Below are 117537 nucleotides of genomic sequence, written 5' to 3'. Positions count from 1 at the left end.
AAAGTTGGGTAAGTGCCATATACAATGAGTTCTGGCCTCAAGAAACTTGGGATCCTCCTTAGCCAGGGATCGTGTCACACCTCAGATTATTGACATTTCCAGGTAGAAACTGCCAGTCATAACATTTTAGGCCGCCTTCCCTCACTTCAAACCACTTTGAAATAGCTGCTTTTGGTTTTCTGCCTCACTAGGATTACTGATTTTTTTAAAGTCCTTGTACTGGCAACAGATTTAAAGAAAAGTCTATAAACAAATGCACATCTTAACTTCATCCCCTTAATATTACTAATGTCAAAGAGGAGGCCTAAATTAGGGAAGAGCTCAGACTTCAGGCTGTAGCCCCTGTAAGACTAATCGGTTCATAGGCTGTAAAGCTAGAAGGAAGGGCTTTAGAGTTCATCTCATTTTACAGATGAGGAAGCTTGAGGCCCAGACAGGGAAGGTAACTTGCCCTTGGTCACACAGGTGCTAAATGCCAGAGCTGAGACTTGACCCCAGGCTCTTGGGGACCCTCTCTGTAGAAATGTGCAGGAAATCCGAGGGTTGTGTTCTTCAAACAGTTTCTCTTCATGAGAAGCTTTCACATGAATCCCTCCCCATTGGCGAGGGACTAAGAGCAAAAAATACTGAAGAAAGCAAAACAGTGCCATCTGATCAGACGTGAGGTTGTAGCCTATAGGCTCATAGACTCAATGTGTGCAACAAAATATAAGTGAGGCCAAATAGACTTAGCCGAAACAACTAAGGCCCTTTAGGAACGATTTACCTTGAGTCCTAGCCAGAGCTGCTTTGAAAAAATGGAGAGGTTGAGGATACGCGTTTTCACAGGCCCTCCACCTGCTTGACTAGACCAGCTTAGCCCCAAATAGCATGAACACCACCCAAGAAGCACCTTCTGGGCCTGGTGCTGTGTGCTGAAGATAAAGGAAAGGTAGGGAAACACATTCCTATCAGTGCAACCTCCTGCATGCAGCCCTGGAGCTGCTCTTTGGGTAAATGGGAGCTGGGTCCTTCTCAGCTACCTGCTACTTGTGCTCTCTAGCCACTCCACCACATGTAAACTGGAAGCCTTCTGAGTCTTCCCTCCCTTTTGCCTTCCTCGCATCAGCTCTCACTACTCCCTGCCTCTGCATCATCATCTCATCAATTGCCCCTTATTTCTGAAATCTCTTTCACTTTGCTCTCTTCCTCAAAAGGTCTCTTTCGGCTCTGATGTTGCCCTGAAGGCCTCCCTCTCTAAACCATCACTTCCATGCAGATGACTCCCCAGTCTGTATTTCCAGGCCTGACCACTCTTCCAAGTTCTGACAACGTAAAAGATACTCCCACCTCTGTGTCCCAGCAGCACCAAGTCCCAAACTGAATTGATTGGCTTTCCCCCCCAAAACCTGCTCTTCCTCTTGACTTCATTTTGCTAGTGGCATCACCTGTGTTTGAACCCTCAGTGTTCTCTTCAAGTCTTCCAAGGAAGGTAGGCTGGTAGAAGGAATTCACTGAGGATCAGGAAATGAGCTGACCCAACCAGGCTTTGAAGTATGTAAGGGGCAAGTGCCTAAACCTCTTTGGGATTCAATTCCTCAGCTTTTGGCTCCTGAAGCAAGTTGAAAATCCTTTGCCTGGCCTCTCTCCCATCTCCACATCATGCTCCCAGATCCATAGATAAATTTCAGGGGTCTGAGAACTTGGAAATAAAAAGTTACATCTTTATTTTTACCAACGTCTAACCGAAATTGATTTAAACGTGTGATTCAGAGAAGGGTTCTGTAAACGTCACCTTAGCCTGGTCATTTCTATGCTGTTTCCCCCATTGGAATGTAAGGGCAAAGACTGGTTTTTTTGGTTTGTTTTTAGAGGCTTTTTTTTTTTTAACTTCCTCTGTCTTCTCAACACTTAGCACAGTGCCTGGGACATAGTGAGTGCCTACTAAATGCTTGTTGATTGACTGCCATGAGAGAGAGTGATGTGAAATAAGTCTGGAGAGGCAGACCATGAAAGGCTTTAAATGACAGAGGAGTTATATTTAGGAAGCCACCAAATTTTCTTGAGCTGGGTCTGTGATTTAAGGCTATCTGTTTGACAGCTTTGTGAGGAATGGATTACAGAGATAAGAGGCAGGAGATGGGGAAATCATTAGGAGGTTGAGCAAAAGAACAAAGGTGGCATTCATTTGAGTAGAAAGAAAGAAGATAAAAAATGTGGAGGTACAAGAAGTGTGAAGGTAAGACTTGGTAACTGATTGTTGACAAGTCCTAGGAATTCTAATCTCTTGTATATGCTCCCCTCTCTCCTCTGATACTGCCTGTCACCCTGGACTACTGCAGTAGCTGCTTGGGGGAGGGGGGTGGCTTTTCCTGTTTCAAGTGTCTCCATCTTCCACTCAGCTGGCAAAGTGTTCTTCTTCTCTTTGACTCTTAATGCCCTTCCTAAGTTGGCCCCTTCCTCCCTTTCCAGTCTTCTTACAACCTCTACAGTCCAGTGACACTGGCCTCCTTATCATGTGATAATCCTTCTTCCAACTCTGTACTTTTTCCTTAGCTATCCCCTGTGCCTGGAATTCTTTCCCTCTTCATTTCCATCTCCTGGCTTCCTTCAAGTCTCAACTCAAATTTCACCTTCCTTAAGAAGCCTTTTCCAGTTGCCCTTAAGGCTAGTGCCTAACCTCTAAGATTATCTCCAACGGATCTTGTATATATCGTTTGTACAAAATTGTTCACATTAGTGTGTGAGCTCCTTGAGTCTGGGGATCGTTTATGCCTTTCTTTGTATTTCCGGGGCTTTATACAGGGCCTGGCCCATGCATGGCAGATGCTTAATAACTGCTTGTTGGCTTGAATCGACTTGACTCAGGCCAGAGCTCTGGCATATATCTACACCTAGGAAGCAGGAGATGGATAATGGTCCAACCATGGAGACCGTAAAAGCGTGGTTGAACAGATCAGAGGAGAAGCAGGAGAAAGCAGTGTCATGAAAACCCAGGGAGGAGAGAGCTTCTGGGTGAGAAAGACGGTCAACAGTATCCAGTGCTGTGGAGAAATCAAGGATGACTGGAAACAGGTAAGTGGCTTTAGCCATAATGCTAACATGCATGCAAAGCCAGATTGTAAGGGTTGGACAAGTGACTGGGAGTTGAGGAAGTGATTCAATGAGTGCACACAGCTCTGAATGTCAAGGTGAATTGGAAAGGACCTTATAAGTCAGGTGCCACAATAGCCTCATGTTACAGATGAATAAACAGAGTTCTAGAGAGGGGCAAAACCAGGATTCAAACCCAGGTCCTCTGACTCCAAAACCAGCACATGCTTCCATGTCCTGGCTCTACAAAAAGGGTGGTAATGGGCCACATTACACTCGCCACCCCTCCCCCTCCCCAGTTGTTGTGGGACTGTGATGTAACATCAAGTATATAGCCAACTTGAGAGTGCCATTCCATTACTACTTGGTAATTGTGACTCTGACAAGAGTTCGTAAGGAAACAAAAGGATAGCTTCAAGAGCTAGACTAAAAGGGAGAAATTTGCTTTGTCTGATGTACTTCTGCTTCTTCTAGTCATAGTGCTGTGACTGGGCCTGCCTGGGGGGCCCTGAGGAGAACAGGAGAGTAAGTCTCTCTCTTACATGCCAAGCTGGTTTTAGTGGTCTGCTGTCAGTCAGGCCATCAGGAATGTTTATCGAGTACCCACTGTGCCTAGCCACGTGGAAGTCACAAGATAAAATGGCACAGGTCGCCCTCACGTTCGAAAAGCTTCCAGTTAGGGAGACAACACCCACAATAAATGAACAAACACTAACAAGGCATCATAATGGGAGGGATTGATTGTCCACATAGGGCCCTAACTAGCACCCATCCCGCTTGGGGAAATGCTTTGTGGACTTATCGGCATGCAATGTAAAGGTGCTGAAAGTCAGGTTTCAGTTCAACTGAACAAGCATTTATTAGCTACCTATTATTACAAGGCACTGGGTTTAATGCTTGGGGCAACAGCAGTCCCTGTCCTCATGGAAATTACAAGTCATTAGCCGAGTACACAAATAGCTACAGTACAAAACCAAATATGCTAAATGCATCAGAGTGAACCCAAGTGGGAGGGAGAAAGGGAAGAAGCATTTCTATAGCACCTACTGTGTGCCAGGTACTGTGCGAAGTGCTTGTTACAAATATGATCTCATTCGATTTGAAATAGACCTTGACCTAGAGATAGGGTGTTTCTTTCTTTCTTTCTTTCTTTTTCTTCCTTCCTTCCTTCCTTCAAATTGTCTTATTTTTAGTTCTGAATTCATGCTCTCTTTCCAACCACTTGGCTAAGGAGTAGGGTTTAAGTAGTCAGAGCCTGGGATAGGACTAGGTTGGTTTAAGTGCACACCATGGCCTCAAATTTTCTAACTTACTCCCTGCCTCAAACTCTAGTGGGACGTAGAGACCCTCTTCTACATGGCTGGCCTTTTTTACTTACCTTTTTGACTCTGTATCACATTCCAAAAGAGGCTGGTGTAGACTTGATTCACTCTTCTTAAGCCCCAGTCTCCATCCTACCCCAGCCTCATCAGCCTCTCACTACAAAGAGACAAGGGCATCTTGCCCTCAGCAGTTAATAATCTGAGTTGGCCAGAGGATCATTTTTGTGCAGGAATTATATAAAATAGTCAGTATACTCATAACATCAGCATGACTTTGACTGTTAAATATGCATTTTTAAACTGGCTGCATTCCAGGCACATATGAGGTGCATATGAGAGAAGGCAGATTGGAACTAAGTTGTAAGAGACCTTCCAACTAAGTTAAGTATAAAATGTGTTTGGTAGTTAATGAAGATTGACATAATCAGAGCTGGAGATGAGAGTGCTTATGGGTAGGACAGATTGGAAAAGGGAAACTGGAGACAAAGTTAGAGAGCTATCATAGTACCTCAGGTAAATGGACCAGGGTAGTGACACTGAAAAGGAGGGGACAAATTTTCCTGATAGAACAGAGACAGAAAATTTAGCAGCTTGCTTAGATGTTGAGGGTGGAGGAGTCAAAGATAAGAAGTTTGGATCTTCGGTGATAAGTATGATGGTACCACTCATAGACATAGGAAATGGGACGGATTTGAGAAAAGATGAGTTCTGTTTTGGACATGCATGCAAGAAATTATTCCAGGTGTAAAGGACTTACTCTTCTAGCCTTGGCTAGGACCGAGACATACCTGACATTGTTTCTTTACATGTGGACTGTCACTCCAACAGATCTAAGGTCAGGATCTCTTAAGGAGCAAGGAAAACCTCCTAGACATTGGTCTGCAGCTTAGTTGAAAGTACCATCTCCTTCCCACTCAGGGCAACATTTTTGAGCTCCAGGTGTCAATAGCTGGCCTGGATCTTGGCAGAGGTTTGGGGCAGAGAGATAGAATTGCGAGTCAGAAGCCTAAAAATGGGAACTGAAGCTCTGGGAACATCCAAGATTGCTGAGGAAGAATGAAGAGAGTGAATAGGAGGAGCCTAAGGACAAAGTCTTGAAGAGCATCCAACGTTTAGGGAACGATGAAAGGAGACAGAGGGAGAGATAGAACATAGTGTCACTAAAGTCAAGGGGGGCATGTGACCAATAGAGACAAATGGAGAAAGATCAAGCAGAAAGAACGGAGAAGGGGCAGCTAAGAGAGGAAGAGAACATCTGGGATAGCTCCTCAGTACAAAAAGGCAAGACTGCCCTGCTGAGAATGGGATGGACAGAGACTGGGGCTGGAGGAGAGTGAATCAAGTCAGGAACAGCCATTCGGGAGGTGTTAAGGTGAAAAGAAGTAAATAAAAGGCTAGCCTTGCAGGAGTGGGGTCTCTATGTTCCAACCAGGGAACTATAGCTTGAGGCAAGGGATGAGCTGCCACTTCTAAAGGCACGGGATACTTAATTTTTTCATGGTCATGGTAAGGGACAAAAGCACCTGAAGCAAGCTAGTCTTTAATAAATGTCCCCTCCACCCCCAGCTTCAAAGGGAAAACTAACCAATGCTGAGAAATGAAGCCAGAAGAGGAAGAGAAGTTTGAGACAAGATGGAGAGGGATTTTTGGAAGATAAAACTATGACATCCGACCCAGTAAGGTCAGGAGGGAAGCTTTATTATTATTTATGAATAACTTAAAAAGAAAAAAGTCCAACATGTTCATCTGGTGGCTCAGTCAGACACTGTACACAATATATACATATTAGGGGAAAGTTAAAATCCCAGGGAGCTCTCATTCGTCAGAGTCCAAATCACTGTCTCCAGGAATTGAGTGGCAGTCCTCACTGTCATCCTCATCCTCTGACAGACGAACCTGGCTGAGGACACTTGGTCCACCTCGCTGCTCTTCTTCCTCTTCCTCTTCTTCCTCTGATACATCATATCCACCTATGCTACTAAAACTTGTATCTCGAGTATTGGATTTGGGGTCAGGCTCCTCATAGCTCCCATAACTAAGGAGATAAAGTCATGGGCTCATGTAAGTTCTTGAACTCAGGGGATGTCCATACCCTCCCACTTTCCACCCTCAGATGAGCAGAGTGACCTCCCCTGGAGACCCAAAATGCTGGCCTGCATGCCAGAAGCCATTCATAACAATCTGGAGACTTCGTGGACAAGGAGCTTAGATAGAAGACATAACCCTTTCTGCTACTTTGCAGAAATCATAGTGTATTGCTGTGGCCTTGGACCCTCCCCATGGTAGGATGCCCTCCCTCCTTGCCGCTGCTGCCTATTACCTGATGTTGCTGTCCTCCATCCCGTGAGAGGCCTCCCCAGCATCTCCTTCATAGGACATCATGCTCTCTTCATTATCCATGCCCATTCTTGTGTTCTCTTGCAACACATGGGGCTGTTTGGGCCTCATCCCACCAGATTCCATGTCAGAATCACTGCCACTCTCACTCAGCTGGATAGCTGTACGAATGGAAAGGCACTGGTTCATTGGCCCATACCTACCCGACCCTGTCTCCCACACCTTGGCAGGATAAGCTTGACAGAAGCACCACTCCGTAGCTAGCCTGGCCTAGGGGCCTCTCCAAGACAGTTGTTCATAGATAACTTGTTTGCATTTCTTCCTCTGCAGCTCTCCTGTGCTAGGTTCCTGGTAGACAACTGCACAATCTGAAGTTGGAAAATAGGAGTTGAGTTGATTTCCTTTCCCCCCAAAGCCAATTTCCATCTCTTTTACCACTGTCAACATATCTTCTCTTAATCCCTTTGCCATATTGGACATACCACATGCCTCTCAGTCCTGGCCAACATTCAAACTAGGCTTATCTAGCCACCTTTCTTTCCTGCCACTCTTAGCACCTCTTCTGCAGCATCTTCTCCCAGCCTGCTGTAAGTTATCTAATTATTCAAGACTGTAAGGAAGAGACGATGTACGGTCAACAGCTTTCCGCGTGGGTGCCACGGTGAGCCAGATGGCAACAGACCAAGACTTACAGGAGAAAGGATTATCTCCTTCGTCATCACTCCCAGCATCTTCCTCCTCATCCTCTACGTCAGACATAAGCAAATCTTCATATAAGACGCTAGACTGAGGCTGCTGTGCAGCCCCTTCCTCTTCATCTGCAAGCTCGCCATCCCCATCTTCTTCCTGTGTCACACACATAGACAAAAACATTCCCACTCAGGGACACGGGTGACAGACCAGAAGCCACCACCAACGCCATCCACCGTCTCAGAAAGAGCAAGGTGATTTGGCGAGCTGTGCTTGTTTAGCTGGCTACCCTGTCACATGGTCTGGGTTTGGCTCGCTGCTGTCACTTTGGAGCTCAGCCTGCCCTGCGCTGATGCAACTCTTCTCATAAGGATACAAGCAGTCAGAGGCTTTCTATAAGCATACTCACTGGGGCTGGAGTCTTAGGTTTCCCATCCTCCTTCTCCTCAAACCTTTCAATATCTACATCAGAGTCTTCCTCGCCCAGCCTACCTCGGCCCTGGTACATCTGAATAAGGAACACAAATAGCACGCCGTTGAGTGGGGTGCCAGCGGAAGGAGTGGTCACCCAGAGCAGGTGCCCACCATGGAATGGCCAGCCAATCCCAGTTCTGGTGGGGGCTGTTAATGGAGCTTAGGGTCTGTGGACTTTTCCCTGAATTCCTGCTCTTGGAGAGATCCCCAAGTCCAGAGTGAGACCCCAGAATACAAGAGGGTATCTAGTTCATTCCTCCTGCTTCTTCCTAGCTAGTGTTACGGAGAACTTCTTTTTTAATCATAAAATTTCTTTGGGCTGAATTATCCAGCTTAAGATAGATGACCAAGGAGACCTCTTGGGCTTCTCATCACTTTCACTATGGATCTCTAAAGGAAGTTAGAAGGATTCCTGGCCTCCTGCCAGGAATATAGAGAATATTTTTCAGTCAGCTCCTGAAGTGAGTTGAGCCTTTCCTGAGTCTGTTCTTCCCCAAGAAAGACACTAAACTATAGTGTTTCCTTTGCACTGCCCATCAGGCTACCCTGACATATCAGACACTTTTCACAAACCCAAACATTCCTTGCACTTCTGCTGTGGTATCCGTGTGGGACCTAGGATCCAGGGGCCGCTACCTGACTCGTCGATGCAGAAGTTAATCATGTGACCTGCCACTTTTTTGTCCGCATTTCAGGCCTTCTTTGCAGAGAATCAAAGGGCCGGTGGCTTATCATGACTAAGAACGGGAACAATTCTCACCTGTGCCCCTCGCTTCTCTGGGGTGGTAGTTGGTGTGTCGGTGGCAGACATATTGCTTTCATCTTGGTATACTGAGGCATCTCGAGACATACTTAGGGATGTGTTCGTATCATAAAGGTCAGGAGGCTACGGTACAAAACATATTCCTTAACGTTTCTTTAGAAGGGGAAAGTCAGAAATGTTTAGAGAACCTGACATTAGGAGCATTCTTAAAAGAAAAAGCCATAGCAGCCTGGTATGAAAAGGCAAAGCCAGGTTTGGAGGGATTTGTAAAGCTGCCAGGTCTCTGAGCCCGTTCTCACAGTAGGGCCAAAAAGAGCATTAGCAAGACAGGCAACGTCAGGGCTGGGGTCTGGCTTGTAACATCGCCTCTTCGCTTCACTATCTTCTAAGCCTTGTCTGTTTCTTAGAGGCCTGTAAGGTCAGTGGTAACTTAGATGGCTGCTTTAGAGATAGAGAAAATTTTGATGTGGTATTTCAACACGAAGAAGAATATGGACTGTTTTCTGTAGTACCAAGAAATAAAGGAACAGAAGGAAACTTGGACAGAATGAGAAAAAAAGAATTCCTGATGGGGTTTGGAAAGAGTTAAAAAAAATTCAGAAGAGTTTCTTTTAAAACATAACCAATAATCAGTATAAACAAGTAAACCAGTATAACCAATTTCTTTCTTTCAAGGCAATCAGAGTTAAGTGATTTGCCCAGGGTCACACAGCTAGTAAGTGTCTGAGGCCAGATTTGAACTCTGGTCCTCTTGACTTCAGGGCCAGTGCTCTATGCACCGTGTCACCTAGCTGCCCCACCAATTTCTTTTAAAGTATAACCAAGCCTCTAGAAACTACATCAGAAACTTAAAATAACTCTTTAAAAGCCTCCAGAAAGAGAGCCAACATCACTCTGCTAATAGCTACCCTCCAAGTATGCCAGCCTCCTGGCATTCCAGCTTAGCTAAGTATAGCCGAGGATGAGTCAAAGTAGGGAGGCAGCCAGCTCTGTGTAAGAGGAGCAGATCACCTTCATCTCCATGTGAGAGAGGCAATGTTTGAGCTACTCAGGTCTCATGATGATATAAAAGCCAAGTGTAAAGTCAATTCTCTGAGAAGGGTGATGGGCAGCCAGGAGACCCATAGGGTTCAAGAGCAGCATGGCCCAGCCCTACAGCCACCAGGGTCGTCTGCTCAGAAAAGGTCCTGAATAAAATCCTCGTAGGAAAGACCAGGAAATAACCCAATCCAGGAACAGAAAAGTACCAGAGAATCTCGAGGGAGTAAGTAATTGAGGGAAAGAGGCTCTGGCCCCAGCAGTTAAGAAGCTGACAGCCTCTGATAATACATATCAGAAAGCAGACCCCTCTCTACCCACTAGCCCCATGGCTGCCCTCTTCAGAATTCAGAAGATCACCATCAACCAAAGACTTGCTTAGCTTGGCCTTGAAGACAAGAAAACATGGGAGCGTATGGGGAAGGGATTGAGTCTAAGGCCGGTTCAGAATCCGGTGCTCCTAATTTTTTGCAACAGGAAAACCTGCACAGTAGATCTCTGGGCCTTACTCACCTGAGGAGTGTAAGGCCCCGGCGTCATTGGATCTAGACTTTCCAAGTCGGCCTCTTCCAAAGCTGCTTCCTTAGCTGTACATATGTCTTTCTCAAGCTGAGTCAGGTGTTCATCATACTAGAAAAGCAACCAAAATGTAATGAAGTACCCCAGGAACAGAGGATATTTTCCAAGCTGGGTCCCAGGGAAGCAAATTTTGCCACCTACCTCAGCCAAAGTCTGGTGACAGATGTTCACAATCTCCTGAGCAGTTTTGGTGTACTGACTATCAGAACCTGTAACAAAAAAGGAAATAGCCACCCCCTTGGCTGCCATCATTTCACCACCAGAATAGTGTCATCATCTTAGTACCTTTGGCCACTGACTACTTTGGTGACCCTGGGCAAGTCACTTCTCTCAGGGCCTGAGTTTCCTCCTCTGCAAAAAAAGAGTTGGACTAAGGGACTCCAAGGGTTCCTCTAGCTCTAACCCTAGGAGCCTCTGATCTCAAGCTTGGCACTTAACTTCATTATCTGGAAGTGCTTGTCAGCTAAATAACAAAATTCTCCATCTGAATGTAGATGCTTCCCATTGCCCTGTGTAAAAGGATAGGAATATCTGACTAAAATGATCATTATTACACTGGTCTCCAACATTTACCAGAGCATGAAGCAGAGAGGGACGGTCTGTGTATGTGAACCTCAAATCCTGTATCCACACAGATCACAAACTTCTTTGGGAACAGAATGGCCTATTTAAGGTAATGGCCCTCTCAGAAGTTCACTGAAACGTGTCCAATGGAGCTCTGTCCAAACCCAAATAACAGAGGACAATGCCATCAGTTCCCAAGTCAATGATTCCCCAGTGCCAGTAGAGCCAAAATCAAAAGTCAGACCAGGAACACTCCAAGTAAGCAGGAAGAGAAGCTTAACAATTCAGGAATCTGGAGAGTACTAATCTCTTGTGGCCATATTCGATTCTCCCAGTGGGCCCTCAAAAACTTTGAGGGTAAGAGAAGATGACAGTTAAGAGATCCTGTTTCCCATTGACGGGGACAGACTACTGCAGTTAACAGCTGGGGTTCCCACAGGTCAGAGTTCTCCCACAAGGGTCAGTGCAGCCATGAGGCTCTCACAGTATACTCTCTACTACTTGGGTCAGATCCAAAGAGGGAAAGAAGCCATGGCCATTGAGAGAGGAAATCCTGACCACACATATCTCAAACTCTCAGCAGCTCAAGTCCCTCACTGCTAATATGGGGATAAATAGATGTGTTTGGACACAGCTTGCCAAGCCCTTTCCTTTCCATCTGACAGCTGCTAAAATGCCACCTCCCCCAAGAAGCCCTCCCTAATTGGAAAGGAGGTGGGAAGATTCTCTTCCATCCCCATCCCCCCAGACATGCAATTCCCAGGACTTCCCTTACGGCCCTGCTAAAGATACTTCACCCCTTATAATGCCAAAGAGTACCTATTTGTTCCTGTATCTGTATGTCTTTATTAATGTCTACCTTCCCTTGTCAGTCTTAGAGATTCTAAGTTCGCAGAGTGTAGGGGCCATAGCTATTTAGCTTCCCTAATATTTCGCGTACAAGTTGGCATTTCGATGTTTTTGATGAGGATGGTGGTGGTGGAGTTTGTAAACTATTCAGAGCCATTAATCAAAGGGCAGGAAAATCCAGAAGTGATACCGTCACTCTCTTGGTGCTGACTAGAATGTGTCTAGTTGTGGGCTTCAAAGCTGAAAGAAGGACAAACAGAACTGGGAAACTGAATGACAAGACAGGAAAAGATGACCTGGGCCCATAAGGAACCTGGAAAAGACAGTCACTGAGTCAAAGCCAAAGTGTGGCTGTTAACTGTCTAAGGAGTTGCTATATGAAAACTGGTGGCCATATTTTCAACATCTCCATTGATTTTTTTAAAGAAGGAAGTGGATTAGAATTGCAGCAGGAAGTTGTGTAAAATAGCTGTACAGAATAACTTCTGGTCACCAGAATAAGTAAATGAATATTACATTATCTCCTGGACCTATGTAAAATCATTACTTCACCTTTAAGAAGAATGACTAAGTGGCGATAACAGGCAATAGCAAATGAAAGTTTTAACCAATTTCAGTCTAGAGATGTGTCACCTATTTGTTATGGTTTCCCAAGTATACAAGAAATCCTTAACCATCGATGGCCCTGACCAAATCTAGGATAACGAGTTAATTCTGAGAAACCATAAAAGTGTCTATGTCGATAATGTTGCTAGGTAGCCTAGAGGATCCTACAGTCCTGGCTGACCAAGTGAGGGAGCCTCATCATTACCACTAGGCAGCATCTGGGAGTGGACAATCGTTAGAATAAAAAGAGACATTCTGTATGATTCCAAAGCTGAATCTATAAACACAACAATTATTTAGTGCCTTCACCCCCAGGACGCCCCCAGTACCAAAGGAACCCCTGCACCTTCGATATTTTGGCAACAAGGATGCTTTGTGGTTGAAGAAGATACAGGTGAATGCACATGTGCACTCTCACTCTCTCTCTCTCTCTCTCTCTCTCTCTCTCTCTCATTAAACCTGGCCCAAAGCAACTCCAAACAGATTGCTGAAGAAATTAAAAGTAGTCCTCCTTGAAAGGCAGCCTCACTCACTCAGATCAAATGGCAACTCTGACAACAGCTTGAGGAAGCTGGGCTCCACCAGAACTGAAAACATTTCTGTTGAGTTTCCCTCTATAGTGATGGCACAAGAAAAAAGGGTTGTTACAGACAGGTTCAGTGTTTCCAGTTAGAGGGACAAGCAAGTGTCATGAATAAGTGAATTTTAGTGCTTCAGTGAGAAACCCTATCTTAGGGCTAGACTAAGTTGGAGCCCTTGACGGACTATATGACCAGGGAGAAAAAGATTGAGATCTCTCTCTAAGCCATTTTCGTATGTGGCAGACAAGGACAGAGCCTTCCTGCTCCTCACAGATGACCCACAAACCTTGCACTAAGGACCCATTGGGACGAACTTCCCAGGAAACTTTAGGAATTCCAGTGCTGATACTTCCTCAACAGAATTTGGGGGTTTTGTCAAATCCCTTATCAAACTAATCAGCTTCAGTTATATATTCTCCCATTAATTTAATTATGGGAACCATTCCTCAAATAGTATACCTTGATATCCTTCCTCCTAAGTCAATTAACCTCAATTAGAGGTCACTAGGTGATTCAATGACCAGAGCACTGGACTTGGAGTCAGGAAGACCCAAGTACAGATCCTGCCTCAGAAACTTACTAGTAGTAACCCTGGGCAAGTCACTCTCAGTCTCAGTTTCCTCCTCTATAAAATGAGGCTAAAAACATGCTTCACAGGGCTGTGAGGATCAAATGAGATAATATATAGAAAAAATTTTACAAACCTTAAAGCACAATATAAAAAGGATTTTCCTCCTCTTTCTCTTCCTCCTACTATGCCAACACAAAAATGGATTAACACCTTGACAGGTAGAGTTGGGGAGAGGTGTATATTTGCTGACATTCATCATGTACATTTTTTAAAAAGCAACCATATGGACTTCTTCAGTGCTTGGTAAGAAATCTACCCAGCAAATTCTTGCAGAAATGAAAGCTGATAAATCCATTTGTGCATGTCCGAAGAAATGGGGCCTCATAATTCTTTGACCTTATAACAATTAGTCTCAGAAAGGGTATCAAGTGATTGGAGAGACTGGGGTAAAGGAATATACACCATGTTGCATCGAAGTTCTTTTGTTATTACATAGAATGTAGGTCAAGTGCTAAGATTCCAGGATCTCAAATTAAGAGACAAGGACTCCTGAACAAGAGCAAAAAGAACCACACACACAAATCTGGAACTGGGGAATAACTCAAGCCTTGGATAAGGGTGTAGAGTCTATACTCAGGGCATAGCCGATGGGCTCCTGAAAAGGAAATTGTAAATAGCCATTTGTTCAGAACCTCATTTAGAACCTTTTCAGCTTGGTTTAAACTAAGAGTCCTGCTAAATGGAAATCACGTGATGATGAGAATAACTTACACCGTCCAATAACTTAACAAGATGACATAAATAACAGACTCACCAATACTGCTTCACTCAAAAGAAAAATTGTGTATAAGACTGATCTGTTTCAGACCCAACCTGAGTTGAGTTATTCAAAGAACAATAGGTTCTTTTGTTTGAGACCATAGAACATGGTCTCACTTAAAGAGCAGATTCATAGCAGGGACTCTTCCCCTCCCCTCCCCTCCCCACCTCCCTCCCCACCAGCCCAAACCAGTATGATGACAATGCTTAATCAGTAAACTAAGCTAGATCACCTAACCATTGGCCTTCACAACTAATTATTTGAAGGAAATCATTTGGACTCAAAATCTTGGGATTAGTTTAATTCAATACAGTTTTTACTAGTTCACCGGGCAGAACATACAGGGAAAGCTGAATTATGGGTTACTTAGGTTGCCCCACTATTTTGACCCTTAAAAAAGTGGGGGGGGGGGGGCTGCAGGGACTACAGCATGATATTTTGAAAAGTGTTGGCTCCAAAGAGTCAGAAAGGCCTGGATTCAGGTTCTGTCTCTGACACATACTAGCTGTGTCGCCATAAGCAAGTCACTTAACCTCCCAAGACAACTTCCTCAAACTAAATTGTACAAAGTAGAAGGTGTTCCCTGAAGGAGAGTTTCCCCTATCCATGAAAACAGGTCAGGACCATTGTTTTTTAAAGTTACTAGAGGATGTCAATTTCTTGCAATAGCCTTTTTAATGGAATCCCCTCTCCCTTGTCTTGGCCCAAAATGACATGAAGTAGCTTTTGGCAACGCTGGTCTTTTCACTGCAACATTGTATCTCATTTGGCTAACGGGCCGCTTCAAGTGTGAGTGGGGTCAAAATCAGTTTGTTTAGAATGTTTCACAGACTGCGGGCTATCAAACAGGGTGTTACATTGTTGACATCCTTATCCAGTTTAGCTTTTAAGAGCAAGTTGCTATTCACAATCTTTCCGAGGCAAATGTGGCTAGGAAGAAAGAGGAAGGCGTGTGGTCCGAAGGATTTAAGTGCTAGATTTGAAGTCCCAGGACCTCAGTTCAAATCCCAGCTGTGCCATTTGCTCCCTGGGTGACCTTGGAGTAATCTCTAGGTTCTCTTTTCCTCATGAGTAAAATGAGGGATTTGGACTGGATGCTGTTAAGGGCTCTCCTATTTTTCAGAGATCACGTGTTAATTTGGGACAAAACCTGAATTTGCAGTACTGCTCTATTACTTTAGACTATTGTGCCTCATGTCTATCCTTTAATAGGCTTCATAATTAATTCTCAGAGCTGTGGATGTCAGAGAAGCAGACAGGGCAGGCAGCAGGATGTCCCTTGTCTCTTCCCCTTCAAAGGAAATAAATTGATGATGGGCCTGCTGAAGTGTTCCTGGTACAAGAAAGCGAGCTGGGTAATGTCTTATTTCTTCATGAAAGTTGTACTCTTGAGCCTCTTGGTGGCATGGAGTGGACCATGGGCTCTCAAAGGGCCTGAAGGCAGAGGCCTAGTATGTCTGAAGATCAGCCTAGTGAAGGGCCATTTGGAGGAGATGGATTTTTTTTTCCAAAACAACTAATAAAACCATCTACTAAGAACATAATAAGAAAAAGTTACGCTCTCCACTAGCAGGCAGCTAAGTGGTACGGGTGGATAGAGTATGGACTTGAAGGTAAGAAAACCTGAGTTTGAATCCTGCCTCAGACTCTTCCTAGCAAGTCACTCAACCTCTGTGCCTCAGTTTCCTTATTGGTAAAATCAGGATAACAGCACCAGCCCCAAATGAGGTAATGCATAATGTACAGCACTACCAACCTGTGTTGGTGAGTAGTAATAGGAGAGGGAGCTCACTGATGAAGTTACAGATGTTTGGAAGTAATGCCTTTGTGCTTGTCCTGAAGAGTCCCTAGCCATCCTAAACTTGAGGGGGGGGTATCCCCACTAGATGTCCTAAGAACTTGGGCTCCCACATTTTAGGTAAGCACCACCACTTCTTGGGACTGCCCAGGAAAAAGTCCAAGAGAGAATTGTGATTTGTTTCCACAAGCCCTGTGAACCTCCAGAAGTAAAGCTCTTGTCAAGAATGGCTCACACACCCCAGGGCCATCGTGGCCTTCACTCTATGTTGGTTGTCTCAGCACCCATAGACTCAGTAGAATGGAAGCTCCCTGAGGGCACAGACTGTTTCCTCTTGGTCTTTGTATCCCCAGTGCATAGCACAGAGCCTAGCACATAGTAGGCACTTCACAGATGCTTCCTTAATTGTGCTTAGTGGGTATCTTAGGTGGATCTTTCATTGATAAACTGGATACTCAGAGTTAACAAAAAAACTGCTAAAGAACCACCAACCCCCACGTGGAATTGGAAGGAGGATTTGTGGCATACTTGCATGAATGGGCAGGTTTCTTGGAATGGATTTCTGAATACTTTTAAAGATTCTTTCTCTCCTCCCTGACCAGGTTTAGAATTTGGGGAGCTGTCGGGCTTCACCTGATGACTTTTGGAAAGACTGTCCCTGCTGTGAGGGGCCCGACTCAGTGTGGATGCACTGATTTGGGGGGGAGGGGGGCACTATTGTTATCAGGATCCTAAGCTCTGCCTCCAGCATACCAACTACAAAAAGGATTCCTGTGAGGTACAGCTCCCTTCTTGGCTAGTTTCTTGAAGGAGGGAATACTAACCTTGCATTGGTTTTGTTACATTTATTATTAACTGGTCTGTCCAAAACCCATCAGATATCTGACCACCATAAGGCATGCTCACAGAAGGCAGTCTAGGCAAATGCTCCAAAGTGGTCTAGGGGAAGCTGAAATCCTAGCTCGGGGGCTGGTGAGCATAAAGAATAAAGAACACGAACTAGAATCTTGGCAATACATAAGATTATATTATTGACTTTTGGTTTCTGCCTTACAAAATTACCACACTGGGCTGACTTTAGGTCAAAGCTGTTAAAACATCTGTGAAAGTTAATAAAAAAGCACAGTGAAACATCACTGGGCTCATACAAATGAGATGGGGCGTGGGGGAGGAAGGTGACAGTGAAGCTAGCTCCCCAGGGGGTTCGTGATTGCTGACTCAATGAGGTAGCTTAAAATGGATAGAATGACCGCTTTCCTGGGCCTTTAGGCAGGATGGCAGCACTAGCAAATGGAACTTTTAATCAAATGAGTTACTTTCAATATGTTGCCTGTCAGGAGGGAAATCTCTCATTTGTCTCTTTAGCTCTTATCCAGAATCTTCAATTCTAAAATGTACTTTTGAGAGCATCTTCCCTGGCCATTTTTACAGGCATCTGTTTTTGAGTAGATGTGGAACAAGATAGCTTCGGGAGTTCCTAAAGTAAGTATTCATAGCACAGCAGGTGACTACTTTTTACCCTTGGCACAATCAAGGCTAGATGGCCACATTGGCCCTACCTCCTCTGACCAGTCCACTCTCCTGCTCCATCCAATTAAAGATTTCATGGGAGTCCAGAGTGTCTCTTTCTGAACTTCTCATCCCCAGGGTTCAGGAGTGACCTCAGATGATGCTGAGGCAGTGCCACAAAGGACCATTCTTATTTGTGGTTTTCACTGAGCAAGACGAGTATCCAGGAGAAACCAGAGAAGCCCCGCCAGAAACAAGATCACACTCAGAGGGGCCTGGGGTTCTGCCAATCTAGCAAGAGATCAGAGAGCAGCTGAGTCTTCCCAGGTCATGGGAGAACCTCTAGAACTCACCATTGTACTTGATGCTGTTGGCTAGGATAAGGTTTACGTCATCCAGGAAGGCATCCCGATTCTGATACTTGTGCTTAGAAATGTTCTAGAATTAGAAGAGCCAAGCAGTTAGATCCAAACTTACAAGCAGGACGTTCCAAAGGGATCTTGCCAACTCAAACCCCTCACCTTTCGGATAGTTTCCAAGTCCATTGGATTGACAATCACTTTATAATAATCTGGAACAAACTTCTTATTCACTGGGTGATGAAATGGCCAAGACTAGAGGAAAGAGAAAAATGAGTAACTCGAAGCAACCTTCCACTTTACAACATCAGCTTGACCTTCGACTACTCTTCTACCCTAATCTTGACCACCCCTCCTCTCAAATTCACACTAGAAAACAATCCTCCATCTTAGCTCAGGATTTCTGAAGAGCAGATGCTTAGAATTAACAGCCTATGAGCTAAGAGGCCCAAGGGGAAAACAAAGCAAAAGCTAATCCATCAGCACCAGACAAAGGAGCTCTCAGGTGGAAGTCTCCTCATTGGGCTGCTAGCTGCTCTCCATCTTACCAGGGGCTTTTACCTGCTAATAGCCATAAAAACTGCAAACACAGGACTACCACATAAGGGCTATGTGCCTAAGGGAGGGTCACCACATGGCAGGAACCTTTGTCCTACACTCACATACCACCTACATTCCAAGACATCGGGAAGAATTGTGGAGTCTTAGCATTTGAAGGGACTTTAAAGCCCCCTCGATCAATCTCTACCTGATGTAAGAGTTGTCTTTAGAACAACATCCCTGCTAGGTGCTCATCCAGCTTCTTGAACACTTGCAGTGACAGGGACCTTACTACAACACAAGGCAGCTAGGTCTATTTTTTTGAACAGCTCTAACTATTTGGCTTTATACACTAAGACAAAAATTTCCTTCCATGGAACTTCTGTTCATTGGTCCTAGTTCTTTGGGGACTGCTTCTTCCAAATGACAACCTTCATATATTTGAAGAAAGGTAGTATTTCACCTGTAAGTCTTGTCTTCTTCCAAACAAGGATTCTCACTTTCTTAGCCTCCTCATAGAACATGGTTTCATGGCCCCTTACCAAATTGCCCACTTCTAGGCGTGCACCAGCTTATCAATGCCCATCATAAAATGTGGTGACCAGAACCGAACCTAGTATTCCAGATGCGGGCTGACTAGGGCAGAGGGCAACAGAACTATTATATCTCTAGTTCTAGTTTGGCCTAAGAGCATGTCAAAGAGCATCTGACAGCCACATCAGGCCCTTGGCGTCTCTCGTTTAGACAATTCTAATAGCCTCCTAAAATAGTTCCCCTTCCTTCTCATTTTCTCCTCTGTATACACATCTGCCAAAATAACCTAAAGGCCCAGTTCTAGTTCTGGCTCCCTCAGATAACACAAAAGAAAAAACCCAGTGGATCCCTCTTGCCTCTAAAACAAAAAGAAATACAAACTGGCATGTAAGGCCCACCACCAACTGGCTCCAAGCAGCCTTTCTAGCCTATTCTCACATTCCCTTCATACACTCGGTTCCAGTTGTTTCCCCAAACTTGGCATGGCATCTCCCACATTCCCTGAGGTCACACCAGCCTGGAATGCATTCCCTCTTCATAGACAACTTTTAGAATCTCTCTTATCCTTCAAGGCTCAGCTTGGATGCCATCTCCTCCAGGTAGTCTTCCTCGATTCCCCCATCTGAAAATGTTCTTCCTCCTCAAATTTTACTAGAGAATGGTGTCCAGAACTTTCCTTTCTACCCATCATGCTTATTTCAGTAGAATGCGCGTTCCTTCAGTGATTTTGAAATTTTTGCATTTTAGGAATCCTGGAGTCAACTGGAAACCTGCAGATCTTTTTCATCAGAACATTTTAGCTCTTTTCCCCCATCCTATACCTGGATAGTTGATTTTTGAAAAAGCGAAGTGCAGGATGATGTTAAAGGGCTATTCAATTCCATCCTGTCAGATATCTTTTGGGATCCTGATTCTGTCATAGGATGAGCTACTTCTCCCAGCTTCATGTCATATACTATGTGAAGCAGCATGATGTAGTAGAGTCAGGAAGACCTAAGTTTGAATCCTGCCTCGGACACTTACTAGCTATGTGACTCTGGACAAGTCACATTAGCGCTTGGGGCCTCAATTTCTTCATCTGTAAAATGAGAAGACTAAACCTGATGACTTCTAAGGACCTTTCTACCTCTAAATGGCAGAGAATGGCAGCACCCCTCCCACCCGCAGCCCGGCCCACACAGCCATCTTCTGAGGAGAATGCTCCTGTGGAGAAGGGGCCAGCCACCTCCACCTACAAAGCAAGTCAGGCACTGCCACCACCACCTTGACCACCATCTTGACCCGATGGAGACAGCCAAAGACCCTGAACCTGAGAGCCTTGCGAAGAGCAATGCTTCCAGCCTTGTGCCCTCAGCCATCCTCCTGGGAAGCATCCCACAGGAGCTACAGACACAACTACCGAAGACCCAGAAAGGAAAAACCTGGTCATCAAAGTCCTTGGCCCCAGCTAATGGCCCAACAGAAGAAACAGAGATGATTTTATTAGTGAAAATGACATTAAAGAAGAGGCCTGAGCACCTGCTTTGCTGCTCCACCCTAAGGACCATGGGACCTTTATTTACATCTGACGTGCAGCTGAAACTTTCCCTATATGTTGTCTCCCCGTTAGAATGGGAGCTCCTTGACGGCAGGGACTGGCTGACTTTTCTCTTTGCATCCCCAGCACTTAGTACAGGGCTTCGCACAGAGTACTTCATACATAGACTCGTCTCTCTCCAGGCTGATGGCACAATGCCTCCCCTCATAGCCTTTACATTTCCATACTCAAAATTCCACCTGCCACCTGTGTGCCAATGCACAGGCTGTGCTCCAAGGCTGGAACGCTCTCTATCCTTACCTCTGCCTTTCAGAAACACTAACTCCCTTGAGGGCTCAACTGAAGTGCCACCTCCTGCCAGAGGCTTTTCTTTATTCCCTTGGACGTTAGTCCCCATTCCGTCCCCCCCACTCTCAGAAATTACCTTTTGGTTTCTTGGTACTTATTTTGCATATAACTTGTATTTACTTATCTACATACATGTTGCTTCCCCCCAGTAGAATATAAGTTTCTTGAGGGCAGTTTGTCTTTGTTTTCCTAGCTCAGTGCCTGGCACACAGTAGGGATTTAACGAATGTTTGCTGAATTGAATGGGGCTTAAGACACAGCCATGTATGTAGCACACCACTAGAAACTTCCTTCCAGGTTGAATTCAATCCATTAATCGATATTCTTTGGTCCAGTCATTCAACCGGTTCCTGAATCCATCTAACTGTGCTCTTATCCAATTACCTCTGCCTCTTCTAGTTTGGATGAGGTTGTTGGCCAATGTTCTAATCCACTTTCTGACTGAATCAACTGCACACACACACCCGCGCACAAGGACTGTAGCCCCTGACCCCTGCACCTTCCTCACACTGCCCAGAACAGAGGCCACCTACGTCTGGAACCACCATCATCTTCTGGGTGACGATGTTGTCCAGAATGAAAGAGAATGCCACCTGGTCATCATCATCCAACAAGGGGTTAATGGCCTTCTCTAAGCGGGCCAGTTTATCTTCTTTCTGAAATGAAAGTGATTGGGATGTCCGTAACAGTAGTGGTTCGGGCGTGCAGCCTGCTTGCTCTCATCCTTCTGGAATCTCTCCTCATTCAGCTACCACAGCACCTGCTGACTTTGGGTATTCATTGTTCCTGTCCCTCCCTCCCTCTTCCCATTGGTTCCCCCCCTCCACTCTTACACCTTCCCTCCTCTCCCACCCCTTTGGATTTTGGCATATAAATCCATTGCCCCATTCTCATTCTGAAAGACTTACCTCTTTCAGTTTTTCATCACAGAGATCCAGCATGGACTGAGAGATCTGAGTCAATGAATGCTTTGGCCCTATAATCATACCAGGAGATCTATAAGAGTCAAGACCATTACCAAATAGGAGCCAGAAGCTGCTACCACCCTAAGGAGCCACACCACATGGCCTGGTTTCTTTCTTTTTTTAATTCTTTTTTTTTTTCTCAGTTCCAAATTCTCTCACTTCTTTCTCCCTTTCCCCTACCCATTAAAGCAAGAAAACTAAAACCCCTTACAAATATGTAGACATGCAAAACATTTTCCCATTAGCACATGGCCTGGTTTCTACCTTAACTTCTCTATGATATGAAGGCAATACCACTAATTGTGGTTATGGCTATGTGAACAGGTAGTGCTTCCACAGAGAGGACGTGCAGTTTGTGGCCCGAGCTCCTGTTGACAGAGCCTGGCACTGTGTGTGATGCTCAGCCTTGTGACTGATTCACAGTCCTTTCTTCCATCCATGACTCCTGCACACTGATTTGGTCTAGATCAGGGGATCTTAACCTGGGGTATGTGAACTTGGGTTTTATCTTTTTTAATATTCTGATAATGGCATATCAACAGAATTGATTTCCTTTGTAATCTGATCTATTTTGCACATTTAAAAAGTCCACCAGCTTCTTCACCAGATCGCCCAAGGGGTCCATGACACAAGCAAGGTGAAGAACCCCTGGTCTAGATCGGGGCTTCTTAAATTTTTTTCCACTTGCGACCCCTTCAGCGATTCTTAAACTGTGGGTCACGACCCTGTACGAGATCACAACCTACAGTTTAAGAAGTGCTCGTCTAGATGCTGCTATGGATTCAAACTATTCACAGCCAGGCTTGAGAATATCCCGGAATGAATTACTTTGTACTCTGATCTTGGTAATCCCACTTTAGCACACTGTACCAAAAATGGTCAGCTTGCTTGTCACCCATTCTTTGAAAAGACCTAGCCCAATGAATATCACTTGATCCACGCCACTGTTGCTCATCCTGTCTGACCATTTCATGGTCAGTAGAGTTTTGGGTGAAACTAACCAAGAAGGTGTGTAGGATGGCAGTGGCGATCTGCTCTCAGTAGCAGTATATGGCTCTGGCACTGTTTCTTCCTAACAGGGGAGGGAGGTACACCAGAAGAGAATTAAGGATAAACAATGCTCCTAGTGGTGTAGACATGCTGTCCTGTTGGCACCACACAGTGAGGCTGAATCTCTAGCAACACCTGATGCTAGTTTTCAAACCTGTAGTGAACAATATTACCTATGTGTAAGAGCTCTGAGTTATAAGCTCACACATAACTTTACTTGTCATCAGGATTATCAATGGACCCTATGGTCCACGGTGCTAGTTCTGCAAAATAGTCCTTAACATTCTTGAGGCTTTTGTGAATGGGTACATGTATTCCAGAAACAGTCCACGGCATCCAGGAGCTGCTGGATGAAATTTCTCAAAGAACTTATTCTTTTAGGCCTAATAACCTCCTAAAGTCTGTCTGAAGACAGAGCCAGTGAATTCTACAAGGCACACAGGGCCAGAGATAAAACCTATCAGTCACCTTTATAGTGATTGCCTCCTACTACTTCCAAGGCCTTAGACCGGATTAACTTGGCTACCCTAAAAGTTTTTTGGGTGGATTGGGTATTTTTTTTGGTCTAGACCCATAATTTCATCAATATGGTGAATTCCCAGCACAAAAATGCCCCCCACCAATGCAGTTCAGCAACTTGTCTATAACATTATCTTGAGAGTTGGCTGGTGCCCTGAGAAGCTACTCAGTCCCAAAAGACAGGACTTGAACTCAGGTCTTCCTGATTCTGAGGCTCACTCTCTATCCACTCTGCCATGCTGCCTCCCTACCCTAAAGCAATGCTGAACATATCATAGTACACTAAAAGTACCAGTCTCAGTCTCATGGCTCTGGGACCAACCTTCTGCATGTACAAGATGAGACCAGCTGACCTTGCAAGGTCCTATCCAGCCAAGGAGCTGGTGTTCCTTACCGTTGTATGTCGCACTGTTTTTCACAATCAGTTCCAAGTGCTCTCTGAATTCCTCCCGGGATGGGTAGAGACGCTTCCGGACATTTTCACGTAGTGTTTGCAGGTCCATGGGCCGGGTAATAATTTTGTAATAGTCCTTCACAACTTTTGCATTCACTGGTGTATGGAAAGGATAAGTCTGTGCAAATGAGAACCAGCGATTCAATTTAACAACATTTAAGCACCAACTATGCAAAAGACATCATGCTATGGACGGGGGACCCAAAGACAAAATGAGAAACAACTCCTGCCCTCAGGATCAGTGGACGTGGGTCCTATAACTCTTCTAAAAGAGACTGTGCTAAATATAAAACAAAGAGTGAGAGAAAATGTTAGGAGAAATTTGAGGAGAGGGCGAAAGAGATGGAGAGAGCCAGAGACTTGAATGACATAGGGAACATGAGATAAGTGTCCATGAAAAAGGGAGCATCTGAGCTGGTCTTTAAAATAAGGCAGGGAAATGGGGGAAGTGTCAACTTTTTTCAAACAAGGAGGACAACATGAGGAAAGGCATAGGGACAAGAGAGTCAGAACAAGAAGGTTGGCAAGAGAGTTAGAGCCACGTGTGGAAGGCCTTGAATACCAGACTTTGAAGTTTCCACTTTGCCTCTTGAAGAATGGGGAGCTAATGAAGGCAAGTAGAAGATCTTACAGGACCTGAGAAATGCAATGGAAGCCCAGCGGCGAGAAGACCAATGAGGAGACTATTAGAATAGTTCTTTCAAGGCGATGATGATTCAGTGGAAAGAAGCAAATGGATTTGAGAGAGATGCAAGGGGGTCTTGGACTGAACTCTGCCCTAAGGTCTCTCCCATACCCTAGAAGTCTAATCACCACCAGTTTGCAAAGGAACCCTTCCAGAGGGAGCAGGCCTGGATAACTCCTCCCCCCAAACAAATTACTGATGTAACCACAGGCCAATGGTGCTAAAAGCCAGGCAGCCAAACTGAGAATCAAATCTTCCCACTGGCCAATTTAACCAACTTCTCAGGGGGGTCTGATGTTTTTAAAGCTACTTGATTCTGTACCTGCAGAAACATGGAATATCCAGGTTCATTTATGGCATTTTATAGAAACCAATAGTTACAAGCATCTACCCTCCATACAAGGTCACACAGAAGAATGGGCTTTGCCACCTTTACTCTAGTAAATACAAAGAACTCACATTGGGAAGATCTCTCATGTCATTGATGATGGACTCCAGGATAGATGACAATGTCACCATAGGATCCGTCCGTCGTCGATGGATAGACTTGTGGGGTCGCTGGAAATCAAAAGGTAGAAACTATGCCCCTCTGGGAAAGTAAACCCAGCAATAGTAAAGCATTCTCTCAGGCCAAGCCTGAAGGGTCAAGTCTAAAGCAAGGGTTAGAGAGCTAGAGGGTCAGTGAGAAGCACAAAAGAAGGAACACAGGGACTCACATTCAAATAATCACAATGAACAGTAGTCCCAACTCGGCGTTTCTTCTTGGGAGGAAGTTGCTGTTTAGGGAACTTGAGAACCAGCGATTTCCTTCTAACCTCATCTGCGCTATAAAAAACAATGCCGAAGAGTTGTACACAGGCTCACTGCTGGCACTCAGAGATCACCACCATTCCCTCAACCCCAAGAAAAGTTTCTGAAGTGCCTAAAACTGGCTCTGGGGTTGGGAAGAAACTTAGGTCCAAAGCCCCACAGGCATCCTTCTTCCAAGGCTCAGATCTGACAGGACCTCACAGTATCTGTAACTTAGTATGAAAGAAACAAGGCAAATCACAGCCTCTCCAGGCCTCAGGTTCTTCATATGTAAAATAAAAGAGCTGAATCAGATGATCTCTATGGTTCTTTCCAACTCTAGAATCTATGATTCTAACTTAAGAAAAAAAAAAAAAGCTTGGCCACAGGCCTCAACCCTCATGGAAATAAGGAAGAAATCCAAGCTGGTGTTAGAGGTTCTCAAACCACACTCTTCCCCTATCCCAGTCAGCCAAGCCTCACCCCTTGCTCTCCTCCCATAGATGACTTCTGCCAACTGACTCAGGACCGCTCTTATTTCCCTTACTACATATGGTTGCTCCACCCGGCAACATTTTTGCACAAGCTACAGAACTGTTCATATACTTTGAACCAGCAATTTCAATTTTGAGAATGCAGCCCAAGGAAAAAAGGCTATGTTGTACACAGACCTTCCCAAACAGTGTTATTTATAACTAAAAAACAAAAACTGGAAACGAATCCGATACCCTCGAAAAGGGAAATGGTTAAGTGAACTACGGCATATGCACTCAGCGGTATACCATACTGTAGCTCTGTCAGTATCGAGCATGTGGACATGCGTTAGGAAATAATACCAAGTTAAAAAAGCCTAAGGATACATACACACTGGCTGCAGCTATGTTTTATGTGGGTATATACACTAACAAAGCTCTGAAGGGAGCTTGAGAGATGGTAACTAGTTTCAGATATTTGGGGTTTTCTATAAAGCTGAAGTTGATTAAAAAAATGTTGAACTTAGCTTTCTTCAGAGATTGGAGTGTTCCATCATTCACAGCCATAGAGCATCACCAGAAAAATACTGGTGTTAAAAAGGTGGGGTTTTGTTTCAGGGAGAGCAAGGGATAACACAGGGACAGCTTGTGTGCTGCACTGGTGCCCACAGAATGTGGAGAGACCTCAAGGAAGGCCTCCCGTATATTGGGTGGACCAGCAATGCAGGGCATGGACGAGAGTCCCACAGAATGAGAATGTATGAATGAGTCATGGTCTGCAGGGAGTACCTATATTGATGAGATCAGAGGTCCACTAAAAAAAGGGCTGCTTCTTCACTCAATTCCTAAGGATTCCTAAGGACAGAAGCCAGGTGGAGAAATGCACTGGAGTTCCTTAATGTACATGGTGGTCTATCCTGTCCTATTAGGAGGTGGCTAAGGGCACTGTGGGTAACTGTGACATGTTCTGAATCCCAGAAAGTTAGAGTTGGAAACAACTTCTGAGATCACTGAATCCAACAGCTGAGGACACTGAAGCTCAGAAAAAGGAAGTGACAAGTTCAAGGTCAAAGGAAGCAGTAAGTGATTAGCAAGCCCAGGGCTCCTGATCCCACATCCACTCTAGCACCTGCCCCTTGTGGTCTTTTTATTCTGAGAGAGGATCAACATAAAGAAGGGCACTGGTCACGGCCCTCCCAGCCTCTACCCAGCCCCAACACTCAATAGGAACATACCACTGAACTCCAGGAACTTCCTGTTCTGCCACCCCTTACCTCTCAATTAGCTGCTTTCCCAAGACAATCTTGGTCCCTTCCACCTTGATTAGCTCTTCATTATCATTAGGGATTACAGTTTTTTCCAGTTCCTCCTCCTGTTCCTCTGTCATGGCGACAGGGTTGGAGGGAGGAGCATTGGTTTGGTAATACAGAGGGCAGAACTTGTTTGTCCTCATGTGCCCAATGGCACCACAAGCTCCACATTTTAGCTGTGAAAAGGAAAGTTATGCATCAGAGGTGAGCAACTGCCATGTTTGCTGACACAGAGCAAGTAATAAACCAGGTACAGCCTCAGATTCTCTGCCTTCGACCTACGTCTGTCTACTCCATCATCCAAAGGCCCCTTGAGGAAAAATAGTTATGCAAAATTGCACAAAGAAAACTATACCTGCATCCAAAAAGACAACCAGAGAAAAGATGTCCATGCCAAGTGTGAGCTATGTGGAACTGGGAAGAAACTTCAAACAAGGGCAGGGGATAAACAAGGTATCAGAATATGGAGCTGTGCTGCTGGAAACGGGGGACATTATTCTCCAGAAGGAAGGAGAAAGTAGAGACTCAATGGCTCCACATTTGGAACCAAGTCTAGCTTGAATGCCCTAAGTCTGCTTCACCTGTAAAATGGGGCTAGAAATTGAACCACCCTAGAGGGCACCCAATATGAATGTAAAAAAAAAAATACATATATATATATACACACACACACACACACACACACATACACACACACACATACACACACATATATATACACACACATATATACACACACACATATACACACACACACACACATATATACACACACACATATATATACACACACATATATACACACACACATATACACACATATACATATATACACATATACACACACATATATATTACATATACATATATATTTTATATATATGTATATATACATGCGCACATAAAAAATATATTATACACACAGATATACACATACATAGATACACACACAATGTACTCAGGTCTTCCTGCCTTCAAGTCCTGCCCATTTGCCACCTGGCAGCCTATTATGCCACACGTGACTATTCTGGAGGCTTACAATTACCTTCAAGTCAGGACGTTCCTTCATTTTCTTGGGTTTCTTCTCAGGAGGACCCTTGAGCTTCTCCTTTTCCTGGTTCCGTTTGAGTCGCCGCAGCTGTTCCTGGATCCTTCGACGTTCCTTCCGCATCTCTTCCCTGTGTTGCTCATCAAACAGGGCAAACTTCCGACTAAAATAAACACATTTCCAGCAGGCTCTCTCAGACAGTGTTTTGTCAGCATCCCAATGATGGGAGAATACACCCAAGTATAATGGGGCTTGTGAAAGCAATGATGGTAACATAATACAGGGCCTCATGCAAGCCCAGACACAGAAAGCCTCCAGAATGCAATCAACCTCCTCTTCCAAGGAAGCTTCTTCCATTGTCATACTGAGAAGCTGCTGGTATGAGGAACAAACATTCTCTCCTCCTCCTAGGGAAGCTTAACACATCCCCCAAGGGCCATCAAAGCAGCCAACCATCATTTTTTTTTTTTAATCCACAGATGAAATTGAAAATTTGACTTTCCCAAATCTAGTTTAGATGCCCTCATCCTCAGGTCAAGCCAAAGTATCTTCTTTGGAACTTTCCAAGAAAACCCAATGTAAATCAAGGAAGTGAAGTAAAGCTGAGTGACCAGGGCTCCTAGCTCAAAATCAGCACTATCTAACCTTTGCCACTGTGGCTGAAGGTCAAGCTGAAGCCCAGTCCTGCAATGCTTTCCCTTTCTTGTAGAATGGCAGTCATGATCCACAGCAAAGCCCAGGGCCCACACACTCACATGAATTCTTCATCCTTCGTCGTCCGGATGCGTACATAGGCGTCGATCACAGCAGGCTTCCGCACGGTCTCACATCGGACGTACTCCTTCCCATCCTCATCTCGAAAGGTCCGGTAAATCTTGAGGCAGCGACCCGTGGCTGAGGAGTTAAGACTGGTCACAGAGGCTGTGTCATCGTCCTTGTGAGAGCCTCCAGAGCTCACTGTTGGTGAGAGAAATGTCTTTTCATACCCTTCCCCTGTAACCCTGAGAAGCTAGCATCTTCTCTGCCCTGAGTGAAGCCGTGTAACATGACAGCATGGAACAGTGGTTTGGAAGAGAGTTTGCAAGGGAATGCAAGGAAAATAAGAAGATCTGTTCATCACAACGTCAGTCCACCACGCTCACCAAGCTACCTTCCCTGGCCACCCTCATGCTGTTGGCGCACCTAGGCTGCTTTCAAGCCAACGTCAACTATTGGAGATGGCAAGTTCCCATCGTTCCCAATAGGGCGCTCTCTCTCTCTCTCTCTCTCTCTCTCTCTCTCTCTCTCTCAGTTTTCCTTTACTGAGCTTCAGAGTCCAATCCACCTTTTTACCAACCTTCTGGCTTCTCTAATCTCATCCCCCACTTTTCCTGTTGCGCCACACTCTGCCGCATATCATGTTGTGTTACGTACACAGTCCCTTTTTGTCCTTCTTCTCTTTCTTGCCCGTTTCCTTGTCATTGGCACCTTCCTCACCCAGTAGCATTCGTTGTAATTCCTTCCGCTCCTGCTCCTCCCGCTCCCTCGATAGCTGAGAACTGGTTTTCTTGTTCTGTAGCATATTCTCAATGTTCTTTCCCATTTCTTCAAAGTCGCTGTCCTCAGCCGAACTGCTGTCGGTGTCAGTTGACAAAATCTCAGTCGATGCCAAAACTCTGGAAGTAAAACCAACATGAAAACCAGCAAAAAAACAAAACCAAAAACACCCCACCAAGGCACAGTCCAAAGAGCTATAGAATTGGAACAGGCAAGCCAAGAAATGAACACCACTAAGGGCCACCTCAAAATTGCTAAGATGCCAGAGAGATTCAAACAGAAAGCCTGGACTAGTCACAAAAAGCAAGTCTGATGAAGTGCTATAGCCCTGTGCCAGCTAGAGGGGCAAACAAGGCAAAGGAGACCTATGGTAAACCAATCCTTCCACCAAGCCAGCCCCAAAGTCAATGTGTCTGCCTTACCGCTTCTCCCAGACCCAAAGAAGCCATGAGGATAAATTGTCCTGGCCTCTTTTGTCCCTTTAACATTCCTTCTCATGTCAGTCAGGACGGTGAAAGGGCTCCCTGACAGCCTTACTACAGACACTAAGTTGCCCTGAGATGGCTTCCTCTGGAATCTCAGACTCTTGCCTACCCAGTTGCATTTCTGGGAGGCCCCGAGGATTGTTGCCCTTCTCCCCTTTCCAACTTTGGCTGCTAACAGCATTTTAGCAACACACTTGTTCTGTAAGTCGAAGATCCGCTGACATTCTTCTTTGTAACGTTCCTGATGTTCAGCCACCGAAAATCTTGACCCCCGGGCAAATTTACTCATGGGCCCCTCTCCAGAGCGGGCCTGTTCTGTTGACATGGTGCGCACAACATCGATTACTTCCCATCGAGATAGCTTCTTGATCTGTGACGACATACGCACATAGACACACATTCAGTTCTTTAAATGATTCTGGAAACAGGCTGAGGGACTGTGGGACCACAAAAGCAAATGGATGAAGTAGAAGGCTTTGGGAAGGCTAGACCCTGACAAGAGTGTATAGGGACTAGCATTATCCAACCTACCTTAGGAATCCCCAGACTGCCCCTCACACCTGACTCCTGGCTTTACCCTCCACACAAAGCCCAGTCAGCCTCCTCCACACCAACCTCTTCCTCCGGCACACCAAATTTACGGAGAAGTTGCTTGGCATTTTTTAGAGAGAGGCGACGGAGATCTGCATCGGTTCCCGTGACTGTCTTCTTCACTGGCTGGGGTTCCTTATCATCCTATCTCAAAACATAAAACAGTGAGGAAACCCCAGAATATCCACTCTTGCTACTAGCCTACCACTCTGAAGGTCGCCCTCTAGTCAAGCCTGTATGCAATGCCCCTCCCAGTGAAGTCACCTTGCACACGCCCTCACAGCCCTGGCCACAGTCTCACCTTCTGCTGGGTTGGTTTGTTTGGAATCTTCACATAGGAGAAGCCTTCCCCACACCCTGTAGGATCTGCCACCCCAGTTACTTCCAGGAGACACTTGCCCTTCATGGCTGCAATGAAGGCCCTTGTAGTGTTCCAGGGGGCAGTACGCACCTGGATCAGACAGGAGAGTTTGGAATGCTGGTGGCATGGCCCACAGGAAAGTATGAGTGCCTTTCTATTTAGCCCTCCCCCGCCCCAACCCCCTGAAAAGAATAAGCAGACCTTTGAAGGTGCACAGAACGTTGTTCTCCTTTCTCCTACTATCTCAAAAGTGGGTTAGCTGGCTGACCATGTCGAAGACATGCTCTGCAATATTCAGAACTTCACCGCCAGTTTCCCCACCCCCTGCCACCCCCGAAGTACAGCTCATACCAATAAGCAAATGAAAATGAACACTGAAGTATAGGTTTTATTCTCGTAGCTGCTTTGACTTCCCCAAGCTTTCTGAATGTGAGCAGTCAGGCTACACAAGCTGAACAGCTGTCCCTGCCCCAACAACATCAGGTCAAGGCCCAGTACCTATTGGCCATAAGGCTCTTTCCACTCTACCCGTTTATAAACAGTCCGACCTTCTCTGGGTGTTGAAATCATATCACTAACCACACCTGACCGTTTAGGAAAGTGAGGCAAGCACGTGTCAGAGGTGCAGTGTGTGCTCAGTGGTTCATTCTTGGCTCCAAGTTCTAGCTCGAAGACCGTTTCGTAGTTTTTCTACATCAGCACCTCTCTCTCTACTCCCCACCCCTCACACCTCAGTATATGAAGAGCATAGAAACACTTCCCTCCATAGCATGGCTGGCTTCCCTTGCCTGCTTCTGTTCTTGGCTAACTTCTTTCTGCTCTGTATTACAAGCTGAATCGCCATGGGAAATTGGATCCCCAGGACACCAGCACACAGCTGGGAAATGAGGCGGCAGCTGGGGAGCTATCACACTGGTTGCCAAGGAAGAACGGATGAGGCGAGCTCACAGAAATCAGCACAAGGTTTACCTCATCATCAATCTTCATTTGGAAATCTTCCTCATTCTCTTCTTCCGGAGCAAAGAAAGACTTTTCCCCATAACCAGCATCCTAGAGAGGGAAGCAAGCAATGACAAGTCACCCAACAAACAGAACCACACCATTGCATGTCCTTAGGGCAGAGACAAAGGCAACCATGTTAGGCCGAACACTGCATCAGGCAGGTACTTATTACAGGCCAGCTAAGTCAACAGGTGCTTGAAGTTCACAGTGAAGATTCATCACTTCCTCAGTCCAAGTCTTAACGTAAGCTCCTCATAACTGAAGTCCTATGGGGCAAGAAGCCAGCTCAGACCCCCTGGTCCTTGCCCATTCTGGAAGGAATAGAACTGAAAACATATGCCGCCTTTCTCTTCCACAGTATACTTGCAGCATTTGGGCTTGCCTGGTTGGATATGGCCTGCAAAGGACTTCATTGCTCACAGAGCTGCCAATCACCACCCAGATGGAGAAGCAACTCTTTTTCGGAGCAAAATAACTTTGCCAGTGCCTCAGAACACAGGAGGCACCTCATCCATTCGGAATCTTTTCTGGGTGAAAAACCAGGCAGCATCCCCCTTTAAGGCCCTGGAGTTTTCTTCTAAAAGGGGAGGCATAGCTCAGTGGAGGCTATGAGGAAGGAGAAGGTAGGTGAGTTACCTTCAACCGCTGCTCTGCTGCTATCATGCTATAATAAGCACAGCATTGCTCTGGAGACACCATGGCTCGGATCTCTTCTTCAGTTGGTAAACGGAAATCGGTCTTCAGCACCCACCAGTTTGAGTCCATCCCTGGAAAAGACTCAGGAAGTAAAATTCCCACTCTCCTGATACCATGCACAGCCTCGGCCACAGACCACTCCTCAGAAGAGAACTTCAAGGCTGCTGCTGCCGGGGCCTACCTGTGCGCTTGAAGTCAGCACAGAGCTTTAGTCTCTTCCGGATACTGCTCTCTGAGTGAGAAGGGAAGGCTTTCTTGATGTCCTCCATACGGATCCTCCGTGGACGGTCTCTACTCTTCCAGAACAAACGGTATATGAAAACCTGCCAGTCAGAGGCCAAACGAACCAATGAAAAAACAATCTTTCTGACAAATCTCCAAGGTCCAGGAGGAAGGCGAGAAGCAGCTAAGCTCCCCTCCCTCCCTGCCCCATCCCACCAAATCAGACCTGCAGAAAGTCTCTAATGTGAGTGTTGGCCCGTTTGGAGTTGGGACCAGGAACTTCGAACAAGGGGCATTGCTGGCCAACAACAAAGATGTCAACCAGCTCCCGAATATAGTAACCCTGCCGCGTCCGAATAATCAGGAAGTCTGTTTCGGGCATCTTATGAAGATAAATTGGAGCCCGGAAAAGGTTGTTCTCAAATGCCTATCAAAAAGAATACAGGAATGAGAAATGAGACCCAGAAAAGCACTTGATGAGGAGTCTGACCAGAGAAGAAGCTAACCAAATTTGTTCGCTCTTTGTTCTCTAGGATGTCTAAGTTGTCTCTAGTGGTAATAAAATCCCAGAATTCCAAAAGAGAATATAGGGTTAAATACAGTGCATACTCACTAGCCCATTTCAGGAAAGAAACTCAACTATAACCTGTGGAAGAAACCCCCTCTTTAGGGAGACACATGCACAGGTAAGTGTCTTTCTCTCAGAGAGCAAGATACATAGAGATCAACTGTCCCTAGAAGTCTAGGATTTTAGGAATGGCTTTTGAGAACAACCGAAGAGGAAAGCTGTTTAGCATATTGATGTAGGGAAAAAAGACACGATGGAGGAAAGAAACAAAAACCAGAAAGGGGGTGCCAGAGTCTGAAGAAGATGCTTAATGCTGACAATATACACAGAAATGAAGGGGGCAATAGGCTTTGGCGGGGCAAACAAGGAATAAAGCAACAGCATCAAGCCAGGAAACAGGCTGAAATGGCGAGACTTTAGAAGGCCCGAGAAACAGAAGAAACGGCAGTGTGTCCACCAGAAAAGGCAAGGCAGGCTGAGGCAGCACATGGACTCTTTGTAAAGAACCAAAGGCAACCTCGGGGACTGAAGGCTGCAGATGGCACAGCTCAGGCATGCTCGTTACTCCAAAGTGACCATGACTAATATGGCCAAGTCTCAATTTTCCACATGTGGCGAATGCACTTTGGGGATTAGCCATGGCAAATTTTTAACTCCAGGTTGACTTCTTTGTGTCACCCGGATGTTTTTGAGCTCCCTCTCCTCACCTGTGCTTGGGGAAAAGGAATTCACTTTCATCTTAGCCTAAGAATAAGATATTTAGGAAAAAAAATCTACCCCCCTTTAAAAAAAATCATACACTATATTCCAGACACAAATCTAACACTCCACTGTTAGCCTCCCATGAAGATTAGAAACTTAGAGGTTGATTAGAGTTGCCTTGATGACACCATTCACATCCTCCCATGACTGACCCTTCTGGGACTGATTAGCCCCCATCTAGTCTTTCCTTTGGACTAAAATTAATCAGTGGGCAGGGTGGGGAGGGTGAGGGTCAGAAAATGGGAAGGGAAAGGAGCTCCTCACCTGCAAAAGCTGGCCAGGGTGGAGAGAGCCCAGGAAAGGAGATGTGTGGCAGTAAACTGTTTCTCCATACTTACAATCAGGGGCTCCAGGGTCCTTCCCAGGTTTCTAGGAAGAAGCAAACAGATCCAGTTAGTGTGAGCGAGCATAGTGTGAGCAGAGAACCATACTGAGCCCCTCAGGGATATCATGAAGTATATACAAAAGCCAACTGTGTCCCCAAAGGAGCTTATGGGCTAAAGGGGGACAGGATGAATACAGAGCTGTATGTTAACATCAGCACCATATATAATGGTAACGCCAGGCAGATTCCCTAAACAAACTCACCCGTTTATAGTAGTTCTTTATCTTGGTTGCCATGCCGACCTGCATCATTAAGGGACCGTTCTCCTCACTATACTCGGCAAGAATCAGATCTCCATCTTTGCCTGTCAGGTCCTGGGGTGTGCGCATAAAGAACATCTCCCCACCACCTGAGGCCTGGCGTTCCTGTTCTCTCATCTGCCCAGCACAGAGAAAGCACAGGCCTCATCAGAGCACAAAGCCAAGCCCAATACACTTCATCCAAAGACAGAGACACACCCCTCCCCCCACAACCCCCTCAACCCTGCCCAGAAAGGCTCTACTTTGGCTTTCTTCTTGATGTGTTTCAGCAGGGGCTGGACAGCGTGGGGGCCTGGCTGGGACAGGGCCCCAAAGGAGTACTTCTTCAGAGGTGGGCGGTGGAATTGCCGGAGTTTGACAGGGCCCATGTGTGTAGGGAAGAAGGGCTGCCGGAGCTCCACTGCAGGGATTGAATGCTGAAAGAGGCAACAGGGAGGTTCTGACTGGGGAACTGACCCAGTGCCAGGCAACAGCCTCCAAAGACAGATGCCAAGGACCTACCCATTTCTCCCTTTTACCTGTATAATGTTCCCTCCAAAAGTGCCTCGAAGACCCTGCTGCTTGGGGTAGTAAAATTCATCATTGGACAGGTTCCAAGGGTCCTTCACCTCCGGCTGGGACATGTTCTGATCACCCACAGCAAATGGACATCACTCAGAGAGCTCCTCAATTGCCCAAAGATCCCCACACCCGAGCCCCTGAATCCCCTCACAGACCTGCTGTGGCTCTTCCTTGATAACTCCCGTTTTCCCCAAGAGGATTCGACTCTTCTTTAAAGAGGATTCTTTCTTATTTTCCTTAGAGGGGGAATTTGATGTCGTCTCTTCCTTTTCGTCAGGTATTTCTAACAATCAAACAAAGATGGCTCAGGAACAGCCTTCAGGAAGACCCATCCCTTACTGAGAATCCTTTGTAGTTCTAGGTCAAACCCCAAGAAAACATTTAATCCAAACCCTTCTGTTTACAGATGAGCAGAATGGCTGACAGTAGCCAGATGGGTTCCCCAATCTTGAAGGTTTTCGGAAAACCAGAAACCTTTTTCTGTGTTCCCTTACTAGGCTGACAAGCAGGGAGGGAGTTTGTCCCAGGCCATGAAGAGCAACCCTCTGTATACATCAAATGTTAGCTCAATGATCTTCAATTCCACTCCAGAAAATCCCTTTCCCATCATCCTTAACCAACCAGATATTCTGTGTGTGTGTGTGTGTGTGTGTTTATATAGACACATATTTTGTGTGTACGCAGATATATATGATTTTACATAATATATAAAATTACATGAGAATATGCATTTTGCCACTACTCAAACACTTGATGTTCTCCCAAAACCATTTAAAAAAACTAGGAACCAGCAGCCACAGCAGCAATTCTAAGTGTTCCCCAGCTCACCTCTTTTTTCCAAGCCCAATCTGAAACTGTCTCATCCAGCCCTCAGCCTATAGCAAGGTAGGTAGTATTCCTCCCTGCACCCTTTCCCTGCCCCCTGCCCTCACCCTATTATGCCCTGGTTCCCTCCTGCCACTGGATCCCATGAGTCAGCTACACAGATGGGAAGAAGAACACTGCCATACCCAGGATAAGATTCTCGTCATTCGGATCGAGTGTCAAGACAGGAGGCTCCAAGAGACGAGGCATGGCCAGAGCATCCCAGATGATGTTGTCTTCCCAGCGGCCATATACCAGCTCCTCATTGTCAATTGGGAAGATGGAGTACCAAGGTTTGTCGTCATCCAGGGTGGCAGTGAAACCTATTCAAGATAGGAGAAGGGTCCTTCACAATAGGCAAGTGAGGAATGGCCCAATGCTCATTCAGCCGTGAATAAGGGGAGGTAATACCAGGAGAGGTATAGAGCTCTCTGCCTGAAGAGAAACCAACACATCACTGATTTGGAGGAAGTGCCGTTTTTCACTTTTTATTTCCCAAAGCAGAGCTGATAAAGATGTGTTTTAGAAAAGAAGACATACTACAAGAACAAAGCGCTCGAGATTCAGACAGATTTCACCAATGTCAGTAATAACCTTTGAGCTTTTTTTTTTTTTAGTGAGTTAGCAGAGAAAAGTCATCAAGGGCTAGGCCCGGGGTCCAATCCCAACACTCCCCTGGCTTCGCCACCCCCAAGGTCACAGCTGCATTCAAAATGGAGCCTCTCCCCCTCCCACCTTGCTGAGCATTGTACGCCATGGCATTCCTGGTCATGCTGGACGGAAGCCAGCCAGCAAGACTGGCCCGCTGAGGCTTTGTCCCTTTGTGTTTGATGTCTTCCCCATCCCAGATGATGTCATCCTCCCAGTGTAGCTGGGTAACCATCAGGAAGTTCTCATCCGCCAGAAGATCCCCTGCTTCCTCCAACACACTCAAATCCTGCATTAGTAGAGAAGGCATCAGGATGTTGGGACCTGGGGCCTACCATTTAAACAAAGCAACCACCCTGCCTTTGGCATCCACGCTGTGAGAGCGTGCTCACAAGACACCCATGACTTAAGAAGGACACTCAATTTATAGAGCTGAGTGGAAAAGCACAACACAAGCAAAGCAGAGGAAGAATAAGACTGCTCTTCTCCCAACACCAGGTCAAGCACGGCACTCTTCTCTCCTTTGCCACAGCTCCAACAGACCATGCATTTTCCCAGCCAAAGACTCAGAGCCTCTAACCCCACCACTAGATGAACTGCTCTTATTACCTGCTGTTGACTAGGTAAGTCAGCAAAGAAGGCCCAAGACACAATAAGCCATGGCTTCCAGTCTGTCCCCTTGTCCCCTCACTTCAAAGCATCTCACCTTCTCCACCAACCCTGGCTTCGCTGGCCGCTCATCTTCTGCGCTTTTGAGTTTGAAGCCATAGTCAAACCCGCTGCCATCTTCAGGGACACCCAACATGTCATACCACAAGCGGGCAGGACCATAGCGCCACTCAGCCACCTTTGGCTTGGTGTCTGTAACTTTGTCTATGTCTCCAGCTGACTGAGAAAACTTAGACTCCACAGGAGCCATCATTGTGATCTACAGGAGAACAGGGAAAGAGATGGAGAGGCCCAGCCTCCTTTGAGTCTCAAAGCAACAATTTCTATATTGGCAATGTCTTTTATCGACCAAAAAAAAAGAACCTCAGACTTCCTGTGGCTGCTGAGAGGCAACACAGTCAGAATGAAATTACTTTTAACAATCCCAAGGAATGTTTGAGCAAAAGATATCCTTGGCTAAGGGTGAGGCTAGAAGAAGCTGTGGAGTGATGATATCAAGAAGATCTTACCTCCTCTTCAAGACCTTCAACTCATCAGACCTTGAATCAAGGTCTGCCCCCCACCCCCCACCCCATCACATTACTCATCTCATCAGTTGGGGAAATCTGTGAGATTAAGCCAGGATTCTCCAGTGATAACTGTCAGGAGACTCAGCCCACTGGGATGTCCAGCCCCTATTGTGCCTACCTCGTCATCTGAGAGACACTGCTCTGGCGGGGGAGGGGGAGCAAATTCATAGGCCCATGGTGATTTTCTCTCCAGCTCAGGGTCCCCTGGGCACTCGCCCTCCTGGGGCTCTTCTTGTGTCAACTCTCGGTGCTTCTTCTTCCTCTTTCTTCGAGCACTCCGCCAAACAGATGGAACATTCTTCCCTGGGCCAAAGAGACGAAGGAAGCGCAACACCTAGGACAGAAAGAGTCTGAGGTTGAGACAGGAGCCCACTGGGCAGAAGATAGTACCAAAGTTTACCCAGCTGCAGAGGACAAGTCTGGGTTACTAAATGCTGGTCCAGTATACATACAAATGGAAGGAAAAACAATCACACCCCCCTTGCTATCATCCCTTTTGGCAACTAGAAGAGAATAAGTCACTTCTGCCATCAATCTATCCAGCTGTAAAATCCCAGGAAGGAGTACAAAGAGAACTTCGCTACTCCAGAAACACTATCCCTCGATTCCCATAGAGCACAGGCCGCGAGGAGCACAAGACACAAAAACACTTAGATTACTGCTACTCTTGATTCAACATCTCGTGTACAACTCTGCCTTGAACCAAGGTTCGCCATGAATTTGGCCACCCACCAGTGTAGGGCCTCCGTTCCAAAAGCTGACTTGTTTTAGTCCTGATCATCCAACTCAAATGCTACTTTCATGAAGCCTTCCTTGTTTCACCTTTCCCCTTGTGCCTGCGTCCCCCAGCACTGATCAGCCCCCTCTCTAAGGCACTTACCACGTAATCTTGGGGATTCCACTTATCTGTGTTTGTAGCATCCCCCTTCTAGAGCACACAGAAGAATGGCAGTGGGGCAGAGTAGAACGAGCCCTGGGCTTACAGTCAGGAGGCCTGAGTATGAGTTCTACCTTTGACACTGACTAGCTCCATATGCTTCAATAGGGTTAAACATAGTTATGGTCCTTCCCACTTCAGAGTGGTGTTTGTGAGCAAGGAAGACTTATAGCGCTATCCAAACAGGAGCTATTATAATTTAGGTTACATCATATATTATGACAATTATTCAAATGTTTTATAATTTTTTAAAATTTCCAGCACTTAAGCTTCATGATCTACAAACAGTAGGCAGAGTAGTAAAAAAATGCTTGATGGGTTTTCTTCATTGGCTTCCATTCCTACCTTAGAAGGCTGAGCTATCAGAAGCAAATATATGGTCTTTTTTCCATTGCCCATGTGTTCTACTAAGCTTTCCCTTCTCTTTCCACCTTCACATCACAACCCTCCTAAAATATACAAATCCACCATACCTTGCCTGGACGAAACTCTGGAAAAAGCTCTGTGACACTAGGCAACACTTTTGTGGAGTCACGCTGCATGATTCCAGCCAAAGGAAGAGTGAGCTTGCCCTCCTTTGACTCTGTCTGTCTTGTTTCCTGTGGGCCCATCTCAGATTCTGAGTCTGAAGAACTACTGAAGTCAACCTTCTCAGAGGTCGAGGAGGAAGAGGCAATGATAGATGGCAGAATGATGCCATCTCCATCCTCCGGTACTGCTGTAACAAGAGAAGGAAGGTCAGCTCAGAGCCCCACAGCAGTCAAGGCACCAATCACTCACAGAATCTCTGTCACGGCGTCTCATACCTAGCATCCCTAAGGTTGTAACAAGAAGACAAAACATAAACCATATTACCAGTTCTCTCTGTAAGCCCAAGGAAGGCTAGGGAAGACTCTGGATCATGAAAAAAAAGGCAAGTTTTCTAATAAGACTCTGCAGGATTCAGGCTATATTATGTCCAGTTCTAGAGAATTTGCAGAAAGTTGAGTATAACAATGAAAATGCCTGGAAAATCCGACCCACGAGGAAAGGCTAATGGAATTCAGGATCATTTAACCTACAAACAAGAAGCCAGAAAAGAGAAAACTAACAGCAGTGTACTTCCACTAAGGGCAGATGAAGAAGAAATGGGGAAAAACTGAAACATAAAGGGCTCAAAAGTAACCTTGAATTGCAACTTTCTATCAAAGGAGGCCAGGATTCCCCCAACCGATTCAGCCACCGGAGGGAGAACAGTGCACTTAGAAAAGAGATACAGACAGTGATTAGAATTAATACTAGCTAGTCATTATTAAGGCTTACAAAGCACTTTACACACACTAATTTGGTACTCCCAGAGGGAGGTGCTGCTATTACCCCCATGGGGGGGGGGAGAATAATATTATTACCCACTTCAGGCTGCACTGAGGCCCCAAGGTGAAGTAATCTGCTCAGACCAAGAAGTATCTGAGGAAGGATCCAAACCCTAGACTTCCTGACTCCAAGTCTAGAACTCCTACAAGTTTACCATGATGCCCCTCTATCAAGATCACCTCTAAAGGAGCCTGCTGGCCGGATACATCGCTACTTTACTCTCATTCTAGGACTGTGGGCCCAATAAGCCATTTCTCTAAGACAGTCATCTACACTGTCACATTGACTTGAGCACACTGGAAAATTATTCCAAATATTTGGAAAGTCAAATTTCTATATGGCAGTTAAGCTTTGGATGTTTCATGTGAGAACCAGCATTAAGTGAATAAAGCCCAATAGGGCATTAAGTACGAGCTGTGCATGAATATCACCCTACGGAGTCAAGACCAAACTCAGAGATCTATGGAACATATATCCAAGGAATGATTCCTAACCAGTCCTATGCTCCTTCCCAGCAGCTCAGTTTTGCTGACTAGCCCCATGCCTTTCTGTTCCAGGCTGGGCTTCAGACCATGCTGGCCTGATCATTCCTGGGGCAGTACACCAAAGAATAGTAGCTCTGAAGGGACACTCACAACACACAGCAGGGTCCTGGACATCATCCTTCCTCATAGGTCCTGGTGGGGGAGGTGGGGGAGGCATCAGCTTGGAATCAATGTCTTCACAGTCTGCATCATAGTCATCGTCATCATCTAAGAAAACCAAGAGATAGCCCAGTCAGGATGCCTTCTCTGGAGTCAGGGACTAGCCTGGAGTCTTTCCTAAATACAGAGCACCCCATCCCCACAGGGCACCATGCAGACCCCTGCAGAACACACAGGAGATGCAGGCCTTGCCTTGCTTAAAAGATGGAATGTCCACACAGCCAAATATCACACCATACATACAAGCACGTAACCTTCCTGGGGAATTGGAGGGACTCACATGAACCATGTGGAACCTTTTCCTCTGATCAAGTCTTAGCCTCCCCTTTCCACCCCCACATCCTCGACCTTCTCTTTCTCAAGTTTTGAAATGCATTTGACTCACCTTGCTATTTTTTCTAGCCTGTATCTCCAGAACATCACTCTCCTGGGTCTCCCACTTTTTAATGGCTCTTTCTGTGTTTTCTGCTGCCTTGCCTTTTTTCTCCTGCTCTTTAACTGTTTGTCCCTCAAAGTGCAACGCTGAACCCCCTGCTCTTGTGTCTCTCCCTGTTCACTCCCTTCCACCTGCACCAGCATGCTGCTCACTCCCACAGCTGTACTGCCAGCCCTAACCATGTACCTTCTTGTCAATTATCTGGCTCCTATGATTTACAGCCCCCCTCCACTGAGATGCCCCAACAACTAAACTTGAAATTGTGTTTGTCACTGTCTCCCCCTCTCTCTGTCCACACTGTCTCACACACACCCCCCCAGAGAGCTCTTTTTTGTCCCTTTTCAATTCCCCCATTATTTTCAGCATCATCCTCTTGTTCTCCCCCAGGTTTTCAACCCTACTCAGTCTGTCAATAAACATTGCTTGAGCACCTACTATGTGCCAAGCACTTTGCAAATATTATTTCCTTTGATCCCCGTAGGTGCTCAAGATGTAACTGATAAGGCAGAAGAGATTACTACCATCATTGCTTGGCAGTTACCAAATGGCAACAATGTATCCATGACTTGACCCAGTGAAGAAGGAAATACTTCCCAATTTGGTGCCATAGTGAGTATTTCAAAAGAAACAGGTTAGCTGAAGACCACTTGGAACTAAGCTGAGGAGAGGAAGAAAAGCAGACCCAAGGCACAGGTAGCAGTAACTGGGCCCAAAAGCTGGGGCCAGGGTTGATCACCACAGCAGGCATATTCTTAGGCCCTGTAACGCAAGAATGTGGACGGCTCCCCAGGAATCACCTGAGGGGCAGGATGGTTGCAAGCTGGTCATTGCCTGATGGTATCTTCGGCTTTCATCTTCTGCCACCTCAGTGATGTCAGAATAGTCTATGGCATCTTCAGTGCTCTTAACCCAACCTAGAGGGAAAAAAGGATATCTTACAGGAAAAAGCAACCCAGATTCCCCCAGATCATTCCTACCACAGCATTCCCAAATGTCCAAGACCCTAATTTCACCTTCTTCATCCACGAAGGCACTGTCCGTTCCAGGCACTTCCTCTTCACTTGCGGTGATTTCAGTGATCAGATTGCCAAGACCCAAAGCCCCAAGTCCTGCCAAGTGCTTCTTAGACTCCTGAAAAATGAGAGAGCTGAGAATCCTTAACTAGATACCACTCTCCCACATTTAAGCTTACATTCCTATTCCAGCACAAAACGTATCCATAAAGCAACAAGATACTTTGGACCTGCTAAAAGAACGTAACCTGCAGAGGCTCAGAAATAATCTTTGTACTTGTCAAAAGTATTGTGCCCATTTCTGGTCACCATACTTTAAAGGGGGTGTGAAACAACTGGGAAGAATTCAAGAAGGAACGAATGACCAAGATAACTAAAGGGAAGAAAAATGGATTCCCCAAGAAAAGTTCAAGAAATCAGGGTGGTTTGCTTAGAAGAAAGCCAAGGCGATAGCTCCACAGTTTATAAATAAACGAGGAGGCAATGCTAAGAAGTAATTCTCTGAATGTCTACACAAGGTTAAGAGAGAAAAATTTAAATTGAGGGAGCAGATTCCTTTGGGTGTGAGAAAGAAGGCAGGTGAGACCCGACAGAAACGAACACTTTAAGGAGTTTGTGAAGTCTCCCTTCCTGGAGAGTTTCAGGAAATGGACAGAGCTCTGTCGTGAAGGCAAGGAGCTGAACCGATCGCCCTCCTCAGATCAGATCAGAGGGATCACAAATGTAGGCTCGGCTGGTCACCTAGCCCAACCCTCTATTTGACAGCTGAGAAAACCGGGGCCCAGAGACGGGGAGAGGAGCTTGCTGGGGACCGAGATGGCACGGCTTAAGCGCCGGACACCGAAGGGGTGGGCACCCCGAACTGTCCCGGAGATCGGAGGTCGCGGGAGCCAGGACCGGGTTCGGAAGTAGAGCAGGGTAGGGGCCGCGACCGCGGCAGCCTCACCTTGTCCAGGACGCTGTCCCCTTCCAGCTGCCCGGCCTCGTTGATGTTGCCGAAGAGGAAGCCGGCTAAGGAGAAGGCGCCGCTGCTGCCGCCGCAGTTGCCGCTGCCGTTCCCGCCGCCGCTAGCGCCACCACCGCCGCAGTTCCCGCCGCCACCACCACCGCCTCCACCGCCGCCCCCGCCGCCCCCGTCGCCCCCGCCGCCGCCTCCGCCGCCGGCGGCCGAGTCCTCGTCGCTGTCCGAGTCCGACATGGGGTCTCGATCCGGCCCCGGCAGCCGCCGGCTCCCGCACGCGCCAGGGATCGAGGGACCAGGAGCCCGCCGGCCTCCCGGCGGCCCCTCCCTCCGGAAGTGCGGGAGGGCCGAGGGCCGCACCGGAAAGGCTCCAGGTAGGCCGCGGAGGGCGGGGCGAGCCTTCGGGCTTCCGCTCCACCAGCCCTCTCGGCGCCAACTGCTGGTGACGCGCCCGGAGCTTGGCCCCGCCCCGCCCCCGGGGCCCGGCCGGCCCCGCCCTGGCGCTCTTCGCGCAGTCGCTCTAAGGGCGACCGATCGCAGTGGGGGAGGGCAGAGAAGGGCGACACTGGGTCACGTGGAGGTCGTGCCGTCACGTGGTCGCCCCGCTTTGCTGGGCCTTCTTCAGCGGTCGCACGAGCCTCCGGAGCCGCGGAGTGATGGCTGGCGGGGCCGGCAGGACTGCAGCTCGTCGTCGTCCAGGGAAGGGGGGAAACTGAGGCAAGGCGCCGCTCCAGCAGCTGGCTGGCTGTCCCCAGAGTCTCGGTGTCGCCGCCTCCCCCCGGGCCCGATAGGGATGGCTACATTTGTGTCGAGAGCCGTCCGGCAGCTCGTGGCCGGGCTCTCCTTCACCTCCCGGTTTCCCCCGCCAGACCCGGCCGCGCGCCCGCCTAGCAAACGGGCAGGCTTCGGCCGCCCTGGCACTGAAGCTGGAGAAAGAGAGCCGAGATTTGTGAGGGCGAGGCTTGGCCCAAGATCCCCAGCTCTGGCACCTAGTAGCCTCGATTATCATCTGTAAAATGGGGGTAACAGTAACTAGGGCCGCCTCACCGGATTGCTGTGAAGCTTAAAGTGGATCTAGAGAAATGGTAGTATGGCCCTGGGTTCTTTTCTTGGCTCACAGGTGGAACCCCAGTTGGGGGGCCACGAGGCATTGCTTCCTGATATCACTCCAGTATTGAAGCATACCAAAGAAAGTAAATTGGGTAGATTGAGGATCCCATCAGCGTCGGTTCTCCAGCCAGTCACACACTGTCACTTTTTTTTTCATCCTGCGCAGAGGTACCCGGCCAAGGGTAAAGATTTCAACAGGTGTGACCGAGAATGCCAGGGTACAAATTAACTGAGCCGTCATAGATGAAAGAGAAGAAAAGGAGGGGTTCCCTTAAGGAAAAAGCAATAGGCACTGGGCTAGATGAGAGCCACAGGGTTGCTGTGCAGAAGGGAAGGGGTGGAAGGATCAGGGCTTTGGGAAATGTGCAGCCTGCTAATTATCCTTCCAGGGTATTCACAGATCTGCTGTTTGAAGCTTAGGGAGCAGGTACATAGTAGTCAGAAATCTTTGCAAGGGGAGTCATCAGGCTCAGAAACAATAACAATGCAGAGACCTGGGAAAATGAGCAGAACTTTACCACCATTTAATTATGAATAATTTACAAGTGACTCTAGCATATTAGTCTTCATACAAAATCCATTTAAGTATACAAATCAAGTTACCAGTGTATGTTACAGTACCACATCCCATCAGCCATGGGCACAGGTGGGCCCAAGCAATATCCAGACTTGAAGAATGTGAGGATGGGAGGCAAGGCACCACAGGATTAAAGCCCCCACAAGAGAGGTGCAGTTGTAAGTCTCAGTCGGCTGTTCATATCAAACACCCCCAAAAACTTGCCCCACCAAATAAGTCAGAGCTAGGCCTTTGGCCTCACTTTAGAAAAAGCATTCATTAATTCGGAGAAACCAAGTAACCTCCCCTGCCAGATATCGTCATATACTGGGGGAGAGAAACCTGGAAAGACATCGAAGTGGGCAGCCCCAGATCAATCTATAAAGTAACCATGATACTGTAAAGAAAATTAATTGTAAAAGATTTAAGGAACTCTTAGCAACACAACGACCCACCACAATTCTTAGCACTCGTAATGAAACATGCTATCTACCTCCAGAAAAAGAGCTGGTAGACTCAGGACTCTCTTCTTCTAACTTTTTTTGGGGGTGGGGTGGGAGGTGAGGGCTAATGTGGAATTTGTTTTGTATGACTACATATTTGTAATGGGTTTCAGTTTTCTTGCCTTCTCAATGAGTGGGAGAGGGAAGGGAGAGAATTTGGAACTGCTGAGAAAATTGGGTTGAAAACTTTGCACTTTGATGAATTTGACACTGATTGGGCAAGCCCTCAGAGGGTACTACTGACTTGATCCATTAGAACAGCCATAATGCACTTTTGAGATCTTGTTTGGCTGATGGTGGGCAAACATCCGAACAGCCGATACTGCTTGCCCAGAAGTGGCTGGCTCTTGAGGACAACACCTTCCCCTCATTATAGCAGGGCCTTTTTTTCCAAAGTGCTAATGTACCTTGGCTAAGATGATCCTGCCTCTACCGAGAGAGGCAGCCTTCCCCCCCATCCCCTTGGGATACACAGTGGATCACATGCGTGAAAATAGGCATAGGTGTGGAGAAGGAGTTAGAAGCCGATACATGGACAGCAGTATATTTTCTGGGCCTATCTTTCACAGGTTCAGTCCACTGGTGCCAGGCTATGTGGAAGCACCAGTAAGCACTGTCCAAAGCTGGGGATAAAGTGACTGGGAAGCCTGCTAAGTTTCATCTCATGATGTCATGGCACATAAAGAAGAGAGACGTTAGTTTAGGGTGAAGAGGAAAGGAAGGATGGGTGCAAATTCCCTACCCCAACCCCTAATGTTGCTTCTAACCTGGGTTCCTACTGCTCCAGAAGGCTCACCCTAAGCACACCCAGGCCAAAATCCAGCACCCAGGGGGACTGCTAGGGTAACAAAAGGCACATAGTATTTACTGAAGGCACAAGAGATCCTTCTCATTCCATTTCTCAGATTCCCAACAGCTTCAGTGTAGTTTTTAAAACTGGGCTGTGTGGGGAGGTCAGGCTCCCAAAGCAGAGCCCAGAATCAAAAGTCAAAGGGTTTTCTTTTTCCTTCTAGGGAATCACAAAATCCTGTAAACTCAGCTGGAGGGAGAATGGGGGGAAGAGAATATCTGAGTTACTTTGGCCAAACAGGGAGCCTCAAGCTACTAACAAGGCCTAAGGAAGGAGCAGGTGTCAAGCCTCATAGGGCAGGGATGGAGACAGGAAAACTGTCCCCATCAAGCAGTCTCAAAGTTCAGCCCAGAAGAATAGAGACACAGAATTTCCTTAATGGAAGTGGTAAGAAGTAGGCTAAGCACGGACTGTTTGTGCTGTTTCCCTCTTCTGGGTAGAAAAGAGTAATGAAATGTTGGCCACCACTAGGCCTGTGGTGCCACCAGAACCTAGCCCCAAAGCACCGGTCCCCCCATTAATCTTTGCATCAACAGATGAGCATTTGTGAAGCATTTACTCTGTGCTAAATTCTGGGGATAAAGAGCCAAACTGGAAATGTCACCTGGGGTCCCAAGTCAGGCAGAGCTTGGTAGGAAACCAAAGGAGATCCAAGTGGACACGAGCTTCTTCTGCCCCACTACCCTCACGTGAAGGCCCCTATTTCTCATGAACCTTTCCCATGAAAAAGCCTGGGGGGGGGGGGGCAGGGAGAGGTGAGAAGGGCAGAGGCAGAAGGGGAGGAGCAGGACTAAACACAAGGAACATCTGGGAAACAGAAATGAGAACATTTTTAAAAATTAGTCCACCAAAAAAAAAAAAAAGAAAAACCTTAAGGCAACAACTGCATGCAACCACACCTGCCTTCTTTCTTTTTTGCCCACAAAGCCCAATGCTCACCACCAAGGAGCAGGCAGTCCCACCCAGCTGTGGCCAGCTCCCCCGTGCCCCCTTCCCCACTTCCAAATCAGGCCCAATCCCAAGTACCCCCAGGACTGGGGATGCTCTGGATGGTGCCTAGGCATTGTCCCTGGAGCTACAAAAGGATGCATTTCTTTGTGTTCTTCTTGGTGACTGGGTATAGCACAGCTCTCACAGCCTCTGCAAACACCTCCCCAACTCCATCTTGCATCAGGGCTGAGCATTCCAGATACTTAACGGCGCCCACCTGCTTAGCCAGGGAAGTCCCTTGCTGAGGGGTAGTAGGTGTTAGGCTCTGCTCCTTCAGCCTCTTCAATGTGGCAAGGTCATTTCGCAGGTCCTTTTTGGTGCCCACAAGCAGGATAGGCACATTGGGGCAGTGATGAGAGACCTCTGGATGCCACTTGTGCCGCACGTTGGCATAGGATGAGGGGCTGCCAATGGAGAAGCAGATGACAAAGACATTGGTCTGCGGGTAGGACAGGGTCCGGAGTCGGTCATATTCCTCTTGGCCAGCTGTGTCCCACAAATTCAGGCTGACTGTCCGGCCATCCACAGACATCTGAGCACTGTAGTTGTCGAAGACTGTGGGGATGTACTCCTCGGGAAAGGCATTGGTCGTGTAGCTGATGAGAAGGCAAGTCTTCCCCACAGCCCCATCTCCAACCACCACACACTTAATTGTCTGCATCCTTCCTCCTTCCTCTGTCCTCCACAGTCCTGTGCATAAGGAAAAGGAAAACAAGTTCAGCTGAAACCTTGTCACCTCGGGGAGTAGGGCTTCATCTAACACACTCGATTACAGAAGTGGGGGGAGACCCTGGCTCCCTATTTCACTGAGGTCTTTTCAACAGGTAAATGCACTGAAAATCAGAGCTGCAATTTTGAGAGTGCATAAAGAATCTCAACTCTAAAGGCTCACTATAATCACGGCGGGGGGTGGGGCTCACCCTACCTACCTTCTTCTGGATTGACTTTTTCAATGTGCCTCCAAGTGTGAGGGCAGGGAGGGGCTGGAGTAGGGTAGCCTGTGAGCCAGACAGTGGACTCCTGGAGAAAAGAGAGCAGTGACTGTGCCAAGGCTAAGGACAGGGCAATGCAGCCAGGTGGAGAAGGGGTCGAGGGTCCTGGCCTGCACATGGTGCTAGTGCGGACAATGCCACTGTATTCCGAGCCTTGGAACTCTGCTCCCTCTCAGCACATGGAGACTCCTTTGTCTTGCAGCTACCCTTCCCAAGAAGAACTTTGCACAGCAGCAATTCGGCTCCATCCCTGAATGCTCTCCCTATGACTGCCACCTTGGTTCACAATTACTGAAGTGCAACAGTTCAGGAGTTCACAGGCGAGATAGGGCAGCTAGGTGGCGTGACCGTGGCGGATGAGGGAGAAACCAAAGTCATCTAGGAACAGAAGAGTCAGGCTGGGGCCCCAAGTCATACCTACCTCTTCAAGGACTGGGGGAAACCTGATGACAAGTCAGCTCCTCCCCCACATTCCTCTCCCAGTGCCTGGCTGTTAACAGACCCTGAAATGTATTATGCTTCCTTCTTTGTCCAAACGGTTGGCAGTCATCTGAATTTTTGCCTAAATTAAGGCAGAGGGCTCAGCCTCTGCCTAAAGTTACGAATTTTCCTAACTGGAGACTCTGAGCGGTTTCCATTTAATATAAAGTCCGTAAAGCATCAGGAGAGGGAACCAAGCCGACTGGAGAGGCCATTATGTTACCCCAAGGTCCAAAAAGAGCTAACTATTGTCACAAGTTAAGGCTGATTAAATCTCCAGAAGCAAATGGGGATAGGGAGAAAAGGAAGATGCGAGAAGAGAGTAGTGCAGCGATCTCAGCTTCCCTGCGCCCTCCACTGGGACCCCCCCCACGGCCACCAGGGGCACACTGACGATTCCTCAATTCACTCGCTTCACATGAGCCTGAGCTCTTAGGACCACAGAGTCACAGACTTCCAACTGGAAGGGTCCTCAGAGGCCATCTAATCCACCACCGTCACTTTACAGAGGGAATTGAGGCAGCCCCCCACATATGGAGTGCCAAGTGAAAGCTGAACATGTGGTTGGACTTTGAACCAAAGCAGTGTTAGCTTCCCACCATCCCTCAATACAACTTTGCAACTTCAAAGCAAAAATTCCTGTCCCAGCTTCTCATTCAAGGCTACTTTGTACCATCCCACCCATAAATGTATCAAGAGGAGAAGCAAGTTGTTAGAAGGGACTTCTCAGAGCCTCCCATTTTAAGGCCAATCAATTGTCCTGAAAATCGAGCCAGATGCTTTTTAAAGGGGGAGTCTGGCCAGAGAGGAAGTGGAGATGCCCAAGGGCCTCCAATAGCTCCTTGAGAAGGTAGTCTACAATCCTTTCCTCTCAATCTTTTCCAAACCTTCTCCAGGCCTCTAGCCTCAATTATTCAACTCCAACTGCTCTCTCCAAAATCACCAATCACCCCTCTCTCAATGGCTAAATCGACAAGCCTTTTGTCAAGCCTCATCCTTCTTGACCCAACTGCGGCCCTCTTTAGAGGTCTGGGTAACGAATGCTGCTCTCTCCTGTGTCTTCTCCTACCCATCTGACTGCCCCTTCTTGGTTTCTTTTGCTGGATCTTCGGAGAGGCTACATCAGCTGGCGCTCCAGCCTAGGCCCTCTTCTGCTTGCTGATGTCATCAGATCCCATAGATTTCCTTATCATCTCTGGGCCTGGGCCGATGATTTATCATGGCCCGCTGGCCATTATCCAACTGGGTAGGCTGCATGTAACTTGGCACCGTCATCACCTCCCCTCTTCCCATCTAAGGCACCTCTGTCCTCTCAGTTCTCCTGGCCCCCAATCTCGAGGGTAATGTGGACTCCTTGCTACTCTCCCCCCCCCCACCCCCCGCCATTCAACCTCATTGATTTTACCTTGACAGCATCTCTCATATATGGTCCCTCTCTCTCCTCTGACACCTCCACCCCTCTGAGGCAGGCCTTCATCACCTCACTCTTGGACTACAGCAAAAACTGCTGGGGGCGGGGGGGGGGGGGGGGGGGAAGGCCTGCCAGCCTCAAATCTCTCCCCTCTCCAATCCATCCTCCATTCTACCATTAAACTGATTTTCCTAATGCACGGGTCTGATCACTTCATCCCCCCCCATCTCCCCACTCAATAAACTCCAATGCATCCCTATTGCCTCTGCTTGGCATTCAAAGTCCTTCACGACCTCACCTCCCCTGCCCAGTCTTTCTCCGCTTCAGTCCCTGACACGCACTCTTAGATCTAGTGATGCTGGCTTCCTGGAAGTTCCCATCTCTTGACTTCAAGTATTTTCTCTGGCTGTCCCCCATGCTAGGAAAGTTCTCCCTCCTCACCTCCAGGAGGTCTCCTGGCTTCCCTGGCTGCCTTCAAGTCTCAGCTCAAATTGTACCTTCTGCAATAAGCCTTTCCTGATCCCCCTTCATGCTCAAGCCTGGCCTGTGAGATACTCTCCCATCTATCCTGCCTACAGCCTGTTTATACAGAGTTCTTGGTACAGTTTCTCCCCTCCTCCCACAAGACTGGAAGCACCCGGAGGGCAGAGGCTTTCTTTAGTATCACCAATGCTTAGGGAAGGGCTGGGCATAGAACAGGTGCTTAATCAATTGACCTGATCTGACTTGTGGGATGAGTTCCTTGGTTGAAAATCTCAAGTGACCAGGAGCCTCTCAACCAAGTCCATTCAGTTAGCAAATGTTTATTTAGCACCTACAGTGTGGAAGGCCATGTTCTAGAGACTTGGGCTCAAAAGACAAGAAAAGAAAACCAGAACCTGATGACCTGAGAAGTAAAGAGCAGATAAGGAGCACAGGCCCTCAGGAGAATTTACAAATAGCAATAACGCAGCAGATGGGTAAGACAAGATCACTTGGGGCAAAGTACAGCAATGAGAAATGCTTCCCAGAGGAACCTGTGCAAACGGATGCCAGAACATCAAGTAGGCCCATGTGGCTGAAATGCAGTGTTATGATGGAGAGGGCCCTCAAACAAGCTAGGCAAGGTCAACTGGAGCCAAGTGGTAAAGGCTTTAAATGCCAAGCTAAGAAGGCAAGAGGGAGCCCCTGAAACTTCTTGAGCAGGGGAGCGACATGGTCAAACTTGCACTTCAAGAAGATCATTTGGCAGCTAAGTGAAAACTGGATTAAGGTGGAGAGAGACTGGGAGCAGGGAATCCAGCACAGTCCATGGGACTGTAGTGTAGCAAAGGGGGGGATGAGAGATGTTATGGACAGAGAACCAATAAGACCCGGCAGCTGATGGGCCCAGGACTGCCATGAACTTGGCAAAGGGCTGTGCCCAACAGAAAAGCCCAGCCTTAGCCATGCTCATTTGGCTACTTCTCTGGCCTACTCCATCTGCCAGCCCCGGGGGAACGGGAGCAGCCAAGGCTTGGTGTTCTACCTCCAGCTCCTGCCTTAACCAGGACTTTCTTGGAGTCCCTCCTCACCTCTCACCAGGGATGGATGCAACAGCCCAGAACTGCCTCCAGTCTCTCTCCGATCTCTCTTTGCCTCAGCTGCCAAACCGGCTTTCCTTAAGAACAGCTCGGAGCCTGGCATTCTCCCTCTCAGGAAGCTTGAGGCTCCGTCTTGCCTCTAAAATAAGAAACAAGCTCCTTGGTTTGGCATTTAAAGCCTTGCAACAACGATGGATGTAGCTCTTTTGAGTTCTCTTCCAGAAGAATGGACCTATTTGCTCTTCTCCATTTCCGGACGTGCCATCTACTTCCCCAGGGTTTTTGCACAAGTTCGCCCTGCCCTCACGCCCTCGTCACCTTGGGCTCCCTGGCTCCGGTCAAGGCTAAGCCTCCCATGTGAGGGTTTCTGAAGCAGAAAAGAGTCGGCTCCTTGGGGGGAGGGAGGGAGCTTTCGCTTTTGCATTTGTGTGAGCCCTTAATAAACGGTCTTGGGAACCTGTTATCGGGGGCAGCCTCCAGCTCTTCGGGCTGTCTCGGCGGGCCAGGAGGCCCTCATCTCTTCCAAGCACCCTGGGCCCATCTTGGCAGCCCGCGGCCTTTCCGTCCCATCGCCTGGCCCCGTATCACCCGCAAGCACCGCCGCACCGTCTCCTCCCTCCCAGGGCCAGGGGTCCGGCCGGGGCCACCATTTTCGTAAAGCGGGGCCAGCAGCTCCGCCCCCCGGCAGACCCCGCTACGGCCCCCCCCGTCAGCCGAGCGGAGCATCGGGGCCGGGCATCGGCCTCGGCATCCCGCGGGCGCGGCGGTCGGCTCCCAGCCCGGGTTCCGCCCAGGGCCCGCGGCTGTCCCACCCTCCGGCGCCGTCCGCTCCCCGAGCCCCCGCGATCGGGGCGGGGGGCCGGCCTCCCCCGCGGTCTCTCACCGTGGCCCGTGGACCGCCGGCCGCCGCCGCCGCCGCCGCCCGACTCCCCGCGGCCACTTCCCAGGCTCGGCCGGCCCGCCCGCCGCCCCAGCTGCACATCCGGGAACTCCCAGAGGCTCCTCCCTGCAGCCGCGGCCCCGTGACCTCCTGGGAAAGCTCGCGGGGTGGGGGGCGCGCCCCGCCCCGGCTGGCCCCACCCCCGCTGGTGCCGGAGGCTCGCCAGTGTCCTCCCGCAAGCCGCCGAGCGGGGGCCTGGGGCCGGACGCAGGCCCGGGAAGCCGGCATCTTCGGGGAGAGGGCAGTCGAGGCAGCGGTGCTTGCCGGTTCCCTGCACCCACGTCTCTGGGATCTCAGTAAGATCGCCCGCTCCGAATGACCTTGGACTGCCTGGCCACCCGACCCTGGCAAGAGAGAGGTCCTTACGGGCCCCGGGGCGCTGGCGATTTGCTAACTTGTTGGAAGATTCCATGCCGTGGCAGTCGCGGGGTTGGCAAGGGGCTGCCCCCCACCCCACCCCACCCCCAGAGCTGTCCCAGTCTGAAACCACTCTAGACAGTTCATGAGCTTCTTTGGGGGCTGCCCCAAATCTCCGAGTCTTTCCCAACGAGGGCCGCCTAGCCAGGCCTCCCTGGCCCATCCTGGACCTTTTCTAGTTGCTCTTTAAAATGGACAGAACTTTCCGTTCCGTGCTATTCGGTTGGCCAACTCGGGCTCTCAAAGAATCCCAGAGCGCATTTCTTCCCGTCTTCCCTGGCGGCGGGAGGGAGGATCTAGCCAAAGCGAAGATGAGTGTGGCCCTACGAAATCAGACCCAGGCTGCAAACAATTACAGTGTTCTTCCTCAAGGATTTCAGCCCCAGGTCCGAGCTGCTCTGGCAGGCCCTTTGGGTAAGAACGCTCCCTGGAATCTTGGAAGCTCAAGTCTTTGAAAGGCCTGCTTCCTTCCAGGGAGCACCAGCCAAACCGAACAGTCTCCTCTCTAGCCCTCCTGCTCTCAAACAGCTCCACAGGATTCTTGTGGTCACTTCCATTAGTAATGCCTGCCTACCTAGTATTTGGAAGCCCTGAAACTCAGCCTTCTGTGGTTTGGCCAGCCCATACTTGGGGAGACCGGAAGAGGAGGGGCTGCCCAATCACGTGTCCAAGGGCCACTGTAGCTCAAACCCAAGACCAACCCCCCACCTACCCGCCCAGCCCCTCCTCTTGGCAGACAGGGAAGCTGTCTCCTAACTTGCACGGCTGCTCACTGGGGGCAGTTTGAAAACTTTTTGTGAACCCAGCCTTCTCAGCAGTTCTGTCTCAAACGCCTGCAGGATACCTCAAGCTCTTCTCAAAGTTAAGATTGTTTTTCTCTAAGGTCAAATGCCCAGCTAGCTAAAGCCAGACTCTTCTGAAAAGAACTGAACAGACCATATCCTGCACACCCATCCAATACCAGCCTGCCCCCCCCCATAGAAATGAAAACAGGAAGTCTGTGCCTAATGACACCAGCCAACCTTGGCCTAGAATGAGAGATCCCTGCTCCTAGTCTGCATCTGAATCCCTCAGCTGGGCCACCCCACCCCACAGCACCCAGGGAACTGAGGAAACTCCCAGGTTGTTGGGTGGGATTGTAGTTTGGGGGCAGGTAGGGAAGCAGAGTCCCTAGGTTTAAGGTCCCAGGAATCACTCCCTGTTGGGGAGAATTTTAAGGCAGTAGGGCCAGGAAAGGGGCCAACATGAGCAAATTAGGCTAAGACATCCTTCTTCTGAAACCTTTTTACTAAAAACAAGGTGGATGTAAGCCCGTGTCGCACAGCTTCATTTAGCAGCCATATCACACCATCCCCTGAGAGCCCCAGTTGCAATGGCCTGTGGCTGATCAGCCCTCCCCCATCTTGTAAAGCAGCTGGCTTGAGCCCAGTCTTTGGCCACTCCCTCCGGAACGAACACGGAAATGCCTGATCACAGACTCAGAGTCGGTAGGGAGAGAAGGGGCAGATGTCTCCAGGCTCTTGGGACCCATCACACTCACCTCTATACCATACTTATGACAGGGTATCTGAGGTATTGCCCTTTCCTGCTAGTTTTCATTACACGGAGAAGGAGCAGCTGTAGAAGTTTGGAAGGGCCTTGAAGATTCAGCTTGTAATTAAGCCAAATCAGGGCAAGAAGCACGGATAGTTCTGGGCCTTGGCCTTCACCCAAACATTATGCCAGATCCTAGCAGTCAGGGGTGGGGAACCTGCGGCCTCGAGGCCACATGTGGTCCTCTAGGTCCTCAAGTGCAGCCCTTTGACTGAATCCAAACTCCCCAGAACAGATCCCCTTAAAAGATTTGTCATCAACAAGCTTTTGCCCCCCAGCCTTGCTGCCCTTCCCCAGACTGGTGTCTGTGAGTGCTCAATGTACATTGAGTCAGGAGAAACCTGGCTTTGTACCCTGTCTCCAACATTAGCCATGTGGCCATGGGCAAGTCACCTGACCTATTTCAGCCTCATTGATAAAACTGTGGGAATACCTTTAGTGCTCATCTTCAAGGGGATTGTGAGGATTAAATGACAAGATACATCTGTCACCACCATTCCCCCTTCCCAGCCTCCAAGGCATTTCCTTGCAGCCTGAGAGAAGAGGCAACTATGGAAGAAGGCCGAGGCAGGAGCCACTTACAGCCTTGGGTCCCAAGCCCTGCCCTCACTGAGGCCACCCACTTGTATCATGGGCACATTTGGGCATCTCTTCAGCATCCTTTCTCTGGAGTTCTGCTTCTCCACCGCCCCAATTCCAGGAGCAACCATGACCACAGGAAGGCTCAGGAAACACAGAACTATGGGATCAAGACTGTATGAACTCTATGACAGTTCAATTTACTCCATTCCATCAAGTACCCAGTAAGAGCCAGGCACCATGCCAGGCTACGTCCCTTCTACTGGGCCAGGATCCTAGAGAAGTAAATGTTCACTTGCTGGAGATGGAGTCTTGTCCCAAATACTTGGTTCTATGTTCCAAGCTCCAGAGCCAGGTAAAGGCTACTCCACCATTTCTCCCCTACGTTCATTCAACCCTTACAGGGATACAGAAGCAGGAGAGCCCTGGCTATGAGGCCCCAAATCCTTGTCCACAAAGCCTTCCTTGACTTCTCAAGGCCATGTTAAGCTCTCTTTCCTCTCAGCCCTGTTATTTATAAGTGGTAGCAGTCGCTTTAATGCTTTCTGGGGAGTGTTCACTATGGTTTTGCCTCTCATCTCCACAACCAGGGGAACAAGGCTTATAGTCTTGATCCCCCACTCCCCACCCAGGCTAGCAGAGGTTTGGGCACATGGCTTATATTAAATAAATTCCAGATTTATGTCAAAAACCAAAGGATAGTTGTATGGCTTTGTTTGTTTTGGGGTTTTTTTTTATTTGGTGGTTGTTTCTTGTGCGGAGGCTGGGGAGGCGAGGAAGGCCATGACCAGGTACTGAGAGAGTGAATCGAGTGTCCATATGTTGTTCTTGGACTGAGGAGAGAGCAAGAGAATGACACAGTGTGATCTGAGGATCACACAGTTTGTTTGAGCAGAGAAACAGCGTGGGAAGGACCCTTGTTGGGTTTTCCTACCTGTCCTACAACCCGGTACCCAGTAACAGCGTGCAACTGACCATGCCCCTGACTCCAGTGTCCTAGGGAACTACTAAGATTCTACGAAAATACCTATCTAGTGGTTACTCTCCCTCAATCTCTTCCTCCTCTTCCTCTGTCCAGCTCAAATCATCATCTGAATCCTCAGGTTTCTCTCCAATCATCCCAAGCCCAACATCCTCCCCAGCTTTCTCAGCTGGCATTCCTGGGCCTGGCTGCTCCAACTCGGCCCAAGGCCCTGGGTCAGCCTTGCTCAGGGAGATCTCAGCCCGGGATGGCATGAGGGAGACAGAGCTCTGCTCCACCGTTATGACCTGGAGAAGACAGATGGAGGCAAAGGGGAGAAGAAGTTAGGCAGAAGTCAATATGAAGGGATGAACAGTGAGAAAGAAGAGAGAGGTGAGAGAAAATCAAAGCAGGTGGAGAGACCCCCTCAACCTTCCCACTCAAAGCTTGCCCCACCTCAGGGAGCTTCCAACTGAACCTTTCCAGCCCACTCCCTTAACTGCACTCACCCCCCAGAGCTCCACTTGTTCCTGGAAAACCCGGTTACCCTCAAAAGTTATGTGGATGTGAAGCTGAAAGGGAATAGAAACAGGTTAGGACAAAAGGCAGGCGAGGCCTATGGCCCTCCTTCGGTCCAGCTGCCAACTCGTGCCTGACCCAAACACATCAGTTTGTTCTGCTCTCCCCACAATCAGCAGCTCACTCACCTTGGTTGGATTGGTCTTCACCCAGCTGAGCGCAGGCAGCGGTCTCTGGCCATATATGGTCACCACTACTGCAGAGGCCGTCTGGTGCCAGTCGCGGCGGCAGGAGACCCATCGCTGAAGGCGACATAACAGAATGGTGACGTTTCCAAACCCACTTGATGATCTAGTAGTGTGCCCAGTGGAATCCCAAGGAAATGTACTCGCCTCCTATCCCAAAGCATCGGGAGCACTGAGGAGTAGGACATCACTGTGACAGTGCAAGGGAAGGGGGAGAAGACCTCGCTACGCTGGGTTCCAGCCAAGAGGTCAAGAAAGTTGGGAGCTCACCTGCTTCTGCCAGACATGTCTACCGAGGCTACATCCTGGCTGGGCTAGGAACGTACTAAAATCCACGGTTGTTATACCACAGCAGCTCCAAGATTTCATTCTGCGGTGGGAAGGCCATGAAGGTGAGTTTACCTGTTCTCGGACCTCAACTGGCCCTCTTCTTCTCCTGTAAACAAATATGGCTCCACCCTATCCCTTCCCTTACCCCTCATGGAATCGAGGCCCTCCAGGATGGAAGCTGCAGGGGCTAGCATCACTCTCAGAGCCTTGGAACACCTTGAAGGCGAGTGGGAAGTACGTAGAAAGGCAGGCAGGGAATAAAGGGACATGTGAGAGCATCCCCACTTCCACTTTCTCAGTGATACCAACCCCTCCTCCAATCTCCCCAGGTTTCACTTACAGCACTACATCCTGGGTTCTGGCAGACGGAGCCAAGACGGACCACAGTGCTGGGGAGTCCTAAACAGGAGGTCAACAAAGCCACCTCGGAATTCCACCTACTTCTCAGGCTGGATGTCCCCCAGACATCTTAAACTAGCTTTCCTTGAAACCCTTCCTCCCTTTCCTAATTTCGCTATGACTGTCCAAAGTGCAGCCTGCCTGTGTTTACTGCGGGCATGGAAATCGACATAAATGCTTTAACTAAAGCATTTGTGTCGATTCCTGTACTTGTGGTGGACACAGGCAGGCCGCACGGGGGCAACACAGCCTGTGTTTTGGACAGCCCTGACCTAGGCCTAGAGGTCATCCTCACTCAGCCCTCATGTCCAATCAACTAGGTATCATCAATCTCACCAGTCTTCTACCTTCCCATCTCTCATATAGGCCTCCTCCTCCTTCTCTCCTCTGACGCTGCCCCCAGCCTGGCACAGGCCCTCATCGCCTCACCCGTGGAGGCTGCCTCCAAGCTCTCCCTTCACCAGGTCAGCCTCTGTTCAGCCGCTAACGTGCTTTCCCTAAAGCACAAGTGCCACCATGTCATTCTCCCCGTCCCTCCCCTCCATTCAATAAACTCCAGTGGCTCCCTAATAGCAACCTCTAGGATCAAAAAGAAAATCCTCTGGCATTTAAAGCCCTTTAGAATCCAGCCATTCCCACCTTTCAGGTCTTTCCCCAACTCAGTCCCCTGTTCCAAGTCCTCCATCCCATGATACTGGCCCCCTCCCCCTACAAGGCACTCCATCTTGGGACTGTGCATTTTTCCATTTTTTAAAAAACTTACTTTTAGCTCCAAATTATCCCACTCCCCCACCAATGAGAAGGGAAAAATGCCTCCCCTCCCCCCTCACAAATACATATAGTCATGCAAAACAAATTCCCACATTAGCTGGGTCCACAAAAAGAAAGAAAAGGAAAAAAATCTGCTCCAGTCTGCAGTCAGCTCTGTCTGGAGGAGGTAGAAGAGCACGTCCATCCGGAGTCTCATGGAAGTGTGCACTTTCACTGCTCAGCTCCCATGCCTGGAACCCTCCCCCTCCTCATCACCTTCTGATTTCCCTCAGATCTCAGCTGAAATGGCACCTTCTGCTAGAAGCCTTTCCAGGCCGCCCTTACGCAAGCTCCAGCACCTTCCTCAACACTTTCCCATTTAGCCTATTTCTATCTTGGATGTACACAGGTATTTGCATGGAACTCCTCCCATTAACCTGGGAGTAACTTGAGAACAGGCTCAGCCCGGCCTTTCTCTGTGATACCAGCACTTAGCATAGGGCCTGGCCCATAGGAGACATTTAACAAATGGTGGATGACATGACCTGCTCCAGGCTCAGGGTCCTCTGGGGCAAGCTCCTTCTGTTTCAGGGCAGTCTCCAGGCCATGAGATACACTGAGAGGCAGGAGGCACAGGTTCAGTTCTTCCCTGTGGAGCACAGGAGGTTCAGATCCTGATGCCCAATGCAGGATCCCATGTCCAACAGCCCCCAGGCTCCACGAGTAATGATTCTGTGCCCATCGAGCTCATCCTCACACAGCATTTAACAAAGCACAGGCCTAGTGAGGCAATGCACACATTCTTATCCACGTTTTTAAATAGAGGAAGCTGAGGCTCCCAAAAGTTACAGGGCTTGTTCACAGTGATGGGAAGTGAGAGAACTGCCACGTGAGCCTGGGTCTTCTTACTCTTCCACTAGACCATGTAACTCATTTAATTTCTATGTGGGCCATAAAATGGGGGATGAGAATAGCACCAGCCTCACCAGGTTGCAGTGTGTAAGGATCAAATGAATGAACATATGGAAAGTGCTTTGCAAGCTTTCAAGTGCTATCTAAACGCTACTAGAAACCTCAGCGCCCCACATGTACAGGCAGGCTCCCACGGTGGGCACCCGCTGAAGGCCTCTAGGGCCTTAGCTGCAGTCCATCTTTCCCCAGATCTACGTCCCTTATCTTCCAGCCCCACAGCCCCCCTCATTCTACATGGTGCTCACATCTCCCTTCTCTTTACCAAATGCCAGCCTTTCCCATCTCATCTCCCTCAGTGGGATCCATTAAATGAGACAGAGAAAACACTATCCTCCCAGCTCAAGATCCAGCTCTGATGCCTCCTGCACCAGATGCTCAAGAGCCCCCAAGGCTGACGCCACTGCCCAGCCTCTAGAACTTAGGGAAGAGGACAAAAAAGAAGAAAAACCTCTCCCCCCCCCCTTCCCTATCCCATCCCATCCTCACTTAGGCCTTTCCCGGCGAAGTGTCTCTGCTGACTTCGGAATGGTGGCCAAATGCTTGGGCCTCTGGAGGGTGCCATCAGTACTAGGGCTCTCCAGAGACTTCTCTGCACAGTGTGGTCCCAGGGTACAGCCCTAGCAGCAATGGAGTAATGAGCATCAGGGAAGATACTGAGCTCTAGGGATCGAAAGGGTTTGGTGATCAGGGCAGAGTATTGGGGTTACCTGGATGCTTAAGAATTCTGAGAAATCTGTTGTTTGCTTACGGCAACAGGACCAACCCTATGAAGAGAGGATTGGTTCAACCTAGACTGCTTGGCACAACCCTCCTCCCCCATCGTGTCCTATATAAGCCATTCCCAGAGCACTGGCTCACCTTAAGGGCATCATGGAAGATGGGCACCCCAGGGTGATGGCGACACACATCTGTGGAGCAGGTAAGATTGAGTATGACAGCAAGAGAAGGTGCTGCCCAACCACCACCCCAGCACCTTCCACTGGAAACAACTGCATGCTCAAAGCTCTATTTTTCAAACCTACCAATTGAACTAGGCAGGCAGAGGCCTACCGGTTCTGGTTCCCCACATCTCCCCTTCAGTGCACTGAATTTACGACCTCTCTCCCCCAAAAAGCAGTTTAGGGAACAAAGCTACTACTCACCTGGTAGGTTGGCATCTGGGTCAAATCGCTGCCCACAGCCTTTGTTAAAGCAGAGCATGGACATGGCAGGGGAAGGGGGGAGGCACGTTGCAGCACAATGGCCTTCTCAAAGGGCCTGGCAGCCTAACATTCAAGTACTAAACTGAGTTATGGCCATCTGGAAGGCCCAATATCTATCTTTAGCTTGGAGGGCAGCACCTCCTAACTTGGGCAAAGATCTGCAGGTGGCCTTGTCACTCAATGGAGCTAGCAGTGGGACTGGTCATGGGGGGAGGGCTCAGACCCAGGAAGAGAGGCTGCTGGGAGAACTGGATGTGGGCCAGCTTGACTCCACCCCCTTCAAGACCTTGGAACCTTAAGAGGAGGAGCAGCAGGGGGAGTTCTAGTCCTTCAAAGTGCCTCTGATTCTGGCATTTTCGATCTGGCAAGGGATTCTGATCACAAGAAACAAGCCATCTTGGATGCCCCCCTCAGGCAAAAGCCAGATGACCCCCTGTCAGCTACTACAGGGGAGGAATTTGTTTTCAGGGTCAAGGCAGACTCCAAGGTAACCATGGGTGGGGTGCACTCCTTCCCCAAATCTTTCCAGTGCACTGGACACACATTTCAGGTTGCACCCCAACCCCGAAAAAGACCTCTTCATATTCCCTTACCCCCAACAAAAGACACAACACAGAAGGTGGAAAAAGGCTTAAAATCTGTTTTTAATAATAATGTTGCTGTTGCATTCCTGTCTCATTTCTCAAATAAACTCCAGACTGTGAGAGGGCCCAATATCACCTACAGCAGTGAAAGCTGTACAGCACAGCTCCAGGAAGACAGGCAAGCCTTAGAGCTCCAGGCATGGCCAAGGGAGCACCAGCACCCAGCAGCCCCTGCCTCCAAGCTTGCGCTCTGACCAACAAGAAAGGGTGTTGACAATGACACGCCAGCACCTCCATTAAACAAAAACAGAACCGATCATGGAAACCTAAAAGCAGATAACAAAACCTTCTTCTCAGGACATAAAAGGGAACACTGGGTCGGGAAGAGGGAAGAGGTCTCCTACTGGTATTGTTGCCTGAACTTCCTGGACACACCTGAGGTCCTAACCAGAGAGGAAATGGGGGCAAGGATTGTGTCTAAGTTACTGAGGGAGCAGTGAGGGGAGAAAGGAGGAATGGTCAAGGGAAAGAGGGATAGAATGGAGTCTGTTTGTGCCACGGCCTCCCCCCACCCCCTCCGTAGCCTTCACATTGAAGTTTTAGGAATGCGCCACATAGAACTGCTTCACTAAATGCCCCTCCCTCGCCCCTCTCTGCCCTCAGCAAATTTCCTACCTAGAGAAGTTCAAGTGGGGAGGCCTAACTAGTAAGAGGAACGGAGCCCCAACAGCCCTCTAAGGTAGAATCCTGGCTAGTCCAAAAAGGGTCCTTGTCTGCAGGGTCAGGGAAAACTCAACACTGTGACTCTATTAGTATCTGCGACGTTTGTTTGGGCCAAAGTCCCCTCCAGGAGTTCCTCGGTTGAATGCGGGAGGGTTTCCACCCATTGCCCCAAGTCCTTCCATTGTACCACCCTGGCCAAAGCGGTCACTGGGTGGTGGGGTCTTCAGTGCCAAAGGAGAAAGGGAGAGAGGTGTTAAAGCACATCCCCTAACCCCGAGCTCCCCACTACCCAAAGTCCCTCTCCCCTAAAAGGCTGCACAACGGGTCTCGCCTCTACCAAGAATGGAGCTGAAGCTATCAAGGCCTCTCAGCTTTAGGGTGACCAAGGTTGACGATACCAGCAAGAAAGGTTGTCAGAATCACCTCCCTGATAGCTCACCCCAGTTTCTCACTGCTGACAAGAATCCAGACATTGTTTGATTTACTCAAATTGGTCTTGTTTTGACCAAGCCTCTCGATTTGTGTGTACTGAACTAACTCAGCATTCTTCTGGCCTAGACAACTGAATTAGACCAGCCCAGGCCACAGCTGTTAGACACAGGCCTAGCCAATACTGGTCCAGGTGGCCCACAAGTGAAGCATGTTTCTAGATCAGACAGAGCAAAAGTCTTTGGGCTCACTACATCAACCCTTCTCCTACTTGTGTCTCTGACCTTCCCCCTCCCCCAAAGGAAACAGCTGAACAATTGGCTCCTAGAGGAATATATCCACCAAGCCCAAACACTATCTCCTCGGCACCAACTCAGGAAGTCTATCTGCAGTTTGAAACATTGTCTCATAGGGAACGAAGCCAAAGTGGAGTCCAAAGTGCTGACTCTGGCACTTACCACCCTATGAACTCTGGGCCAAGTCATTTATTCAACCTCCTGGGCTCGTTTCCTCATTTTTAACATGAGGAGGTTGGACTAGCTGGCCTGTGAGTTCCATGATACTATGGAGTAGGGGACCTATGAAAGAACACCCCACAGAAAACAAGCGTTGCCTCCCCCATTGGTCCAAGGTACCCCTAAGGCCAGCCCTGCAAATATATTACCATTCCCATGGTTCCATCTGGCATCATTGGACCAGGCCCTGGAGCACTTGGGGCACCAGCTGGCACATTAGCACCTCCCAGGGATCCTCTGTTGTTTATGCCCATAGCACCTAAAAACAGCAATGTAAGGAGCTGGGGGGAGCTGGGAACAAGGACATCACCACAATTATGAAAACATTCATATTCCACGCACTCCCCAAGCTCGATGTGAACCAAAAAGTAAGCTTGTACAAGCCTCAAAGGCTCGACAAAGGCTCAATGCTGTGGCGTCTCACACCCTCCTCTGATTACCAGAGCCAAGTCAAGCACGGGGAGGGCATGGGATAGAAGGATAGCAGAAGCTACCTTCGCTGTCCACGGCCAACTCTCAAGCCAGGCGACTGGCACAACACGATGCCACACAGGTAGCAACTGCCTTGGCCCATATTCAGTCACAGCCACCAGTCCTAGGCCCAAGGGAGTCTCAGGCCCAACACTAAGCCCCAGCAATGACGCTACCTGTACAAAGCAGCCACTGGAATCTGGGGAAGGTGAGAGGGAGGGGGAACAAGTGCAGGGGCTGCAGCCTTAAGTCTTACCTCCTATACCCATCTGGCCCATCCGCATCTCCTGCTCTCTCTAAAATAAACAAAATGGCACAAAAGTTCACCACAGCCTGTTCACCAAAACTTCATCAGACCCACCTCTGGTTTTGTTCTAAGGCCCATCTACTCAGAGCTGTACTCACCCCCCATCCCTGGGAAACAGTTCTAAGAGAGAAGCAAAATAAAGAGGCCTGCCAGAAAAGGGCCCCCAGCCCACTGCGCTGAGGCCAAGCACAGGGAGAGTCAAGATCACCCCAGAGCTGCTGAGACATGAGCTACAGGCTCTCCTATTAGAAAGGGATGCAGGGTATGGATCACTATCACCCAGGATCCCAGACCAACAACCTGGCAGAAATACTTCAAGGGCATGAAGAAAGGGCAGCAGTGTCACCACAGAACTTAGATGCTAACCCAGAACCACAGGGGAGGACAGTGGCCCTAATTTTCACGCTGAGCTCAAAACCAGGCCTTATCTAAACTGTTTCTCCCTACTTGGTCTGATACAGGTCATATCCCAGCTCTGTCTGCCAGCATAAGCTCTGTAATCCCAAGCCTGACTCCTAGGGCTATTTCTCTTCCGAAAAGTTCTTTCAGTGAGCAGGGGCTGGCCCTAGAGTCCTTTGGTGTCCCAGGCACCGGTTCCTAGTTGGTGTGTTATGCCATGAATGAGCAGCCCATCAGAGGTGCCCGGGTCTAAGGCACTCCGTACCGCATCAGGGAAGTTTCCTTTGAAGCCCTCCTGCTGCCGCCGCATCATTTCTTCCTGCTGCCGCCTCATCTCCTCCTCACGCCGCCTGCGTTCCTCCTCCTGCCTACAGGAAGTATAGGGAGGCAGTCACCAAGATGCTCAGGACACACCAGAACCAGGTGAGCTATCCCACATGGGATCCTACCAACCACACCCAGCCTTCTCTTCTGCTCCATGTCATGAGAAGGCCCCTCTCCTGCCCCTCGGGTGCCTCTGGGGACCAGCACTAAAGCTTCTCTTTAGAGTAGTCCCAAACCATGGCCAGAGAAAGGGCCTAGGAACAGCACAGCCTCAGTCTACCTGGTCTGGAGTCATGGAGGTGGTTTTACCTAAGAGGATTTAGGAAGAAAGGCAGGTGATGGATAAAGTACCTGAGCTCCATTTGCTTGCGTTTCTGCACCTCCTGGTTATGCAGCTCCTCCATCCTTCGAAGCTCTTCCTGTCGTCTCATCAAATCTAGGACACATTAGGCAAATGACACCCAGAGAATTTTTCACAAGCAATATTCCCATTTCTGTGTCAGAGGCTCAGATTTAGGGCTGGAAGATACCACCTCAGAAACCAACAAAGTTTAATCCTCTCATTTTAAAGATGAGAAAACTGAAGCCTAGTAAGAAGAGGCCACTCCACTCAGCTAGGCCACATCAAAGGCAGGACTGGAACCCAGGCTTGCCTGACTCCAAGTCAAGGGTCCCAGCCACTACACTATGCTGTCTCCCATGGCTGAGTACATCCTCCAATAGAAAGCCTTCACTCTGCAGAGGCTGCTAGCACCCAAGATGAGGGTGAATCGACAAGGCATGAACAAGTTCCCTCTCTCCTAAGCCTCCATGTTCTCTAGGTTATGTGCACTATCTGCCTAGGAGCCTTCCAGAACCCCCTTCTGGCCTCTCGGGGACCTCCACTTGCAGGCCTCACTCACCCTGCCTCATCAACATGACCTGATGCTCATGGCGAGCAGCCTCCATCTCCATCTCCAGTTTCTCTCGGGCCTCTTTGATGTTTCGGTCTACTTGGTCCTGTTGCTGCTTCTCCATCTCAATCAGCGCCTTCCAGCGCATGGCATACTCATATTCAAAGGAGCCAGGCTGGGCAAATCGAGGTGGCTGCTCTCGTTCCCTGGTAACAGAAAGGCCTGAGGTCAGCTTCTACCCTAGGATTGATATCTGACAACCACAATCTCTCGGAGGGGTACTGGTCACAGGAGATAGAAAACCCCTGACTCATTCCTTCTAGCCCAAATGATGCAAACTCAGAAGCTTAACCCCGCCTGTCTCTCACATACACACAGACCTAAGGCATTCTCTCTCGCTTCTTTCTTAGAAATGAACATATGACCACATAATCGACTGACTTCCCAGGGTCACATACTTGTGAAATTGTTGGTTCTTGATGACCAACTTCTCTGGGAGCCCTTCTTCATCATCTAGCTGGTCCATCGGCTCCACAGTCACTGGCCTAGGAAATCTGGGAGACAGGAAAATGTCTTTAGAGCTTCTTCATGCTGGACTGAGTCAACTAGAGCGGGGACTCCAGACTGGACTGACTAGAGGAAAGCCGCCAAAGAGAGGTTAGAAGAGGCTTTCACACCTAGTCCCAGGGAGCCATGCCCCTAGGGAGAGGGCGGCCCAGAGGATCTGGGGCTGACAGCAACCAAAAGCAGCGGCCTGCAGTTACCTGAGTACAGCCACTCACAACAGGCAGAGACGCACCATTCCAAGAACTCTGCAAAGCACCTTGGGACAACCCCTACTGACCCACAAGACAAGTGACAGAATACTTAAGCCCATACTTCAAAGCAGGTAGAGGTTCGAATGTTCAGAAGGCCCCGTGAGCACGTGCTAGCTTTCTACAAGCCAAGCCAAGGGGCCAACAGCACACCATCTTAAGCTGGCATTGCAGCACCATCAGGGTGCTTAGCATTCAATGATTGGATTATCTGTTATTCTCTCGCTTTCACCCTCAGAGAGACTGTTTTGTTTTACAATCCTAGAAAAGACTAAGAGTGTTCCAATGAGAATACCATGTCAGTAAAACTTCTTGGGCAGCTCGCCCTAACTGCTTCAGGTAGAATCGGCCTCATCAGCTTAATCTCTGCAGGCCTAGGGGAAGAAGTCTTAGAAAACAAAGAACCTGGCTCTCACAGGCTCATCTTTCAGACCCACATCAAGGAAGGAAAGCCGACTTTTAAGAGATAGAACAAGAGCACACGAAGCACCAGGAAGTGAAAGCAAAGAGGCTGCTCGCCTAAAGGCTGCCCACCCTCTTCCCTTCACTTACGTGGTCAGAAGAAAGGACCCTTCACTGCATCTGTCCAGAGCTTTCCGGGCAGCTGGCTTCCCTGAGAATTCCACAATGCCTTTCCCTGAAGGCCTCCCTCGATCATCCACAATCACTACAGCCCTCTCCACCTGGCCAAAGACAGAGAAAGCCTCCTCCAACAGTTCATTGGACACGAACTGAGGCAGGTTCCTAACTGTCAGGGATGCGCTATGGCAGGCAAAGCGCACTCGCAACTGCTTTCCACGTAAGGGCATATTGTCCAGTTCCACTTTAGCGATCTCGGCTAGGGTGCGGGTTTCCTAGAGGGCAAAATAGAGGACATCACAACCTGACACACAGACCCCACAGAAACGAACAGCCCAAGAACACAAATTCCTCATAGCTCAGCAAGCAACTGGCAAGCAGAGGCAAGGAAAGGTCTGGAGGGCTTTATTAGGCCTTTCTGATGCGGACAACTCCAGGTCTTCTGCCTGTCGGTCCCACTCCCCCCCAACCAGGCCCAGCTCCCACAGAGCCGCTCACCAGGCGGATGAAACCAAAGCCTTTGTCCTTGTGAATGAACACCTCGCCTGCCTTTCCGTATTTCTCAAACAATTTCCTCATCTCCTCTTCAGTGATGTCAGGAGGGAGATTGCCCACAAAGAGGCGGCTGCGCTGGGTGAAAGTCTTCTCCCCTGGCTTTCGGAAATTCTTCAGATCGATAGTCAGGCCTTCATCTGTGGAGAAACAAGGGACACAGACACTCTCTAGATTGGAGAACAGGCACAACCAAGTCCCAAAGGGAACAGTTTTCTTTCCTAAGCAAACTCCCAACTGCCTCAAGGCACTCTGTACATGCAGCAGACAGTGGGAGGCCAGGACAGTTTTCATCAGACTCTCCCTGCTGACAAAGAGTTAAGAAGAAAACATGAGCCAAATTCCCAATAACACAAGACTAAGTATATAACAGGAGTTTCTCATTTGTTATGTTGAAAGCAAACCACATTTCTCAGTACAAGTCCTCAGGCATCGCCCCCTCCCTTTAGCAGCAGACAGCATCTCAGAATCTGAGGGGACTAAGGTCTCCTATTATGCTGTGGCTAACTCCAAGTGGGCCAAACTGAAAGCACATCTTGCTCAGTAGCCCAGCCTAATCTTATAGGTTAGAAGCTTTTACTTCTATACTAAATTGTTGTTTTTGTAAACAGATAGTAATTATACCACACCACAAAAACACATTCCCCTCAATTAAGAAGTTTGAGAAGCAGAATGGAAGTCAAAAGGAAGAAATGTCCACTCTACATCTGTTCCTGACAACTGGCCAGGGTGTCAAGCAAGTGAGATGGACTTTCCCTCTCCCCAAGGGGCTTCGAGCAGAGGCCAAATGATCATTTGTCAGGGACCTAATGGAGGCTACTCATCCAAACATGGCTTCGGCTTAGTGGCCTTTTAACTGGAAACTCTGAACTTGCCCAAATTCTCTGGAGCAACAGATCCACATGGAGAGTCATGCTTCTCCAGGGCCTGGCACATACATGACAACTTTTAAGGTGGAACTTCTCTACCATTTCTGGGTCAAGGACTCCCCCTTTTGGCAGACTTGTGAAGTCTATGAAATTCTCCAAATAATATTTGTCAATGCAGAAAATACCTCAGATTATAAAGGAAACCAATAATACTGAAATACTGTTGTCAAAGTATTTCAAAAAAAAAAAGGCTCACAGGCCCCAGGTTAAGAACCTATGCTCTAGCTATAAAATCCAAGAAGGAAAACAGCACACAGCAGGAACTCCCCTCACCCTGCACTGGACAAGGAAAGTGGGGTCTAGGACCTTGAGTCCAGTCAAGTAAAGGGCCAGTGAAGGATGTACCACACTGAGATGCTGAAGCAGCACTACTCCCGCTCACTACTAAGCCCTGAAGGACTTGGGGGGGGGGCCCTCAGAAGGCACCTCGAAGAAGTGTGTGCTGCAGGGCAGATACTAGGCCACAGCATGCATTTAGGCCAATATGCACACCCAGAGTTGTCCTAGAACATGTTTGTGTCTGGAGCTAAGGAGGCAGCCTGCCATCCCAGGGAGAAGCTGGTTGGGAAGAGATGAGGAAAAACAAAGAGAGGAAGAAAGGCCTATTCTCCAGACACTCAACTAAATCAAGACATTACTGCCAAGAAGAGGGATTTATTCCCCACCCCAAGAGCTAGAACACTCACTCTGGCTGTTGGCCTGCTGCCCATTTGCAGGTATTGGTGGAGGTGGAGGCGGTGGCGGCTGCTGCTGCTGCTGGTGTTGGTGTTGGTGCTGGTGCTGGTGCTGATGCTGCTTCCTTGGAGTATGGTTCTGTTTATCCAGGCTAAAGCCTTTGTTGCTCTGCATTTTTGCACACTACAAAATAAAACAGAACAGAAGAGTGTATCCTTAGACACATTCATTAAGGCAGTCAGTCGTGACCTGGATAGCCTTATCACCTTTGGAAAATGGAAGCCTCTGCCAAAACCAGGTTAACAGGTTCCTCCTTGGAGACATGGGATGGAAGGCATGAAGGAAACAAGCGTTCAATGAGCACCTACTATGTGCATGGCTATTGGTAAATAAGCATTTTACAAACAACACCTTAGGAGGTAGGTGGTATTATCGTCCTTGTTTTACAGCTGAGGAAACAGGATCACACATCTAGTATGTGAGGCTGGATTTGAACTCAGGTCTTCAAGGCTTCACAGCTCCATCCACTGTAGCACCTAGCTGTTTCTGAGTACCATTCAAGACCAAAAACTTCTACGTGTTGTACATCCAAAACACAGCATTAGATGAGTGGAGCATGTAACAGAAGGAAGTGATAACAAGAACGCTACTTTTTAAGTTCAAATCTCCAATGACGGGCTCAAAACAATATTTGCAGGTCCATGAGCCCTCTGATGAGCCGGCTCATCCACTGATCCAACTTTCCGTTTTTAGTGTCCAGGAATGAGACTATTGGCTCTTTCAAGTACAGTACCCATTTCTAATCAGCAAATAGCCAGCTGAGCGCCTTTCTCTCAGCACTAGTTTTATATGAAATAAGATACAGCAAAACCCCAGTTGCAATTCAGCTGAAGGAGATGAGGTTCTCACAAAACAGGACTCCTATCACACTCCAAGTTTTTCTTTGTGATTTCAGAGAACACTAGCATCCCTAGGCAAACCTCAGACTTAACAGTATTGGAAGAGTCCAAGACAATTTTGCCAAAAAGTTCTTTTAGGAGTGATGAGGTGCCATTTAAAAAACAACCCACCAACTTTTAACATGACGAATAATAATTGAATATATAGGGCTCCGAGGTTTGCAAAGCACTCTGCCTTGTTTCACCTGAGCTTCACAGTAGAAATTGAAGTCACAAACACAAAATGGCCATCTCATCACTCAAGAGCAGTTAAATACAGTTAGCTCACATTTAGTAAACACTCACCATGTGTTGAGGATACAAAGAAAGACACCAAATGACAGATCCTGCTATCCAAGAGCTCTCAGTCAAATGGGGGAGAAAACACACAAGTTACAGACAAGATAAGAGGGGGACAGTCTCAGAGGGAAGGCACTGAGATTAAGGAGGCCTGGGAAAGGCTTCTTGCCCATGGTGGGATTTTGAGGGAAGCCAGAAAAGCCAGGCGGTGGATGAGGAGGAAAAGAGCTCCAGGCATGGGGGACAATCTGTTAAGATACCTGGAGTTGGAAGATGGGAAGTTTCCTGTGGGAGGAACAGCAGCAAGGAGACCAGTGTCAATGCCCACCTAAGATCCCAGCTGAGATGCCTCTGGGCACATACACCTCCAAAAGACTTAGTTGAAGCACCTGTCCTAGGCATTACAAAGACCGGACTGGAAAACCTTTAAATGCCCAACCCGGAACTCCCATAGCAGAAGGGCTGGCTCACTGGCTTCCTACGGCAACTCTAGCACTGAGTTCCAGTTTTACAGGACACCCTCGAATTAAAAAAATGATACAAAATTCACAGGATAGCCAAGTTTACACCTTGTAATAACACACAAGGCAGAGTAATCTTTATCGATGGCTAGTGTATTTGGAGTTAACTACTGCCATCACTTAGGGCAATTTTTCCAAAGGTCCCATTTCTAGGCCCCAAGTTCTTCCCACAGTGCCCTTCTGTGATACCACCTCCCCCTCCCTCCCAAACACAAAGCTCAAGGGCAAAGACCTACAATACAGGAGATACAGCAATAGCAAACTTGGACAGAACTCAGGGGTTCTTGGCACAGGTTTAAATACCAATTGGGTCGAGGTGGTCTGTCACTATTGTTTGTTTAAAGCCATTCTTTTGAGCACTGACCCTTAGGACTAGACTTTTTTGGCTAGCCCACTTCATTTCTACTCAAAGCATCAGATCCATCCTATTTAGACTCCAAGCACATACTGGCTGCTAATTTAAATCGATTGTTTTGTTATCTCCCCCAACAACTCAGGTAGCATTCCCCTGGCATTCCTCAGGACCCTGGTTTTCTTCTTTACCTCTCTGGTCTAGAACACAGGCCCTTCCAGAGGCCTGTGTCACCAGTGCATAGAACATCCCAGATCCTCCTGGACAATATCCCCATTCAGAAATTCACAATACACATTTGCATGTTAAAGGCAACCCCATTGACTTCCATTCAATATTTACCACTCCAGGCCTTCACACAGAAATTACACTCTATTTAAAGGAAGCCATTTCGAGACAACCACCACAAGCAAATGCCTTAGAGTGTTTCATATACCAAAGAGGAATTGTGAGATTCACTAAGAAAGAGCCTGAACTTCCATTTCTAATCCTCTCTCCAAGGGTAGGGTGTAGGTATTGTTAGATAGATGGAGCCTGGCCAAACTAAACCTGGTGATTGTCTATTTTTTCTTGAGTTTGGCCCCGTCCCCGCCATTTCACCGAAGGTACCCAACCCTTAGATGATTGGAGGCAGAACAGATACATCCAGAATCTGTCTCCAGTGAGGGAGAGGGTGGGTGGGTGGAGAAAGATAGGCTTAAGGGGGCCTGTGGGCTCAAGGAAGGAGGAAGAAGGAAGTAGAAAGAACCTAGCATCCTGCGCCTCCCACCTTCACTCCCAGATTCCAGTGGTGGAACAAGAAGCTATTTTAGAGAATCAACAACAGCAAAATCTTGGGAGTATAACAATTATTCCAACAGGTGACTGTTCTACTGTGGTAACAGGACACCAGAATAACCCAAAGTATACTGTTTAAATCCTCTGGGCTTCAGTTTCGTCACCTGTAACGTACAGGGGGCAGACTAGACTACAACATCTACAAGGCATTGTCCACCTCCCCATCGAGAATCTATCAACTGCATGCTAAGTTCTGACCACTATGGACATCAGCTTCTTCTACCAGGAACACTTCAGACCAAGATCTATGCTTCTCCTTCTGAAAAGCTGTATTTTTATACAAATTAAATGTGTCGTCCGTCCGTCCGTCCCCTCCCCCCCCCCCCCGTCCCGCCTTTTCCACCTCCAGAACTACATCCCTTGAAGCCTTTAAAATAACCAAGTTATTTCGAGCTTCCCTATCCTCCCGCTAGCACTGAGAGCTCACGTGCAAAGACTGCTCATAAGTTTTTGAAAGTGCTTTGCAGATTGCAAAGTTGACTCGTAACGTCCTATAGATTTGATTCTATATCCCCCAAACCGCGTAAGATACCTAAGGTGTTATGGTCCTCATTTTCCAGACAAGGAACAGTGAGGCCCTTAAGTGAGAGAAGTGACATTCGAACCCAGGTCTTTGAATCTCTTTGGAGCACTCAAGTGTCGGCAGGCACGAAGCAGCCCCAAACGTAAGCCTAGACACTTGCAGCCAGTCTCATCTAGCGATCAATCCCAAAGAACAATGTCACATTGGAGAGAGAGCTTTTCCAACCTTGGGGCAGGACTTTTCTAAAGAGAAAACTGTTTAAAATATGAACGAGGGAGGAGGCAGCTGGGTCAAGTGATTTAAAGAGGAATGCGTTCCGTAAGCCCAGGGGACGGGGGTCGGCGTAGGGGGCCATCCGGGCGAAAAAAGGGCCGAGTATAGGTGTCAACATCCCGGAAGGCCCGGGCCCCGTCTAGACCCGCCAGGAGAAGCGCGGGATCCGACGGACAAAACGTGGCAGCCCTCCCCCCCCCGGCGCCCCAGGAGGGTTCTGGCGCGGGACTCGGCCTCCCCTTGCCCCCACCGCGGAGCACAAAGAAGAAAGGCCCAGGGGAGCAGGAGGCGACGCCCCGAGCAGCCCCGGCCTTGCTGCGCCCGCTCCACTCCGAGCGGGGACCATCAGCGCGGGCCCCGGCCGCCCACGAGCGCGCGCGCGCAGCACACTGGAGCCGAGGGCGGCCGGAGGGCGGGGGGGGGGGAAGAGGAGAGAGGGAGGAGCGCGCCAAGGCCGAGGCCAGACCGAGGCTGAGGCCGGCGTGCGGGCGGCGGCCGCCGCGCCCGCCCCCCCCTCCCCCCGCTGCTCCCCGCCCGCGGCCGCTCGCTTGCTAGCGCGAGCCGCCTCACCGTCTCGTGCCGCGCCGCTACCGCGGCCACCCGTCCCATCTCACTCCCCGCCATGCCCCACCAGAGGTTCCATGCTCCGCCTCACCAGGGCCCGCTCCGACCACGACTCACCTGATGCAAAGCCGTCTCTCCCCCGAGTAGCGGCAGCGTTCCGCTGCCTCTAGCGCCTCAAGAAAAGAGCGCGCGGCCGCCGGAAACCACTCAACCTAGTTCGGCACCGCCCTGGGCTCTCAGAGCTGAGACTCTTACTGGCTAGCCGCTCTGCCAATCAGGCGTCGTGCTAGGGGAGGAGCCACCCTTCGCCCAGGACCTTCCAGCGATTGGCTCTTTGGGGCCTGGGCACCGCCCACGGACCTTGCTGCTCAGCAAGTTCGCCTGAGCAGCGCACGGGGGACAAAGAGCAGGCCTGCGGGGCTCATTGCGCCTGCGCCGAATGAGGCGCGTGAGGGCTTGGACATTCCCGCCACTGGCTCACTGCGCCTGCGCCCGGGGGTCCTGTACCCGTTGGCTCCCTGTTGGTGGACGTTGTGCGCTCTGAAGGAGGTCGGTTTCACTTGGGCCTCGAGCTGCTACGCAGCCTTTTCACACCTCCTTGTAGAAGCGTGCACACCTAAGGCTTCTCCCAAAAGGAAGACAAAGCAGGCTTCAGGCACTGGAATCGAGATAAAGGTAGTATAGTTCAGTTCAGCTCAGTTGGGGAGCCCGAGGTCCCCGTCCCCCCCCACGATGGCGGGCGTGTCTGAGCCAGGCCGGCCTGACCCGGTGGCGGCCCAAATCCATGTGGTCACTCACGAGCTGGGCAGGGGCCCCAGCCTTGGAATGCGGTGTCCCTCGGACCTCCATCTCCTGTTCCCTCCGCTCCTCCGTAAAAGGAGGCTTCAGACTCAAGAATTACCCTTGACCTGAGACTGACGATGATCCCTGAAGTCGATCCCTTGGGCTTGGACCCAATGATGACCGAGGTCCCCTGGAGAACTTAGTTTCGGGGTATACCATTTCTATGATGGCCAGGAAGCCTTATTAAAGTTCTTGTTTGTGTGACCCACCCAGGCACCCAAAAGTTAACTATAGGGAAGTTGAGGTCCGCAGACTGTGCTGACCGACTTCCAGGCTCACTAGCAAGTTCCAGTAACATTGTGTTTGCAAAGGCCTGATCAGTATCATCATTTCAGGGATTATACAGAGCACCTAGAGTCAGGAAGACCTGAATTCAAATTCAGCCTTAGCCACTTCCTAACTGAGTGACCCTGGGCAAGCAACGTTACCTATGTCTGCCTGTTTCGTCATCTGTAAAATGAGGATAAGAACAGCCCCAGGGTTGTTGTGAGGATCAAATGAGACATTTGTAATGCACTTTGCACATAGTAGGTGCTTGTTCCCTTCCCCTTAATACAGATGCTTCCAGGGTTTGTACTCCCATACAAAAGCATAATGGAGACCTCTATTGATTGGATCCCTGATTTGAGGGAATCCCAATTGATAAGCACTGTTTTCATGATTATCTTGAAGCACAGTCCATAGTATGTCTTCTGGGTTACTCTGCTGATCCTGGGCTCCCAAAACACATGTACATTGGAGCTGAGTGGCTGTATATACCTCCAAGTGGAACTGGTAGAGAATTTTAATAGCTAGTGTATAAGGTTTACATGTGCTTTACATACAAGTTCTCCTAACTCTTACCTATTTGGTATCTAATTTTTACTGCTCATTGACACACACCTTTGCCCTAAGCCTGGGATGGGGGCAAAAGTAAATAAGCGAAGGGGGTGGGGGCCCCCAATCCCCAGTTCCAAGCTTTTTCTCCAGGGTGAATGCACCTCTCATGCAGCAGGGGGCAGCTGTTGATCTGGGTTGGAATCTTCTGGGCCAAGTGAGGACTGTTCAAACTGTATCTATCACTCCAGCCCAATTTTATCATTTGAAAAGCTCTTTTCTCCATTCCTTTACTTTGCACTTCTCTCCAGAAGGGAGGGGGAGGGGAGTGGAAAGAAGGAGAATAAGCCTTTATATAGCACATAGTATGTTCTAGACACTGGGCTAAACAGGTTTGGTTTTTTTTTTTACAAATATCTTGTTTGATATGACAACATTTTGATGTAGATGCTGTTATTATGGTTGAGGAAACTGAGGCAAGGGTTAAGTGACTTACCCATGGTCACCCAGCTAGTAAGATCTGATGATGGAGTGGAACTCAGGTCTTCCTGACTCCAGGCCTGGCATTCTTATCTATCTCACCACCTAACTGCCTTGGAAAAGGCCCGGCCTGGTTGCTTGTAAGGAATAATAGGTAAGCATCATCTTCCCATGATCAAAAGCCTGTTATTTGTTTTTCAGACCTGCCAGAACAAAAATCACTCACTGTAGTTTATCTGAAACAGAAGTGATGTCTTAAACATAACAGTCTCCAGAGCAGATTTTTTACCAGAACTACTTGCTCTGAATTTGAGAAACTAGACCACATCTCCATAACCAGGTTCTGTAATACTGTGCTCATGGATAAGGGTGTCTGGAGCTTGGAAAGGTTAGATTTTCCCAGTGGGCACCATTGTTATCAATTACATAATTCATTCAACAAACCATTAGTAAGTGCTTATTTCATTCAGAGTATCCATTTCCTAGTTTTTTGCCTTGCTTAATCAGCGGGTCTTTGAAAATGGTATCTGTGTTGTTGCATCTTCCTGTATGGGAGACAACTTTTTGGAGGAGGTATTTTGCTTTCTCCCAAGTCAAATGTCTTTTTATGGCCAACAAAGTACAATGGGATCTCCATTGTGTTGTTTGTTTTATTTTAGTCAATTGCACGAAGAGAAAGATTAGCTCCTATGTTTTGTTTTGTTTTTTTTGGCAGGGTAATTGGGGTGAAGTGACTTGCCCAAGCTCAGACAGCTAGTACATGTGTCAAGTGTCTGAGGCTGGATTTGAACTCAGGTCCTCCTGACTCCAGGGCCAGTGCTCTACTCACTGTGCCACCTAGCTGCCCCAGATTAGCTCCTATGAACTATCACTTGCACCAAGTCAGCCTGTTCCCTTCTAGTAGCCTCATCGTGGATGGCCTCCATACATATGTAGGTTATTCTCATGATTTTCTATAAATGGGAAAATAGTTATTTGGGTCATTAGTTACTGAGGTTCTCTTGGTCATAGTAAGGGCTAAGATTTTAGGAGGCAGCTGGTGGTGCAATGGATAGAATCCAGAAGACCCGAGTTCAAATCTAGCCTCACACAATTACTAGCTGGGTGACCCTTGGCAAACCTCTGTCTGCTTTAGTTTTCTTACCTATTAAATGTGAATAATGATGGCACCTCCCTCCCAGGGCTGATGTTAGGATCCCATGAGAATAGTGTTCCTAAAAGGCTCAGCACAGTGCCCGGCCCTGGATGCTGCTCTGGAAATGTTCGCTGTTCTTTCTTTCCGCCACTTTTGGTGGAGTCCCCTCCATCTACAGTGAAATTCAATTCTTCACTGCCCTCAAAATCGTGTAGTCCCCAGCACCCACTTCCTGGAGGTGTGATCGAGTTCAGTTGCTTTTCCTGGCTTTGTTTTCTTCAGAGCCCTTTTAACATCCTCTAGGCCTCTAGCACCTCTCTGGGCACTGGGCTCCACTGTGCATTCCGGGCTTATGTGGGGAGCCAGGTGCTAAGCAAGACCAGACACAGTCCCTCCCTTTGTGGACTTGACATTTCCAGGGGAAGAACATTGCTACCCAAAGAGATGGGGAAGGCTTCCTGGAGGAGGAGCATTCTGCTAGGGCTTTAAAGAATGTGGAGGAATTGAACAATGCCTCCCCCCACCCCCACCAGAAATGTTTCTCTTTGTCTTCCCGGCACTGCTTACATACCATAAGCACTTAATTAGTGCTTGTTGAATTGAACTATGGGTGGAGATTGCAGAGGCAGTTGGGCTCCATATAAAGAAAACTTCTTAGCAATGAGAACTGTCCAGAAATGGCTTCCAGGGGGCCCACCTGTCATAGGCTTTTTGGTCAGCCATGGCTTACGCCACATGACCTCTTGTGAGTGAGCAATGACGGCTGCATGAACAACATTTGTGAGAACAGTGCTGGCCATCAGGGAGCTGCCCTCCTGATAATCATGACGGCAGGTGCTCTTATTATCCCCATTTTGCAGACGAGGAAGCCGAGGCAGACAGCTGGGAAGAAGTGTCTGAAGCTGGATTTGAACTTACATCTTCCTGACTATCCATTGCACCACTAGTACAACCTGAGTAATGGTCAGGAGGGAGTATGTTTGGAGAGTTCCAGGGTTGGTCCACATTCTATCTGACACTTTAGCTACCTGCATGACCCTGGGCAAGTCACTTAACTTGAGGTAAAGCTGCCTCAATTTCCCTAGGTTTGTGGTGAGAATCAAATGAGATCATATTTGTAAAGTGCCTCACACATAGTAGGTGCTTAATAAATGCTAGCTGCCTTCAGTCTGTCCTTCCTTCCTTCCATAGGGCCCAGTTGCCAGGCATTTTCCAGGAACAGTGTATTGTAGTGTTGATTTGATTACTGAGCTCAAAGTAAGAGGTGGAAAGGGATGGTGGGTGGGAGTGAAAGCATGACCATTTGGTATATGAAATGGGGCTGGCGAGCTCAATTTGCCCAAGATGAACTCCGGCACTGTGAAGGGGGAGGGGCGATGAGATGGGAAGTTTGATATTGTAAAGGATCATAGAGTTAACTGGAAGAGGCCTTAGAAGTCACCTGGTCCAGCCCCTTCATTTTACGATGAAGAAACTGAGGAAGCCCAGGGGAATAGCAGTTCATGACAGAGCCAACAGTCTTGGGCCTCTCATTGCCAATGCCGTGCCCTTTCCCCTGTTCAGCACTGCCTTCTTCCTTGGTTAGTGACGGTTCAGATGTCCTGGGGTTTATTTGGTGATTCTGAGGATATCCCAGGGAAAGGGCATGGCATTGGCAGGCACGGCCCCTTCCCTCCACAAACTGTTGAGCTCAGCAGGATGAAATGCAGTCCCCAAAAGGCGAAATCATTCAGCTAACAAATGAGCAGAAGTGCAAGCTAGATGTGAGGTATCATGCTTCATAGTGAATAGGCAAGAGAGAAGTCATTAGGCAGCTTGAGCTGTGCAGGGAATCCTAGGAAGACCCTCACCACTGAGACTCGAGTTTGGGATGTCTCAGGAAGCCGGAAAAGCTGTAGAATAGCCAAGCCGGCCTTCAGTGGTGCTTCCCCCGGCATCTCCCTAAGGTCACTGATGAGTCACATAGCCTTTCCAGTCTCTCCATTCCAGAGCACCTTAAGCATCCCATGGGTTTACTGCATTAACATCCACCTGATCCTTCAGGCTCTGGTTTGAGTGCCCAGGAGCTGAGGGCCAGCCCCATCCTAAACAAGCCGCCACCCAGGAACATGCAGTTTGCCTTCTTTCTCAGAGTTAAGATCCTGTAAGCTTTTTTTCTTCGTGTTTATGGAAATTATTGAATTCAGAAAACACTTTTATTTGTCTGGCCTGGGTACAGTTGGTTACACTCCTTTCTGCCTTTTCCACAATCCAACATAATAGAGGTTTAGGCCTATCACAGACAAAGTAAGCCCAGCCAGAAGAAGGTAACTGATTTTCCTGGACTTGTGAGATTTTCATAAATCCTAGTGAGAGATAACAGCTGTTGCTGAGTTTTTTAAATTTTCTTTCTTTCTTTCTTTAGAAGGAAGAAGCTTTCCTGGATTTAGATGGGTTCAAGAGACTCTTTATTTGAATTAGTCTTCCCTTAACTTTAAAGTTAATGGTCTGGCATTCCTCAACTTCCCCCCCCCTTCCCCCAAGTAAAACTATGCAGTCAAGGGCAGGTACATAGTCAGCATCTGAACACCAAAGGAATGCCAGAAGGCAGAAGCCCAGTGCAAGTCTAGGGCACTGTATTCCCTCCAAATCGTTGGCCTCCAGAGGATGGGGCATTTTGTGCAGCCAAGGTCACCAAAGGCGTGGAAGGGAGCAATGGCTGAACATTTGAGGGACATAGATTTAGAACGGAAAGGAACCTTTGATTTTCCAGATGAGGGAGGAAATAGACTCCATTGGGAAAGGTTGAGTGACTTGCCCACAGCCACAGATAGCAAGGGCAGAGAGGCAGGGCTTGAACTCTGACCAAGGCAGCATTTTTTCCTGCTGCAGCACTCTGCCATGCATCTAGTTCAGCCTCCTTATTTTACAAATGAAGAAACTGAGGCCCAGGAGGACAGTGATTTGAAGAGTAGTAAGAACTGGCAGAGGCCACTAGGTGGCATTATAGAGTGCTGGATTTGGTGTCAAAGAAGAGTTCAAATCTTGCTATGCAAGTAATAACCTTTGTTAGACTCAGTTTCCTCACCTGTAAGGCGATGGTAATAATCACTTGCCCCAGTGAGTTGTTGTATGACATCAGCTGAGATCATACAGGTAAAGGGCTTTGCAAATCTGAAAAGCGCAAAATCCACTAAGCCTGAGGGCCAAGGCCCCCATTCAGATGCACTCTCTCCATTACACCATGCTGACCTACTCCCTCCGAAGCAAAGGAGCCAGCGCAGCAGGTACCTTGTCACCCTAACGTGCCAGCCATGGAAATGTAGGTTATTAGCGTGGGGTGTCACAGGAAGAGCGCCTTAGCTAAGCAAGTCATTTTCCTTTTCTGACCTCAGTTTCTCCATCTGTCAGGTGAGAGGTAGGACTGCAGGGTTCTTAACCTAAGACCTGGGAATTTCCATTTACAATATTCTGATAACCATTTCCATAGACTTGGTTTCCTTTGTATTTATTGTAATCCTATCGAAGAGCATACAAATGGTATTTGGGGATGTGATCCCAAAAAGGTTAAGGGAGAAGCCCTGGACAGGGCCTCGAAGGCCCTTCCCAGCCTAGTTTTCTGCCATCCTGAGTGGTGCTTGTGCTGGGTGGCCGCAGAGAAGCCCTCAGATGAGTTCATGTTGGCAAGTCTGAAAGTGGGAGCTATTATTTGTGGCTGCTCTTGTAACTCTGAGAAAGTGAAGGGGTCACACCTAGGACATGGGGGCAGGGAGACTGTAGGAGCTGGCTATGGAGAGCAGTGGGGAAGATAAAGGACAAAAGTGGATGGGGGAGACTTAGAAAGGACTTGGTTTGACCCTTTGTTCACCGGAGAAAGACGATAAGCCCCAAGGCCAGGCTGGGCCAGGGAGGTTCATCAGGAGGCCATGCCTCGGAAGAGAGTGTGAAACCGGGCTGGAGGGGGAGATGGGGAAAGAGCAGGAGAGATCAGAGACCCGCCCCCAACCAAGCGGACAGACAGGCTTTTAGGGCCCTTTGCATCAAGGCAAGCCAAGAAACATCCACTCGGTGAGCCAAGAGCTGGGGAGCCAAAGGCTGGCTCAGTCTCTGCTTTTGAACTTGAACGGGAAGCTCCTCCGCTCCAGTAGGGCCCCACCTCTCTTCAATAAACAGGTCCCTCTTCCCCCCCCGCCCGGGGGCATTTGAATTGAAGTGCTAGCAGTGACCTGTTGGTGCAGGAGCCTAAACGCTCGCACACATTTGAAAAGCCCCGGGTCGTACTCTATCCCTGCCGGCCCAGAGACCGCCCTAGGGCCCCAGGCTGGCAGCCCCGCACTAAGGGCGGCCGAGGGCCGCTGAGCCAGTGCCTGGAACCCTCAGGCAGGCAGTGAGGTAGGGTGGGCGCGCGCGCGTGTGTGTGTGTGTATGTATGTATGTGTGTATGTATGTATGCTGAGCCCGTGCCTGGAACCCTCAGGCAGGCAGGGAGGTAGGGTGGGCGCGCGCGCGCGTGTGCGTGTGCGTGTGTGTGTGTGTGCGTGTGTGTCTGTGTGCGCTGAGCCCGTGCAGGCAAGCAGTGAGGTAGGGTGGGCGCGTGTTTTTGTGTGTGTGTGTGTGTGTGTGTGTGTGTGCGCGCGCGCGCGCGTGTGCGTGTGCACGCACACGTGAGCGCGGGGGGTCTGGCTGCCCCTCTAACTCGCTCCCCAAAGATCGGGCGGGCGGGGGTGGCTGCCCCGAAAGCTGCAGCTCTACGGGGGCCCAGTGCGGGGCGGGGGCCACGTGGGCCCGGGGGGGGGTGTCACACGTCCGAGCCCCGCCCGCACTGCAACTTGGGGGGGTGCGGGGGCCCAAGTGCGGGGTCCTCCCCGCGGGCCGCGGCGCCCGAAGCGCCCCGCCCCGCCTCCGCGCTCCGCTTGACGGGGCCCCGGGCTGGCGGGCGGGGGCTCGGGCTCCGGCTCCGGCTCCGGCTCCGGCTCCGGCCGCCGCTCCGCTCCGCGATTTGCAGGCGGCCGCGGGGCTGGGAGTCTCGCGCCGGGGGCCGGCGCTGTCTCGCGAGCCCCCTCCCCGCGCCAGCCAATGGGCTTGGCTGCTGGCGCCGCCCGCCCGCCTGGTGCAGAGCTCTGGGCGCTGCGAGCGGCGCTGCCATTTAAAGGGGCCGCGACCCCCGTCCCGGCTGCTAGGGAGGGAGGGAGGAGGAGGAGCTCGGGGCCGTCGCCGTCTGCAGCCCCCGGCTGGTAATCGCCACCCTAGCCACACTAGCCCCGCCGCAGGTAGGGGCAGGGCCGAGCCGGGCCCGGGCGAGGAGGGGCCGAGAGGGGTTTCGCTGTTCGCCCCGAGGGGAGCTGGGGAGGGAGCGCAGGTCCAAAATGTCTTCCTGGAAATGCCTGGGGTCGGGGGGGGGGAAGGTGGTGGGGGGCAATGGGGGGCCCGGGGGAGGGGCCGCCCTAGAGGAGAGGGGAGGGGCCAGAAAGGAGGGGGGGCGGGGAGGGACCAGCCGGGGCGTATGGGGGGGGTCGCGGGAGGGGGGGAGATCGGGACGGGAGGGGGAAAGCTGCGGGGAGGTGGGGGGGCGGGAGCAAGGAAGGAGGGCGGGTGGGGGGTGGGTAGGAGCCGCCCCCGCGGGGCTCACAACCCGGGTCAGGGTGGAGGCAGGGGGCGAGAGGAGGGGAACTTCGAGCCGGAGGCGTTGGGGGATAGGTGGGGGGAGGGGGTCGGGTCCGGGTTCGGGTCCGGGAGATAAGGCTGGCTCGGGCACCGGTCCAGGGTGGGGACCTGCTTGTCCCACAGGGGGCGCTACGCAGTGGAGGAGTGGTCAGCCAGGCGAGACTTGTGGGAATGCATGTCGAGGAAGGGGGGTGTCCAGAGGAAACCCAAGTAGAAAATGGGGTGTGTCTCAGAGGCAATGTAGGGAGGGGGCCTGGCTCCAACCATCCCTTTTGCCTCCTCTCCCACTTCTGACCCACAGCCCAAATCTAGTCATCCATGGACCCCAGCGATTTCTCCAGTTCATTTGACTCGCTGTCTCTGCCAGAGAAGCCCCTGGCAGGAGACCTTCCAGTGGACATGGAGTTTGGAGAAGATCTGCTGGGTTCCCAAACTGCCCCAAGCCAGGGCTGGACTCCTCCTGGACCACCACCAACCACTGAGGCCCTAGACTTGCTGGATACCCCTGCTGGCCTGGAAAAAGACCCGAGTGTTCTAGATGGAGCCACTGACCTCTTGGGACTTGGGGGGCTCCTCTACAAAGCACCCTCTCCTCAAGAGGTTGACCAAAGTCCGGAGGGCACACTGGGTTGGGCTTCAGGGGACCAGTCCCTCGAATCTGTCCCCAGAGGACAGGCCCCTGAAGTAGCCACGTCTGATCCTGGGGCACAAGGCACAAGCCCTGCCATGACTGAGGGGCTCCTGGAGCCCTTGGCTCCAGATGCACTGATCAACCTCGAAGAAGAGACACCATGCACAACTGGTAGAAGAAAGGGCCCCCCTGGGCAGGAGGAAGAGCTTCTGCAGGGGCAGCCCCCAAGCCCAAATGCCCCCCCAAGCCCCTCTGTGGGGGAAGCCCAGGGGGAGAGCAGCTCCAAGACCCAGCCCAGCCCCCCAGCACACCCCTCCTTGCCAGGTAGGTTGCTCTAATCTGGATGGAAACTGCAGGGTTCCTGGGCAGGGGGAAGGGGGGGCAGGAAGGGCTTTGCTTTCGAGTCTCTTCTCCTGCCCCAGCTGGCTTCTGGTGACAGGGTTCTTCCTTTGTGGCCTTGGGAAAAGACTAGGCTTCCTGGGCCTGAGAACTGCCGAACTGTGCTTCTGGAGGGGAGTGGGCTTTGTGGATAGGAGTCCCCAGTATCACACAGTAGGAATGCAGGGTCATGGCCTAGGCCTGAGTGTTTGTCAGGTTCTGGGGCCTACCCTGCTGGGAGAAGGGCATGGAGGAAGGAATGGGGGCCTGCTTAGATACAGGGCCTGAAGGCTTCTAAGCAGCCGTGTCCCAGCATTTGTACGTTCCCTTCCCCCATGTCCTTGGGTAGCTGCATTCCTTCTTGTTGGGGAAATTTTTGGTTTTGCAGAAAAAGGGGTGTGAAGCATGTTTCTGCAATCCTTAAGTCTGTGTAGATGATAGTCTCAGCCCCCAGAGACTGGGGGGAGGAAGGCCTCATGGGGTCAGTGGGCCAGGAATTGAGGCACAAGGAGGCCTGAGCAGGGCCCCATGTGGCCACAGACCCTGGAGTTTTCCCTTTCAGTTTTGAGGAAGTGGCCCAGGAATAGGGGGTGGGGGCAGTCGCAGGCTCAGTCTGCCTTTTCTTCCTTTGCAGGGGATGGCCAGACTGAGAAAAACAGCGAGCCGCCTCCTGAGAAGGTAAGCTGGGGAGGGCAACCAAAGGAGCCTGGCTCCCCCTGCAGCCCTGAGCCCTGGGGGGGGGGGGGGGGGGGGCGGTGCTTTCCTTGCTGGGGTAGCCTCCCCAGAGTGCTTTTCTTACTGCTGCTTCCTCAAGAGCAGACACATTCATTCTCCTGGCCTCCCCTACCTGCCTCCTTCTCCTTCAGGCCATCATCCCACCCCCCACCCCCAAAGGTCTGGGCTCCTGACCCTGGCTGACTGGCCGGCCCACCTTTGATGGCAGCTTTCTTCTTCTGTCCTATGTCTCCCAGGAACAGAAGAGAAGTGAGCGTGCTCGGAGGGTGGAAGCCCCTAAACCGGAGACAGTGGACTCCTCAGAAAGCAGTGAGTTCGTTCCAGGAAGATTTCGACCTTTGGGGGGGGTAGTGAGAGCAGGCTCTGAGAAAGTGGGTGGCTAGATTTTGGCTTGTGGCTTCTAGGTTCTCCAGTCTCCTGCCACATGTGGCTTGGGGCTCCTCTGTTCTGCCCTAGCTTGGCATGGGGAAGAAGGCTAATAGTGGGGGATCTGGGCCAAGGGCATTCATGATGGGCAGCCATCCATTTTAGCTGGGCTGTGCCCAGCCCTGAGCAAAGCAACATGGGGTGGTGACCAGTCCCCCATGGGGAGGGGGAGGGGACTAACCCTCTGACTCTCTAGCACCTGCTGGGTGCCCGGCCGGCACTGGGCTGAGAGCTTTTTACAAAGATGATCTCATTGGCTCTTCACAGCGGCCCTGGGAGGTGGGGGCTATGATGATTCCCATTTTACAGTTAAGGAAAGAGAGGCAGGCAGAGATTTGGTGATTGGCCTGTAAGTGTCCGCTCTGTCCGCCTGGCCCCACCAGCTGCCCGGGGCTGGGGCACTTAACCTTTTTGAGTTTCTCTTTCCTCATCTAGGTGAGGAAAATCCTTCGAGTGCCTCTGTGTGAGATATCTTTTTCTTTCTTAGACCCTCCCCAAAGGAGTTTGTGGGGAAATCCAGCTAGAGGGACAGCAAAACCTTAGGGGAGTGTCTGAGGGTTTAGAAGGCCAGGCCTCCTGGACCCCTGGAGGGCCGTCGTCGGCCCTGGGCTGTCACCTCATCCACTTCCTCTTTCAACAGTTCCAGTATCGGATGAGGACTCAGATGCTATGGTGGATGACCCCAACGATGAGGACTTTGTGCCCTTCCGGCCAAGGCGCTCTCCCCGGATGTCCCTGCGAACCAACTTGGCCCCCCGGGCTGCCCGCTCAGCAGGCACTAAAATGACCTGTGCCCACTGCCGGACCCCCTTGCAGAAGGGTCAGACCGCTTATCAACGCAAAGGGCTCCCCCAACTCTTCTGCTCCTCCACTTGCCTCACCACGTTCTCCAAGAAGCCTCTGGGCAAGAAAACCTGCACCTTCTGCAGAAAGTGTGTTGAGGGGCTAGGGGAGGGAGAACTGTGTAGAGCATGGGTCTGATTGGGCAGGGGTACTGTGGTGGTCCCTGGGAGGTGAAGGAGGGGTTAGAGGTGAGAAAGGACACTGCTGCTACTGCCTGTTCTGTGTCCTGCCCTACCTTTAGGGAGATCTGGAACACCAAGGACTCAGTTGTGGCCCAGACTGGGTCAGGAGGTTCATTCCATGAATTTTGTACATCTGTCTGCCTCTCCCTGTATGAGGCCCAGCAGCGGCCAGTGCCCCCAGCGGTCGATGCATCGGATGCCACCCGCTGCAGCATCTGTCAGAAATCTGGAGAGGTGAGGGGGGAAGGGGAGGGAGGCCACCCATGTGGTGGCCCTTGCCCCCCTGGTCACCTCTTGGCCGAAGCTGAGCTCTCTTGCAGGCCTGGGGGTGCCAGGCCTGCTGGAGCTTTGGTGTGCTGAAGGGTGCACTTGGGTGGTGCTGAGGCCTTTTGGGAGGGCCTGGCTAAGGCAGGGTCTTGGTGTGGCAGGTCCTGCATGAGGTCAGCAATGGTAGCGTTGTGCACAGACTTTGCAGCGACTCATGTTTCACCAAGTTCCGTGCCAACAAGGGACTAAAGACCAACTGTTGTGACCAGTGCGGAGCCTACATCTACAGCAAGGGGGGGGGCGGGGCCCCTCCTCCTGAACTGCTCTTCCACGAGGGCCAGCAGAAACGCTTCTGCAGCACAGCCTGCTTGGGGGGTTACAAGAAGGTGGGGCCAGGGAGAGACCTGGAGGGAGGGCAGCCACAGTGGGAAGAGGGAAGAAGGAGGGGCCAGACTGGACCAGGAATAAGACTTCAGCCTCCCCTTCCCTGTCACCCCAGAAAAACACCCGAGTGTACCCGTGTGTCTGGTGCAAGACGCTGTGTAAGAACTTCGAGATGCTATCCCATGTGGACCGGAATGGCAAGACCGGCCTCTTCTGTTCCTTATGCTGTACCACTTCCCACAAAGTGAAGCAGGCTGGGCTGGCTGGTAAGAGGAAGACAGGGCCTGTGCCAAGGTGTCTTGGGCTTGCTTCCCTTCCTCCCTTCTTCCTTCCCTGCCCGTATTCAGGCCCAATGGCATCCTTTTCTGCCTGCCCTGCTCAGGCTACTGTGCATCACACCTGTCCCCTTCTGCTTGGCTCTCATCCTCTCTTTCTTCCCCTCCCAGGCCCTCCCCGCCCATGCAGCTTCTGCCGCCGAAGTCTCTCTGACCCCTGTTACTACAACAAGACGGATCGCACAGTCTACCAGTTCTGCAGCCCCAGCTGCTGGACCAAGTTCCAGGTACCCCTGACTTGGGGCCCAGGGATGGGCCGGGGCAGTGTGCTTCAGGTAGAACCCAGAGTACTCTGACCAGCTGCTCTGTCTCCACAGCGTACAAACCCTGAGGGGGGCATCCATCTGAGCTGTCACTACTGTCACAGCCTGTTCAGCGGCAAGCCTGAGATCCTGGATTGGCAGGTGAGGTCTAGAATGGGCTCTGGAGTCCCTCCCCAGAGCCGAGTGTGCCAGCTCTGGCCCAACTGCCCACTTCCCCCTGGGGGGACCCTCTCTGCCTCACTCCAGGACCAGGTGTTCCAGTTTTGTTGCCGTGATTGCTGTGAGGACTTCAAAAGGCTTCGGGGTGTGGTGTCCCAGTGCGAGCACTGTCGTCAGGAGAAGCTACTTCATGAGAAACTCCGCTTCAGTGGGGTGGAGAAGAGCTTCTGTAGTGAAGGTCAGGCCTGGAGGGGGAGGGGGGGACAGGGAAGCAAGGGCCTGAGGTCCTTCCACCTTTTCGTTCCCTGGGCCTGGTAGAAGCCAAGCCACTCGGGCACCACCAGCTTGCGCTTACTTGATAAATGCTGGATTAGATTGTACAATGAGGGGCATCTAGAGAGGTCTCTTGGGAAACATCCAGATGTTCAAGGTTCTAGGGCTCCTGCATAGCCTGTTCTACTGGGGGTGGGGGGGTGGTGATGGTGGGGCTCCCAGGTCTTGTGATTGCTTTCTTTACTACAACCCTTGGGAGGTAGGTGGTGCAGCTTGTCCCCTTCATGTGTTACAAATGGGCTTGAGAGAGGGGATGCAGTTTGCCCAAGGTAGCCCTGCTTCCAAAGAGTGCTGGTGAATCTCAGTGGCTGGCACTGCCCAGCTCTGCCTGGGCTGGTCCTGAGGGTGTTGCCCCTTCTCTGCAGGCTGTGTGCTGCTCTACAAGCAGGACTTCACCAAGAAGCTGGGCTTGTGCTGCATCACCTGCACCTACTGCTCCCAGACCTGCCAGCGTGCGGTCACCGAGCAGCTGGATGGCAGCACCTGGGACTTCTGTAGTGAGGACTGTAAGAGCAAGTACCTACTGTGGTACCGTAAGGTGAGAGGGGAGTACCTGGGGAGGGAGGGGGTGAGGAAGGAGAGGTATCTGGCAAGGCTGAGGGCTGAAAGTCCACTGGTGCCCTCAGGCTGCCCGCTGCCATGCCTGTAAACGTCAAGGGAAGCTGTTGGAGACGATCCACTGGCGGGGGCAGATCCGGCACTTCTGCAACCAGCAGTGTCTGCTTCGCTTCTACAGCCAGCAGAACCAGCCCAACCTGGACACTCAAAGTGGGCCCGAGAGCCTCCTCAACAGTGAGTAAGACCAGAGACCTTGAGCCACCAGGCCCTGCATTTCCCCACCTCCTGGGGAAGGGGCGCTGCAGTCCTTGGTGTGGCCTTACTTTTCCTCAAGGGGCGGCCGTGTTGGTGCCATACCCTTCTCCACACTGAGGAGTAAAATTGTTGGCTCTCCGCTCCTCCCTCCCAAGACCCCCAAATCTCTATTTCTGTGACTTTGTGACTGGAATTCCTATTTGTTTTCCCTGAGATAGTCCTTAGATTAAAGAAATGTCTTTTTTATTTTCAGATCAGTCTCCAGAGCCTAAGCCCTCTGCACCCTCCCAGCCCAAAGTGACCAGCAGCACCACAGCGGTGAGAGCCCAAACAAGAGAGGGAGGGGGATCCAGGCCCTTAACTGTCTCTGCATTTTCTGCCACATTTCTGTCGCTGCAGGCTGCTTCGAAAAGCCGCTCGGTCCCAATTGATCCTACTCCCCCACCCCCACCTTCGATGCCCCGAAAGAACAAAGCCGCCATGTGCAAGCCCCTGATGCAGAATCGGGGCGTGTCCTGCAAGGTGGACATGAGGTCCAAAGGGTGTCAGACAGGTGAGAAGCAGAGGGGAAGGCCTGCTGGCTCTGGGGAGGCAGAGGCCGAACTTCTCAGGAGTCCTTGGGCCGTTACTCTTCTGAGCAGGGGGTTTGTGGGAGAGGATGGCCAAATGCAGGAGGGCCTTGGGTACTATCTCCTCAGAGCAAGACTGGAAGCCACAGGTGATCGTGCTGCCTGTCCCAGTGCCCATCTTTGTCCCAGTGCCTATGCATCTGTACAGCCAGAAAGTCCCGGTGCCTTTGTCACTGCCTATCCCAGTAAGTCACTGTGCCCTTCCAAGGACTGAAAGCCAGCACCACAACCAGCAACGCTCCCCTCTCTAACCGCCCCTGCCTCATGCTGCCCAATGCCCCCAGGTACCTGTGCCCATGTTCCTGCCCACAACTCTGGAGAGCACAGACAAGATTGTGGAAACTATTGAGGAGCTGAAGGTGAAAATTCCATCCAACCCTTTGGAGGCTGACATCCTGGCCATGGCAGAAATGATAGCGGAAGCTGAGGAATTGGACAAGGCCTCATCTGACCTCTGTGGTAATCCAGGAAAAGGCTCCTTGTAGTAGTGGCAAGGGTGCCGACTAAAGAAGCTAGATTTGAGTGGGGGCGGGGAGGGGAGGTACAGTAACCAAACCCATGTCTCTTCCTGCCTCCAGACCTAGTAAGTAACCAGAGCACAGAAGGGCTGCTAGAAGACTGTGATCTGTTTGGACCAGCGAGAGATGACGTTCTCGCCATGGCTGTGAAGATGGCCAACGTCCTGGATGAGCCAGGGCAGGACCTAGAAGCTGACTTCCCTAAGAGTGAGTGTTCCCCCTCTTGGTATCCCACAGAATGGGGAAGAAGCTAGCAGAGTATGCTCTCAGTGATCCCAGAACAGTCAGCTGGCATCAGGAAGAGGGAAATGGGGCTCAGACTGGGGTTGGCCCTGATGGCTCCCAGACTTGCTTCATCTCTGGAGGGTCTTCTCCTCAGGCCTTTAGATAATCTAGCTCAGAGGTACCACAGACCACAGAATGCTAAGCACCTCTAGTAAGGCCCGGACCGTGTAGCCAAAGAAACTTGGAAAAGAAAAGGTTGCCAAGGGATGCAGTGGCATGGCCCAGGGAAGGGAAGTAGGACCAACATCACATCAGCAGGAAAGGACTGAGCTCATTAAAATGCAGGTTCTACCAAGGGAGCTTCTCCAAACTTGCCTTAGTTTCCCCCTCTTTAAAATCAAGACGGTGGACTAATTGGCCTCTCAGGGCCCTTCCGCTTCTAAATCTATGATAACCTCAAAAGGGCCCACTAAGCGCCTCCTCCCTTCTTGCCCTCTACCAGATCCCTTGGACATCAACCCCAGTGTGGATTTCCTCTTTGACTGTGGCCTGGTGGGACCAGATGATGTCTCTACTGACCAGGACCTGCCCCGAGCCATCAGAAAGGTGAGGCAAGACCACAACTACTGCTGTCCTAGGAGGAGGAGCCGCTTGGTCACTATCTTGACCCCTTTGCACTCCCACAAACTGACCCAAGTTACCTAACCCCCTGCCACTGCCCAGACTCCAAGAACAGGCTGTGATTTGTGACCTTGTGGCCCTTGGAATCTTGCCAATCCTCCCACTAAGTCCTAGGAGAAGGCTGCTCTCCTGCCTGACTGCCCTGGGTGGCCTCACCTTTGGTCTGCAGCCCTGGCTCCCTTCTTTCTCTATACAGGGTCAGAAGCGGCTAGTGCTTTCTGAAAGCTGTTCCCGGGATTCCATGAGCAGCCAGCCCAGCTGTACAGCCCTTAACTACTCCTATGGTGTCAACGCCTGGAAGTGCTGGGTGCAGTCAAAGTATGCGGGTGGGGAGTCAAGCAAGGCCGAGGAGCTGCGCTTTGGCCGTGAGTGAGCAGGAAGGGGGCAGCAAGGGCACTGGGCTGGATCTTGGCTGAGGATGTCCTGAGGAGCAAAGGACTTCTGCATTCCAAGGAGGCCTAGGCCAGTTGGCAGGGCCCCAAATCTGAGGGCTCTCGTTCTAGGTCTGGTGGAAATTGCATAAAACAGAAATGTAGCACACCATCGCTCGGCTTGGTTTTGTGCATTTGTCTTTCCCTTTGTTTCTCCTTCCAAACCCTCCCAATCCCTTCTTTCTCTGGCCTGGGTGGTGCAGTCTGTTCCGGGAGAACCTGTCCCAAGACCTGTAGCCTCCTGCTTCCCTTTAGGGCATTCCCCTTTTCCTGTGCACCGCCACTCACTATTCTTCCCTACAGCCAAGCCAATGCGGATCAAAGAAGACATCCTGGCCTGTACAGCTGCTGAGCTCAACTATGGCTTGGCCCAGTTTGTAAGGGAAATAACCCGACCCAATGGCGAACGATATGAGCCTGACAGCATCTACTATCTGTGTCTTGGCATCCAACAGGTATCCCCTGTGGCCCACCCACTTAGGCCTTGAAGCAGCCTGGCCAGGATCAAGCCCTCGGGGGGACCAGTGCAGGGCAGGCCTCTCTGGCTAGAGCAGAGCTTAGGCTCTGATGGCCCACACAGTAGCCACAGTCATGTCTTGAGTCTCCATTTTATCCTCTCTGCACTTAGGGATAGGGTGGGGACTGTTTAATCTGCAGGGTTTGTGGGGGGGGAGAACAGAGTCAAGAGAGGGGAAGATGGGAGACTTCCTTTATGAATTAAAGAGCTACTGCTGAGTGGCCTCAGTTCCTAGTGTTGCCTGCAGGCTGGCTGCCATCTCCCACTAGCCCCAGCTGCTGCTGTCCCTGGGAGGAGGCGCCAGGGCGGCCTTGTCACCCAGCAGGCTTCACGGCCTCCACTGTCCTCCCACAGTACCTCCTGGAAAACAACCGAATGGTGAACATTTTCACGGACCTTTACTACCTGACCTTTGTCCAAGAGCTCAACAGGGCCCTGAGCAGTTGGCAACCCACAATCCTCCCCAACAGTAAGTAATCCCCTATGATCTCGAAGCAGGAGCAAACTGAAATTTGGGAAGCGGCTTTTTCAGAATTTAGAAGGCTTAGGCCAAGGCACCTGCACCTTAGCTTGGGACTGAGCTCCTGAGGAAGCCTGGTGTCCAGACTGTCTAAAGAGCTGCCAGGGGTGGGGGGCAGCGGGACTGGACTGCTGGAACCACCATCTTCCTAAGAGCAGAGGGCATCTAATGTACACATTGTCCCCCCCAGCACTCCCCTTAGCACTCGCTAAGCATCTGGGCAAGGAGGTAAAGAAGGGAGATTGATGTTTTGGGGCCATCTCATGTCATTGTACTTCTGGCAGGCTAAGGCCTGGGGGAATGAGAAGGGGCTGCTCCAAATGCCCAAGGGAGAAGTCGGGGCAGCTTTAAGCCTTCACCCTGGGCATTAATTAGCCTGGGAGGCTCCTATTACTTCTGCCCCTTTCCCTATAAGGATGCAGAGAATAGAAAATGGAAGTTTACACATCAGATTTACAAAACAACCTAAGTGAAAACCCAAATCTGCATCCGTGTGTGGCTCACTGACTGCCGGACCTCTCGGTAGGGCCAGGATAGCTCCTCCTAAGCCTGTGCTTCTTCTCCCTCCTCGCCAGACACAATATTCTCCCGGGTGGAGGAGGAGCACCTCTGGGAGTGCAAGCAGCTGGGCGTCTACTCTCCCTTTGTCCTTCTCAACACTCTCATGTTCTTCAATACCAAGTTCTTTGGCCTGCAGACGGCAGAAGAGCACATGCAGCTGTCCTTCACCAACGTGGTGCGCCAGTCACGTAAGTGCACCACTGCTCGGGGCACCACCAAGGTAGTGAGCATCCGCTACTACGCACCTGCCCGCCAGCGCAAGAGTCGAGGTAGGTGCAGCGTGCACACCACTCCCTCTCAGGCTGCCCCCTCCTGGCTCTCTATCTGTGGGCCTAGGGTAGTGCGATTGAATGGGAAGGGGTTTGTGTGTGATCAATGAGCCTCTTCCCAGTGTGCTTCGTGGCCTGGGCCGTGTGTGTGTGTGTGTGTGCGCGCGCGCGCGTGTGTGTGTGTGTGTGTGTGTGTGTGTGTGTGTATGTGTGCGTGTGTGTGTGTGCGCGCGCACAGAGGAGGGAGGGAAGGAAGGAGAGAGCAGAGGAGAAAGGTTTTCCTCAGTTTCCTGTTACCTGAATGATCATGTCATCTCAATGACAGCCATGGGCTTTATTGCTAAAGGAGGCTGCTGTTTCATATGCGTGCCCGTGGTACATATGTTTGTGTGTGAGTGGCTCCCCAGGTGGCTGGGCTGATATGGGAAAGCGGGCAGGCGGGCAGCGGTGTTCACACTGGTCAGGTTGTTGGTGACCATCTCTTTGGGAGGATTCCTGAGAACCTCCCTACAGCAGGTGCTCTGGATGACCTAGGGAAAGAGCAAATGCCTGATTTGCTTTTTCCCTAAGTCTCATGAGCAGGTGAGCCTGGGCCTGTTGGCCTGAAGCAATGAGCTGACCGAGACTGACATGGGCTCTCTTATGCCTGTGGAATTCCAAGGCCTGATGATCCTCGTGGGCCTTCACCCCCCAGTCCAGTCCCCAAAGCCAGGGGTCCTTCACCCTTTTAGTGTTCTGGACCTTTTTGGCAGTCTGTCTGGGGAAGCCTGTGGATCCCTTCTCAGAAGACCTAAAACAAACTACATGCAGTTGCAAAGGAACCCAATTCGATTGAAATAGTTATCAAAATATTAAGAAAGCCAAGTTCATGGATCCCTCACTAAGAACCCCTGTTCGAGATCATTCATAGAGCATGGGAGCTGGAAGGGGCCTTTCTTGTGCCCTGGCCCCTGTGGGCATCAGTCTGCCAAAGCCTCTGGGCCCCTTCTCTGACTCATGCCTTAAAATGCTAAAAGTAAAACACGAGGTTCCAAAGGAAACAAATTCTATTAAAATAGAGCCAGCAGAATTTGTTTCTGAAGTTCTGAGACCCCCAGGTTGAGAATCTGTCCCTGAGCTGACTTGCAATCCTTCTCCAGACACCAATTCGGGGAAGCGGAAGAGGGAGGAGGAACTTCCTGTCTTGGAACAGCGTGAGAACCGTATGAACCCTTTGCGCTGTCCTGTCAAGTTCTATGAATTCTATCTCTCCAAATGGTGAGTGGGAAGGCCGAGGCAGTTGGTGCTGAGTGATTGGGGCCAGGCCATAGGCCACAGGGATGTTTTCGGGTCCCCTCTGCTCACTGGCCCACTCTCCTCCTGTAGCCCCGAGAGCCTGCGGAGTCGGAATGATGTGTTTTACCTGCAACCAGAGCGCTCTTGTATTGCTGAGTCTCCACTCTGGTACTCTGTGATCCCCATGGATCGGAGCATGCTGGAAAGTATGCTCAACCGCATCCTGGCTGTTCGTGAAATCTATGAAGACCCAGGTCGTCCTGGAGAGGAGGACCTGGACTGAGCGTGCCATGCGTATACACTCTCCACACCAATGTCTGTCCTGTGGCCCACCCCTTCCCTTGAGAGGGGCTGGCCCAGGCGCCAATGCTGCTCATTCTGAAGGGCCCTGCCCACCCCTCCCCACTCCTTCTCCTGAGGCCTGCCCTGGGAGCACCTGGCTTTCTGCCTTCTTCCATATCACTTGTCATTGCTGAAGACCCTGTTCCTTTGCTCAGGGGCTCTTCTCCCAGTGCTAGGTTCCACTGGGGGGTCTCCCCTGTGCCTCGGAGCAACACTCTTCGCCCTTGGGCCAGATTGGGGTGGGAGGTTGGGGGGGCGGGTAGAAGGGGGAAGGCTTGGTGACAGGTATAATAGCCCTCACCTTGCTGGTCTTCGAGGCCTTGCATGAGCAGGCCTAGGCAAGGGAAGTCAGTGCCCTGGTGCCCTTAGTGGGTTGCCAGGTTTGGGAAAGAGCCCTGGTGCCTTCCCTTTCCCCTTCCTAAAGGTGCCACTCCAGGGCACTCGCCATGAAAGATCCCCAGGGCAGGGGTGGGGGGAGGGGGAGAGGACCATTTCCCCTGCAGCACAGGGCTTAGCCACTACTTCCTCTGCCAGGCCTCCCCTCACAGCTGGACTCCTATGAGCACTTCCTCCCTCCCAGGCACCAGGGCCTTGTACTATGAATCTAGTGATTTTCCCAGTGCTTTTTCCCTTTCTGCCACAGGCAGAGAATGACTCTTGAGTGCGGGGTGCGGACTTCTGCTCCCCGCATCTGTGTGTCCATTTGACTCGGCCAGCCACGGCATCGCCGTGCTTCCCCCCTTCATGGCTTCCTGCCCGCTCCCCCTCGAGCTCAGTGGGCAGTTCCCACAGCAATAACCATGCCCATTCCTGGCATGGGATCTGATTCCCCACCCCTGTCCTACCCCCATTGAAGAACCAGGCTGAGCCTGTGGGGGCCTCTGACAGTTTGGGTGACATCTGACGGGGAGCTGAGTCGGGAGGCACCTCCTCCCCGCTGCCTTGTTTTTCTTCTTCCCCCTCATTGCCTTGTTCCAGGTTAGCTAAATAGGGTCAGGCTGAGGGGTGGCCAGCTTCCCCCCAGTGGCTTTGCTGTTCCCTGGCCCCATCTCTGTGTTTTTCTAACTGTTATCGGTTTAGCCGCTGTTGAAATTGTATATATTGTTGTGAGGCGCCTCGCCTGTCCCCGCAGTGATGCTGACGCCCTCGTGTTGTAGTGAGAGAAGCCGTTGTCACAACTAACCTTCTGTCCCTGGAACTGTTCGTTTCAAATAAAGATTCAAAAGTACTGCTACTTCCCCTCTTTGGGGAGCTCAGAACCAGGGGGTGTGGTCTCCCTGCCTGAGAAGGGGGAAAGTAGTGGGGGGGCAGGATCTGCAGAAGGGGCAGGGGCTGGGGTGGCATGGCTAAGGCCAGCAGCAGTAGGCAGGGTCCTACTTGGGAGAGTAAGGCCCCTGGCTGGGCATGGTGGGAGGGGTGGTCAAGGCCAGAGCAGCAGGCAGAATCTTCCCCTTCCCTCCCAAAACTGGAGAAATCATGGAGAGCAGGACCCTAGCTGCCTTGTCTGCTTTGCTGAGGTTCCAGCCAACAGAAGGGAGAGAGGCAGCTAGCTTGGCCTCCTGGGTGCCCAAGTGGGCCCTGCTGATTGCCCAGGCCTTTGGATGGGGGCCCTTCCCCACAGCAAGCCCTGCCCAGGCCCTCCTGCTCCCTTCTCCACCTCCTCCCAGTGCCACCACCAGGCTGCACAGTCGTGGGCTTAGTAACTCATGTTGGCTTGCTAAGCTGCAGTTTTGGCTCTGATTGAAGCGTAAAGGCTCAGCCCCAGTTCAACCTAGGTTTCAGGCTTCTATGAGCAGGCAGGTGTGGGAAGACGGGAGGTGGGAGCTGCCAAAAGGCAGACTCAGAAGGTGAGATGGGCTTCATTTAGGCCGACAGGTGGGATGCCACAGGAGAGATGGGGCCCCCAAAGCCCATATCCCTCCTGTCACCCACCTTTAGGACCTGGAGCTCGCCCGTAGTAGAGGTCCCCTTCTCCCCCTCCTACCAGGGCACAGAAACAGGCAGCATTTCCCCGTCTCCCTCTGTCCCCTTGGCCCTGTGTCTCCATTGTTTCAAGAGGTCATCAGATGACACCCTTTCTTTACCCCAGGTCTGAGGCCAGCTCATTTCATTGTCATCACCTCTGTGCCAGAGACAAAGGGCCAAGTTTTAGCCCCAACAGGCAAGGGAGCGCCCAGCTAGTGGAGTGAAAGCAAGACTTGAACGCAGGCCTCATATGTCTAGGTCTAGTGTCACTTCTGCTCCTATGACACCAGGGTCAGGGACCTCAGGAAGGAGGAAAGTTGAATACTCATGAGCTGTTTTATAGGGAGATTCTGTGCCAGCCTCTTCAGTAGTGCTTTACATAGTTTTAATATCAAATTCATCTTTGAATCTTAAGGGTTGGAAGGGCCTTGAGTCCAACCAGTACTTGAACTGAAATCCCACCTGGGAAAGGCCCAGTCAGGGGCCATGCAGCTTCATCTGCCTCCATCAAACCTCCCAAGGCAGCCTGCACAACTTAGGGCTCTCATTGCTAGCAAGCTGTTCCAGACTCAGTTGGTCCCCTTTTTCACTACCTCACATGAAAGAAAGCCCCCTCTTTACATAGTGCAGGAATTACCTTCTAGTCTACAATCTTATGGCCACATGCCTAGCCTTTGGGGTCTTGAAGGTTCCGAACGAGCTCCAGCTGTCCCATCATGCTGAGAGGCCCCATGCCAGTTGGTGTCTCTTGTCTGGAGAAGTTAGCACCCTGACCACCAGGTGATGACCAGCAGGCTCACGTAGGCATGGACAGAGAGGCCTTGGCAGCTTTCTCCATTTCCAGAAGGTGACGCAAGTAGCAATGAGCAAAGTGAGGATCTCAATCCAGCTCCTCTGACTCCAAGTACAATTGCTTTCGACACAACTGGATTTCTGTCAGTGGGAAAAGACCAAATCCAGGTGTATTGTCCCCAGAAGGCTCTTATCATATTGTACGTGTTCAGCCCAGGAGTTCTGGATGGTGGATTACCATGATGTAATGACCCCAGCCCAGTGATGAGGATTAGGCCCCCTCCTGTTGGAGACGAGAATGGCAGGCTGGGAGTATTAGATGATGTGTAGACAGACGGGGTGGGGAGGACAGAAATGACTCTGTTTTAGGAGTTAGGTGAGTATTGGAGAATCTTGTTCTGGTCCAGCTTGACAGAATGGCTGGCCGCTGGAGGCTACTCAGGACCTGCAGAAGAAGTCTTTGAATCTCCCTCAGACCTCTGCTCTAGCTATGCCCCCCTCTCTGGACCCTCCACTTGAAGGCCTGCAATCACACAACAGTGTGCATCTTTGGGCAGCTAGGTGGCGCTGCAGAGGGTAGAGCGCTGGGCTTGGAATCAGTAACACTCATTTGCCTGAGTTCAAATCTGACCTCAGTCACTTACTAGCTGTATGGCTCTGGACAAGTCACTTACCCTGTCAGAAGGAATGTGGCAAATCACTGTAATATCTTTGCCAAGAAAACCCCAAATGGGGTCATGAAGAGTTGGACATGACTAAACGGTAACAATCTCTTAGGAAGGGCCTACGTAATTATATGGGCCTAAGCTGCACCCCATCCCTTTAATTTCCATCTGGAGCCCCCAAGTTGATTCAATTCAAGTACCGCTCAACTCCACCTCTGCCCAAAGCCCTGTGCTCAGCCCAGGCTTACATCCCCAACTGCCTACTAGGCGTCTTCAATTGGATGTCCCAAACAGAGCTCATCTTCCCCTTCTGTCTTTCTGACTTCCTTGTTACTGCTGAAGGCACTGCCATCTTCCCAGTCACCCAGGCTCCCAACTTAGATACCTGTCATCCTCAATTCCTCACTATCTCTTGCCTGCCCCTTCCCCCCTTCCAATCTCTTGCCAAGCCTGTCTCCTATACGCCCCTTCCTTTCCTCTGACAATGCCACCTCTCTGGTACAAGGACACCTGGACTGCTGCAATGGCTTCCCTGCCACAAGTGTCTCCCCAATCCAGTCCCTCCCTTCAGCTGTCGAAGTGATCTTCCTAAACCACCCTCCCTACTCAGTAAACTCCAGTGGCTCCCTCTCACTTCTGGGATCAAATAGAAAGTCCTGTTTGGCATTCAAAGCCCTTCATGATCTGCCTACCACCAGCTTTCCAATCTTACACCTTCTCTCTCCCAGCCCCTTGCTGCCTTCCCTCAGGAGACCAGGTGGGGCCAACTTTCATCTGTGCTAGTACAAGGCAACTCTTACCTCCTGCTGCCAAGCCAATCCCCCTACTGAGATGTGGAGAACCTTCCCTTTCACCTCAGGTCTTCCATCTCTTGCTTTGAGAGTGTCTTGAGGAAAGAGTAAGGGGTGAGTCAGTGGGGAGCAGGATTTCCTTCTCCTGCCATGTAGGTTTGACTTTCATCTCCTGTTCTACTGTCTCCTGCCTAATTTTCAGTCTTCCATCTTGTACTGCACTTGTCTCCTACCTGATCTCCAGACTCCTTTGAGGGTACAGGAGTGGCACCTTCTACTCAGTGATGAACATTCTCATACCTGGTCATACCCTACTTCATCCCAGTGATTCTGAACCTCTGTAGCTCAAAAGCCAAACCCCATTCTCCACCTCTACCCAATTCCTCATTCCCATCACCCTCAACCCTCCCACCCCAAAGTTTCAACCTAACTCCACCCAGCCCTTCCACTGTACCCTCTGGAATGCCTGTTCCATAGGCAACAAACCTACCTTCATCCTAAATCTTTTCATCTCCCACTCCTTCCATCTACTAGCTATTACTGAAACTTGGCTCTCCCCCACACCATGCACACACACACACACACACACACACACACACACACCACAGCCACCCTTGCCAGTATTGGCTGCATCTTCACTCATTCTCCTCCGCTCCCTGGTCCACACGGAGGAGTTGGAATCCTCTTTGCTCCCCATGGCCACTTCCAGGTTCTCCTCCTACCTCCATCACTCAGTAACCTCCCCTCCCTTGAGGTCCTACTACCCAATCAGAATCCCTCCAGGTCACTCCCCTTCCTTCCCCAATGAGCTCACTACCTGGCTCACAATTTTTCTCTCTTCCCCAACTCTTGCCCTCATAGCAGACTTCAACATACACATTGCCTCTCCCTCAGACATCCTCCCCGTTCAGCTCGTCAGCCTACTCCCTTCCCATGACTATTCCTCCACTTCACCTCAGCCACACACAAGGTCACACCCTTGATCTTGCCATCACCCACAAATGTACCACCTCTATGTTCAAGAATTAGGAGATCCCTTCATTTGACCAGAATCTATTGGCTTTCTACCTCTCTCTGCCTTCCCTTACCAAATCCTCCTCTCCTTCCACACCATGATTTCCAGTCTCCTGACCCCTCAGCTCTTTCCTAGGCCATCTCCTCTGTATTACTCACTCTCTCCTTTTTCCCTTGGTGAACCAGTTTAATTTTGTCATCTTCAGTCTCTAGCCCTGTTATCCTTTCACTAATTGTACCCTACCAGGCCTTAGCCTTGAATCACTCCCACTAAGCCGTCTGTCTTATACATACACGGACACACACATATACACATGTGTGCCACTGAAAGGTGGCTAAAATGACTCAAACATTCTACAGATTTCTGTTATACAACCTCATCCAGGCTTTCACTGCTGCTAGGCAATCTTACTCCACCTCCTTCATCAACTCCCTCTCCCACTCTCCAGAGAGGCTCTTCCAAACCTTTTCATCCCTCCTCAGACTTCCTATAGCTTCCCTTCCCCCTCTTCTCTCAGCCCATTCACTATGAGCTCCCCCCATTCAGGTGCCTTCTGCCAACACCTCCCCCTTCACCCCATCTCACACAATGAAGCAGCCTTCCTCTTTACCAAGGCTAACCCCTCTACCTGTTCAAGTCATCCCATTCCATCCTGGTTCCTCCAGCAGATCACTGTCTCTATCATTCCCACTTTATCCTTTATCTTCAATCTCTCCCTGTCTGCTGGCTCTTCCCTGCCACCTACAAACATGCCCCTGTCTCCTCTATCCTCCAAAACCGCCCACTTGATCTCTCCACTCCCATTAACTATCAGAGTTACACTTACACCTCTTCTGCACTTTGCAGCTAAACTACAATAGGTGCCTATATTTTGTCTCCCCTCACTCTCTCCTTAATACTTTATAATCTGGTTTCAGGCCTCATCATTCCACCAAAACTTTTCTCTCCAAAATTATTAATGATCTCTTAGTTTTTCTTGACATCTCTCGCTGTGGCCTTTGACACTGTGGGTCACTCTTTCCCCCTTGATTCTCTCTTCTGTCTCGGTTTTCAGGACACCCCTCATTCTCTCCAGGCTCCCCTCCTCCCTCTCTGACCACTCCTTCTTAGCCTTCTTTGCTGGATCCTCCTTCAGATCACCCCCTCTAACCACAGGGGTCCCCCAGGGTTCAGTCCTGGGCCCTCTGCTCTTCTCTTTCCATACTACTTCACTGGGTGATCTCATCAGCTCCCATGGACTTAATTCCCTAAGCTGATGATTCTCAAACTTACCTATCCAGCCCTAATCTTTCTGCTGACCTCCAATTCTGCACTGCCAACTGCCTTTCAAACATCCTGAACTAGATGTCCAGGCATCTGAAACTCAGTATGTCCAAAACTGAGCTCACTATCTTTTCCCCAAAACTCCTCCCCCCACCAACTTCTGTATTACTGTGGAGGCAACATCATCCTCCTAGTCCCTCAGGTTCTCAACCTAGGTGTCATCCTGGACTCTTCACTCTCTGTCACACACCTCCCCCGCCCCATGTCCAATATATTGCCAAGGCCCATTAATTTTACCTTCACAATATCTCTCCTTTGATACTGCCACCCCTCGGGGGCAGACCTCCTGGATATGGGCATAGCCTGCTTGGGGGGGGGGGGGCGGTGCTGCCTGCCTCGAGCCTCTCTCCACTCCAACCCATTCTCCATCCAGCCACCAAAGCCCAATTCCAATGATGCCACACCCCTATTCCATTAATTCAAGTGGCTCCCAATTGCCTCCAGGATGAAATCCAAAATGTTTTGCTGGGCATTCAAAATCCTTCCTAACCTGGCCCCCTCCTCCCTTTCCAGTCTTCTTCTACCTCACTTCCCTACCATGTAGTCTTCAGTCCTGGGCTCCTGGCCGCTCCACAAACAAGCCCTTCCATCTCTCAGTTCTGGGCCTTCTCTCTGGCAATCTCCCGGGCCTGGAATGCTCTCCCTCCTCTGCTCTGACCACTGACCTTCCTGGCTTCCTTTAAGTCCCAGCTCAAATCCCACCTTCTCTGGGAAGCCTGCCCCTACCTCCTTCATTCCAGGGCCTCCCTTCTGGTCACTATTTCCTATTTATCCTGTACAGAGCTTGTCTGTTACCTGTTTGTTTGCATATTGTCTCCCCTGTTAGATTGTGTTAGTCCCTTGAGGACAGGGACTATCTTTTGCCTCATTTCATGTCTTCAGTGCTTAGCATGGTGCCAGGCAGTAGCAGGTGCTTAATAAATGTTTATTGGCTGTTGTGCAAACAAGCCCTTCCATCTCTCGGCTCCCAGCATTCTCTCTGGCTGTCCCCCAGTCCTCGACTCTGCCTCTTGGCTTTCCTGGCTTCCTTCAAACCCCAGCTAAAAGTCCCACCTTCTACAAGAAGCCTTTCTTGATCCCCCCAAATGCACCTGCCTTCCGTCTGGTGCGTACCTCCAAATTATCCTATATAGAGTTTGTTTGTAGATAGTTGTTTGTATATTCTCTCCTCCAATTAGATTGTGAGCCCCCTGAGAGCGGGGACTGTGTTTTGCCTTTCCCGTGTCTCTAACACTTAAAACAGTGCCTGCACATAGTAGGTGTTTAATAAATGTTGACTCACTGACTGGGGATAGGAAGATGACAGATGATAGGCGGCCCCTATCTTCTTGATGCTGCCCATCTCTAAGGGAAGGCTGAGCTCAGACATCCCACTTCTTCCCTGCCCCCATCAGTAGAATAGAAGGAAAGTAGGAAGGAGCCCCCATAGTGAGGGGGGGACCAACACACCCTTGGATGGGAACAGCTTGGAGCAGGCTTCCCAGGACCTTGTGGGCCTGAGCTGAGTCTTCTCAGAAGGTGAGGAGTTTGATGCCAGGCACCAAGGAGGAACATGAGTGGCAGCCTTGGACAGGGCCTTGTGAGAATGCCTTTCCAGGGAGGCTGGAGAGGGCAGCATAGGATCAGAGAACAGGAAATAGCTTGGTTGGGCTGGATCACAAAAAATGCCAAGGGTAGCAATGGGAAGTAATCAGGCTAGAAAGGGAGCTGAGAGCCAGACCAGGGAGAGCCTCCCACTGCAGGCCCCAAAGTTGGTAGTTGATCCTAGAGGGCCCAGCCATCCCTGGCCATTAGTCCTGCTTTTGTGCTTTTGTTCTAGGGTAAGAGTTTCAGCCCTAAGGTGAGGAGTCAAAGATGGGACTGCTCTCCTCCTTTCCTGTGGGTGGGGGTGGAGGACAATGAGAGCCCAACCTGGTCTCAGTTCTCTTGGAGATGGGGATTTGTTCCTAAGATAAGGAAAGATTTCTTACCCATTATAATGTCATAGATTTTACATTAACAGAGGCCATCAAGTCCAACTATTTTAAAGAGAGGGAAACTGAAGCCGGGAGAGAAGGGAAGTGACTTGGCCAAGGTGACACTGGCTATTTAGTGGTCCATAACTGGACTCCTCACTTTTTAGCAGATCTAGGACAGTGTCAGAGAAGAAACTACTTTCCCTAAGTTGGGTGACCAACACTCAAATTGTCTGCCATGAACAATGGCACCTCACCCATTTCCTGCTGTTAAGCCAACCACCCTCCCAAATCCTCGGGCTTGTTCCTACGTCTGTACTGGTTCATGGTCAGATGGCATAAGACTAAGTGTGTCTCACACACACACACACACACACACACACACACACACTCACGCATGCATGCACGCGCACGCACTGTTGGAGAATGGGAAATACTCCCAGTCCAAAAGCCTTTCTGTCAGTTCTCTAATCAGAGCTGTGAAATTGGTCTCCTGGAAGAGAAAGGGAATTTCAAGACTTCTGCTCTGGGAGCAGACGGGATAGATGCTTTTCTGATTGAGAGAGTTTATTACTTAAAGTATCCTGAAGATACTTTCTCTCTGAGAGATGGGTTTCAATATGGCCTCCCTTCAGAGATAGTGTAGAAGAAAGGAAGGAGGGACTCTCTGAAGATGAAAAATCTTTACCAAGCTCTCTTGTTTCAGCTGATTGGCCAAACCCTTACCTGGAGGATGCCTGGGAATTTAATAAAAGGGGCAAAGAGTAGTTCTTCATGGAATTGAAGAGCCAAGTCATCCCTGAGGTTCCTGAACATTGAGCTCTTGGAATTTTCAAGAGATTTCTGTGAGCAGGTCCCCAAAAGGGTCCAGAGTCAGTCCCGGAGAAGGGATTAGGAGGGACCCCTGTCATTCTGTAGAGGAACCTCAGAGAGCTGTTGGTAACCTAATTTATGAATTAAGCAAGGTGAGCCATGACTAATTTAGTAGAGAGTAGGCTGGCTCTGAGAGCCCTTCGTTCTTCAGTGAGAGCTTCCCATCCTACCCAAGGTCTGAAGACACCTCCCCCCACCCCACCACATAGAGCTAGAAGCCTGGTCCAGCTGCCCACCATCTAGGGGCCTTTGGCCAAGTCACCTCCTCTTTGGGATCCCATTACCTTAAGGGGGAGAAAAGTCAGCGGGAGGAGGAGTTGGCACAGGAAAGGAACATGCATTTATTAAGCACCCACTGTATGCCTGGGAGGCAGTGCTTTTATTATCCCCATTTTGCAGGTGAGGAGCCTGAAGCCAACAGGGGAAGTGACTTGCACAGGGTCACACCGCTCCGAGCCTTCTGTGGCCAAATTTGAACTCAAGGTTTCTTGACTCCAGGCCTGTGCTACCTAAGTGCCTGTGAAGACGGTCCTTACCTTTTTTTCCGTACATTTACAATGCTAAGGGATACAAATTAAGGTTTGAAATCTCTCCCAAACTTTACTCAGAAGGCAAGAGAGAGTCTTCCGTTTGGAGGGAATGGTCTTGCTCTTGCCACTTACTGCCGGTGTTCTTTGGGGCAAATCACTCACCTCCTTGGGCCTCATTTTGGTCAGCTGTAAAGTGGGGAGAGGATTAGACTAGCTGGCTTCTGAGGCCTTGCCCCCAGTGGAAGGGAGAGAGGAGGCTTCCTCTTGTTGCCTGAGGCTTTGAGGAGGAAAGCGTGAAGGGGAATTAGCAGAGGGGTGGGCGGGATCTCCAAGGTAATTCCTTCCCCACGAAGAGAATCAGAAAAGAGACAGCCAGCTAGAGTCTGGATCAGAACAGGAGAGTCTGCCAGGTATGGGGGCTGCAGCTATATCTCTGCAAGAACTGCTAGTTCAGGGGCGCGTGGTGGGGCGTGCGAGACCTGAGCTGAGGGGAGCCTGGGAAGGCTAGCTGGCTAGGGCACTGCTCAAGGGCATGGGCCTGGGGCCAGCCATCCCAAAGAGGCCCCTGTCTGGCTTGGCAAACATCTCCAGACCAGAGGGTGCCGTTCTTCCTTCTTCGGGTCCTCCAACGGCAGGCAAGAGGCCTCCGGGGTTCTGGAAGAGAGGGAGAGCTTCCCTCTCTTTACAGCTTAAAGAACCACCCTGGCGAAGGCCAAGGCAAAGCTGGGGGAAGTCAGAGGTCGGAGGAGAAAGAGCACGACAGATACACGAGTCACAGCCACATGTACTGTAAAATCCTGTTTAATGTGTAACATCGCAGGCCCAGGCCCGGGTTCCTCGAGTCAAAGGTAGTGCTGACCAGTCCCCACCCCAGATGGTCAGATGGAATCAGAACCTAGTCGTTTCCAGCCATCCAAGCCCTTCCCCACTGTTGTCAGGGTTAAGATTAGTGTCATCAATGGAAGTGGTGGCAAAGCCCCCTCCCCACCACCCATCCTAGAGGTACTCAGTGGTCCCAGGGAGAGGAGCAGGAATTGGAGAGAGAGAGAAACAGTAAGAACTACACCCTCCTTTGCTCCCTGAAGCTTGGGGAGGAGGGCGTGAGATCTGCCTCATAGCACCCCACTCCCCACCCCCCCTTACTGAGGGGATGAAGGGCAGGTGCTTGGGCTGAGGGGACTAGGAGTGACCGTGGGTGTGGTAGCGGCTGTGCCCTCAACAGGCGGAACAGCGGTCGCTCTTCTCAGCCAGGCCGGCCCCGGTGCCAGGGCTGCGCCGCAGGATGTCTTTGAGGGAGCCGTCCTGGTCGCTCAGCAGCTTGTTGATTTCGTTCTGCTTGCACTCGTGGGACAGTCGGTGGCCGAATCCCGAGCCCTTGCGCGACGGAGGGTTGGAGCGGCGCTGGGCACGCCGGGCACAGGCCCGGATGATGAGGTACACCACCTCGGCCACGTTGAGCACGATGCAGATCCCTGAGGCGGCCAGCATGAAGACAGTGAAGACGGTCTTCTCGGTGGGCCGGGACACGAAGCAGTCCACCGTATTGGGGCAAGGGTAGCTGTCGCACTTGACCAGACGCACCATGGCGTAGCCCGGGTACAGCAGGTAGAAGACATACATGAAGACGGCCTCGAAGAGCAGGCGGAAAAGCACGCTGATGACGTAGGTCCACCACAGCGTGCCCGAGATGTGCACCTTGTGGCGCTTGACCTCCTCCAGGTGCAGCGGGTCCCCGTGGCCCTCGAGCCGAAGAAGCTTCTTCTCCATGTGCTGCTGGTGGGCCACATGCATGGCCACGAGCAGGGCTGGCGTGGACACCAGGATGAGCTGCAGGGACCACAGGCGCACGTGGGAAACGGGGAAGAAGTGGTCGTAGCACACGCTGTTACAGCCCGGCTGCAGGGTGTTGCAGATGAAGGAGGACTTCTCGTCGCCCCACACGCTCTCGGCGGCCACCACCAGCACCATGATGCGGAAGATGAAGATGACTGAGAGCCAGACGCGCCCGATGGCCGTGGAGTGCCGGTTCACACCGCTGAGTAAGGCGTACAGGCCTGTCCAGTTCATCTTGCCTCACTTGTACCTGGAAGGACAGCAGCCACAGTGGGGCTGTGAGCCCTGCCGGCCCCCACCCCAACAACAGCCTCAATGAGCCACTTCTCCGGGAGGGGGTTGGGTTAAATGACCTCCGAGGTCCCCCTGCCGGCTTGAAATCCTTGATGCTTCTATCACCTCATCTCTGCCCTCTGCAAGGAGCCAGAGGCTGCTTGGAAAAGTGAGGTTCCCCCAGGCCTTCCCACCATTTCGTCTCCTTCCCCTCCTTTCCCCTGGTCCCCCTTCCTCTCTCCCCTTTCCCCGTTTCTGATCTCTACTTAGTTCCCTAGGGCTCCATGCCCCTACCCGGGATGCCATTCCCCCTTTCCCACCAGGTCTCTGATCCCCATCTACACCACATATTACCTTGGGGAGTGCCTATCCTGGAGGCCACCCGGACAGGTCCCCTATGGTTTCATACCCGTGCTGGGTCCGCGCCTGCGTCCCAATTCCTCACTGCCCGGTGCTCGGGAGTCATATGCTGCCTTATACCCAGCGTGTACACAATAGAAGCTTTGTGGGGCTCTGAACAACGCCCTTTAGAATTCAGATCAAACGCCCTGACTTCCGCCCACCCTGGACACAGAGCACTTGTGTCCCAGCGCCGGACACCCAGCCTGCACCCACCTGTTCTGTGCCCGCCCGGTCCATCCCCGCACCGGCCATGAAGCCAGAAGAATGGGAGGGGAGGGGGAACCAGAAGACCTTGGGGCAGAGACAGAGGCTGGGCAGGGCAATAGATTGGGAGGACAGGATCCCCCTCCCCCCATTACCAGGATCCCCTTGGCTCTCTCTCTCTCTTGGTCGCTTGGGGCCCAACTCATGTACACTTGCTCCAATGGCAGCCTTAGGCAACCCTGAAGGTCTCCTAGGCGGGGCAAAGTCGGGTCTTCTCCCTCTCTGGTAGATGGCTGGGGTCCCCCAAACTCCCTTTCTTTCCCTACTTCTCTCAAGGAAGCCCCATGGCCCCATACTGAGCCTCTGGGATCACAGCACCACAGATGTGGAAAGAACTCAGAAGGGCTCTTATTTTACAGGTGGAGAACCTAAGGCCACCAGCATTGAGGGACTTACAAAGGTCAGAGTGGTAGGCAGCGGCAGAGCCCAAAGTGGAACCACTCTCCCCCTCTGAAGAGCTGCCTGAGGCAGGCAGAGGACAGAGGGGAAAAAAGGCAGCACGGTGGTCTCTTCTGCCCACCCCATCCCCCAAGCCTCTGGGGATGAGCAGTCTCCTGGGCAGCTTGGGAACACCCAGTCTGGCCTCCCAATCAGCTTGTTGACCTGAAACATCTGCCCTAGATAAAAGAACAGCCTGTTCTGTCCCTACCTGTCTGTTGTAATCTCAGGTCAGTTTCTGGAGAGCAGACTCCCCCAGGCCCCTGACACAAGCTCTGTTCATCCCTTCCTTTTACTGTTAGTGTGAGTCAGCAGCTGAGGCCTCTGGGTAAGCCAGAAACTGGGGTGAGGGGCCATTAGAAAATAAACTTCCCCCAACCCCCATCATGCCCTCAGTAGGGACCCGTGCCCAGTTCTGGTCTCCACAATCAGAGAAGGATTCAAGGAGTGGCCTCAGAGCCCTGGGGAATGAAGTTAGGGTCATTTAGCCTAAGAGAGTGAGCTCAGAGGCCCTGGGCCCAAATCTTGGTTCCAACTGTCACTTCCAAGCTGTGTGCAACATTACTTAAAGACTATAGAGAACTGACCCCAGAGGCGGTCCCATTTCTGGTACATCCCGGCTGTATGACCGTGGATGAGGCAACTCTTAACACCACGCCCCCGCCAGAGTTTCAGACGGAAAAATGATCGGTTCCAACCAACAACACATATCACTTAATGCTACTACCCGGAGCCTCCAATGCTCTAGAAATAATTTTCTAGTCTAGTATGAGTCTTTTTTTTTTTTCATTTACATTATGAGCCACTTGGAAGGCACTGTGGTATAGTTGGTCAAGGGTGGCCTTGGCTTCAGGAAGATTGAGGCTCACATTCTGCCTTAGACATATGCTAATTGTGTGACTCTGGGCAAGTCACAAGTCTTCAAGGATCTCTCAAGGAGAGCCGAAGGTCACAGCAGTACATAAGTCACACTAGCAGGTCTACATTAGTGGAGGGAATCTCCACATTGAGTTCTCCTCACAGGTCCAGACCTCCTCCCTTACATCACCATGATCATGGTTAGTCCAATTTGTCTGAACATATACTTTTCAATTACTTGTGTGCTTTCTGCCTTGGTGACCGAAATTGGCCCAACCTTTTGGATGTCACAGTTCAGTTTCTCCTTCGTGCCATGTGGAGAAGGTGGGGGGGTTGGGAGAGCAGGGTTCGTTTCATCTGGTTCTGCTGCATTTGGAGCCAGGGGGCCCTAGTCTTGGAGTAAGGAGGAGAAAAGTGAGGCTGGAGTGGAGCAGAGTCGGCAGCAGAGCCGGGAGCTCCTCCAAACAGCCTGGCTGGAATGCCTTTTAAGCTTTGCAAATATCCTCTCATTTGGTCCTCACAACACCCCAGAGGTACATGTTATCATGCCCGTTTTATAGATAAGGAAAAGTGAGGTGATTTGCCCACAGTCACACAGCTGGTAAGTGTCTGAAGCAGGATTGGAACCCAAGTCTATTCACTGGGCCACCTAGCTGCCTCTAATGTGGGCTGCCTTTCCCTCTCTAAGACATGCTTGGTGGCTTTCCTCTCCCTGAAGGCCTTCAAGCAAAGAGACCCTTGTTCAGCCAGGGACTATGGGTTAACAGGCACTGAACTGCCTTCTAAATCTGAGACTGTGATTTTGCCGAAGTCCCTCCCCAGTCTGGGTTGGCTCAGCTGCCCCTCTGCAGCCTCTAGAGAATTGCTGAGGTCTTTTCCAGCTCTGACACTCTCTGATTCTCTGACCTTAATGGCGAGGGGAAGGGGCACAGCAGAGATCTGGGGCACAGAGCTCTTCCTAGGAGCCCATACTGCCTGGCTGAGTGCCTTCCTGGGAGCACTGGCATCGGTCGTGAAATTCATCAGTCAAGTGTCCTGAACACCTACTGGGTGCTCAGCTATGGGGCAGGCACAAGAACTCCCTCAAAGGAGGTGGAGGTGGGCTGGGTTGGGGTAGCTTCGGGAGCAGGTGATCAAGGAAGGTCCGGAAATGTCCTCCCTTGGAAGCCTTTAGGAAAAGGGAGAAAACCCATTTGATTTCTCTCTTCCAATCTCAACTCACACCCCTACATTGCTTTCCCCCATTCTATCAAGTGGCAGCCTTTACCCTGTGCCTCTGATTTGACCTTCCTTTCTTTCTTCTCTCTATCCCAGAGGGAGGTAAAGTCAGACCTGTCTTTTGACTCTCATACCTGCAGCAAACAGCCCTCTTCAGTGATCGTCTTGGAGCTGTCCAATGCTGACCCCCTTATTCAGGCTTTATTTCCCTCAGGTCTTGGGGTGCAGAAGGGGAGCGTCTCTGGCTATGCCAAGATGCCAGTGCCTCCTGTGCAGCCCTCTGAGGGAGGCCCCTCACCACCAGCTCTTCAAGTTTTCCTTTGGGAGTCTGGCAACTTCCAAGCCTTCAGGGGGAGGGACTTAGTTTGGAAATCCAGACTGGTGGAGTGACATTTGTTTAAAGTCCAGCTACCGATCTGTTTTTGTGTTGCTTCCAGCAGGGGGAAAGGGGACAAGAGAAAAGCCAGCACATTTGGGCTGTCACTGGAGGAATCTAAAAAGACCTCTCCCCCCAGCTCTGGCCCCAGCTGGCAATCAAAGGTTCAGAACATGCAGGAGACACAGGACTGCCTTTGAGGCACTTAAAATCTAGTTGAATTACAACATACCTACCCAGAGCCAAAAAAACTGTGTATCCTGAGAGTCAGAGGACAGGGGGAGGGGGGACCTTATCTGACAGAAGAGTAAACAGAGATTCAGAGGGGAGTGGTCTGGCTCAAGCTGCCCCAGCTAGTTAGTATCAGTACTGGAACGAGGCCTGCCTTGTCTCCTGGCTTTTCCTCTAGCCCTGGTTGCCCCATACAAACACTCAACACCAACCATTCAACCTGTGCAGGGTATGAAGGGAAAAGATGCTGCAGGGGGCAGACCACGGTTCATTTGTGCTCCCCTTTCTCCCCCCTTTTCCTGCCCTTAGGGCATCTCTGGGTTCATTAATACCTCATTATGGACAGAGCCACCACTAGCAGTAAGGGGGACTTTGCCCTCACATCAACCCTGGAAGGCGAAAACAGAGACGCCAGCCCTGTGGGAGATAGGCCGGGACACTGGCCCTGTGGAGGAAGAGACCCTGGGATACTTAGAGGGCTACTTAGAAGCTGTTTTTGGGGGAGGAACAAATGGGACCAACCGGGGCAGGGGAGCTCATATGGCATGTGGCTGCTGGAAAGGAGAAAGTGCAACTACCTCATTTCTTTTTAATTTATCCAATTATTCTTGCTAACTCCGTTTTACGCTACCATGTCATCAAACTATGAGTGTGAACCATTTTAAAATGCCATAATCTTTTGAAGTGGTTATCTGAAAATTTTGAGCCCTTTAAATTTTGCTGCCCTGGAGCAAAGCTCTATCGCCCCACCTGGGTTATGGCTGTGGTACACGAGTATCACAAACTCTACTCAGGGAAAGTCGAGGCCTACTTTTCTCTTTCCCTCTGCACATCTCCTTCCCTGCTCCTCAGCCCTGATGTGGCGAAGGCAAAGGTGTTCCCACTTTGCTCCTTGTCAATGCCATATTGAGAAATAATTCAGTTACTAATGCCTCACTGATTAGATGTCTCCCTCTTCTCCGACCCTCACCTCCCAACTGAGGCTTTCTATTGAATCTCCTAAATCAGGATTTCTCTCTTTGACCTCCCCCAGCAGAATCCTTAGCCAGGCCTGGTTTCCCCAGCCCCCACATGTGGCCTTTACCAGGGTTCTTTGCCTTACCTCCTGTTTGGAGCCCAGAGCCCAGAGCTTCTCTGGTATACACTAGTCTGGGACTTCCCCAGGCTTCAGTTCCATTCAAGCAGACAAACCCTGACTGTGTGTTGGGCCAAAGGAAGCCCAGCTCCGGCTCTCACAGAATTTGTAGTTTGATAGGAGGAAATGACAGCCTTGCTCCCTTTCCTGACTGATCTCATCTCCTTTGCTTCTGTGGTCCCCAGATCTCAAAGGTCCCTGCTAGCTCCTGAAACAGCTTCCCACCTCCGGCTTAGCCTCAGTTCCTTCGAACTGCCTGTCCAAGCTTGGGCTGAACCTCCTTGGCTCCCACCTCTCCCCCGACAAAGATCCCCTCTCCCACCCCCATTCCAGGTTCTAGAAGGAGCCTCCCCTCCCCCCACCCCTCCCATGCAGACTAGCTGCCTTGTTTGCCTTGGAAGCCAGCAGGGCAGGTAAATAGCCCCTGGCAGCTCCCAGCTGTCAAGCTGAGCCCAAGTCCAGGAGGAACCTGCCTGGGTGGGAAGAGAATGGGCCAAGCTGAGCCCAAGGAGCCTTTAGTTTGGGGGGTGGGGGTAGGCGAGTTTCAAGGGATGGACACCTCTGTGGCTGGGGAAGGGGGATGAGGTTAAGGGGCCTGAGAGGAGGCAGACCAGGGGAGCCCAGAGCCTGCCAGGGGACTCACCGCTTCTTCTAAAGGAAGAGATCAGGTTGGCTTGGCCCTGAGGTCAAGAGACAAGGGTGCTGCCCCCCTCCCCCTCCTACATACATAGCTTCCCAAACACATCCACCCCCTCCCCACCCTCCTCACCTCCCTGGCACACTGACACAGTGGCTGCTGGTGCCCTTCCTCAGGGAATAGCTGTAGGGGTGTCTGCCTGGTGCCACTCGATGCCGCCAGCCTGGCCCAGCCCAGCTCAGGGGAGGGACAACAGAGTCCAGGGCCAGTGGCAGATATGGCCCACAGCCCAGGAGGAACCGGGAACCGGACAAATATTAACTAGCCCCACCTCCTCCTTCATCAGGACAGAGCTATTGATGAGTGACCCTGGCCCCTCCTGCCTGGGCTATGACCAGACTTCCCGTGCCTGTCTGGAGCAGCATCCCGGTCGCCCACATGGCCAACCTTATCCTGTCCTGCCACCCTCAGCTCCCCTCTCTGAGCTTGGCTATCTGCCCTACTGGAATTTAAGCTGGACAGTGAGTAGGAGAGTTGTCCTCACCAGCTTGCTTACCTTCTCGGCATCCCTGAGTATAGAACCCTTGGGCCTCTCCAGGAATTGCCCTACTTCTCGGGGCCTTCATTCAGAGGCCTGGAGCCCGGGATCAGAGGCCTGGGTTGAGGGTCCAAGGGCCTAGGAGGTGGGAGTTGGACTGAAAAGCATGCTGTGAGCAGCACCCACCCTTGGAAATTAAGATAAATATAGACTGTCGACCATTAACTGCTTAGCCCAGATCCAAGGTCCTGCTGTTGAGGGTGCAAGCTGAAGCCCCCAAAGGCACCCGGGTCTAGGCTGTTCCAGCTATCCCAAGCCATAGCCAGGGAAGACAGACCTTTAGACCTAGTCCCCTGGCTTTCACTCTCTGTTCCAGGTCAGGCTCACTTTGGGGCTGGGCTCATGGCCCAGCTGGGCTTGTGGCTGGTCAGTTCAGGTACAGAGCAGAGTTTAGAAGTGTCCGCTGTCCACATGGTGGGCTGCAGAAGGCAAGGAACTCACCCAGGGACTGGCCTGGATCCAGCTACCTTCCAGCCCTGCTTTCCCCCCATCCTCGGGGAAGCAGAACTTGGGGGATCATCTGTAAGGCAGAGAAGAAGCAAGCTCGGAAGTGACTTGGGTAGGAGCCTACAGTGAGATGCCAAGGCCCAGAGCCAGTATTCTCATTATGCCCTTACCCAACTCCAGGCCTGGGCTCTGTTGGGCCATGAAGGGCACAAGGGAAAAGCAAGAGGTCAGAGATCTGCCTGGAGACATGAGACTGGCCCCTCATGAGCTTGGAGCATATAATAGTGGATGGAGTTGAGAGGTTCAGGGACCTGGGTCCAGGATAAAGCTGGGGTGGGGAGGACTCTTCTAAGCTGCTTCCAGTAGGCCTCCCACAAGCAGCTGATCCTCAGAAAGCACCAGGCAGCTGGGAGCCCCAGGGGAGCTGCCCTCCCACTCCTCTTTGCCTTCGAGAGAAAAGGTGACCCAGAGCAAGTCCCTCCTTGATTGAGATTCAGTTGTCAGACAATACACCACCTGGAGTGCCCCGCCCCCAACTCCCCCAAGGCTGTTGGGATCAGGAGCCAATGTCAGAAAGTGTTCTGTCACCTGTTGGCTGGGATTCCCACAGAACCGAATGGGAACGGCCTGGTGTTGGAGGCCCTCCACCATCAGCCACCAACCTACCTTTCTAGACTCATCTCCAATGATCTAGGCTCCAACTGAACTGTTGGTCTTCTGTCTTGGCTTGCCCTCTTCTGCCTGCATAGACTTGCACATGCTATCCCTGGCCAGAGCTGGTACCTACCCTGGACTCCCTGTAGACCTTCCCCTGCTGAAATTCTTCTCTTCTTTCAAGGCCCAGCTCAGGGGCCACCCCTTCCATGAAACCTGCCCTGCTTCCTCCTTCCTCTTTCCATCCCCTCTTCCTTTGTGTCTCACCTTGTCTATACATCACAATCTAACCTGGAAATAGAGTTACTCATCCCCCTGCTCTACCGCTCCCCCAACAATCCCTCAAGAACAAAACCCATGGCATTTTGGGTCTCTGTATCCCCAGCAATGAGGCTAGGGTCTTGCTTGGAAGATGCTTCTTTAACCTTTCTTCTTTGTCTTTCTTTCTCTCTTCCTTTTCTTTCTTTTTTCCTTCCTTCCTTCCCTCCCTCCTTCCTTCCTTCCTTCCTTCCTTCCTTCCTTCCTTCCTTCCTCCCCTCCCTCCCTCCCTCCTGCCTTCCTTCCCTCCCTCCCTCCTGCCTTCCTTCCTTCCTCCCTCCATCCCTCCCTCCTCCCTCCCTTCTTCCTTCCTTCCTTCCCTCCTTCTTTCTTTCCTTCCTTCCCTTCCTCCCTCCCTCCTTCCTTCCTTCCTTTCTTCCTTCCTTCCTTCCTCCCCTCCCTCCCTCCCTCCTGCCTTCCTCCCCTCCCTCCCTCCCTCCTTCCTTCCCTTCCTCCCTCCCTCCTTCCTTCCTTCCTTTCTTCCTTCCTTCCTTCCTTCCTTTCTTCCTTCCTTCCTTCCTTCCTTCCTCCCCTCCCTCCCTCCCTCCTGCCTTCTTTCCCTCCCTCCCTCCTTTTCTCCTTCCTTCCCTCCCTCCTTCCTTCCCTCCCTCCCTTCTTCTTTCCTTCCTGCCTTCCTTCCCTTCCTCCCTCCATCCCTCCCTCCTCCCTCCCTTCTTCCTTCCTTCCTTCCCTCCTTCCTTCCTTCCTTCCTTCCCTTCCTCCCTCCCTCCTTTCTTTTTTCTTTTCTTTCCTGCTTATTTTCTTGCTTTCTTGAACAAATAGCAAATAATGTTACATATTATATGTATAGATTCTAAATGTATTGATTTAATTTGATAATAATCACTAGCGTTTCTATGGCACTTAAAGGTTTGAAAAGTGCTGCATCTGTGATCTCTTCTTTCAGAAAAAGGTTGGACTGGTTGGGAAGGTTCTAAGGAAGAACTGAATCCTCAGAGAATAGGTGGAGTGAGGACCTTGTAGGCAGGAGGAAGAGCATGAGCAAAGGTGTGGAGACAGGAAGGTATAAGGCATGCTTGGGGAAATCATAGCATTTGGCACTGGAAATAGCCTTAGAAGCCACAAGTGACTTGCCCAAGGTCACTCAGGTAGTAATTAGTAGGAACAGAATTTGAATTCAAGTCCTCTGACTCTAAATCCCATGCTCTGTCCCCAGTTTTCCTGAATTAGGAGGTTTCTTTTGGGGCGGAGTGGGAGATAAGGCTGAAAGATTCGAGAGGACTTTGAATGGCAGGCCAGTAAGCTTGGACTTTATCCTACAGACCATAGGAGACGACCTAGCTCCATCAAGAACATGTTGTACATGTAAACAAAAGGCACGAATAACTTTCATTTTTTAAAATAAGAGTGGGTCATGCTTGGCTTACATGGCTTCCTTTTTTGACAGGGTTACTTCCCTAATAGGCCAGGGTCAAAGCTGTAGATATGGGTTACCTAGATTTTAGCAAAGCATTTTTGAAAGAAAGGCATGATGAGATGGTAACTAGAGAGCCAGCTTTAAAAGGAGACAGCCCTGAGTTCAAGTCCCATCTCTGACATCCTGGCTGTGGGACCCTGGGCAAGTCAGTTCTCTGAATTCTTGGAAACTCTGGAAGATTCGAAATTGTAGAGAAGGAACGGAGCTGCATTTGGAAAGGGATTTCCCTCTCTTGGTTCATCTATACCTATTTTATAAAGAGTCTCATGAAATTCTACTGGCCAAGATGGAGATGTCAGGGCTGTCTGACAGTGCAACTAAATGGCTTTGGAACTGGTAGAATGAATGTGCTCATACCAACTAGGAGAGAGGCTTCTAATGGACTGCCCCAGGGATCTGTGCTTGACCACCTGTTGTTTCATATTGTTATCATTGACTTGGGTAAAGACAAAGATGGCATCCTCATTCAATGTGCAAGCTCCATATGGATCAACAGAGTGCTAATGTGTTATTAGACTGTACTAAGAAATGGGTGACATCTGGGAATAGGGAGGGATGCATGCCCCTCTGCCCTCTGCCCTTTGCCCTGGTTGGACCACAGCTGGAGGATCGTGATGAGCATGGGATACGTTTTAGGAAGGCCATAGATAAGCTGGAGAGAGTCCAAAGGCCAGCCACTGAGGAGTCCATGCCATATAAGGCCTGTTGGAAGAACCAGAGACATTTAGCGGGCCCTCTTCCCACCCCCACTGGCACCATGATAGCCATCTTTAAATATTTGGAAAGGAGAGGGATTAGCTTTGCTCTGTTTGGCCCCTTGGGTGGGAGGGAGATCTTGTTGGGGAAGAGCGAGAACTTGTTAGCAAGGAGAACTATCCCAAAGTACAATGGCAGGTAGTGAACTCCCCTTCATTGGAGGTGTACAAGAAAAGGTGAAAGGAGCACTTGGGGATGTTATCATGGGCGTCATTCTTCTTCAGGCCCAGGTGGACCTCAAGGTGAGGCAGTTGAACAAAGTTCAGGATGGATCAGAAGGGGGAAAGAGCCAGCGGTGATAAGGGCCCCAACCGGAGAGAGTGGCCCCAAGACTAAAATTGCTCTTCAAAGGATTTGTAGGAGGCCGAGCACACGGGATGGTGGAAACCTGGGAGCTGCCCTTCCTTTAGTCACTCTACAAATATTTATCCAGGGCCTTCTCTCCAGGAGGCCCTATTCCGGGGCAGCTCATAGCAAATGTGGTGCTGGGAGCGAAGAGGAGAGAAGAGCAGAGCCTCCCCCTGGGCCCACCCCAGTTCATCCTCCACTCAACTGCCAAAGTGACTTTCCTAAAATGCAGGGCAGACAATATCACTCCCCCTCTCCATAAACTCCAGTGGCTCCCTAGGCCTGCTGAGATCGAATCCAGACTCCTTGGAATCTCATTTCAAGCCCTCCCCAACCTGCCTCCAAGAGCCCTTCTAATCTAGTTAACACATTGCTCCCCCTCATGAGCTTCATTGTTCCTCCCAGTCCCAACACCTCCTGCCTTCTCACCACCTCTCAGAAGCTTCAGTTTCCTTTAAAATCTACTTGAGTGCCCCCTTCTACAGGAGGCCCAAATGGCCCCCCCCAGCTGCTAGTGCCTCCTCCTCCCAGATGAACTTGTAGCAATACTCTGATTTGGCGCCTGCCTCACTCCCCAGTTGTGGTGAGGAACCTAAGATCCTTGAGGGCAGGGGCTGTTTTGCTTTTGGCTCCCTATCCCCAGGGCCTGGCATAAGGCCTGGCAGAGAGTAGACCCTTAAATACGTGTGCCTTGACTCATCAATTGCTCAATACCTCAATACCCGGACCTCCTTGTTCGCTCTGCCCCCTAAATGGGGGCATTCTCAAAGGCTCTGTCTTCATCCTTCCCTTTTTATGCTCTCATTCATTCTCAGAGCTTCAAGTCTTGCTTCTATGGGGGTACCTTCCCAAAATGACATCTCCAGGCCCGACTTCTCTCTTCAACATCAGTCCCACCTCTGAAGCTGTCTGCTAGACAGAGATGTCCACCTGCTGGCACTTCCAACTCAATATCATTGTCCCCAAACCAGCTCCCCCTCCAGACTGCCTTAATTCTACCTCTCTCTCCCCACCCAGCCAGTCAGTTATCCAGTCTTTTCAATTCTCCCTTCATAAAATCTGTCCCTTTCCTAATGTCACCCATGTAGTTGAGGTCCTCATCTTATCCCACCTGGTGACCTTTCCGGCTATGGTTCTGA

General features: G+C 50.4%; 6 protein-coding genes across 14 annotated transcripts; 1 reads left to right on the top strand and 5 right to left on the bottom strand.

The window, feature by feature from the left end:
- Nucleotides 1-6027: 6027 nt before the first annotated feature.
- TAF1 (TATA-box binding protein associated factor 1) lies at nt 6028-44086 on the bottom strand. 5 transcript variants are annotated; one of them, XM_036739958.1, is made up of 39 exons: nt 43753-44086; nt 42807-42924; nt 42591-42707; nt 41289-41405; nt 39774-40018; nt 38482-38697; nt 37832-38053; nt 37213-37414; nt 36624-36800; nt 35769-35896; nt 35571-35678; nt 35295-35468; nt 34996-35169; nt 34672-34776; nt 33304-33504; nt 33037-33178; nt 32796-32926; nt 32127-32207; nt 31098-31247; nt 30821-30940; nt 30400-30575; nt 29598-29839; nt 28940-29141; nt 28182-28347; nt 27101-27312; nt 25281-25389; nt 25024-25122; nt 23820-23997; nt 21800-21867; nt 21425-21547; nt 18095-18187; nt 17927-18011; nt 10417-10484; nt 10210-10326; nt 8656-8781; nt 7831-7929; nt 7424-7577; nt 6715-6892; nt 6028-6429 (listed from the first exon to the last, which is right to left on the bottom strand). In XM_036739958.1, exons 1-39 carry the CDS (start codon nt 44002-44004, stop codon nt 6210-6212), a joined length of 5895 nt encoding a protein of 1964 aa, XP_036595853.1. In that variant the 5' UTR covers nt 44005-44086; the 3' UTR covers nt 6028-6209. The 5 variants fall into 5 exon arrangements, with proteins under 5 accessions (XP_036595853.1, XP_036595856.1, XP_036595855.1 ...); XM_036739961.1 differs by having other exon boundaries at nt 28940-29078; XM_036739960.1 differs by having other exon boundaries at nt 29661-29839.
- A 1294-nt stretch (nt 44087-45380) lies between these two features.
- Nucleotides 45381-53195, bottom strand: LOC118832950 (rho-related GTP-binding protein RhoG-like). The gene is made up of 2 exons (XM_036740345.1): nt 53105-53195; nt 45381-48466 (listed from the first exon to the last, which is right to left on the bottom strand). The coding sequence occupies exon 2, from the start codon at nt 48435-48437 to the stop codon at nt 47862-47864; it is 576 nt and encodes a 191-aa protein (XP_036596240.1). The 5' UTR covers nt 48438-48466; nt 53105-53195; the 3' UTR covers nt 45381-47861.
- Nucleotides 53196-53304: 109 nt separating this feature from the next.
- Nucleotides 53305-61340, bottom strand: ITGB1BP2 (integrin subunit beta 1 binding protein 2). The gene is made up of 11 exons (XM_036739944.1): nt 61069-61340; nt 60785-60834; nt 60634-60690; nt 60413-60543; nt 59500-59603; nt 58146-58204; nt 57951-58021; nt 57746-57845; nt 57419-57532; nt 57221-57283; nt 53305-57019 (listed from the first exon to the last, which is right to left on the bottom strand). Exons 1-11 carry the CDS (start codon nt 61130-61132, stop codon nt 56789-56791), a joined length of 1044 nt encoding a protein of 347 aa, XP_036595839.1. The 5' UTR covers nt 61133-61340; the 3' UTR covers nt 53305-56788.
- Nucleotides 61341-61750: 410 nt separating this feature from the next.
- Nucleotides 61751-73887, bottom strand: NONO (non-POU domain containing octamer binding). The gene is made up of 11 exons (XM_036739943.1): nt 73749-73887; nt 69335-69506; nt 67666-67859; nt 67141-67442; nt 66232-66327; nt 65783-65979; nt 65232-65316; nt 64822-64924; nt 64107-64146; nt 63529-63638; nt 61751-62656 (listed from the first exon to the last, which is right to left on the bottom strand). Exons 2-11 carry the CDS (start codon nt 69495-69497, stop codon nt 62522-62524), a joined length of 1425 nt encoding a protein of 474 aa, XP_036595838.1. The 5' UTR covers nt 69498-69506; nt 73749-73887; the 3' UTR covers nt 61751-62521.
- Nucleotides 73888-81998: 8111 nt separating this feature from the next.
- ZMYM3 (zinc finger MYM-type containing 3) lies at nt 81999-95515 on the top strand. Of its 2 annotated transcripts, XM_036740197.1 has the most exons (25): nt 81999-82154; nt 82850-83503; nt 84192-84235; nt 84529-84598; nt 85359-85650; nt 85803-85977; nt 86172-86396; nt 86510-86660; nt 86841-86956; nt 87047-87133; nt 87239-87389; nt 87850-88022; nt 88111-88276; nt 88551-88615; nt 88697-88850; nt 88996-89111; nt 89211-89385; nt 89505-89651; nt 90172-90275; nt 90547-90715; nt 91085-91236; nt 91653-91767; nt 92394-92648; nt 93788-93905; nt 94014-95515. In XM_036740197.1, exons 2-25 carry the CDS (start codon nt 82867-82869, stop codon nt 94204-94206), a joined length of 4050 nt encoding a protein of 1349 aa, XP_036596092.1. In that variant the 5' UTR covers nt 81999-82154; nt 82850-82866; the 3' UTR covers nt 94207-95515. The 2 variants fall into 2 exon arrangements, with proteins under 2 accessions (XP_036596092.1, XP_036596091.1); XM_036740196.1 differs by having other exon boundaries at nt 82049-82154; nt 88551-88850; nt 94014-94491.
- Nucleotides 95516-104959: 9444 nt separating this feature from the next.
- On the bottom strand, nt 104960-112091 carry GJB1 (gap junction protein beta 1). Of its 4 annotated transcripts, none has more exons than XM_036740081.1 (2): nt 111972-112091; nt 104960-106257 (listed from the first exon to the last, which is right to left on the bottom strand). In XM_036740081.1, exon 2 carries the CDS (start codon nt 106239-106241, stop codon nt 105390-105392), a length of 852 nt encoding a protein of 283 aa, XP_036595976.1. In that variant the 5' UTR covers nt 106242-106257; nt 111972-112091; the 3' UTR covers nt 104960-105389. The 4 variants fall into 4 exon arrangements, with proteins under 4 accessions (XP_036595976.1, XP_036595980.1, XP_036595979.1 ...); XM_036740085.1 differs by having other exon boundaries at nt 111989-112089; XM_036740084.1 differs by lacking the exon at nt 111972-112091 and adding an exon at nt 111846-111916.
- Between the last annotated feature and the right edge of the window lie 5446 nt (nt 112092-117537).

This window comes from Trichosurus vulpecula, chromosome X (genome assembly GCF_011100635.1).
Source record: "Trichosurus vulpecula isolate mTriVul1 chromosome X, mTriVul1.pri, whole genome shotgun sequence".
Lineage (NCBI taxonomy): Eukaryota > Metazoa > Chordata > Mammalia > Diprotodontia > Phalangeridae > Trichosurus > Trichosurus vulpecula.
Note: the sequence above shows the minus strand (reverse complement) of the source record. Positions and strands in the feature narration are given on the sequence as shown.

Coding starts and splice junctions, on each gene's coding strand:
- TAF1 (XM_036739958.1), bottom strand. CDS start 44,004: ATGTCGGACTCGGACAGCGACGAGGACTCGGCCGCCGGCGGCGGAGGC. Junction 41,406..42,590: donor GCAACCATCCTGCCCCTCAG/GTGATTCCTGGG, acceptor TGGTTTTCTTAG/ATGATGACGATGACTATGAT. Junction 18,012..18,094: donor ACTTGGAAACTATCCGAAAG/GTGAGGGGTTTG, acceptor TTCTAATTCTAG/AACATTTCTAAGCACAAGTA.
- LOC118832950 (XM_036740345.1), bottom strand. CDS start 48,437: ATGCAGACAATTAAGTGTGTGGTGGTTGGAGATGGGGCTGTGGGGAAG.
- ITGB1BP2 (XM_036739944.1), bottom strand. CDS start 61,132: ATGTCCATGCTCTGCTTTAACAAAGGCTGTGGGCAGCGATTTGACCCA. Junction 60,691..60,784: donor TCTTCCATGATGCCCTTAAG/GTGAGCCAGTGC, acceptor CTCTCTTCATAG/GGTTGGTCCTGTTGCCGTAA. Junction 58,205..59,499: donor GGACCCTGAGCCTGGAGCAG/GTCATGTCATCC, acceptor CCTCCTGTTTAG/GACTCCCCAGCACTGTGGTC.
- NONO (XM_036739943.1), bottom strand. CDS start 69,497: ATGCAGAGCAACAAAGGCTTTAGCCTGGATAAACAGAACCATACTCCA. Junction 67,860..69,334: donor GCAGCAGGCCAACAGCCAGA/GTGAGTGTTCTA, acceptor GTTTCTCCACAG/ATGAAGGCCTGACTATCGAT. Junction 67,443..67,665: donor GCTTTGGTTTCATCCGCCTG/GTGAGCGGCTCT, acceptor TTTGCCCTCTAG/GAAACCCGCACCCTAGCCGA.
- ZMYM3 (XM_036740196.1), top strand. CDS start 82,867: ATGGACCCCAGCGATTTCTCCAGTTCATTTGACTCGCTGTCTCTGCCA. Junction 83,504..84,191: donor AGCACACCCCTCCTTGCCAG/GTAGGTTGCTCT, acceptor CTTCCTTTGCAG/GGGATGGCCAGACTGAGAAA. Junction 90,276..90,546: donor TGCCCCGAGCCATCAGAAAG/GTGAGGCAAGAC, acceptor TTCTCTATACAG/GGTCAGAAGCGGCTAGTGCT.
- GJB1 (XM_036740081.1), bottom strand. CDS start 106,241: ATGAACTGGACAGGCCTGTACGCCTTACTCAGCGGTGTGAACCGGCAC.